The sequence below is a fragment of the Anomalospiza imberbis genome, chromosome 1, assembly GCF_031753505.1.
Source record: "Anomalospiza imberbis isolate Cuckoo-Finch-1a 21T00152 chromosome 1, ASM3175350v1, whole genome shotgun sequence".
Taxonomy (NCBI): domain Eukaryota; kingdom Metazoa; phylum Chordata; class Aves; order Passeriformes; family Viduidae; genus Anomalospiza; species Anomalospiza imberbis.
The window spans coordinates 103,250,113-103,394,291 of NC_089681.1; the positions used below are offsets into that span (position 1 = coordinate 103,250,113).

Here is a 144,179-nt window from a genome sequence, read left to right on the forward strand (position 1 = left end):
CACTAACATTTCTTTAAAAACTTAAAGTACTTTTGATGGTCTCCATTTAATTAGGAAAATCTTTGCTATGTTTGTCTTGTTTTATGAGCTTTCCTGGGGCATCCAGAGTCCTCTGTGGATTAGGAGGATGCTCTGTCATTGCCAAGGCTGTTCAGGTCTTACTGCTCTGAACCGAGCTGTGCGTGCACAGTCCAGGGTTCAGGGGTTTGGGTGAGAACAGCTGAGGAAAGGGGCCAGTTGGCAGGGTTTTTGTTAAAAAATTATGAGGTTTGGCATGATAAAATGGCTACAGGCTTCACAAGTAATAGGAATTTCATTCTTGTCTATGATTATAAATGGCTGGGAGTCAAGATGGGTCCATTTATTTCCATGCTTCCACGTAGGAAGTGCCTGGTTCATGCTTTGATTAACTTGTGTTTTCTCACATAAGTGTTTTCTGATGGTCTTTTGCAAATGTGCCTACACTTAACATCACATTTCCATCAGCTGTGTTCCTTTAGCCCAGGTGGAACCACTAATTTGATTTCTTCACCTTCACTGGCAGATTTCTTGTCTGCTGGCTCAGTCATATTAAAAAAAAAAAAAGCAGAAAAGCTGCTGGCTTGAAGGTGGGGTAGGTGAGTAGTCCCTGGTTTGTAGCCAATCAAACCTCTAACTCTGAGCCTCCAGCTGGGGAAAATGTGAGGAAGGAACATGAGAAGGTAAGCCAAACCAGTTTTTCTCTTATTTCACTTGGTCACTTTCCCTCATTCCCCTATATCTTGCTAGCAAAGGCACCTGCTGCTTGTCTGACAGCTGGCTAAGGCTCAAGCTTGAAAAGAGCTCATGAGATATTCAAAATTTTTGCAATTTGAGCTCCCATGTACCTTCCCTACTTACCACAGGGGAGACAAATCCTCTTACCAAGTTGTCAAATAAGCCCAGCAGCAAAGCTGGAAATGAGGAAATGAGTTCGGTGTGACTGCCTGGTCACCATGGGAGCTCTGGGGAGTGTGCTTGGCCCTCTGCTTTAGAGGTGTTTTCTGGAATTTTATGGGGACCTGCAGGGTCATCCTGAGTACCCTGGCACTGAAATGATCCACCCTGCTTAGCAGGCTCATACAAAGTGACAAAATCAACTTGAGCAACTGATACAGTTTGAAGTTATGGATGAAAAGGGGAACTTTTCATCAAATAATTAATTTTTTTTCCATCATGCTGCTGCCCCCTGGCTTGCACTCCAAACAATCCTCTGGTGGTCTGTGTTCACAGGGGTCATAGGAAAGCTTCTCTTTCAATTGAGGAGGGGGTGGAGGAGGAGAAAAGTCTAAAAAGAATCTGGTCTTTTTTTTTTTCCCATGAAATTTAAAGAAAAAGTTTTTTTGAATATTGTGTCAATTTGGTCTTGCTGTGGAATAAGACCAGTGCTACACACAAATGAGGATATTTGGGTACAAAATGATTGCAAACCGTTATCTTATTCCAGTGCAAGCTGGAATGGCTGCACAAGAAAAACAAAGAATCCGGTCTGTGTTCAACAGAAGCTACAATAAGCCATAAAAAATAAGACTTCATTGCTATTTTTCTGAAGTTATTCAGAAAGCTACAAAATTAAAAAGAACAGATGATTCTTATGAATTTTCCTTCCTGGGAGTTTATAAATGCCTGAGGTATTTTTGTTTTGGATTGTGTTTGACATTCACACAACCCTGTGCAGAAGGTATGTGTATATACAAGATAAGTAGCTCTAAAATGCCTCTCTGAAAAAATTTGTAGGCTTCTGAGCAGGCTCTGCAGCATAATTGACATTATGGCTTCTATCCCTTTCTTAAAATTTAAAAGTGAAACATAAGAAACTGATTTCCCCAATGTACTTCCCCAGGTCACAGTCTGAATACAGCTGTTTGTTAGCAGTGTGGGCTTTTAAAAAAGGTACCTTCTCAGGAGGTGAGAAAAGGTGCTCCATGAACTTTGCAGCCCCTCTGGTGAGGCTGCACTTGAGCCAGCTGTTACCCAGGTCGTGCCAAGGCAGATACAGGGATGATTCATAAAGTTTGTCTCCAGGAAAAAGCAGATTTCTTGAACAAGAAGGGTATCATTGAGACCTTTGAAAGGTCTGGGTTGCTCACCTTGAATGAGGTAACTGTCTGCAGAGTAACCATGCACCTGGAAGGAAAACTCACTCAGGCAGTTTTTCAGATTTTGCTAAGATTGGGCATTTATCTGCTATTTAGTTGGCACCCACCAGGATAACAACTAATTGAAGCCAAAGGGACCAATCATGGGGTAAGATACTGGGCAATGTGAGTAATGATAATATTATTTGGCCTTTAATTAGTCATTTAGAGTTTATTTCAGAACTGGAGAGCTTAGGCTGGATTCATTGCTCCTGCACATGGGTTCCTTGTGGATTAATTTGTGGCTCCCACAGAAGGGGGCTGGTGACTGCAGGACTGCTGATATCTGCAGGTGTTTGCACCACTTGCCTACCCCTGCCATTCATCACTTGAGAAATTGGGATTTTTCTCCTCTTTTGTCACAAAATATCTGTGGTCTCTCAGGTGTCTCAAATCTTGCATATTTCTCTAGGTGCCAGTTAAATTACAGCAGTTTTGCTGCAGGATAACAAGCCTGGCTACCTTCCAGCCGGTTTCTTTGCTGGTTGTCCGGCTGTTAACCTGGCTAGGAAAGTGCTATGGATGGATGTCTGTCACAACATAGTGTTTGTTGTTCCTTACCTTGCTGTAAGTATATTTGATTAGGGTTGAACAGCTGAAATCTGTGAGAATTAAATTACTTGATTGCTGTCCATTAACATCTGTGCAGGGAAACGGATTTTAATAAGGATTGCAGAATATTCTAAGTTGGAAGCAATCCACAAGGATCATCAAGTCTAGCTCTGTGAAAAGGGAGGGATGGAATATTTTTTTCCCTCTTCACTGTTGGATTTCTTTTAGGAACATGTTTTCCTGGAAACTTTTTTTTTGTTTTACTTCTCCTGTCATTTCCTATATACTTTAACAGGAAGAATGACTACTGTGGTGGTTGCTGCTGAAAAAATTTTGGATGGGCTGATTGGATAAGTGATAAATTTTGGTGCACCCTTAGCATGTGTCCTTTGAGGTCTGATTTTTTCCTGTGTTCTGGCTACTGTAATTTGATGTGGATTGATGCTATGGCGTTGCCTCTGATCATTAGACTTGACACTGCTGTAAATTTAAAGAGGTGATTTTGTGTTAATCAGTATCTCTGTTTCTTTATTAAGGTCATATGTGCCCCCCTGCTGCCTAAAAGCTCCCTGTGAACTTATATTAGGATCTTTTCTTGGCTTTGTCTCCTTGTTTCTGTTTGTGCTTGGCTTGAGCAATTATATGTATTACAATGAGTAACATATCATTTGTGAATCCTGCCAGGAAAAAACAGTCTCCTATTGTTCATAGTGGCTTTTTTTTTTTTTTTTTTAATAAGCTGGATTATGTAGTATCTGCCTTTGTCTGTTTGGTGAAATGAATTCTTCACTGATAAATGGTTTTCACCAATACATCTACCTATACCAGTACTGAAAGACAATCTCATAATGACAAGGGTACACATGTTTTAGCAGTGGTCCCTTTAGAAAGTGTGACCAGGTCTGAGGAATTAATTTTGGTACATTTTGGTACCTGATTGCTACCAGTGAATCATCAATGGGCTGAGGTCTTGACTGAGTTTTAAGTGGAAACAGCTTCAAAGGAGAACTGCTGTTACACCTACAGTGAAATCTAGAGCTCAGTGTCCTGCAAAAGGCAGTGAACTCCTTTTGGGTGGGGGAGTGGCAGCTTGGGTCAATGCTGAGCTGAAGCACAACAGCAGCAATCAACTTGAATATGATTGCTGCAAGATCTACTTGTTTCCACCAAAGATGATTTCTAACAGAGCCTCCATTATGGACTACCAGGCCTAAGGCTGGTGGGGAAGTTGCTGAGGGGAGATGGGCAAAGGAAAAGGCATTTTTGTCATATCTGGAACAGAAACACTAGAGATTTAGATGCTGTCTAGAGCCTTACCCTCCTTACCCTGTAAAAATAAGTCACAGCAGCACAGGAGTAGATCCTCACCCAGCTCCAATTTATGAAACTTGAAGCTGGCTTCTCTCAGTCAGTCCCCAACTCCTGCAGTCTAAACCTGCTGAAGAGTTTCATACGATTGTCTAGCTATGGTTCTCACTATTAAAATGGCCAGGAAAATGAACCACAAACAGTCATACACTTTATCAGTTGGCAGATTAAGGCTGTAAAAAGAATTATGGCTACCTGTCCTCAGCAGTTTTGTGGTTCCTGTATTTATTGAGCCTATTTCTCTTTGCTGAAACATAGATCTGAGTATACAACTTCTCATGCTGCTGATTAACATGGGCAAAGCAGAGATTTTAAAAATCACCTTTTTGTGGAGTGAATATTTTCAGCCCTCCATTCTTTCACTTTTCTGCTTTTTTACACCATTCTCTGAGCTGTGAAAGCTTTTAATTTCTCTGTGTTTGGCTGTCACCCCTGAGGATGTGACTCGTCAGTGGAGGGATGGACACCAGATTTGTGTTCTGCAGTTTCTTTGTAGGGACACATCTGTCCTGAGGCAGTTCTGCTTTTTAAGTAGCAGGGGATTTTAGTGAGTTGAAGAAAGGTGTTTTTGACTAGGAATGATAAAGGTTATCTAGTCAAGGCTTCTAAGAAAAATGCTCCCCTAAATTCCTTCCATTGTATGTTAATAGGGTTTTGTGTCAGAGTGTGGTCTGTGGAGGCTGCACAAAAAGATGAGGACATCCTAGAGGGCCTTTTTCCCTAAATAGTTCTGAGCTTGGAAGGGCTACTTCTCTGCTTTTGAGCACAATTCCAGAAAGATTGTGATAATCTTATTGATAGTACAGACAAAATCAGTGGGGGGTACCTGGGGTCTGGCACAGAGTGCCACAGAGAGCTCCCCACAGCATTTTTCCCTGTGCAGCCATTTATTCTTTCCTTTGTCCTTTAGGTTGTTCCCACTGTCATGGTATTGGGATGCTCCAGGGAATTTTGCAACTTTGGTAGCTTGTGCTGTCTAAATTAACAGCTAGCTCACCTGAGGCACAGGTAGTAGTGATTTACTGGACACCATTTGGAATCAAGTCACAAAATTTTGCTCCTGGACAGATCCAAATCCCTTCAGAGTGCTTGGTTCTACCTGTAAAAAGGCCATAGTTGTGTTGAGCTAGCTGGAAATACTGATGTATTTACTTAAAAAAATATATTTTTGACTTTATAATGTCAGTTCAACCCCAAGGAAAAGCACAAAGACCTTTTCCAAGTCCTACTAATTGGCAAGGAGGACTCTCGCATGAGAAATAGTTCTGGTCCCAGGGGATTTGCAGCAGGCCTGATGGGTGCAGTTTGAAGTGAATGAAAGCAGGAGTGTTAGACTGGAGAGCAATCATGAGATGGCTGCACGATGCAGTGGCTTTTTCAGGTTTTCAGATCTAGGAAGGAGCTTACCAGCAATGAGCCTAGAAGCACCTTGCTCATGTAAATTTGAGATCAGTATGACTGAACATGTGTAATTGATATAGTAAAGCTGTAGTATTGAGTCTTAGTCTTAATGGCTTTTTTGAGTGATGGCGTGTGGAGCAGTGAAGCACTTTGAAATATCCCTCACCCTCAGACCATTTTGCTGACTGGCATGTGTGGGAGGTGATGGGTAAGGGTCCTCTGGAAGGAAAAGCTGCTCAAAACTTCTTCTGGGAAGACATTTTATGTTACGAGTTCTTTCAACAAACAGTACAGTCGTTATCTAGTAAAGATAACAACAGGTGTATAGGAATCTAACTTTGTAAACCCATGAATTTGAAGCCAATGAATGTGGTTAATCCAGTTTCTTATGGCTTTAATCTCAATAGCTTTGATAATATAAAGACAGGGAAAGGACAGGTTGTTGCGATGGACAGTTTAATCTTTCCTCTGATCTAGAGAAATGAGAAGCATAAATTGCCTTTGTAATACTGATAAACAGTAACAGTGAGGGAGGGGAATTTAAGAAAATGTTACATCTTAATTGATATTACATCTTAATAGCAGTTCTCTCCTGAGTTCCACAAATCTGTTTAATCCTTGAAGTTTGCTGTTTACTAAGTCTCTTCATCCCACAATAACTGTTTCCTTAACCCTTAGTAGATTGGTGACATCTTCTGTGGTGCAGCAGTGATTGTACAACAGCTTCATGATGGGACTTTTTTGTCCATGCTTATTATATGACCAAAGCAACCAGCAGGCGAAGTATCTGTCTGCCCCTTCTGTGACTTTAGGCAAAATCATAATGTAAATGATGTCTTAATACAAAGAGAGGGAAGTTAGATAATCACCCTAGTCCTTTATAGGGGAGGTTTCTTCTTGATTCAGCCTCTTTGACTGAATAGAAAAGGAATAACTGGGGAACAGATTGAAAATATGCAACTTGACTTAATCACAAAAGTGTAGTACAGGCAGTGATATTTGAAGTGTTTGTTACACCCAGCCCTTCATTCTGCCTTGGGAAGAGATAGGTCCTTGTCAAGAACTTCTTACTGCATCTTACTTCTCTAGGATACAGGGCACGCTTCTATCAGATTTTCAAGCTGATCTGACATAAGAGAAATTAAAAATCCTACAACCAGCCACTTGATGACAGAACAGCCAGCCTACATATGCACAGCTTGGGAGTACAAGGATGGATATTATCTGAGAAGATCTAACATGGGAACAGAGAATGAAATTGAGTCTAGACTGGACATCAGGTCAATATTTCCCAGCAGTGAGGTCTAACAGATTGCAGAATACCTCTGGGTGAACAGTACCAGAATGCTGATATATATGGTCTCTGTGTGAGTGTTCAAAACCAAAACCCAGCATACGGCCCTATAAAGGGCAGTGCTGTGCCATCAGGGCTATAGAGCGGAGGGAAAATTATCCCAGTCAGAGGCAAGAGGCTGCTAACACTGCAGTGTTGCATGGAAAGGGTAGTGATGACATCTGAACTGCTTTCTGTAATGCCTGCCTGGGTCACTGGTGGCTCCCCAATTAACTTGCTGCTGTGACATGGGAAAGGATGACTGGAGTCTGGATTTTAAGAGCAGCATGTATATGCCTTCTTCAATTGTTTTGTATGAGTCTGCAAGGGCAGGCATGGAGGAATTCCTTTCAAAGGGCAAAACGGGGGTCGTTTGACATTTCTCAGTAAGCTTGATAGGTGGAATAAACTTAAATATCCCCTTCAATTTTGTTAGGAGAAATTCCATTTGCATGTTACACCATTATTAGCAGAGACAATGGGACAAACATTGTTATCCTGTTAATTATAGGCATGTTAATGATATATATTTCTGCAGTCAAATAGCATTGCAAGTTTGTTTCCTGTCTTAATTTTGTGCTGTGCTGTTTGAAATGTTAATGAAGCCAGAATTCACAAAGGTCATCCTCTGAAAGCATTTTAATTTTTTCCTGTTTTGTTTCAGAACAATTTAAATGAGGTTTTGTACCTAATGTTGCTAACAATGTTAACTTTCCTGTTTAATTAATGAAAGTGTGGGAACATCTCTGCCCTGGTCAGTGAGTTAAATGAGAAAAGCTCTGTATTCCTCTTTAAACCATCCCTTGACATTTTCCTTCCATGACATGTATCCTGTCCCTCCACTTTCCCCCAGGAGCCCCTACTACTTTCTTTTCATAAGCTGTGTGAAAGAATGGTTAAAAACCAAAAAACCTTCACAACCCAAAAACCAAAAGAAAAGCACAAATTTAGCAGAACTGGGTATTGTGTTTCCCAAGGAGCCATTAATCATCCTTGGAAAGTTTTGGTTCTTCACAAATAATAAAGGAGAGGACTGGTAATTGCTGTTTTCAGCTAATTGACAGAATTGTGTCATGAAAGAAGGAGAAATTCTGAATTACCTTTGCTGATGACACTTGAAGGTTGTTTTAAACTTTCAATTGCTACCACATTGAGAGACTGTCCCTTATCTGTGTTCATCATTAATCCAGTAGGTGAGTTTCATTTGTTTTTAATACTATTAAATGACAGGCAAATGGTAAGTGTAAAGGATGTTTCTATCAACTCAGTTTAATATTGTGAAGTAGATCCTGATTCAGCTTCTTCAGTCTTTCTGTGGCTTTCACTGAAAAGTAGATGGAGGCTCTTCAGCCTACTCTGACCTCTTGGAAACAAAAATATTGATATAGGTAAAACATTGATATGGCAAAAGGGATCCTACACCTTCTCCCCACCAGGCAGAAGGTGGGACACAAGTGACTGGATATGAGTCTCTGCTTGGGGTGTGGGAGAAGTTCCTCTTTGACTACCTTGCCTGCCTGAGTGCCCTTATACAAAAGATAAACTCTGGAATCAGAAGGACAGGGACACAAAGAGGTAGATGATGCTGGTGAAGGGTCTAGAGCACAAGTCTGCTGAAGAGTGGCTGAGGGAGCTGGGGGTGCTTTGTCTGGAGGAAAGGAGGCTCAGGGGAGACCACATTGCTATCTACAGCTGCCTGGGGGGAGGTTGTAGCAAGGTTGGGATTGGCCTCTTCTCACAAGTTACAGCAATAGGACAAGGGGGAATGGCCTCAAGCTGTACCTCAGAAGTGATTTAGATTACACATTAGGAAATTTTTTTCACAGGAAGGATTATCAAACATTGGAACAGGCTGCCCAGGGAAGTGGTTGAATCACCATCCCTGGAGTTATTTAAAAGATGTGTAGATGTGGTGCTTAAGGACATGGTTAGTGGAGTACTTGGCAGTACTGGGTTAACAGTTGGACTTTGATCTTAAATGTCCTTTCCAACCTACTCAATTCTGGGATTCTATGCTAGAGGAGTTGGTGAGATCAGGTCAGCCTAACTCCCACTTCATGACCATGTCCTAAAGAAAAAATGTTGTCATAGGTGCATCCTTTCTGAAGGGAAGACAAGATCCAGTCTGCCAACCAGACTTACCTTTCAGGGAAGCATTCTTCAGGATTCTAGTTAAAGACATTGCCAGGAAACTTCCTAGTCTGGTATGTTCCTCAGATTATTATCTGTTACTGCTTTTACAGGTATGTACCAATGAAGTTACACTGAGAAGTCCAAGAGAGATCAAAAGAGATTTCAGGGTCGTGGGGAGATTGGTAAAGTGATCAGAAGCACAGCTGGTATTTTCCTTTATCCCTCCATCTTGTAGGGAATGACATCAGGTAGATCCAGCTTACTCATACCTGCCTTTGAAGCTGGTGTTGCTGACAGAATTTTAAGGCTTTCCATCATGGGAAACATCAGACTTGGATAGTGTAGTGGGAGTCTATAGGTTACTCAGCCAGGATGATTACTGCTGCACCAATATTGTTCTATAAGGAATTAAAGGATATCTGTAGATCAGGTACCCTTATCCTTATGGGAGACTTCAGTTTCTCAGATTTTAACTGGGACTGTGATAAAACAAATGTGGACAAGTCCAGGAAACTCCCAAAGCATGTTGAGGATAAGTTTTGGATATGAGTTCTAAGGCAGCTGACTAGAAAAGGTAGCCTCCTAAACCTGTCATTTGTCAATGGAGATGGTCTCATGGGTGAAGTGATAATTGGTGGCTGTCTTGACCACAGTCATCATGAAATGCTTGGTTGTAAAACTTTTGACATGAGAAAAACTCTCATCAGAGTTGCCACCATGGGTTTTGGAAGGGCAGACTTGCAAAGGCTGCTCAGGCTGCTTGAAAAACTAGTTAGTAAAGTCCCTTAAGAACCTGCTGTCAAGGGTAGTGGGGTGCTGGTCACGTGTTAAGAACCATCTTTAAGAGTGCAGGAGCAGGGAATTCCAATGTGTCATATGTCAAGGAAGCAGGGCAGAAACCTGGCTTGGCTGAACAGGGATCTCGTGGATCTTTGGCAGAAAATGAAAGTGTATGTGTTTTGGAAGCGAGCTCAGACTACATGGGAGGACTACAGAGAGGGTGTTCACTAGTGCAGGCAGAAAATTTGTATATCCAAAGCTCAACTAGAGTTGAAGCTTGCCAGTAGTGTGGTGGATAATAAGAAACTTTGTAAAGTATGCTAACAATAAAAGGACCCCTAAAGTAAGCCTTGACCTGTTACTTGATGGTCACCTCACAAATATGGATGTAGATAAAGCAAGGGATGTTTAATGCCTTCTTTGCCTTGATCCTTAACACCAGTGATGGGCCCTGGTACACCGAGAGGCCTGGGTAAGAGGATTCCAGCTGGGGAAATGATAAGTTCCCAACTGACTTTAAACTGGTATAGGATTTGCTGCTGTAACTGAATGCCCATAAATCTATGGAACCCTACGGGATTCATCCCAGATTATTGGAAGTGTTGGTCAATGCTACCGTGAGACCTCTCTGATATTTGGCAACAATCTAAGCAATCTGGAGATGTCCTAGTTGACTGCAAACCAGAAAATGTTGTTCCAATTTTCAAGAAGGGTGAGAAAAACAACCCTGACAATTACAGGCCTGTCAACCTCCCTTTGGTGCCTGAGAAAATGATGGAGAAGTTTATTCTGGGAGTTACTGAAAACACCACTTGAAAGACAATGCTGTCGTTGGTCAAACCCAACATATTCACATGGGGAAAGTCATGCCTTGCTAACTTAATATCCTTTTTTATGTCTAGATTATCCTTCTAGTGGACAAAAAGAAGGAAGTGGATGTGGTGGTTTTTTTTTTTTTTCATTTTCTATTTTTAGTAGGGCTTTGATTATATCTCTCACAATATCTTGCTGGACAAAATGCTCAGCATACAACCAGATACATGTGCAATATGCTGGGTGAACAACTGGCTGAATAGTTGGGCTCAAGGAATTTAGCAAATTGGATGGGATCTGGCTGGCAGCCAGTCACTAATGGTGTTCCTCAGGGCTTCATTTTAGGACCATTTTTCTCATGCTTCAGTGCACTGTAAGTATGCTGATAATATTAAATTAGGAGAAGCTGTTGATTCCCTTGAGGGTAGAGATTCCTTACAGAGAGATCTTGATAGATTGGAGAGCTGGGCAATCACCAAGTATATTAAATGTAACAAGAACAAATGGCCATTTCTGCACCTGGGAGAGAGAAATCCTAGATGTGCCTAGAGATGGGGTAAGAAGAGGCTAGAATTAAGCCCTTCAGACAGGGATCTTGGGGATTTGGTTGATAACAAGCTCCATATAAGTCAATAATGTGTCTTGGTGGCCCAAAAGACTACTTGAACCCTATCCTGGCATACACTAAGCACAATTTATCTAACAGATGAAAATAAGTGATGTATCTCAATGTTGGTGCAGCCTCACCTTGAAGTACTATGTGCAGCTTTAGGCTTCATAGTATAAGAAGAAATATAAAATATCAGAATATGTCCAAAGATGGGCAACAAAGATGGGAAAAGGACTAGAGGGCATGACTTAGGTTATGGGGTTACTAAATTTGTTCAGCTTAGAAAAGAGAAGGCTGAGGGGTGACCCCATTGCTGTTCAGAATTTACTCATGATGGGGAGCAGAGAGTGAGGCAGGTGCTGATCTCTTCTTTCTGGTGTCCAGTAATAGCAAAATGGCTTAAAGCTGTGTCAGGGGAAGTTCAGGTTGGCCATTAGGATAAAGTTCTTCACAGATAGGGTGGTCAAGTACTGGAACAGGCTCCTTATGGAAGTGATCATGGCTCTAAGCCTGCTGCTGTTCAAGAAGCATTAAGAGAATGCTCTTGGATTTAGAGCTTAACTTGTATGTTGCCCTGCATGGAATTGAACTCAATGATGCCCATAGGTTCTTTCTGTCATTCTGAACTGTAGCCTGACTCCAAGTTCTTAAGTCTCTGATATGGTGGGGTGAAGAAGAAAATGGCTTAAATGGTAACATGCAGATCTTGATCTTTACTGGGTTAATCAAAACTGGAGTGAAGGGAAAGAGCTCAGGGTTTTAATGAGGTATTTCTTTTGTTATGCCTGAGTGTACCCACAAATATATGCAGGTGAGGTAAGCCTGAGACCTTTTGAAGTAAGCTTGTTATTTTTCTTGTAATTTAGATATCATGATCAAACTGCATGTAGGGAGCCAGCATGCAGGTGGAATTTTATCTGCTTCTAATATGAACAATCCAGACTTTACTTCTTGTTTCTTCCGTGAAGGTGACTTTGGTCCACTTCTTACATTTCTCATTTCACTACTGAGATTGTCAATGTTTTTTACCGTCACTGCTTAGAGCTGGAGAGTTCCTCTAATATTATTTTTATCACATGTGTTTCCACCCACATCTCTGAATTTGCAGGTTAGAGCACTTCAAGGGCAGCTTTCCAGGCTGGAGACTCAGCTGTCATTCAGGTGCAGGGGACACTTAATCAAGCTTCTGAGTGGGGTTCAGCATGTGCCCAATATGCAACCATTGCACAGGAACTGCTGCTTTGTCTGTGTGTGGAAGATGGGGAAATATTTATCCTGTGGGCAAGAGCTCTGGATACAGAGAGGAGATCTTTGTGGGAAGAAGTCTGTATTATTTGTAGCTCAAGAACATGCACTAGCTTAAAACCAGGGTTGTCACCATGCAACCCTCTAATTTAATGTAATTGCAGGGGTTGGGGACCTCTTAAAATAATAGTGCAAACAAAAGCTGGGTTTTGCTAATGCCAGCTACAGGCAAGGTCATTTTCTGAGGATGGCATTTCTGGGAAAATTAAGCAAGAGTGCCGTTGGACTTGGCAAAGCTCAAGGGACAGGTTTGTGGGAATACTTGCCCACTGAGTGCAACAGTAGAGCTGCCCTAGATCCATTTCCTGATGCTGCAGGGGAGAAAGGCTCTTGTTCTCCCTTCTTCTTGCTGAGGTTTTCAGGCAGCGATTGATGCAAAGGCTGATCTCAGCTTAATTTGCAACAGAAAACAGACCAAAAAACCTACAGGCAGAGATTGTCCTCTACTAAATGTTAAATGAAAATGAGGGTTTGGAAGAACATGTACTAGTGTATGTCTTAGACAAAAGTTTCTTATGGTTTTGCTCACAAAGTATAGAGCAGTATTCTCCCTGCCCCTCCCCTACCCCCCCCCCCCCAAAAAAAAAAAAAAGGAAAAAGAAAGGCAACTGCCCCCGTCCCCCAAATTGTGAAGAAAAGGACACACCGAAGTGGGGTTGTGTTGAGGGGAGAGTCCCTAACCCAAACTACTGGGCAATGCCATCTCCTACACCCCTGTTTTGGGACATCAAGCAGTTTAATGATGTGTGTGCTAGCCACACTGTGTTATTATCCAGCTGGGAATTCTTTTATCATTATAGAATTTAATCACAAAGTCTGGCCTTGTACCCAAAGCACTAGCACATCCATCAAGATGGATTTTGCTCTCTATGGCTTTTTATTTTATTTTCTTGAAATAAAGACTGTATATTTGGTTTCATATTAGAAATCGGCTTTGAGAGAAGATGGATGTTTTTAGCAGATCTTGGTATTTTATGATAATTACAAGGTGCAGAAAAAAAAAGTGACAATATTTTTTCCCAAATAGCCCAAATAGTTAAACGGGAGTTCTTTGGAGTTCCCTTGCAAAAAAATGTCTTTTTTGTGAGGTAATTATGGATATTCATGAGCACTCCTTGCTAATCAGGTTTAATGACACTAAACCCAAATCATAGTTATTTTCCAAGACTGTGTTGGAGACATGCTGCCTTAACCCAAAAGAAAAACACATAGAGATGACAACAAGAATAATAAGAGTAAAAAGAAAAAAGGAAACAGTAGAGAAGCAGAATCACTTGTGGCTCGACATCCTGGACAGTGAGAGTAGCACAGCACTAGAGGAACAGCAGTGGTAAAATTAGTGATAGGTAACATTGTCCTTGAATCTTCTGGGAATCTAAGGCACCCTGGAAAAAGATTTGCTCTTAATTTTATCATCTTTATTGAAAAGTCTAGCTGATTTAGCTAACAGAAAACCTGTGTAGTGTTGGGTTGCATTGTTTTAGTATAATGTGTTACTGCTTTTTTCTTGATAAGCTTAACCTTCAATTATAAATCAGTAATAATGGAGTCAACTTCAAAAGAAAGGGTTGTTCTGACCTCCCAAATAAGCCTCCAAACCCTGGAGGTAATAACATTTGCATATTTTTCTCCTGGCTGGATAATAATTTTTCAAAGCCTGTCCATATAGGCTGTGCTTTAGAGAGTTGGTAGGAATTTCACTGAGCTGAGGAAGGGGTATGATCATGTTGGAAGTATCTTAACATTCATACATGGATCAGACTTTTACATACACAAATCTTCTTAGTCCTGGGAAGAAAACAAGACAACACACTGACACATTTATATCAATTTTGCTATTTTGTTGTGTGCACTTATTACTTAAAAACCCTTCTTGTCATTCCTAATATGTATTGTGGGGGATAACATAAATTACCTTGTGAATTTCCCTCTGCTATAATTTTGCTTCCTAAGCTCCATAAAACACCCCAAGCACTTTGCCTGTAATTAGTATGTGAGTTATTTGTGGTATTGTAAAGCATTAACTGACTTGTAACTGTTGTCTCTTGGCACTATGCATCTCTCACAAATGGGGTTGTGGTCTAGGATATCATCAATCTTTTCTTTGTGGTTCAGAAAAGGAATCCATTTTCTTTGATAAAAGACCCATTGGTCTTTGTGATCTATAAATCATTCTTTTCAAAAAACCCCTTTGAAATACCAATTCAAGGTAGTCTCACAGAATATCACTTATAGATTTTTCTTAGGATGGAAGATAATCCTTGTGCCTATCAAAAAGGAAGATCTGTACTATTTTTCACTGAATTTTGCAACTTTAGAAGAAGCTCTCTAAAGGCCTAATATTGCCATCTCTAATCTTGTGTCCTGCATGAAGTCAGAGCATTTTTTGTCAAAACAGCATTTCTGTAATATCCAAGTATGAGATGACCGAATTATAACCAGGATCATATAAAACAGCATTCTTTACAGCATTGAAAATCCTTAGCCCTGTTAATGAGAAACACTGAGTCTTGCATGTGTGCTTTTTTTTGTATGAGGGTGTGTGTGTGTAGGTTTGTTTGTTTTATTTTCCATCCCTATAAAACTCCTTTAGAGATCGTTCTCAATTAGCCCTTTTATCAGAGGCTTCCCATGCAACTAATTTTGAACATATCTTACATTCTGTGAGAAAATACTTGATATTTTCTGAAACTGTTCTGGTTGTACCTGCCCGACTAAAGACTATAAGCCAGTTCTTGATAACTGCATGGTCCTTGGTAAAACAGCTGAAGAAGAAGTAGCCAGATGTCATTGTCATTATGCCACCACACTCCTGCAGATGGAGATTGTGGTGTGCTGGGTCGCCTGGCTTTGTTCTTTGTTTTAATTCTAAAAGCATTCATGTTTTCAAGAGTTTTATTACTCTGTGAAGAACAGGAACTTTTCTTCAGCTAATTTTAAAATTTTATCCATAACTTTAAGGAAAATGCCACAGTGCAAAAATAACTGGAAAAATCACCAGGGGAGACGGCAAAGCAGTTATAGGGTGGCTGCCTTTCTGTGGTATAAGAAATGAGCAACACTTAAATGTGCAGAGTTTATAATTTCTTGGAGGCCTTCAAGAACCTGCTGTACAAACTAAATAATAATAAACAATGTAGCTCTTTTACATAAATAATCCTTTCTGTTTCTAATCTACTGGTTTAATCCCTGCAGTGGCATACGTTTGCAGTATTTATTTCAAGGTACTGTTATTGAGCTCTACTGTGCAAAATAAATTAATTTATCTGCATGAAACTACAATGTTGGAGAGGCATTATGCGGCTGTATTTACAGTTTTCTTCTGTTTAGTGATTATACTGTATCTTTATTTTTCCCCCCTCCCTCAATTTATCTTTTGGCTGGCTCAGAGCAGCAGGATATTTAGTGTGGGCTGTGAAACAGATTTAAGAAGTCAGAGGTACTTTTAATCCATTCCTAACTTCTTCAGTACATAATCTGCCTGTGAAAATAATATTATATTTCTTTCTCTCTTTTGTTTTTTTTTTTTAATAGCTTTCTTCAGGGGTATCGTCAATCTGTACTTTAAACATTTCCAAAGAAATGAGGACAGTCATTAGAAGAATGGAGAAGGCTGGTACAAACCTACTGAAATTGCATCCTTAGTGAAGCTGAACACCATAGTCCTAAAGGGTGAGAAAGGAACCAAGATTTGAATCTAGCTGGAGGCAACCCAGGAGGGGTGGGGTGTTACGGCAAACATTTTCCTCAGCCTATATTTCCTGCTGCGAGGAAAATGTGACTATTGAAGGCTTTTTTGAAGAGCAGGGCCTTTACCACACAGTTGTCTCATCTAAAACTGTGTAACAAACAGCAAGAAACCCCTTAGATCTGGCTCTAGGATGAGAGAATAAAAAGAAAAATCACAGTTCTATTTCTGTTCACTTGTCCTTCACGACATTAGAAACGGGGCGGCTGTTTCTTAGATTTCAGTAAGTCAATTATTTCTTTGCTTTTTACTTGGCTTGTATTATGGGTGGTGTCAAGGTAACCGACAACTACCAAAGCTTGGTGCTGTTCCCATCAGTTTTCTCATCCTTAAAAAGGGGAACTGAACTGCTGTTGTGAGACCCAGCATCCTGAACTGATCCTCCAGAAGATCCAGAGCAACCATCTGCATGGGCTGGCTCAGCAGCTGGTTCCTGGGGCCTGAGAGGAAGATGAGTTTTCTGGTGCTTGGCAAAGAAAAAAAGAAAAATCTCCTTGGCCTGCAGCCGGATGCTGGGGAAGGGGTTTGATCTCAAGAGAGTTCTTAAAATTTACCTTTAAAGCACGCCTTTGCTTTTTCTTATGGAGCTAAGATGCCAGTTCATGTCTTTCCTCCAGTTAAGTCTGGTCTGCAGAATTGCTGTGGAAATCTACTGGTTTCAGCTTCCTGTTTGACTGCCATAAACAAGGAAATCCATATCCTCCTTGCCAGTTTTTCAGCAGAACCAACCTGCTTGTTCCTGGGTAGCTGGGTGAATTGGATTTTGGAAGGATGCTTTGTGTCTTTGAAGTCTTTTCTGGCTAAATACCATTAATCTTCAGAGTGATTCAGTTCTTAAGGTAATTTGTGGCTTTCTTCTTTTCTTTAAATCCTTTAAAGGCATGATATGGAAAAACTTCTTTGCTCCAAGATAATCCAGTATAATTAGAACAGTGTCACTCAACTTAGCGAAGTCCTTTATGCATGTTTTTTTTCTGTCTTGTTAAAATTTAAATCCATGGTAGATAGGAAAAGGTGTGATTTATTGTTCATTTATTCTCTCTTTCCCTGTACACTGTATTCCTAAAACTATTTAGTCCTTTTTTTGATTTTCTGACTGTGATATTGACCACAGTTGCTTGTATGATGGGGTATTACTAATGTCTACTGTTGGTGTTTCCCCATTCCTACAGTGAAGGAGACAGACTGGAGTGAGGGATATTAATATGGTGAGGTGATGGACCCTGAGACATACTGGGGAGACTGAAGGACATGGGTTGGTTTAGCCATGAGGTGGCCAAAGTGGGGAACCAGGGATCTATTTGCAGCCTTTCCATTTCCTAATGGGGGCTGTGGGGAAAACAGGGTTTTCTCAGTTGCACAGTTAAAAAATAAGAGGCATTGGCAGAAATAACTGCATTGGTAATTCTTATGGGATTAAGATCAAATTCTTCACAAAAAAGGATGCCCAAGCACAGGGACCAGGGCCAGGGCAGCTGTGGACTCTTTAACCTCCAAGACTTTCAAGTCTTAATGGGTGGAGTCTCTGAGAAACCTGGTCTAATTTTGAGCAGGGGATGGGCCTAGATGATCTGCAGATGTCTCTTCCAACATGTGTTTTTCTATGATTAACAAAACAATGACTTTTTTTTTTTTCTTTTAAAAAGGCTAGCTGCACGTTATTTTCTGGTAATATGTTGTCTTTGCTGTTATACCTGCTGGGAATTCTGCTCCTCCAACAGGAGTTGAATGTCGCTTTTTGATCTCTGAACTTCAACTTGAGCTGTGTCTTTCCAGGCTCTGTGAAATAGGTTCCTCTCATTTCCAGTGCCTGGGATGATAAACTGGCTTTTCTGTGCTTCAGTGCTTCATCTTGTTGCAGACAGTTATATTCAGGAAGCCCAGATACAGCTTCCTGTCTTCCTTCTGCAAATACCTTAGTTTGGTGGAAAGTTGACTGACATGTCATGGGGTACTGTCCCCTTTTGCTTTCTGATCACCTCACATTTTATTAATTTGAGTAAATACAGTTTAAAAGGCTATTATTGAATTAGAATTTGCGTTACTAAATGTGACATTCTCTCATGCCTTGTGTAACCATGCTGTTTAGTAGATTTTAATTGCTCTTTTGCCATTTTTCTCTATAAAAGGTATAAAAGTATTTAAGATGGCTCTGAGTTAGCAGCATATCTATTTTCCAAGTATTTGATGTGGTTTGGTTTCCTTATTCTTTGGACTTGTCTGTTAATGCTGAATGACTTCTTTAAGTATCAGACTTTATTCTTCTATGCATGTGATGATAAAATCATCTTCTAGCTTCTTTCAAGGACTTGACTAACTCTTTCGCCACTTGATTCTTGGCTAGTTTTGTTTGTAGCCTGCCAGATCCATAATAATTCCTTGTTCGTGCAGCTCGCATTCTTTGTCAGAAGTTGTAATTTCTTACAAATTGCTGAATAACTGCACAGTGTTTTGCTCACTTTCTATTGGTGCTGATTTCCTAAAAACTTCCACCATTCCCCATTTGCCACCACTGTAGTCTGCTCTCTGTTCAAAGTTCAATTCTCTTACTTCTACAAGCCTTTGGTATTCCAATTATCCCATGTGAAGTCTCCCACAAGCCTGATCTTGCCTAGAGAATATGTTTCCAGGATTTCATGAGTTATCTTTCACCTCACAGCCTCCTAGGAGGGACTTTCCCTCAACCTTCATGACAGGGGGTGGTGGGGCAGAGCACCTGCCTAGATTGCTCACTTGCCAAAAGAATTTAATAGAAAGCTGTTATTTGCAGACATTTCTCCTGGTGTGTTTGAAGGACAGAGGATGAAAATTGAGCTTTCTCGGGAGCCTGTGAGGGCAGTTTAACAGTGGGTAGTCACACAAAAGCCTCTCTCTGGGGACAGGAGATGGGAGGTCTATAGAAATATGACTTCATGGTCCAGTCTAATTCTCATTCTTAGTGGAATAAAAGTGTCAGACTTCATGTCCTGAAAACTCTAATTTTGGTTTTATGAAATATTGGGAAGTGTTTAATAATCATGCTAAATGCCAAGCTAAATGTTCTTCCTAAGTGCTAAGAGCTTAGAAATATTTTTGTCATTTTGATTGTCCTAACTCAAAATCCATTTGAATGCTCCTGGGAGTTCAGGAATGGCTGTAAAATTTGAGATGCATGGTTCATCTTGCAATCTCTCCAGAAGTTCAGGAAAGAATACAAAGTTACCTGTAAGCCAGTTTTGAAGTGCTGCTGGTTCAATTCACATGATAGATGGGATTACATCCTTAACACTTTTAAATGGTTACCATGTGTGCTTACATCATCCTTTCTGATAATCTTGACCTAAACCCTCCATGGTAAGGCTTTTCACAGCTCACCCATGAACTCATTAAGGCTTTATTTGTAGATTATAATTGAAGTTTTCAAAAATATGAAATCTAATTGCTACACTTGTGCAACTGAGGTGATGGAGATCTTCAGAGAGGACCTGTTAGTGGAACAGAGGGTTAAGGAGTGGGACATCAGTAATCCATCAAAGGACTAAGCATAGACTGCGGAAGACTTGTACAGCTCCGGACAAGGAGAACAAGTGGCTGGGAAAATTCAGTGGAATGTCTGTAGGTAACAGCTCATAATGTGAGCTGTGTCTGTGATACTGCTAATCACTGGAGTTTGTGAGCATGTTTTTGCTGTGGAGAAAATAATTAGCCAAGTACACCATGTATTGTAGATGACAATCAATAAAACCGTGTGCAGTACATCACACTGATAACATACGTCAGATGTAGCCCAGTTTGGGATCTTTGGATTCAAAGAGTTGGAGTGCTCTCAGTACCATTTCTAATTGTTTTATTACCAATGATGTGATGTGTTTACTATTTGCCAAATATAACAATATAAGCTCAATATTAAAACATAATAAGTTAAGGTTGACAGAATCAGATTCTTTGAAAGAGATGGGATAAGAAATGTCTTTAAAAGCGGTGACAAAATCAATGGGTGATCAGTTGTATTCTGCTAACAGATTTTTTTTTAATTTAAAACTTATTGCTATCTAATCTTTTTACAGCAACATTTTCTTAAGGGAAAATTATTTAAGTACCAGGTCTATTTACTCATTGTGTTTGTTGTGTGTATATTCCTTTCCCCTCTTAATTTTTTTGGTAGAGGCAAACATCTTTCAGCTGACAAGGAACTTTTCGAATATGTCATTTTACAGGAAAGAAGCTTAAATTTTTTTCTCGTATGTAGGGTGGGAAGTGCTGATATTTAAGCCAGTAGAACTGCTCTGATGCAAAAATCCTTTATATATATTAGGAAGCTAGTTAAAGGAAATTTTTTCAGTTGCTTGGACCAAATGGATTCCCTGGTTTTGGATCCATTTGCTACTTTGCTTTATGTATCATAAAAGTCCTGCAATCTGGCTTTGGCATCTGAGAAATTTCTGGAGCTCTTGCAGATTTTGCTTCAAGAAACTTTTCCCCAGTCTGAGTGGGTGTTTCTTATAGACTTCCAATTATATTCACAAATAACTTGTCTGCATATATATGCCCCCACTGGCTCTGTGCCTCAGCATACACCATAGTATTACAGATGAATTCATTAAAATGCTTAGGCATTCATTGCTGACATTTGTTCTGTTTAATTGAAATAATTTCTTCACCTTTTAAAGTTAGTTTTTATGACACATTTAAACTTTGGAACATTCTCTTCTAAATAATTTATAAAGCTTACAAGTTATTTCTTAATTTCTTGTTTAGTTGTCCCAGATTGTGTTTTTATGTGAGTATGTAGCTGTATAAGAGCATGCCCTTAATCTTAAAAGTGCTGCCTAATGTCTAGATTCCTAGGAAGTGCATCTTCTATGGGCTCTAGGATGAATGACAAAACAGCTCTATTAAAAGGCATAATGATGTTATGCTTTAGAAGCAGAGGTAATTTTAATCAGTTTGTGTTTCTTTGTGGAGTAACCTGTCCACTGCTGCAAGTAGCCTGGCATCTGGAGCTGCCTAAATGAGGATTTCTTTGTAATTCAGCTACATTGCAATGACAGAAAATACAGGACACCTTCTGTCTTCACTTCAGCTTGTTCCAATTTACTGAAAACATGGAGGTTTTCGTGGCTGAACCTAAGCCTGGCTGCTTGAACTTACTGATATATAGGCCTGCTCTACCTTGAAACATCTGTTCTGCCAGTCTGTAATTGAGCTAGAACAGGGAAGGGAAGGAGGGTAAGGGTTTATTGACAGAACAGCATGTACTGTGTTCACAGGCTTCAGCTCAGGCTTGTATTATCAACTGAAACATTGCTTCTCCAGCATATATCTGCTCTCTGGCTGTCTTAATCATTTTGCATTTTAACCTCTAACAGTGTCTTTAGTGTGTTAGCACCAGCAGGGTCACCCTGTAAATGAGTCTGAAGAAACATATCTTTTCTTGTTGTGTTTGAAGGGGAAGCATAAAAGACACTACTGCAGCATGAAGAGGTTTTGCCTAAGTGCAAAAAAGCCCAGAGTGTTGTGTTTTAACATATGTGAGTCTTTTCCTAGATTGTAAAGATATCTGTAAAGATACTGAGGAGGAACAACCTGGTTAAGATCATCTCCCTGTGGGAGTTTTCTGTTTCTGAGATAACCTGGTCTCAGGAACAAGGCTTGGTTTTCTCACATGGAGAGAATTTTTTTTCCTCCCTGACTTTTAAAATTTTATTTGTACATCCAGCCACTTGAGAGGGCAGAGATAGCATTGATGTGATCTGCAAGGCTCAGTCCTCAGATCTCCAGACCACTCTTTTTGCTCACATTGAGGTGTGCACCTCTCTGGACCCTTAGTTTGAGGCTTGTGTTTTCATTTGCAGTGCAGAAGTTCTCTCAGTTTTTGGAACTATGCCCTTTCTAAACAGGAGGAGTAATTTTTATTGGTAGTGTTATAATTGATGATCAGTGTTGGCCCTAATACCTTTGCTGTGGGATGCACAGGGAGCTTCAGCAATACCACAGGGTTGTTGTTAAGTGCAATGAAAAGTAGCAGTGTCTTCTAAAAAAAAAAGTAACTTGCAGGGGTTCCTGTGGAGATGTCTGCTTTCCTGTAAGTGCTGAGAATTAGTGTTCATAAAAAGATCTTAGTACTAATCGTCCTGTAAGTTCTTTTGAAATATAATGTTTAATTTTTTCCTGTATTCCCTGAAAAGTTTTTAATGTTGCCTCCTACACTTCTTTCAATGAACAGAGTCTCAGATATATTAATGCATAATGTGCCCCAGAAATCAGTTTAACTGATTCTCATCCATCAGTCATCATTACTTTTTTTCTATTATTTGGCAGAACAGATTTGTTTGAAGCTGCTTTTTGCAGACTCTGGATGATATCTTTGCCTAACTTTTCTGAAGAAGAGAGAGAGCCTATCAGCTTAATTTTCTAAGGCCAAACAGTGCAATAGTAAGAGACAGAAAACTACTTTTCATATGAATACTGAGTTCTGTTCTTCAGAAGTGGCCTTTCACTCACACCTTTTAAATCTTAATCGTGAATTTAAGATCAAAAAAGGACTACCAACGCTAGTTAAAGCAATATTTAAGACCAGGCTTATGTAGAAATGTGAGAAATCTGTAACCATAGAGTATGATTTCCAAATAAATCTCAACTGGAACTGTTATGCCTCAGAGGCACACAGCACACAAGCTTGGTGTAAAGACTAGCTTTATCTTGATGCATTGTCAGGGAATTGTCTTCTGTCCTGCCATTTCATGTCTGCCCTTCCCCTAACAGTACTCCTAGTGCCTATCCTGAGGCACTGATCTCTGATGAATACAGAATAAATTCATTTGCATTTATGCTTTGTGACATTATTGAAGCCTGTGTAAGGGGAAGCAAAGCTAGTATTATGCCACTCCAGCGATAAAATACGTATGGTACTAAAGCAATCTGGTGGTATCTGGCCAGAAAACAATAAACTATGCAGACATAAAGACAAACCTTTGTTTTGAGGACCTATTATCTTAGCTGGCATCTGGGAATGATTTAGAGCCTCCCCCAGCTCTAAACATATCCAAGCCTATATCTGGAGCTGGGGGAGCTCATCTGCCGTGTGAAAGATTTGTATCTCCTATGGAGCAGATCAGGAGATGAACACTGAAAAAAGTCGATCAGCAGTGGCTTATACCCAATCTAGAAATACTTAAAGCAGAAGCCTGGAATCTGCATTCAAGTAAATGTGCAATTTCATGTGCTTGGCTGTATGCTGTGGGCATGAAGAGTCCTAGGAGTAGTTCCCCTAAATTGACTCCATTTACGTTTGCTGATAGAACAGTTGTATTACCAGACCTTCCTCTCTATTCACAGGGACAATTGAGGTTGTCCATGTTTTGAACCAAGCAGCTTCCTGCCTTTCAGCAAGCAAAGCCTTAGATTAGTTACATCCTTGTTTCTCCTGGGGGTGAAAATTCTGTGCAAGCCCACAAGCAAGGCTCTATTTTCCTGTTTCACAGTAAGATGGTGCCTACGTCTTTATGCCTTTTCCCAGAGCATGTGGGGTAGGTGTAGAACCTGTTATGAACACCAGCACTTAGAGTTAGCTAAGAAGCAGATTGTGTGTTGAGAAGCAGCTCATGGCCACACCGCACAACTGAGTGCTGGAGTGCTACCTGCAGAGTACAGAGTTAAACAGGAGAGCTGGGGTTGCTGGTGACTGTAGGCAATTTAGGAGCACAAAAGCATGTGCATCAGCACATCTTAAATAGGAAAAGAAGTAGAAGCCTTGAGTCTGAAAATGTTTTATAGGCAGGCAGCACCCAGTTGCTTTAATCAAGGCTAGAGAAGAAGCGCTAAAGGTGACCTGTAAGGGTCTGCTGCTCTACCAGGTGTAAAAAGAGGCTTCAAGCTGGTGTGAGTAATAGCATAATAGTGACTTACAGACCTGAGAGAAAAGAGCTCACTGATACTTGCTAGTCAGGAAGAGGAAGGCACAGCTTTTGGATGAGCGGAGACCTCCTGACTCCCTGAGGGCAGGTCTTAGTTCATTTAACTATTCAGTAGGAATTCATATTAATTGAATGTAGCCCTTTTCTTCCCATGAAACAGAAGCTGACAGAATATTACAACATGTTTCAGCCATTTCCTGTTTCATGTTTTTAACAAGATTGTGACTTAGAGGGAGCAGGTAAGCTTTTGACCATTTTCAGAGGATGCAGTTCAGGCATGGCATGTGCAAAGAATAACCTCTCCCTTTTTGTAGGATGTATAGCTTCTGTTCAGAGGTGGATTCTGGCCTTTGTGAGGCCCTGAGGAAGATCTGTTGAAAACTCTGGTGCAACAGGTAGATAAAGAGTAGACAATTTAATTAATATTTGACATCAAGAAGCCTTGGTCAACTAATGAAATGAAATGAAATTCGTGTTGAAGAACAAACAGAAATGGAGATTTGATTAGTTCAGGTTTTCCTCTGAAAAAGAGAACTATGACATTTGAAAGTCATGTAATGCAGTCTTTATATAGAAAGGCATTTCTGGCTGCTGTTCTGAACACAGATGTAAATACTTGGTTTGTTTTCCAGGCTATGCCTACGCTGGATAATTTCATTTTGATAGGACTCCAGTGGTTGCTAGCACTGAGTTTTCTGGGTCCTTTATGCCTGAGGAAGAGTGCCAGTCTTGGCTATGTGCTTTCCATGCTGTGTGGCTGTCAGCATTTGGGCCTGTGACCTTCATCTGACTGATGCAGCCTGTGCTCTGAAAACACACACAAGCACTCCCACCACTGCATGGAGTTCATAGAGAGGACACATAAAATCACATAAACTTTGTTATTGAAATCTGTGGTCTTTGGCCTTTGCTTATTTGTTTGCTTTTGTACAAGAGTGTTCTCTGTGCATCTTTTTCTAGTTTACAATTGACAAAATCTGATCTCCCTTGGTGCTTGCACTTGTTTGCTTCCAGAAGGTGATGAGATACAGGTTCTGAGAGAGGTAAAAACCAAATTTAACTGGCCCAGATGTGCTTGTATACTTTCTTTTCGTGATTAAAGCTTTTCCTTCTGCATTATCTTTGAATCAACCTTGCTGTCAGGTAGTAGAGCAATATTTGTCCTAAGCAAAGCCCACTTATTAGGTAATCTCTTCACAGTCATAGCTCTGCATAGTACCTTTCATGACACTTGTTTTAGATGACCAGTTAGTAAAGGACAGGCAGTTGCTGTAAATAAAACACAAACCCCAAATGGCCTTTAAATCCCAAGTTATTAGAAAGATGAGTCCTTAACTTCCACATAATCACTAGCACAGGGGCAAAGTAGATGAAGTGCACTGTGGCTGACTCAACAGCTAGTAAGCAGCAAAGGATCATGCAACAGGCAGTACAGGAGAATTGCATGTAGATGTTTGTTTAGTGCTTCAGGTTGCTATAAAACCTTGAGGACAAGGATGATGGAGAAGAATTAGGACAATTTTTACTTGATAACTTAAATTCTAAGTGACTTCATTTGTATCCCCCTTTTAAGAGTGTGCTGTTGACTGATGGTAAATATCCCACCTGCCCTTGGAGTGCTTCCCTCAGGGAAGCTGTTTGCACTGAACAGGAAATTTCAGTGCTGGACTCTGACTGCGAGTTGCAAATTTAGTGGCCAAATTCTTGAAACTTTCTGCCTGGATCAGGACTGCCTTTCTTCTCTTTGTGTGTGTGTAGGTGTTTGCTCAGCTGGTAAAATGAATTTATTTGTGTAGCCCTGGTGCAGGATAAAGGCCATCACAAAGCAAAGTTGCATCAAAGCAAAAGTTTGTTAGGCTGTACAATGTCCACAGCAGGTCTGCCTGTCTGAAAGTATCACATGGTTAGGTAACATGAAATTTGAGTTTCCATGTTCTGTGCTGGATTATTTGCTATAGTAACTTCTGCAGCTATATTGCAAAAGAGTGATGGGTTCTTTCTCCTAATGCCATTTTCTTTTATCCTCTGTTTACCAAATATTTATGACTGTAGAATGCAGTGTATTATTCCTCTGAACTATCCAAAGAGATTCAGCCTTCACAGCCAGAAAAATACAGTTCTTTAAATACAACCAATGCAGGGAAACTGCTCTTTGTGCTTTACATCTTATTATTGTTGAACAAATTAATATTGTTGACTGTGGAATAGCCCTGATTAGTGTTAGTGTAGTGCATATAGATTCTTCATGGAAGAGGAAATTCATGTGGAGTCAGGATAAATATTTTTAATATGTTCTATTATTTGATCAAACAGTAGTAATAATTTGTAATTGTTGTATATATATTTCCAGGCAAGTCAATAATTTGTTTCCAAAACCACTTGTAATTGTATGTCGTCACTCATAATGAAAAGGTTTGTTCTGATTAATTTTCAGCACATATCTTTTGATCTCCTGTTGAGGATTGAACTATGAGCCTAGTGTGGTCCTTGAAAGGGACACCCTTGTTATGCTTTACAACAGAGAGATTTGTTCCTATAGTTTTAAAGTGGATTAAATTAAGCTTGACAATGTTGCAATGAACAGAGAGAGTGGGGAGAGACAAGGATCCCTGAAGTCATAATTCAAAAGCAGCATGGCTTTTTATCAGTGCCCTGCTCATTTCTCTATAATGAGGTATGGGCAGAATCAAAAGGAAAATTGCGTAAACTCCTACTTAGCCTCAGGGTCCTCTCAGGTAAAAAACGTTTATGTATCTGCATAGATTTAACAGGACAAAATATGTCCTCCTAAGTGCCTTTTCATGGCCTAATTTAACTAACTTCAGCAACATGCCCTGTCATCTGAGAGGGATGCTGTAGGTACCAGTAATGCCGTAAGTCTCTTATCTCATTTTGTTGATGACAGTTCAAAGTGTGCTAGTAAACGTACAAGATAAGAAAGCCACAAGTAAATGAAAAATAGAAGTCCTTAATGCTTAGGACATGCAAAACTATTCTGAGTGGTTGGGAAATTGGAAGGGCTTGAAGATTTGAAATTTGAATTTTGTCACTTGTGAGCAGACTTTGAATGTTTCACTGAAGTCTGTGCATTCTGGCAAGTGCCACAGAGCACCTGGCTGTTGGAAAGACAACAGACTTGGGGTGTCTAGGTGATGGGCAACTAAGAAGGAGTCTGCTCTGTACTAGTGCTGTGGCCTTTTGCTTGCACCAGCCTGTTGTTTCTGAATAGGGAGAAGAAAGATGCTTTTGAGTTGGAGATGGGAGCTGCAGAAACTTTGCCTGGAAGTGCCAACATTTGATTAAGAGGAGTCCATTTGGGAATGAAAGAGTGAAATGTTTGTAAGGATCCTTGCAGGAAAGATACCCATACTTGAGACCTGACCTAAACATGTCTGTGTGGGAAAGTAACCTGAGGCTGGTGCCTTCTCAGTACATCAACTGCAGTCATGTGTGGTTATTAGCTACAGTTACAGATAAAGGTAACCCGTTTTTTTTTATTAAAAACATCACAAATGTTGAGAAAATTAATAAAGGAAGTATTGTATGCTTGCATGTGACACTAAAATAGAATACTTATAGTCTCTATTGTTAATGTTGTATTAAGAATACCCACAACAAGATTGTAAGAGAGTTTATCTTAACAGGAGCAAGGTGAACAACTGATATCAAAGATCATAATTTCAGAACAGTAATTATTTTTAATGAAAACTTTGATTTTACTTGGTAATTTTAAAAACAGATTAAGTTGCCTAGTTTAACTTTTGCTCCTCTCTCCAGAAATGCAGCATGGTTAAACATAAAGTGCCTTCAGAAAAGAAAACTTTACTGAAGTCTTATATGGGCGCTTGATGTTGAAACAGCTTTATTACCAGTTTAATGTCATTGTTCTATAAGGTTAATTGCTCTTACAACTTCAAGAATGACAACTACCCGATCTGCTTTGTGTTGAATTAAGCCATTGTATACTTCTGTCTAGAGTCATATGCTTCTTGCATTTTAAATACTCTTATGTAGGCTATATAAATTAACAAGACTTTTTTAAACAGACTTTCCAGAGGCTAATGAAACTTTTAAATTGTATTTGGCTGCTGTTTGTTTACTCACAGAGCCATTAAAGAGAGAGGCCTAAATGTAAATTATGTTGTAACGTGCTTGATGCCTAAGAAAAAGATGTGTCTTGTCGTCCTCAAAAATTATCCCTGCTCTCATTCTTGTACCATTCTATTCTTTTATGGAGGTTCAAGAGGGTATTTGCTGCTCCTAAGGGCTCAGGTACAAAAAGAGAACCTGTAGGGAATCCCAAATTGATTCATTTATTATCTACTTTAAAGCAATAATGTAAGGACTATTATGCCCTCAGTATGGGTAAAGAGGAGAAGAAAAGAGATCAGGATGGAAAACTGGGAGGTGTAATAGGTTTTCATACTGGCATATAAACATCAAGATGTTGTAGGGACATTTGCCTGTGTTCAGTGCTCCTAAGCATGGTAGAGATGGTTTTTGTGATTTCCCACAAGGGCATGGGCACATAGCCACCCTCTATATACACACAACAGCTTAGCACAGAGCACAAAATGCAATTTGTGGGTACATTAAAAAGTATGTACTGAGAATGTAATTCCTCGGGAGCAAGTGTATTGATTGATTGACTTAAATAGTTTCTTAATTGAAGCGCAAAGCAGCTCCTCTTTAAAATTTAGACTTCTTGAAATCAGATCTGGTAGGGAATATATAAACTGCATCTTTTAGGGATGGCGTGACCACTATTTTTCCCCCACTAGCAGATGCTGTATAGATTAATGTGTAAGGATTGTTGTCACAGCAGCAAGATCTGGTGAAGTTATCAGATTCTCCTGAATTAAAGAGAACTTGGCAACAATATAAATCAGATGTTATTGCTGCAGGTATAAATTTGTTAGCCCAAGTGGTAGTTCATTTTTGCAAAGCTGAGGAATTCCTTTTTTTTTTTTTTTTTTTAACAAGATACAGTTATAATTCAGCACTCTATTTGACCAGGTTTATATACATAAATTACTCCAGTAGCACCCAAGAAACATTTGTTTTTTATCTGGGCCTTTCCATTACCAGAGGTTTGTCTTTTTTGGCTTATGACATAGGACAGAGTAATTTCAAGTAGTAACTTTGGCTAGATTCACAGATATGTATGTTTTACCACTGATTTTGTTAAATTAAGCATATGTCTGAGATGTTAAATTCCAGTCTTCATTAAACCTATATCAGATCTGAGCTATCTGGACCTGGAGATTTTCCACATTCGTTTTATTAGAGTAAGGAATGAGTCTTCAAATCTCAGTTTTTAGCCTGAAAGTTTGAGGGCTGTTCACCTCTAGGCTTTTTTGTTAACCTTGCCTTTGTGGTCCAAAACAGAGCTGCGTTATGTAGTTAGGTATGAGCATTCTGTATGTTGGTAATACCGGGGATTAGCAATTTCCTTTGTTCACAGCCTGACCAGGCATAACAACAGCTCCTGCAAGACAGAAGCTTTTGCTTAGGGAATACCCTTTGTGCTGTTCTGAGTCAAGCTTCTCTTACCATTGAGATTTCCAACAAGAAAAAAATATTTTGCATGCTTTTCTGATTTCCCAGTGGAGAAGTTGGTCAATTCTAATGTTTTTTCAGGGCTTGAACTTTGAGAAGGTCCTTTTCCTTATGGTTATTTTTACAGGTACACTTAAAAAGATCAGGGGAAAAAACACTGTCACTTGACAATGACTGTATGTTAACACTCAATTCATTAACTTCTGGGTTATTTTACGAATTTAGCACTGGTTTTCAGGGTTTTGTAGGTGGGAATCAAAAGAATTGTGATCTTTTTGTTTCAAACAGTTTGTGATTTAGTACAGTTTAGAAATTTTATCAGGATTCTTCCATAGTGGTACACCAAGGCAGCTACACTTCTGGGTAAGCGTGGCCACACTGGGACTTAGAGCCCTGTGCTGAGTGATATTAATGACTGGAGAAGAGGCCCTCTTAGCCACACTATTTCTGGCCCATAAGAATTAACTTTACTTTTAACATGTTATGGAAAAACAATTAAGGAGCACATGTTGCTGCATTTTTCCTGAAAGTATTGAGTAGGGCAAAAGCAGAGGGAGCTTGGTTAATTCCCATGAGTGGCAGAGCTAGTGGAATTCCAATCTGTATTTGTGCTTGTTGCTGAAGGGGGCAGATGCTTGATGGTGCAGAAATTGCACTTGGAAGAATCTCTGAGAAATATTTGCTTCTTTAGATAGTCTTTTGGACAGGGATATATATATATTTTTTTTTTCTTTTTAAATTTTTTTCTCTGTAGAATAATGCTTTAGCGATTCCCATCCCTTTCCAGCCTCCCTTTGGTAGTACTTGCTTTGAAATGTACAATCTGGCCTTGCTTTGTTCACATATGCACATTATTTCTAGCTCAAAAAGTCTGCAGTGAGTAAAAGCAGTTACAGGCTAGGATTCATCTGCCTACAACTGAGTTTCCCTTACAGTTAGTGGAGATCAAATCAGGACAGTCAACAGATCCTGGAGTGTAATTCCTGCTTTCCTAAAGCAGCACCAAAATAGGTCAGATAAACCATGCCTGAGAGGCTTATTTCTTTCCACTGATTTTAGAGGGATAATAGGTGGCTGTTACAGTCATCAGACACTGAAGTTTGGTGGTGTGCATCCCACCTGTTGTGTCAGTGCAGAGCGGTTCCTACAGCAGGGTGTCTTCTCTTACGAGGCTCAAGCTCTGCCCTTCTAAGGGCTGGGCTCTTCTGCAAGCCCAGACATCACAGTTCATTGTTTTGAGTGTCAAGTCCTCATCTGTTTTAAAATGCTGTACTTGTACTAAAAGTGACATGTGAAAATTAAAACTTCAGAGTTTACATAACCTGTAGGAAGGGGGTGGCTGTCCTAGTTTTTGGTCAAATGGGCCTTTTGCTGTAAACTTAGAGCAGATTAGTGCTGCTTGGAGCAGGGGTCAGGTTATGTGATCTCTGAAGGCCTTTTCTACTCTGAAGGCTCTTTCTACTGCCTGGTTATTTAGTGTCAGATTTGGAAGTGGTCTCTATTTAGATTGCTATTCATATCACAAAACAACCCAGTCTCAGGTGTCGGCTCCATCACATTTTCTGACCTATTCCTGTGTCCAGATGAGGAGTTCCGATTAGTTTTTCTTCCAGAGATAAGGCAGAATTTTTATAGATACCCAGAGTATTGCTTTGTAGTATTACATTAATTCTTCCTCCTCCTCTACTAGATATATACATTTGAGTGGAAGATGATATTTTTCCTGTTCTGCTAGGAACATATTACAAGACTTGGCAGGAGTATCCTGGGAGCCCGAGCTAAAGATGGTGAACATATGGGAAAACCCAAGAGGAAGCATACACTTTTAGGTTCTTAAACCTAGCTCTTGGTTTGTCACACTAATGTAATGAGAGGACATGAAATGAGCTGAGGTTATTAAACCTTATAGGTTACTGAGTCCAATTTGGGATCACATTAAGATGTAATTAAACCAAATCCAGATATTTAATTTCTATCTGGAGATTTATGCAACATAAACTGAATCTTTTTTCCAGTTCTGAACTTTATGGAAAATGGGCTTGTTAATGTGTTTATTTCTTTTTAATATTAACTGAATAGGCATTTTTAGGCCCACTTGACTCTAGTGAAACACTAAGTAGCAATTTCAAAGTCATAGTTCAAATCAAGTATCTGCAAACATAGAGGCTTGCTCACTTTTACTAAAACCTCAGTCCCCCAAAATTATGCAAAGTCTGCGAACAGATGTCCTCTGAGGCTCTAGCTGTGTATTGTTCCTGACAGTCCACCACTGCTGCAAAGCTCTCCACTATACTGTGAGAGGTAGCAATTGCCTAAAATGTTAATTTCCCTTATTAGAAATATGAGATTATGCTAATTAACATGGATTGTTTCCATCTAAAATGTTCCATTTACATCATAACATGAAAATAATTTTAAAATAATTTAAAATAATTTTAACTCCTTAATTTTAAGACCACTCAATATCCTGTAAAAAAGGAGAAGAACCCAAACTTGTTTGACATCGTTGTACCAAACAAAAGAGCACATTTCTGTGTGAAACACGATTTGAGTGGGCAAGGGATTTTTCCTCCTGGTGATACCATCACTATTCAGGCAGAATATCAGGAGATAGCTGCCTGGAGGGTGACTGGTGCACACACTCACTGGGCTTGACTGGTCAAGGATGATCAGGCAATGTGGCAGGGTAGGGCTGGGGACAGAGACAGACATGGATTAAACCTATAAGGTCAGGACAGAGACTCCAACCTGACTCCCTCACCTCTAAGTGTTTTCCCTGACTATTAGAGAAAATGGAATAGTTCTACAAAAAATGTCCAAGTTTTGAATTTAGAAACAATTATGAGATAACCAAAGCTGCCGTATTAGGAAAACTTATTACCAACTCTAAGATTTTGTCTGCTGCACCTCTGAGAACATGAAAAGTAGGAAACACAGGACAAAGAAGAGAATGAGGAATGTTTTGGAGGAAAAAATATACTATTTCTCAAGTATCCAACTGCTAGATAAACAAGGTACCTGAGACAAGTGGGGTAGAGGAAAACTTTTAAGAAATCTGCTTTCCTCCAGAAAGTATACCTGTTTGAGGGTACTAGAAATGCTTTAAGATTGTAGATAGGTTGTAAAAAAAGTTGATTCAAATTCTCAATTCTTGAATACTTTGAATGCAGAGGAATGAGGATGTGAACTTTTGTTTTTACTGCTCTTTGTAAAAAGTCTTCTTGGCCTATGTAGGGGTTGGCCACTGAAGTGAACGACTCTCAAATTAGGGAAAAGGTCAATTTAGGATACACTTCTCTCTCTGTCAGTGATTAGAAAAAAATCTAGACAAGTGGAAAGCATTTAGTAATGTGTGGCAGTAGCCTCGATATGCAGAACAGCCTGGAGAAACTGGCTCAGCAGCAGATCTGTATGTGGGAATCAGCCAATAGTCCCACATTAATTAATGAGGTGAGGAAGGAAATGGAAATGCTTGTTCTTCAAGTTCATTCTCTGTGGAAGATTTATCTGGAAAAGCTTCTAAGTAGATTTAGTGGAAATTTACACACTTCTGAAAAGATCTAGTACGTACATTTCTGTGCTATTCAAACAGAGGTCCCAAAAATAGAGTAGGGCAAGTAAGAACAGGTTTCCTCCTGTTGGTTATTTCAGGTTTTATTTATTTCTCAACAAGCAAAATTCCAAGGAATTGAAGGCATTATTTGAGCCAGTTATTCTCCTGTCCTCGCTTGGAGCTGCTCCCTGCAGGAGTGTATACTGAGGAAAATTATGAAAGAATGGGGATTAAGGAACCAAATTTATCCCCAGAAGAGCAGTTCTGGTAGTTTTATCTTGCCAAGGTACATGTCAGCACAGGCCAGTGCATGAATTTATTCCATATGCAAAATATTTCCTTAATGCTGGTAACATGACAATGACCTAAAAAAAAATATATAGGGAGGGGGAGATGAGTGGTGACAGAAGATGAGACTAAGCAGCAGTAACAGCAAGTAAAATATATCCAACTGAACAGAATAAAGTGAGAAATGAATAACCTGTGGCTAAGGGGAGTTATTTTGGATGAGGTCAAAACTGAGGGTCATGAATGCAAGCTGGAGAAGTTTGGGTGTGAAAGGCACTTGGGTGATTTTCTCTGCGCTGAAGTGAGGCAGCAGCTAGTCATGACTGCTGTTAAGGCTGAGTTTTGAACTAGTGCTTGTTGCATATGAAAGATGCAAGAGATGCTCCCCAAAATGCTGGCTGAGTATGGAACTGGGTTTCCATGGAGTGCAGGAATAAATCAAGTGGCTCATGAGCTACAATGAGTAAAAAATGGGTCACTATGGATAGTCAATGTCCCATGGCAGCCAATGGCTTTACCTCAAGTGATCCCAGCAATGCTGTGCACTCTCTGCAGGCTCTCATCTGCGTGGCTGGGTGATGCTGGCAAAACAGATGTAATGCACAAGCAAGGGATCCACACTCTCCTGTATATTAATGAGAGCTTGATGTTGTGGTTTGCTCCTATTGCCTTTCAACGCAGAATTCACAAGTCATTGCTGTGGCAGGGAGAGGAGGTGCCCCACTTCTGCATCTGCTGGGCTTGACTGGGTCGGTTTGGGTGCTGCTGGGGCTGCTGCTCTCTGTTCCCTGTGTGGTTGTGGCCGGAATTTGGCTAACTTTAGGCTGCTGCCCTGGGCTGTGGGGAGCACATGGAAAGGTGTCATCTTGTGCTCTTCTGGTGAGGGAAGGAAAATATGTACAAAAAAGATTTATTTTATAAAAGCAATAAATTAGCAGTTAATGTTGGTCCTGAATGCCAACAGATGCCTTTAGGAGACTGTAACATCCAGAACAAAGCACTCAAAATGCAGAAAATCCAGATGTAGTCAAATGTGAAGCAGACTTAAATAGTCAAAAATCCCAGAAATATCTGAAGCTTTAGTTTTGACTAGTTGCATGAGGAATTAAAAAAAAAGGCAGCATTTCTCATCTCACATAAAGTTCTCCAAAACAAACAACCCCTTCAGGTGTCAGGTGTTTTGAAAATTAGTGGGACTTTAATTATACAGCACTCTGAATGGTATCATTACACCTTTCAAAGAGGAAGAAATTGTATTGTGTGACTTCATAAAAAATTTCCATGCATCATATTTTGCTTGAATTTCTTTTCAATTTAAACTTTAATTGGAATTTCCTTAGCCTGACGATTCTTGTTTGAGAGATTATTATAATATTGCTATAGTGTTTTTGCCTTCCCTATACTGCTGTAATTCTATATTAATAGAGTTTTTCTCTAAAACACAGAATAAAAGAGAGCTAGTGCTGGAGTTTGAATGCACTTGTAATTATGTGCATATTTAAGGAAGTGTCCTCCTTGATAAATTTGTTTGAATAATGGAGAGAAGGTAGCCCTGTATTTTCTGGAAATTGATACAGAAAGTGCTCAAAAAACTGAAAATATTATTTGATTGGAGGTTATTGCCTCTTCCTCTCACACACAGTGCTGAGCTCAAGTGGGAGCTCTGGGACTGGAGCTGATTTTATGGAGTAAACAGGTTCCCCTTTATTAGAACTTGTTTTCTCAGCTTTGCAGAGCTATGCTTAGTGCCCTGCTGTTGATATCTTTTCAAAACCTATCAGTTAGGCATTTTTAAATCTTTGACAGACCAATTATAATTAACATGATGGGCCTAAATCACACAAGAATTCTCAGCTCTTCTCTTGAAGTATATGGTGTGTCAACATAAAAAAAAAGGTAAATACAGTCTCTCACTTCATAAATTTTCAGGATATTTAATCTTTCACCTTTTGATAATTATAGCTCCTGAGATATTTTTGCATTTACTTTTTCTGTTAGTTATTTCTTTTAGGGCCAGCAGGCTTTCGTGGTTGCAAACACTGCATTGATATTTGAATAAGTCATCTTTTCTCTCCTCTTTGTCTGAGCTAGCATAGCTTAGGTTGTTCAGAGCGCATGGCACATAATTACTATTTGGGTAAGAATTTCCAAGTGGGGCAAAGATCGTCCTGAGAAGCACCTATCCTTTTCAACAAGAGCTGCCTGCAGACCCCAGGAATGCTGGAACTACAGCTGGCTATGCTTTGCAGTGATCTAGAAGGCAGGTGGAGGATGAGGCGTACCAAAAAATAAGCCTGTGAAGCATTTTAGATATGCAACTTTCCTGCTCTCTCTGCATATATTCAGAGGTTATGTTTGACAATACTTCTGTCCTCCTCGCCAAAGGTTTTGCTGTTTTGCTGTTTGCTTTGAAGCTCTAGAAGAGCACTGCTGTGGTACCAGATCTCACCTGGGGGTCAACAGTGTCATTTGGGGGTGTCAGTGTCAACAGGGGGTCATCTGATGTCATTTGGCAACAAACTCCACGGTCACATAGGTGTCACTAATGCCTGGCCCCAGATAAATCCTGGTATGCTTTTTCCCAGATAAAAAGATGACATTTTTGACAAAGGCCATGAAGTTGGAATTACCAAATCAAAATGTGTGTTCTCTGAATAAAGGAGAAGTTTCCTTCTGAGATTGGGGGATGGACAGAAATAAAATGAATCTTTCTTCAAAATGTACTGGGGGAGGTGGAGATAAACTCTTTGCAGGCTTGGCTAAATGATGAAGTTAGCATGAAAGAAGCTAGAGAATTAATTGTATAGATAATCACACTGGTAGACTCTGAATATTTTCATAAACACTGTTTCTTGTATTACGTTAATGCCATTGACAAGACTCCTACTTCCTCCTTACTTCTCTGGAGGTTTGCTGGATGGTTATAACAAATTTATCAGACACTGGGAGATCTAAGTGTTTAGTTTGAACTCTATTCTAGCTCATTTTACAGCCATACACTGGCACCTTGATGGAGGACTATTGAAGTGCTTCAGTTTTTTATTTACTAACTATTTTTCTGTCACTATGTCAATCAGTCTGTGACAATTTTTGATCCAGAATTATATGTGTGAGTGCTTCTATGAGCACTCAGACCTTTTAAATGAGCATAAGTGGAAAAGAGTGTATTCCTGTTGTCCTCTGAATACAATAACATGACAGGACCTGTAAAAAGGCAACATATAAATCATGAGCAGAATGTGATTTTGCTGTAAGGGGTCATTAGAGTCTCCTTAGGTTAGAATAATTTGTTGTTTTCTTAGAGTGGAGACCTTGTAAAAGCATTCAAAATGGACAATTTCGTTTGCTTTATGTGAAAATAATATGACTTAGCAGAAGCCATGAATGGCTTTTTCATATTTCCAGCTTTGCCAGGAGAGGAAAAAAATCTAGTCTCTATTTCTAAATGATTTCTATGACCCATGCAGTCCACACTCCTTTAAAGACACAAGGGATCTCTCATAGTAAAGAGTGCTAAGTTTGCATGCTTTAATTTAAAATCCTGCTCAAATAGAGTTTAACTGAGACCTTAACTCTCTTGACATTTGACACAATTATTAGGCAAAGCAAGTACAATCTTTTATTAAACAAACTAGTAGGATGGGATGGAGAAAGTAGGCAAGCTCCTGGGCATACAAGGAGCAGTCTGCATTTTTCATTTCTCTTAGTCTCTCAGTTTTAAGAAAAAAAAAAAAAAAGAACAACAGAAAAAAGCATTTCCTCTTTCCATTGAAATTTTGTACTTTATGTCATTAGTTCACTATAACTCCATCAGGGCTGAAGTATCCATTATTATTAACCATAACTTGTACTGAGGTTGATCTGTGCAAACAGACTGTAAGAGAGATGGGTCCTGCTGGGAGAGGCTGCAGCCTCACTGCAAACCAGACTACATCATGAAGTCTAATAGGCATAAGATTAGGGAGCATCTGGAAAGATTATCAAAGAGTGTTTTTTAGCTCAGATCTCCATTCAGCTTGTTTCAAGGTGCAAGCATATGCTGGAGCACTCTTTGGAAGCTGCCAGTAGCCTCTTTTCATCCTTGCTGGAAGCTATTGATGGGCTTGACGGTACAAGAGGCAGTTTTGAAGGATGAGTCAAGAAATATGGCTGGAACTGATGAAACTTAAGATGTTACATGTTAACATGCAGTAGGTGTGGGCTTTCAATGCTAAGCTAGCCTCCATGTTCTGCCACAGACTCGTGGAAAGTAAAAGGTTTGTGAAAGCAGGGAGAGTTCAGACCTAGGACCTTGGTTAGGCTTTTGAGGCAGGGAACACCAAAAAAATTGGCCTGAGTTGAGCCTTTCAACAACCAGAAGATCTGAGAGGCTGGTGAGATGCTCAAACTTCTCTCTCCTGCTCACACAGTAAAATAGAGCTGAAGTCTGCTTGGAGTTTCCAGCTGCAATTTTCCACTTTAGCAGAAATTTAACTGGTGCAAGTCATGTATGAAAGGTATCTGCAGCCTGCTCTGAGTCCCTGATGCACCTTGGGTGTAAACAGCAGCTGTGGCTGCTGTGTCTTATTCTCCAGCTGTCCCTGGGCTTGTGGTGCTATATCTGTTAGAGAATGATGCAGAGATCCCTGAGCAGCTGGAAAGCCATAACAAGCCGACCTTGCTGCAAAAATTACTCTGGTTTGCAAGAATAATTAATTCGCCTGTGTTGTTCTGAGTTCATGTTTTTTAGGTTAAAATGGATACATAGCTAATGAATTTCAATAAATATAAACATCAAATCTGATAGAATGGTGGTCCAATATGTAGGAATTAGCACAAGAGTCAGGAAAAGGCAATTAAGTCTCTCAAAGGCCAAATTTATACCCTCTCTACTGCCCCATATTTGTCAACATCACCACCTCATGAAGCCTTGTAGGGCCTTCTCCAAGGGTGCAGCATGTAGTGCTCGTCCCCCAAGCTAGGCCTGAATCAGAGCATACTGATTTATATCATGTTTCAAAACATGTGTAACCCATTTCTGTGAAATATTTATATTCCTGAGAAGAATTTTATCATGGGAGGATTTCCCAGCAGGTTATGTGCATACCTATGCAGCTTTCATTTTTCATGTTCTGATGTAACTGGGTCTGCTCAGAAAATGAATAATTGCTACCCCTTCATGATTTTTGCTTTCTCTTAGAATTACAAGTGTAGCTGCTGGCTGTGACACACTAACCTGAATCTGATAAAGCAAGAACAAAGTGCTGCCTTGGACTATAGGTCACATCAAATCTTGACTTAGGTCACTTTGCATGATTCCAGAGCTGCTTAACTTCAAAAGATAGTAGGCAGTGACTCCATCAAAATCAGGAAGAAGTCTTCTAAACTGTGCCAAATTCAGACCCCATGGCCCCAGTACTGCTGTGCTGCTGTGGCAAACCATCCTTAGCACTGGCAAGTTTTGCTGCAAGGAATGTTCAGTCATTGCCCCTGGGCTATTGGCTTTCTGGAGCTTGTATTTATAAGGGGAACACTCAGCAGGTCCAGAGCTTTCCAGGCTGCTGTATTCCAAGTTGTCACTTAGGACTGGAAGGCTGAGGAAAGCATTCTCAGTGCCTTCCACCTGCTAATTGTTGTCATTTGTAGTCCTGTAATTCTGATGGTTCGAGAATGCCCTAAGACTTGAGGAGTAACTCAGCTGTACTGTCTGTGAATGATCTGACTCATATCTGCTGGTCATTTAACTTTCCCAGTTGCTTTTTTTTTTTTTCTTAGGGAAACCCCCCCCCCCCAAAAAAAACCAGATCAGTGGAAAAAATATGTCGGTTTTGCAGTAATAATGGCTGAAAGATTTTTCTATAAAAATATTCCTAGTAGTGTCCATAACAGCAACTGGGGATCTTTTCTCCACCTTCTCAACCCTGAACTCCAAGACATATGCTTTCATCTAAGACATGTATTGATTTTTTGGGAAGGCTATTTTGATGATCAAGCGTTCATTTTCTATCACTGTCTTTTTTAAAAATCTGGAATGTTGTCTGCCAACCATGATCATTGACACAGGCATGAAAAAGAAAAATACGGAGTAAGAATTGAGACATAGCCAAGATCCAAGAAATCCATCAAGTACTAATGTTGCACTGCAGTGTGAATCACAATTCTGACCAGTTTAGTTTTGCTTACCTATGTTACTCAAGGAGCTCTGAAACACAAGGCTGAACCAGACACAGATGAAACTACTACGTGCAGTTGTTTTTTTTTTAATGGAAAGCCTATCATACTTTGCAGCATAATATCAGTTTTTTCACCTTTGAAGTGTTTTTAGGCCATTTGCTTTTAGTCCCAAAAAGACAGTCACTCAGGGAGTCAGAGTAGAAAAGGGAGAGGTTGAGAGACTTGCTTCAGGCCCCAGAGAGAGCCAGTATCAGAGCTAAAACCTGCTTGGTCATTCCTGGCAAAGGGTTTGAAGGCTTTTACCATACATTTGATTCCCAGTTACCTCAGTGTTATGGCCTCCCAAGAAAAGTCAACATCTCCCTTTTTTTAATCAGAGCAATGTCTATATTTTGTTGCTCCAGCTCTACTGTGCCAACAGTAATGCAAGTTCCAGCTCTGCCAGGGGAGAATGAGAAGGTGTTTGCCAGGCGACGGCATAGCGTTTCTAATATTGACGTCTCCACACAAATGATAATTCAACAAGTCCATGCTTGCGTTATCTGATGGCAACAAAACTTTCAGAATCCATGGTATGAGGATAATTAGGATTCTTGCTAATAATTCTGTGCACTTTTCATTTTTTTCCTTCTCAATGAAATGAGATTCACATGGATTAATTACTACCTGCTATAAATAAACCCTGCGAATGGCAATCTTCATCGCAGAGGCAGAGGGTAGCTGTCTTTTAATATATCACAGCTTTCCATGCACCTGTTTGCCCGATGCTGTTGCCATGGGAACTGCACTTTATAAGAGAAGCTCTGCATAATTAGCATGGATTGAGGTCTATATCAATCAGAATAATTTGGAGGAGTAAGAAGAGCCCGAAGGAGAAGGCAAAGCTACTTGTCTCTGTGGGGAAGGTATCAGACCTCCGCTGTGTGGTAAATAGTGAGGCAGTAACTGGAAGAATTCAGCAGAATTAGCAAATTTAAGGGAACTAAATTATACAAAAGACAGCAAACTTAGTCCCCTTGGTTTTCATTATGAAACACTATTAGGATAGGTTTTGAAAAATTAAGAAAGACAAAAAAAAAAAGATGTTTGTGTAATTAACTTGAAGGTTTTCTCACAAACTAAGAAGTTTCATAGGCTGCACTAATGCCATCAGTCCGGGAGTCTAGTAATGATGCACAATGCTGGCAATACACAGCTTTACCTTTTGCACCTCCTTCCAACTGTATAAATAACAGAAATGAATTCTATGAAATAGATGACAGACGGATAATAACTTATACATTCCCACACATTGGTTTCATAATAAGCCCTTGCACCTAGGGTTCACTGCTTTCTGCCTAAAGCTGCAAGACACATGGCAAATCTGCAGATGCAGTTTTCCAGTCACTGCCTCATCCTAACCACAATACATCAGACTAAGGATAGAACAGCAGCTTTAACTTGTTCTTCTGACTTGTCAGCTGGTGTCAGAAATATCACTTTAAAGAAAAAGGCTTAATGGTTTTGCAAAATGCCTGAAATAGAAAAGTTTTTATTAAAAAAAAAAGTTGGAAGAACTTTGTGCGTGTGTGTGTCTATGCACAAGTAAGTGACTGAGTAAATCTTCTGCTAATATTGGCTTGGCTGTGAATCTCAGCTGGATGTAATACACTGTTACTGGAGTAACTGCAGTGTGGGAGCTGTCCTAGACTGTAGTTGTATGTGAAGTAATAAGTTTGTATTCTTTAGGGGTCCACTTTGAATGTGGGTGTCAGCATAACATTTCTGTGTTGGTAATCAACGTTGGTAGTATGAGCCATAAAACAGCTCAGAAGGAAAAGATAAGGAAAACCGGAAAGTCTCTTCTCTTTGGCTCTAATAATGTCAAGGAACAGTTTCTAACACAATTGATAGTAGAGGTTATCTTACCACAGGACTTCTGGCAAAACAGTAATGTGATGGGGTGTAGTATGTATCTTGTATTTGCTTGAAGGTGCAGTTACTGAAATAATCTACATCTGAAGAATTTGTAGACAATAGCCAAGTTATAGGTCTTGGAGAGTACTGCAGTGGCCTATGCTGCTTTGTTTAGCTTATGTAAGAAGATCATGATAATCTTCTGTAGGGGGCAGATTGTGAGATGGAAAAAAAAAGGAATTAAAATCACAAATTGCTTTAGTTCATTTCCATGGTATTTTAGTCTGTTTTCTGGAATCCTCCCTTATCCCTGGGGTTTTATTGATTTAAAAGCTTCTTTTAACATGGAGGGCTTCACAAGAGTGTGAACTGGAAAAAGCTCCTTTGCTGCATGTAAACAGCAAATCTGGATGAGAAGGTGAGGTGGTCCTTTACCTCTGCTCACCCTTGGTACTGGATGGAGAGTCTTCCACTTGTGCTATAACTATTATCAGGTGGAGGGACATTTTGTGAGCACAAGCACAGATTTGGATGCAACTACCACAGCATGTTGAAAAAATGTATCTCATAGCTGCTTCTGTGGAAGGACAGGGCAGAGACTTGAATCCTGGCCCTCTGGAATGAGGGACCTCTCCAGTTTCAGAGCTGTGCTGCACTTGCCACTCTTCTTCCTACTGCTCAAATCCCTTCCTGCATGGCATTGAAGCTCTGAGAGTCAAACCAGTGCATGCCTTCCCTCAAAAAGGGTGGCTGGAGTGCTCCTTTTGGAAAAAAAGGTTTGAATGCCTTTTCCCTAAAGAGGGACCCAGGAAAGATGAGCCATGGATGAAGACTCTTGTAGCTCTCTTGCTCCAGTCTGGGTTTCCATCAGGCCAGAACTGAGTGCCACTGGTGTCCTGGGCAGGCTTGGAAAAACACATTAAGGCACGTGACAGCTTTAACTTAAAAAAGGAAATGCTAAAGGTGTTTAACTGCTTCCAGAGAAAGGTTGCAATTGAGTGAAATCTCTTGGGTTATAACTTTGAAAGAAGGCACCTACATTCAGGAGAAAAATCCTGCTTTCTAGGAGCAAAACTAGCTTTAAATCACTATTTCAAGTTAAGCATTATAGCTCTGAGAGTAATGATCCAACCTAAGTGCTTCCATAAATTCAATTCATTAAAATAATATTTCCTCTGGCCCCCAAAGTGCCAGATCTCATAAACTACCCATTTGAAATTGTTAGATAAGTTTGGGGGGTTTATTGTTTTTCAAGAGAAAAATGTTGCCTTGAGAATAGGAATGCGTTTGGTACAATCTAGTCAATTTTAGAGGTGTTCTCATTGGAATTATTCCTCATTTTACTTGGTATAAAGGAGAGAACTGGCTCCTTAGCTCTTGTGCTGCAAATCCATTTATATCTGTACAGTAATAATTTAGAGAGAAAGACAAAAACTTAGCAATGCTTAAATAATGGGGGAACAAGTTTGGAAGGTTATCTTTGTACCTCATTAAGATTGAAGAATGGCACAGATGAGCAGTTATAAAAAATTCTTAGCCTGTGTCAAATTATTCTGTGATCTAGTAAAATAGTAAGTTAGATTTTTCTGTATGTCTGCTTCCATCTTTTTCTATTTCTTTTTAAATGAAAAGCTCTAAGTTTTGTCCTCTCTATTAAAAATATATTATCATTTATTTACATATGCACCATATACACATCTGAGAGAAGAAAATGAATAAAAAAATCTCCTGATATAAAGTCTTGAACAACTGGATGGAAACATTTTTAAATAGATGGTTTTAGTGTATAGTATTTATATGTTAACTCTTAAATATGTTAGATATGTTTAATGCTTATAAAAGGAGCTTGATTATGAAAGCAGGGGGAAAAAGTCTTCTGTAGGTTTGAATTGTTTAATAAGGAAAAAACCCATAGATTCCCTGGCTGCAGCAATATTGCTGGCAATTTAAAGATAATTGTTGAGGTATAGTTTGCCTTGGAGATGAAATAAGAGTTTGGTCCCCAACCCCCATCTTGCACCCATATCTCAGTTTGGTGTTATTGGAAAGGGACTGCCATTATACAAAAAAATAGAGTGAAAGCACTGATTAATTTCCTGTGTGCCTTCAAAAGCCTCATTCAGTAAGATAGACTTCTATCTCTGTCAATACCTGTCCTTTTGAGGTGAAATGAAAGCCTTGTATGTGCATTTTCCCTTTGCCAGCCAATATGTTTGCCATAACAATATGATAATACTCTAGATTTAATTTCAATGTGTCTTGCTGAAAATAAAGAGACTGTAAGAAAATTGTTCTACTTGGGAAGTTAAAACTCATCGTTGAAAGGCGCTAGAGCCTTCCAAGGTAGGAAAATGGAACCAAAGATATCCTGAGATATCTTCTAGTCTGTGATAAGAGCAGCAATATGTTGGTGCTTTTTGTAATTTAGAAAACTTCAGGAAATTCAAAAAGCATTGTTCTCTCACACTGAACAATGCTTAATGAACATCCAGTGAGGAGGTAGGCACAATTACAGGAAAGATTTTTAGTGGACTGAGATTAACATAATGCATTTGGAGTTCTGATTTTGCTCAGAGACTGCATGGTCCCGTTGGATCTAAGAGAATAAGTTTATTTTTGAAGTATAGTTTATTTCATTGTCACTGTTGATTTTTATTTGCATTTCCATACTTGAGACCTGCTTAAATCTGAGGAGAACACTGAAGAAAAGTTGTTGTCAATGTGCTTTTGTTCCACTTGCCCCCCCTTCCTTTACTTGCCTAACTTGTCTTCAGTTTTATTGTTCTTGTGAGTTGTTTTAAGTCCTCATTCAGGGCTGGAGAGCTGGAACAGGAATGGAAAAGCTGTGAGACAGAATCAGGTCTGTAACCTTCATCTCTCTGGCATAGCTTGTGGCATTAGCTCTAGGTGCTTCGTTGCCTTTATTTTAGTAGTATGCTGGGTTGCTACACTGACTTTTCAGTGTAAACCTGGCACAATAGGCTTTTAGGAAGCAATGTGTAACTCAGATATATCTTATATAGCCACACAAGGCACATTGTGGAGTTTCATATTGTGGTGGAGGAGGTGGTAGAGAAAACAGAAATACTGCTAACCTCACTCAGTGGGTACATTTGCTTCCACTGGCATATGGGGTTTGGAGGTGCTTTGGAGAGCAAAGGGATACAAAATTTTCCTGCGTGAGACTGGTATTGGAATGTCACATATCCTTACAAGGCTTCATCGAGCCATTTAGAGATGTTTGTGTTGGGCTTGCCTCTTAGCACACTACTTGATGGACAGCAACGCAGTAAAAGGAAAAGATATAACTAATGGTGGTGCAAGAAAAACCCATCATCCTATACTTTCCCTTTGAAACTCAGGGAGTCTTTAGAGGTCTGTAGGCAGCAGGGGCTGCTTATCTTGCTTAACTATGTCTGCTGCCACTGACACAGCAGCACCTTGTTTTTATAGCTACTGCAGCAGATTCTCCATTTTTATCCCCATTTGGCTACCCATGGAAGTTATTTACAACCTCAGCAGAAAGATCAAACAACACTGTGATAACTGGCCCCTATCGACACTGTCAGGTTTCTAGGTCTGTAAGACAAATGTTGCTTCTGGCTCGCAGCACCCTGTGTGCTGTGCATTTTGATGCAGATTTTTATTACCTGGCAGGTGGCTTGGGAGTCATGGATGGAAAAAAGAGCTGAGATCAATAACAGAGAATGATCAAGTCATGTCAGAGAGGGGTCAGCAGGCAGCAGTTGTGGAAGTTGCCCCTTGACATGGCTCTCAGGGGGGTGGGGGAGTGTGGGGGAGTGCCTTGATTTCTGAAAGGTAACATGCTGTGTTAAGAGTGCCTAATTATAGCTGTCACCATGGCCAGCTAAAATAATGAAGAGCTCTGAACAGGGATGGTGAATAACTGCATTTTGTTCTGGTTGCTGCTGTTGCTGCCATCTCTCTGCCTTGCACTGGGCAATGTTGGCATAGGTGCCCTAAAGAACAGGCTTTATGAATGCCATAGGGTCAGGAGAAGCCCTGAGAGACTCTTTAGTCCCATGTAACCATTTTATTCCTGAGATGGTCTCATCCTCCCTTCTCTTAAAAACCTCCACTGTCAATTTCCTTTAATGCAGCAACTTCTGTCTATCAACTGATGCTGCCTCTGTTTTATCTGTAGACATTTCAACATAGGATTAACTTTCCCAGCTCGAAAAGGCAAATGACTAAGACTTCTGGCAAACAATACAGGCTGTTATTGTGACTTAATCCTGCTTTGCTTACTCCAGGATCAGAGAAGTCCTGCTTTCTGGAGTCAGAGCTGCAGTATTGTTGTTAATTTCAATAATTTGCTAAAACCCTCACAATTTTTGCTCTGGTTGCACTAGCAGGGCTATGAGAGGGAAAGGTCAAGCCAAAGTTTCAGGCCGAACAGAGTAGTAGATGTAGCTGCCTCTTTATTTTATCTTAGTTTGAGTCTCCTTGGAATTAGATGAGCAGCAGATTCTGCAGTTTTCTTCCAGCACAATCCAGGAAGATGCCTGTATGCAATTTCTGTATTATAGTTCCTATTTATATCTGTAATTAAAGAAATAAGTATCATAGTTATATTTCCAATTTCATAATTGCCTCTTTGAAATAATAGTCCTGCTCCAGGTGTTTTCTAAAATAAAACAGCTAGGGAGATTAATTTCAATTAGAAAGGAAAAAAATATAAACTGAAATAGAGTTTTGTTTTTTTAAAAAATCATCTTAAAAATGCAATTGCAAAAAAACTCCTAACCAAAAGAAATGTGCTTTTTTTGGAGGGTACTTCATTTAGGTAATTAAATCTGTGCAGTGTGAATGAACCATTGGCAGCAGTGCCCTTTATCAAATGACATTTGGAGCACATTAATCTGCTGAATTCTGAGGCTTCACAGCAGCTTAAAACACATCTGGAGGCAAAAAACCAGTGAATTCTTAATAGTCTTTTGGTATGAATAGAAGACTGAACAGTCTTTTGGTATGTAGAACAGATGCTCTAGGCTTTCTCACTGGGAAGATTTAGTAATGTTGAGAAACCTAAGTTGTATACATGTAAATTCATAAGCAATCACAAGTTTATGGTGTGTGCATGTTGGTGTTCAGAAGAAAGATAAGTATTTCATCCAACAAAAAATGAGAGAACCCATGAAGGGAACAGTCTTATCTCAAACACTGCTTTCTTTTCTCTCTCTCTAATATTTCTTCCAGCACCTTTTGTGCTGTCTGTGACTATTGCAAATCCTATTTTCTTCCTGAGACAGAGTTGCAGGGAGAAACTGTTTGATGTTGTTTTGTGGAAAGGAGCTCTCAGAGAGCTGCCAAGCCTGGCAGGTTTTGGGAGAAGGTCATGCTCGTTAAAGCTCAAAGTCTGAAGTTGAATTCTGTAGCAGAGCCAGTTCTCTTCTTCAGCTTTAGGCAACCTCCTAAAATGATCTCTGGAACAGAGCTCATGAAAACAAATATGTCCTGAAAGGAAATTATTAAGGCCACAACTGTCTCCTGGAGTTTCTTAAAGTGTGTCTGTTGCTATAATTCTTGTAAGGTTGCTGCTGCTGTCGTAAATTACATCAACAGGATGTGGTAGCACTCACCATCATGCAGAATCCATTGATCTATTTAAGTTTTTGAAGTATTAATGGTGTTTCTTTTCCTCCAAGTTTTAATTCATTCACACAGCCTTACTGGGATATGGAGAGTCCTGGATGAACCTTTAGGTTTAACTGTTTTGTAATAGGTGAAAGGCTCAAAATTTGCACCTTTGAAGTTTTGTGTAACTGTTGAAACTGGCCTGGGCAGCTCTTAAGAAAGCCTTCTATTGCTGGATCATTAAAGCCTGTCCTGTTCTTAACCAGTGCTATAGCAGAGGTTGAAAATGAATAGGAGAGTTCACTTTACCTCTTCAGACGCAAAATGCAGTCTTGGGGATACTGAGTGTCTGAAAGTATGTACTTATAGGCTCGGAGAGAGCTTACCAGGTCTGCATGCTATGCTAGCCACCTGTAAATTCAATTTTGGGGTTGGATTTGGCACATTGTCACCTCATGCCACCACCCAAACAACCTGAACTAAATGACTGTGTTCAATTGAAAAAGTTCATTTGAATTGAGTATCAGCCCTTTCACTACTGAAATGGGACTGCAAACTCGGCAAGGGGGTCCTGAGTGAGCACTGGGAAGGGATGGAATGAAAACTGACCAGAATTTATTCCTAGAAAGGGCATGTTTCAAACGGTGAGTGGGATTACAGATTGGAAGGACAGAAACTAGGCACTTATGATCTCTTTGAAATTACTGCTTCAAATGGCATTTGACTTCTAGGGAAAATATTCTTTGAACTTTGAAAACATATGTGAATTTGCCTCTGATGTATTTTTAAAAATTGTTCTCTTTCTTTGTGTTAATAACTAAGGCTATTGCTGCTTAAGGACTTGATCCCATACAGCCTGTCTTTTTCTCTGTCCTTGATCCTGCAGTGAAGTCATAATACTGCATTTTTGGTGATATTATGATGATTTCCATGGCAACAGACTAATGTCCAAAGTATGGGATCATGACTTTAGTGTGAGATGAAGAAAGAGGATATAAATCCTTGTTAAAATACACTATGTCAATAAGAGGAAAAGGAGCTAATAAAAAAATCCATTATTTTTATTGCATGTTTCCTTTTCTAACTGAACATAAGTGCAAATGAAAGTACTTTTTTTAAGGATCTGTTTGGTTTTTACTCGTTTCTGTTTATCGATATGTTAGCTTGGAAGGAAACATGAACTAAGGAACTGCTGCAGCTATATATAAAAGAACTTACCTAAAATACTGCTGGCAATTTTTTTTTCTTGAAATAGGGGAGAGCTTCCTAATCCCAACAGCAATGGCCATTAGAAGCTGCTTGGCAGACTCACCCTCAGTCATGCAGTGAGTGGTTCACACGGGGCGATTGTCACCCCTGTCAACTTCCTCCAACATCACACGGGGCGATTGTCACCCCTGTCAACTTCCTCCAACATCTTTTTCTAAACGGTTGTCACCTCTGCAAGGAAATACTGGGTTATCTGTACTTCTGTAAAGTACATGTGGAAGGGCCAGCAGGTGGTGGTAAGGGAAGGATGGCTGAATTTGGAACATGAGTGCTAATCTATCCCATGCCTTTGGTTTCTGTGGAGCCATTATGACTCAACCTGTATTACTCTGAACATTCCTTCTGACCTTTGCCAGCAGGCAAAGATGCCAAATTCTCTATTGTCATCCCAGGGGCCTGGTTTTCCTCTGGCTTACACTGAGACATGTCAGAAGAGTTCCCCCTGAGGCCAATATGTGAGTGTAAATGAGAAGAGAATCAAGCAGTGGGTGAAGATAGTCGTGGGCTTCAAGATCTGTTCTCCCTTTGGTGCATGCTGTGATTTATGCACAGAACTCCTATTAGCAACAGTGAGAAGAGAGATACTTACATTGCTAAACAGGATTTTTATTTTCTCAGCTGCCTGAAGCTACTCAGTATAAGGCTGTTGTGAAAGTGATTGGAGATTTAGGGGAAGGAATGTCAAAGAGAAATAACAAAAACAAAACTTATCCTGAACTAAGCAACTGTAATAATTGTTCTTAACAGTCCTGATTTTTTTTTTTTTTGAGTGACTCTGTGGGTGGAGATTTGTGCAGTCACTGGTGAGTATGGAAGTAAAAGGACAAGAAAAGTTGAAAGTTCAGAAGCTGGGCTTGCTTTTCTACTCGTTTCCTTCATTGCAATTTGCCTTATAGCAGCAGACCTCTATAGAAATACAGCTGTTGCTTTTGGTGTTTGCAAACCAGATTTTGCTTTTCCCCCCCCTTTTAATAGAAATCTGATTGCCAGCTTCAGAACTGTTGCAATTAAGGGAGGTTTTTCCTCTCTTCTGCCTTCTCTGCAACATTTTCTGATTTTCTAGCCTCATTAACAAAGGACTTATTCTCTTGCATTGAGGTGTATGCATAAGGGCAAGCTACTCCTATTATAAGGGTAGAATCCACCAGTTCTGCTATTATCAGGGTCTGGGTATTGTAGCAACTGGCAAGAGTTAATCTTTATTAAGCAAAAGCATACAGGACCCACAGAGGCTCTGTAGTTGGACTGTATTCTCATGCTTACCATTTGCTTTATTGATTTGCCTGTCTAAATGAGTACTTCTAAACTCTGTGGGTGTTTTCCAATTAGATAAAAGGCAATTCATGTCACCCTGCTGCAGCTCTAACAGCCATAACCGAGAGTGTGCACAGAGGACTTGTGGGCAGAACAGCCTGGTTTAATCAAGGCGGCCCCCTTCAGCGCTGCCTCGTCTGCAGGACATGGCTCTGTGCACGCAGCGCTTCCCTTGTTGGAGCTTTGGGGAACGGGCCACAGCCACGCTCACTGCCGAGGCTGCGCTTTGTGAGACAGGTCTATGGTTGGTGGAGAAGATGCATGGCTTCCCTCTCTCAGGTGGCTTTGGGACAGCGCTCAGGACATCGCCCATTCCAAATGTGAGGAAAAACAGCTCAGAGGATTGTGACTGCTGCTCATGCAGTCACATATGGTGCTGTTCCTATGAGAAGTGAATCTGATAAACCTCCTAATAGTCAGAACCGAGAAGATGTTTGTTGGAGAATCACAGGCTCTGTCTTTTGTGGGATAATCATATTTTATTGCACGTCCAGAGAGGTCTCGCTTTCCCCTTCTGAGATGATGCGTAGCTGATGGACAATTTCTGAGCATGGCTGAGGAACGCACAAAGGGAAGTGAGGGTTTCACACTGAAATGCTGTTCAGCTTAACACTCTGCTTCCTATCCTGGTTTTGACTATTTGCATTTCTCCTTGCTGCTTCCCTTCACACTCTGCCTTACACTCTCTCAGCAAACCACCCAGCTGAAAGAATTTGGGCAGATGCTTCCCTTCACACATTGAACAGGGTTCCTGTGCTTCTTGCTTTGCTATCCAGTACCATGTCCCCAAACAATCTGGTTTCTTTAGTGACACATCCCATGGGACCTCCATGGAAGCCTTACAGCTCTGAGCCTGTTTGTCACCTTTATGTAGAACCACTGGAGACAATCTCTAATGCTTGAAGTGAGCAAACAGCATCAGCTAGAGCTTTGTGAGAGATGGGGAAGGCATTCCTGGCCTCATGTAGTTGTTAGCAAGAGAGAGAAAGAAATGTGGCTGAGTACACAGAATTTACTTTGTAATACTTTCTACTGGTAGATCTCTTAGAAGATACCATGGCTACATACAAGCTCAAAATCACTTAATGGCTCTGAGGTAAGGGGAATGGGTTTCTGTTTGTGTACTTAGTCACTGTCTCATATGTAAGGTTTATTCATAGTGTTCTGGAGCACCAGCAGAACTTTCAGCTTAAGCTGTAGAGTGCAGAAGGGACAAAACATAAACTTGGGTGAAATCTGTCTATACACTGTGAGGAACTGAAATTTCTTTACTTGCATAAGATCTCATCCAGAAACATATCAGTATCAGATGTTTTTGTCTGAAGGAAACAGTCCATCTAAGTGCTCCTTGAGCAGCAATGCTGCTATAGACCCCAAATTGGGATTGAGTTTTGTGGAGCATCAAGGAATCCTATTCAGTTGCAATTCCTGGATTGTAGCCAAAGTTGTGATGAGTAGTATTTTATTTACCATTAGTATATTTTACTGTTACCAGAGTTAATGATGTATTATTTTATTTTTCAGTAAGAGGAGAGAAAGGAGCATCCTGTTAAATTCCAATATAAAGGATAAGGTAGTGCTCTTTGTTACTGTTTTTTGTGGAGGTTTGTTTGCTTTTGAGAAAGGGCAAGAGAATGAATGGCATTTGGTTATGGTTCTCCATGACTTTAGGTAAGGATCTCATATTAATGCTTGTGTGTTGCCTGTACAGAGCAGCCAGAGGAAGTGTGCTGTTATTCTAGAAATTCTGGGGATGATTTTGAGCAGGGTCTTCTAATTTTTTTTTTCCTGTGGGCTTGAAGCAAAATAGATCGTTCTTTTTGATTCAGAAACTACTAGATTTTTTTGCTGTGACAGCATCAAGTGTCAAGGGATGATCTGAAGGGTGCTGGAAGTAGGCTGCCTTCAAGAGATGACTGGGACTCTCTGAGGTTTGGAGCTCTGATACCTTCTGGCTTGGGGCAATGTACACCGAGCCAAGAGACTTGCCAGTGTGCTATATAGCTCACCAAAACTCATTGCTGGACTCCACTGTATTCATGAGAGGCAGCTTCATCACCTTCACCGTGTAAAGAAATGAGTATCTGCTAAAGATAATACATTTTGTTCACTGTGTGCAGAAAGTGGTCTCAGCAGTCGTTCTCCTCCCACTGACACCAGTGTCAGCCAGGCTGAACGCTGCATCAGCTCCTCAACCTGGCCCCCTGCAGCCCCTTTTCAAAGTTCATTAACTGGCTACTTTAAAAAGTCGAATTACTTCTGCCCTTAATTGCAAGACTACTTGAATCCTTCCAACCTGTACAACACCCTTTAGGTGGGAAGTTTGCAGGCCATAGCATTCATTTCTCAGAAGCAGTGCATTTTTTGGAGAGAATGATGTTGAGATCTGGATGGTAAACCTTGTCAGGAGCATAAAAGTACAATCCCATTGAGCAAATAGACAATGATTTGTAATTCCTTTCCCCACTGCTGTATCAGCCCCTGGCTAATCTGCACTTTGCATATCCAGCGTGCTAATGCCACCTGGTTGCTGTGACAGAATGGGAGATGGCTCAGCTCCACTTGCCCCCCTTCTGGGATGTCACTGGCCACATTAATTCATGTCTGTCTTCTTCCAGCCTGCTCATTTTTCCATTAAACTTGTAGGAACTAAATTATATTGGAGGCTTATGTACTTGTCTTTTAAATTTGGATGAAATTAGACATTGAGCTCTGAAGATGAGGGAGAACCTGCTAATTTACACATTTACTGGACAGACTGCATGAGTCTGTAAGCATCCTCTTATTAGAGTGTTATGCTAAAAACGCATGCTAAACTGCCTGGAAATTTTACAGGATGACTCTACTTACCTTAAACATCATCATACAAAATTACATTTGTCTATAAAAATAATTATAAAAAAAATTCCAGTGAGGAAAGATAAAGAAAGCCCCCCCCAAACAATTATGGTAAATGTAATTTTTCATCTCTCATTGGACCATAAGCAAAGAAGCAGAGGCTAAACACTAAAAGGTAAAATGAGTAACATGTTATTTATTTCTCATACTGAGAGACTGAGAAAAATGTGAAAAAGGATATACTAAGAGTATAAGCATAAGAGATGAGTTGGAAATACTTTGATAGCAGTTTGCATTTATTTCCTTTCAAAAATTAATGCAGTTAATTCTTTTTTCTTCCAAATGTGCATTTGAATGCCTCCAGCACACTTACAAGTATGCTGAAGGACTTTACTAATTTTTAGAATTCTTTAACCTTGCTTTATATCATCTGAGAGATGTAGGTTTACTCAGAAATGTGAAATCACTGAACAAGAGCTGCATCGCAGGGCAAGATGAATAAAATTAAGGTTGCCATGGGTACTTAGCTTTTTAATTTTTTTCACTTTAAAGTCTAAACATAAAAATCCCAGTAATTTTTGGCTTTTGTAGTTTAGCACTGAATAGACACATAAATTAACAATTTACTCATGGCTGCAAGTGGAGCTATTACTGCCTAATGTATAATTCCCTGTACGCTGACAAGCTTTGTTTTTCCCTGGTTCTGTAAGTTTTTAATTGCCTAGTGTTTTGCAGTATGACATAAAGAGCAGGTGTTCAGAAATCATGAGAAATTTAAAAAAAAAAGCAAGAAACAGGTTATTTTTTTGACTAAGAAATTTCCTCTCGCATTTGGAAGAATGGAAGAAAGATAAATGAAGGCCAGGGTTTTTATTGATATTAGTACAGGCCATAAAAAAATAAAATGAGGAGAAGAAGTAGACTGTTAATAAAGACATGTAAATGACATGGATTTAGGGAATATCAAATTGCAGAGCATTTCCTCTCCTTTATGCAAACTCATGAATACAATCTGTTGCTATGAGGTGAAGCGATTCTACACTGAAAGTTTCATAAAGTTTTTTGATGTTCCCACAGCACCTGTAGAGGTGTGCAGATAATGTGGTGGTTGCTGCACTGAAGTACAGAAAGCTGAGATCATCCCAAGAGGCCTGAACTGGCCTCCTGTATTGCTTGCTGCAGGGATGACATGCTTGAAGGCTGGAGCTTTGAAGTCTGCTTTTTTATATCCCTTCAAGCTTATAATATTGGGGTGATGGTCTCATCTCCTGTTGGATAGGCATGAGGGGAGACCCAGCACATGCTGATCCTCTGGCTGCAAAGTTCTTTACTGAATAGTTCCTCTACAGCCTCTATAGACAGAGCCAGGCAATTACTGAAGCAGCTGCTTTGGTCCTTAGGAGCAGCAGAGTTGTTGGAGGAGTCTTTCCCAGTTTTGGGGAGAGTTTTGCAGCCTGGTTTGGGTTATGCCTTGCCAGACTTTGTTAGCCAGTCCCAAGGAAGCAAGATGGTTCAGAAGCACCCTGGACATCTGCAGGAGCCCCAGTCACTGCTGCACAGGCACAGTCCCGGTCCTGCTCAAGATTCCTCTTGATTAGGTTAATGGGAGTTCTGGAAGGCAGGGTATGCCCGTTAGCATCCCTGCTCCCCATGGCAGTGCTGGTTTGTTCCCTAGATTTTGGAGATTTAAAGAACCTAAAAGATCATCTTGTCCATCTGCTTGGCTGGCAGGGGATTGTTCCCCACAGTGTATTTTCAAGTTTTGAAATATTTGAAGTATTTTGTCTCACTTAATTGATCCAAGTGGTGGGGCTTTTGTTACTCATCTTGGGAGACATGTTTCAAAATATAATAGACTTGCTTGTTGGAAAATATTTCCTGATATGCAGTCTACTCTTTTGCTGGTTTAATTACTACTGCCACTTTGCAATTACCAGTGCTAATTACTGTTGCCATGTTAATTTTTAAAACAATGCAGTGAGTTCTGTGGTAAGCTGGCATTTTAGGATTCTGACAAATTTAACTGGAAGAATACTCATCCAGTGGGAAGTTCTCCAGTAAAATGTAGCATTCCATTATAAATCAAAGTAAACCATTGAGATGTAAAAATTTCATCCAAAATGAGATGTTCTGGGAAAAAAAAAAAAAACAAACCCCAAGCACTTCAAAATGAAATGTTTAAAGTTTGACATTATTTTAAAAAATTGAATCTAACTTTGAAAAACATTTTGCATCTTAGTTACCTATCTTTCCATGCTAACCGTTTTTCTTTTTCCCAATGACTGATATTTTGGAGTAACGGAAAAATCTTTCCTGGCTGACATGTCCCTCGATTCAGATGTGTGATGACATTTTATCCTTTGGAACACAGTTGTTTTCTCGCTATCTCTGGGGCACCTGGGGAACTAGAATCCCAGGACTCCCTCTGAGACAGTCCCTTGACAGAATATGTTTTCATACAAGCCTACACATCTGACTCTGACTTTAGAGCAGCCCCTCTGCTGTTCAGCCAAAAAATCCAGGGAACCTAAGTAATCCTCACTGCTGTTGTGCTGGAAGTCAAGAAGAAATTTGCCCGGAATTATCTGCAAGTGCCACAGTTCCATGAACAGCTCACTTTTTTTTAGCCAGTAACTTCCCATGGAAAACTATTTTGTTGGAAAAAAATTCTGAGCAGATGTTGTGAGAGTTTCTGTGCAAGTGAGCAGAGAAATGATGGTTATGTTGGAGCACTGCTGGCAGGACTAAATAGCTTCTGGTTACTGGAGATACATTGATATGCTATTCTGCCTCCTCTCATCTTGCGAGATTTTCTGGGGGATATCTTTTTAATGGTAATGGCCACACGTTATAAGTTGTGCCTTGAAATGAAATGGATTTTATAAACTCTTTACCTGCATTATAAATGCAGCACTTATGATATGAGTTGATGAGAATTATTCTTGATAGAGTTTAGCTGTTATTTCAGCTTCAGTGCATTTTAATCATGCTTCCTCTGTCAAACAGCAAATATTTCCATTCTTCACTCAGGTAGCATTTTCTTTTTCTCGGTGGCTCTGGGAAACAAAACAGAGGAATAGAATTATTTCCATTTGTCAGTATGCTTTTGTGTTTCTGCTCCTCACCAAAAGCACGACATTTAAAAATCCACGTTGTTTCGGGGAAATACTACTCTTACCCCAGCTGGCTGATATCCTGCAATGCCTACAAAACTCAAGTCCACAGGAGTGTTTAAGGCTGGAAGAACATGTAATAATGGGAAGAGAATCTGATTGTATAGGATTGTAGATTTTAAGTCCAGTTGCAGAAATGGTTTACAGTTTATAGCCAAATGAAAATTATAGTGGGTAATTTTAAGCAGAGGAGCCAGAAATCTCAGTAGAATCAGCAATGCTCAGGTTGGGGCTGCACACAGTAACTACATTTCTCTTCCTGATTATCTCCCTGATGTATGTTTTAGTCTGAGGCAAATTTTCACTGTCTCCATCTTTTTTCTCTCTTCTTTCTCTCTCGTTTTTCCTACTATATACTGTTACATAATTTGGTTTTCAGAAAACACGCAATGAGATAAACCTGCTTTATGTTAATTTTAAATCTGGGAGAAACAAAAAACCAAACCTATCTTCCCCACAAAACCAACCAACCAACCAACCAAAACAAAAAAAAAAAACTCTACCAAAACAACCCCTTGAACAACTCCCACCAATTTGCATTACCATAATCATCCTCTTAGTCTTTCAAAACATTCTCACTCTCAGGAAAAAAAAAAAGAGAAAAAAGAGAAATAAAGCAGGTTGAGTGTTCGTGGGTAAGAATCAGGGGGAAGGGTGTAGGATATCCTTGGTTAGGGTTAGGTAACAGTGAGAGGCTGTTGCAGACAGCCCACCCAGGATGAAGAGGCAGAGGAAATATTCTATAGGCAGCTGGGAGAAATCTCACAATCATTGGTCCTTGTTCCAAGTGTCTGCTGGAAATATAACACAACAGAGAGTAAACAGTCTAGGCAGTTCCTGGCGCAGGTGGTGAGGGAGGAACTAGGGAAGGTGCCTCACTGGACCTGTGTGTGAGCAGAGAAGGACTTGTGGGGGATGTGATGATAGTAGAAGGCCATATTGGGCACAGTGCTCATGAAATGACAGAATTTTTAATTCTTGGAGAAGTAAGGAGGGGGATAAGCAGAACTGCAACCTTTGACTTCCAGAGGGCAGACTTTGGCCTTAGAAAACTGGTTGACAAAGTCCCTTGGGACTGAAGGGAAAAGGAGTCCAGGTAGGAAATTTTAAAGTGGCAGGAGCTGGGAACCCCTATGTGCCAAAAGACAAGCCAGTGGGGAACAAGACCATTCTGGTTGAACAGAGAGCTTTGTCTGGATCTTGGGGAAAAAAAATAGAAGAGAGTTTTTGACCTCTGGAAGAAGGGGCAGGAGAACTATGAGGATATTGTGAAATTATACAGGGAGAAAATCAGAGGGACCAAAGCCAAATTAGAACTTAATCCGGCTGCTGATGTAGAAAACAATAAGAAATGTTTCTATAATTAGATTAGCAACAAAAGAAGGGCTAGGGAGGATCATCATTCTTTATTGGATATAAGGGACACATTGTGGCAAAGGCTTAGGAAAAGGCTGAGATACTTAATGCCTTCTTTGCCACAGTCTTTAATATCCAGACCAATTGTTTTCTGGACATCCAGTCCCCAGAGTTAGCAGACAGGGACAGGGAAGTCCCCATCATCCAAAGGGAAATGGTCAGTAACCTGCTACAGGCCCTAGGCACACACAAGTCTGTGGGGCAGGATGGGATCCAATGACAGGTACTGAGGGAATTGTCAGAAGTGCTTACTAAGACACTTTCCTGTATTTATCAGCAGTCCTGGATAACCAGGGAGGTCACAATTGAATGGAAGTTACCAGATGTGATGCCTACCTACAAGAAGGGCTGGAAGGAAAACTCTGGGATCTACAGACTTGTCAGCCCAATCTCAGTTCTGGGGAAGATTATGGAGTAGATCATCTTGAGTGGCCACACAAGGTATGTGCTGCAACACCAGAGGCTCAGGACCAGACAGAAAATGGGCTTATAAAAGCTAAGTCCTCACTGACCAAAAAATCTAGCGGATAACCTGTCACAAGTGATGTTTACTAGTGCTCAGTTTTGGGGCCAGTTCCGTTTACTATCCTTATCCATGATCTGGACAAGGGGATCAGCTGTACCCTCAGCGAGTTCACAGGCAAGATGAAGTGGGGCAGGAGTGCTGATGTGCTGGAGGGCAGGAAGGCTCTATGGAGGAATCTGGACAGGCTGGATCAACAGGACAAGGCCCATTGTATGAGGATCAGCATGGCCAAGTGCCAGGTTCTGCACAGGGGTCACAACAATCCAGTGCAGTGCTACAGGCTAGGGGCAAGAGTGGCTGGAAAGCTGCCATGTGGAAAATAACCTGATGTTGCTGGTTGACAGCTGTCTGAACATGAGCCAGCATATGACCAAATGGCCAAAAACGCCAGTGGCATCCTGACCTGTGTCAGCAGCAGTGTGGCCAGCAGGACCAGGGCAGTGATTGTCTCCCTGTACTCAGCACTGGTGAGGCCACACCTCAAATCAAGTGCTCAGTTTTGGACCCCTCTCTACAAGAGAGACATTGAGGTGCTGGAGCATGTCCAGAGAAGGTCAGTGGAGCTGGTGAAGGGTCTGGAGCACAAGGCTGATGACGAGGTGCTGGGTCTCCCCCTGGAGAAAAGGGGGATCAGGGGAGATCTCATTGCTCTGTACAACTCCCTGAAAGGAGACTGTTGCTTGGTGGGGGTTGATCCGTCTTCCCATGTAACAAGCAGCAGGACAAGAGGAAATGGCCTCATGTTGCAGCAGGGGAAGTTTAGATTGGATATGAGGAAAAATGTCTTCATGGAAAGGGTTCCCAAGTATTGGAACAGGTTGCCCAGGGAAGTGGTTGAGTCATGATCCCTGGAGGTATTTAAAAGACAGGTAGATGTTGCACTGTGGGACATGGTTCAGTGGCAGCCTTGGTAATGTGTGATTTATAGTTTGACTTGATGATCTAAAATGTCTTCTCCAACCTAAATTATTCCATCATCTTACTGTAATTATACTGTTTCCTTTGGGTGTCTCTTGTCTTCTATGAATAACTAACCATGGACTATCTTGAACTCTTCTGAATTTTAGGCAAAGTTATATTATTTTTGATACCAAATGGAAATTGTTTCCATTGAAGAGACTTTGTATTTGTTGGCATATGTACACTAAACAAACAACTAAATCAAAATAGGCCTTGCTATGTAAAAATTCTTTAGAGGATTATTCCATAGAGTTGAAATTTATGAATTCCTAATAATGACAGGCTTGAAACATCAATTTGAAGAAATTTCTTCATGCAGTTTACTATTAGTCTGGAAGATACGTTATGTATATATTCTTTGGTGCATGGGCTCCCTCTGGAGCTTTATCTTATTTAAAAAATCCCAAACCTTAAAGCACTTTTAAAGGTTTTAATCAAAACCATCAAGCAAAAAAAAAGCATAAAGGCGATTTTTCTGTTGCTGCAGCATTCAGTATGAATCTTTTTTTCATGTATGTTTGATATGCCTGGAGTTTCACCATATTATGCCAGCTTGGGAAAGCAGCCATTTGAATGAATGTCTGGTTGGACATTAAAAGAGCCTTGTATGAAAACTGTGCCACACAGTGCACAAATAATTAATTACAGTGTTCTGAAGATGCAAAGTGCCTTATAAATCCCAGGCATTCATCACACCATTGAGAGTCTGATGGCTAATAACGGATTTGATTTTGCTTGCAATGATTCATCAACAAAGGAAATTTTGTTACTCTGAGTATTTTCACTGTTTTCCATATGTGTTTTAATAAAATGTGAGCACACACAGAGGGGAAACAATTTATTAAAATCTGACACTGAAAGTATTGGTGCAGATACTTTCTATGTTTTTCTCTGAGAAATTTAAAGTAAACTTGGACAGAATTGCATGTCTCGAATGTATTTAATGATTCTGATATGTTTACTAGCTTTTCTTTATTAAGAACAAAGTAAGCAATAAGATCTGTATTGGTTTTATGAGAGGGGAAGGCAGTAAAAGTCGTATTTCCTTGAAATGTGTTATTACTATTTGAAGAGCTTACAAATAATGCTATTCTACAGTGTTATAGAAAGAGTTTTAGTTCTCTTTATTTTCATAAAATGGGAAGTTACATTTCAAGTATATTTCCTTTTTGGGATTCCGGTTGATATCAGTAGTCAAATGTAGATTATGTACTTGAATTTTTACCTCTGTTCTGTACAGTGTGCTGTCTTGATATGAGCCAAACTGTTGTTTTGTCCATCTCTCAATGCACTCTATGGGCAAGGCAATTCAGAGATTTTGTCACACTTCTGACCACAACTGTTCTCATTAAAGAGACTTTTAATGTCTTATTGGACCTGGAGGGATTTATATTTCAAGGAGGCCTGACTGGACTTTTCCTTTTTTTTTTTTTTTCAGTGTTTTCTTGATTTTACTTTATTTTTTTTATCTCCCCATAACATGAGTAGCACCTTGTACCATTAGTTTACAGACAGTGATGTGATGGAGGTATTTCTTTGTGTAATGAGTTTGTGACTCTCCTAGTAAGGACATTCTGTAATGAATGATTCTTTTCCTGTGGAGCTCAGGGAAGTCAAGATGTTCAGCTCTGAAAACAAAGACTACCCAGTCCTTTTTCCTGAAGAAAACCCAAGAAAACCCTAAACCAGACAAAATTCTTTTTCAGAAGATCTTTTGTCCTCTGTGAGTGAACCACAGAGTCACCTCTGTTCTGTCCATGAGGTATGCTGTTCAGGTCCCCTTCACATCTTTTTAATTTTTCTCTCGAAGCCTGTCTGACTTTTCTGAGGCTAGAATGTCATCGATGCTCACACAGATCAGTTTCTTTGTAGCAGTAGCTGCCTGCTCCAAGTGTGTACTCCGTCACACTAATATTCATCTTCCTTGTTTGTGCATTTTATTTTTGCAGATACTCTTTCCATGTTAGAAAAAGCTAATAATGGTTATGATAATGTTGCTGTTTATTTTAATTTATTAGCTGATGCAAAGCTAACAACATACGGGTTTAAAAAAATAATAGAACCATTATTCTTGAGACTATTATAGGGTGCATGACTTCTTCAGTTAATAACTCACATTTTTAAAATTCAATTTGCCAGTTAAACATACCATTTTAATTTTTAAGATATAGTGCTTTTTTGAAAATTTTAATTTCTTGGCACTGCCTCATAATTAAGCTCATTGTGCACACTGTGTTGCTTAAAGAGCGCTAATGAGCAGGACACCACACAAATTGTTTCAAATCACTGCCCTTTAAAGGAGACATATTGAACTTCTTGTGGTTAAAAAATACCAAACCAGAACAACAAGTCAGGGAAGAAGCAAGGCCCAATGAGGAAAATTGCCATGCTGATTGTTGTGACCATGGTCCTACCTCATGAACTAAGTTTGTTGAGACTCATGAAAAGTGACTTTTTTATCAGGCTGAAACTCACTTACAGTCACCTTTGGGGCATGGTGCACACAGAAATTTCTGTATCAGTTTTCCTTTCCTAGGTGGTGTCACTTTTCTCACTTGTTGGCAAATGGTGAAAGGAGCTTCAGCCTGGCAGTTGTCACGTGGCCAAGGTCCCACAAGGCTGAGGCTTTGGATGTAAGAGCAAGGCCTTTCCCAGGCAAACAGAGAGGTACAGGAGAAGTTGGATTGGAGTAGAGGTGCAAGGGAAAAAGGAGCAGGTACAAGATCAGCAATATTGGTAAATGAAACTCGTGGACCTCTAGACAGTTTCCATAAATTGGAAAAGGTCTCATTTTACCTTGATGATAGACCCAATATTTTGCTGCTGCACATCCTGAGTTTTTGCCATCTTTGCTTTGCAGAGTGAATCTCGGGTATGTTTTGACCAGGTTCATAAGGCTCACTGTGGTGCTGCTCTGCTAACGGGGGCACCTTTCCTTCGTCTGCTGGAACTGCGGCTGATGCTGTTCAACGCTGGCAGCAGAGCTCTGTCGCTTGTGCGGGAATGGGAAATAATGTTCTGTGATTGATCTGAAAGGCAAGGGACAAGTAAATGTAATTGTGTGGGCTCAGCTGTTTACTATTTGCAGTGTGAGACTGCAATCAGGAGATTTTTTTGAAACACAGGCTTCTTTAGCAAACCTGGTGAATTGAGTGTATGATATCAGCTCAGGCTGTAATCCCTCTTTTTTTGTGTATGCGTTTTGGTTAAATAAAGATAGTGCTTTCATTTGATTCCCTAAATCCCCCCTAAAAACTAACTGAAAGTTGTTCAATCATGCTGCAGCTGCTACTATGCCTTTTTCTCTCTCTCACAATTAACTTGTGACTTGATTGATTTTAAGATTATTTGATGAAGAGGTCAAAGTTTCAAAAATAATGAATTCCCATTAGTTTCATGAGACTAGGTGACTGGTTGGAGTAGATGAGGGCCCCTTGCATGCCCCATGATGGGAAAAGTTTTGTAAAATCTATAGAGAGTACAGAAATGTGGAAAGCACTGGGTCAAAATTTCTGTGAAACAAGGCTTCCTAGATTTGCCTGCCAATGGCAATGTTTGCTTTTCATTTTAAATGCACCAAGTTTGTGATGGCAGAATGGGGGTTATTCTGATCACTTGTTTTATGTGAGGAAATTTTCCATACAAATGATGCATGAACAGATTTATAGTCCCATTTGAGGTAAGTCTGAGGCTCTTGAAAGCTCTTTTCAGCCAGAAAGCTTGGTGATTCATAGTAGTTTGACAGCACACCAAACTTTCTGATTTATGAGAACATAAAATGTTAAAACATTCCTGTTCTTGTTATAATTGGCCAGCCTGGGTCTGCTGTGAGGAAGGTCTACTGCACATTGCAATAAAATAAAATAAAATTTCAAAGTTATTTGAGGATGGAGAAGATTTTTTTTCTTTTTAATTAACCATAACATTGTTTTTACACTTAAAGATTACTCATTTCCTTTTTTTTGCCTTCTACAGTTAATGTTCAGAGGAGGTCTTAGGAATCTGCAGTTTTTATTCCTTAGTTTATATTCCAGAGAGATGCACCTCACCAAAACTTTCTAAGAAAACACCAGAGAAATCAGACTTTTTGAAGGTCTTATAGTCACTTCACTGAAGTATGTTTAATCTCTTCATTGCTGCGTGGATGCAAGCCTGCAAAAATTCCCACTGGCCCAAGTTTGTTCTGGGTAATATAAATGGCTGCTTTTGATAGATGGGACCTGTCTTTGCAGAGACCAAGAGGCCAAGTATTTTAGATCTCAGTGTGATTATGGTTTTGTCTTTTATTCCTATGTATATAAGTCTAGTCCAAAGTCCGGTGAATGAGATAAATCTTGCTTCATGCAGCACTGGAGGGAACATATAGCTAGAACTACCTGAAAGATTTTGGTACTTTGTTTTTGTCAAAACTGAAACAGCTTTGTGGTTTCTTTGAGGAGCAGGGAGAGGCTCTGTTCCCTCTGGCTGTGATGAATAAGCCTAGAGAGAGGGTGAGAAACCAGCCCCAGCTACTGACCATGCAGAACAGCCCTGAATCTCTTGCCACAAGTGACAAAAGTACACAGGATCCCTCCTGTATTCTTTTTTTTTTTTTTTTTTAATGTCAATGAGTACTTGGAGGATTGCTTTCTTTATTAATATACAAAAAAGATATTAAATTAAGCCACTGTTTTCCAAACAGTCCTAGTGATGTATGTGGGGTGCCTAGTCTGGCCGTTCTCCTTTGGGCTTCTCCTACAGCATTGTGTGACTCTGTGATGTATGATGGTCATCCTGAGTGGTGAAATTGCCCCCTGTGCAGGGGGTCAGGTCCAAGCCCAGAGGAAAAAAGTTTTTGCAGAAATTCTGGCCTAAAAGTGAACAAGGAACTTAATTGGCAATTAGGAGTGAATGTAAGTGGTGGTTTGTATCACAAATAAGTCTTTGTACTTTTTCCTTTTCTGGTGTTATGCATATCTTCTTTGCTTTGGTAAAGAAATCCCCACTCGATTATTTTCAGGGCTGCATACCTTGGATTGTTTTCTTGTGTGGTTTTGAACCTACTTCTTTCCTCCTTCTACACTCCAAATAATAATTTCTTGACTAATTTTCTTGTTAGTTAATATGCAGAAAAGATTCTGTTTAAGCTGTTAGGTACCCATACAGAATTTGTATTATGAACAAACACCTAGTTTTGTAGGTAAAATAAGGAGCAGGTATGCAGGTGCAATGTGTAAATATGTGTGTCTGTGTACATGTACATAAGTTGTATGTAAACAAATTCATATATGAAAATGTGTAAGTATGTGTGCATGTGCACGCATAAATATGTGTGTATGGATGAGTAGGGAGGGTTTTCTGCTGCAAGTGTGATATGTCTGCTGCAATCTGTGTATCAATCTGAAATGATCCACTTATTGTGTGTTGAAAACAGAAGAGTTGTGAAACAGTGAATGTGCATAAAGAGAATACAACAGAATGACTTGAAAGATCAGGTAGTTTTAGAGTCAACTGTCTTGAAGTTTTAAGAGAATATAGGAAAAAACCTCTTTACAGCTGCCTACTTTTGCAGTTGCTGTCCTGTGCAAACAGACTGCAGAGCATTTTAGAAAAGAGGCATCAGTAGCAATGGCATGTTTTCAAGAAACTGCTTGGAAGCTAAAATGCATTAAAATGTAATACCATGCATTGAAATGTAGCATAATGCTGTTCTAACTGCATTAAAAAAGGCACACTTCCGTTAGGCTCACACTGAACCAAACACTGTCTCTGTTTGCCAAGGCACAGAAACAGCAACATAAACCAGCAACGGGATGGCTAAGGTAAGAGTTGGTCATCTGTTCCCGGGAACAGGGCATCTGAGAAATTATTACTATTCCACCAGCCTTCAGTGAATCTGTTAGACACAGCATATGGGACACAGGGTAAGATCTCTGCCTTTAACAGGGAAGAACTAAATGGAGATTTCTTGACTAATCTGATATTTTTAAAATCAAGTATTCTTGAGAAACATCATCCAAGGCTAAAGCACTGCTGAAAGGTCACAGCAAGTTACCCATAGTCAAAATACTGAGGCTGTCTCAGACCCAGTATTACTGAACATTTTCATCAGTCACCAAGAAGACAGGGTAGAGAGCATACTTGTTAAATACACAGATGACAGTAATCCACAAGGGACCTCCTGAGTATTTTAAGGGAAGATGTGAATTCTGAGTGACAGATTGAAGCTGCTGTCTGAAAAAAAGGAGGCTATGCAATAGCAATGAGGGAAGATACCACAGGTAGATAGAAGAAATCAATCTTGCAAATCCAGAATGGTGAAGTTCTGTGGAAAATAGGTGAAATGGAACATGATATAAGCACAAAAATAAAAGAAAAAGAAAAGATCATTCTGGGATGCATAAACATGAAACAATTTGTTGCTCAGATAATGCTAAACCACTTTCCTAGAGTGTTTTGCCCAGTTTGGGTGCCACAGTTCAGGGAAGATTTGAACAAACTGTAGGGAGTTCATGGAAGAGCAAACAGATCAAATTTTCAGAGATATAAATGTACGGACAGGCAGCTTCTTAGCCTAGAGAAAAGGTGACAGGATCTGTTAACAGTTTTCAAATATTCAACATAATACATAGAATGTTGTGCAAAAGGTTCAGAAAAAGAGTAGGAAGGAACCTGTCAAGTAATCAGGGACTCGTCAAGTAATCATGCAATACATTTTTGTAGCCAGTATGTGAGCAGTTGAAGCATGTACATTTAAAGTCACAAGTGTGAATGGAGAGCAGTTAGTTTCAGGCTTTAAAATTATTTCTTTAAATTTGGCTCACTTAAAGCCAGGAAATTGACTTGGCTTCCTGGGTATACTTCAGTCATCCTGATGAACATATGCAATGATGTTTGGATAACAAAAGAGAGAGCATTAACACAGTGATGCTTAATTGAGCTAAATCCACCTATAATCATTCCTATTTTAGTGAAGTACTGTAGCAATTAGATGAAGTAAACCTCTAACAAGATCCTGCAAATGTTTCATTGTGTGGCGTTTCTTCCCTAGCTTGCACTGATGGGGATGAGGAAATGCTCTATTGAAATCCATGGTGCTAGGCAACTGTTAAACAGATTTTGGCATACCAATATTAAGGCAGAATAATGTCTTATTTGCTTTTTAGCAAACTGTTCATTACTATTATAAGTGAATAGGCAGAACTCAAAGAAACCCGTCCCAAAACAGCTAAGAAGAACACATGGACCTAATGTCAAACTGCTGATGATAACAGGGCAGAACTTTCTTACACACATCAGGAAAAGACATATACGTGTAGCCTTTATCTTCAATCATCTTTTGCTACTCAAGTTTCTTATCAAAGGAGTCTAACACAGATTCTGGCTACATTTAATATGACTTTTATACAGCCTAATTTGTCTGTATCTTTAGGAAAAGCTGTTGCCACTCATGTGCCAATCTGCCTAATCCAGGTAAGCTTATGGCAATATCCTACACTGGTAGCAGTCAATTTATCTGGGAAGAGAAGGCCTGCTCATCCATTCTAGCCTCTTTTTCTTTTTTTTTCTTTTTTTTTTCTTTTTTAATAGGAATTTGGTAAACATTTAAAAGGAGGGGAACAAACAATAAAGTCTATGGTTATTTCACATTTGTAGTTAGAATTCTTTTCTGGGCATGACCTGAATTCCTTGGTCTCGTCTAACCCCATCTGTGGTGGATGGAGTTGGAGGGCATAACCCTAATTTAAAACTACTATCTATCATTTAATTTTATTTCTATTATTTTATTCTTTGTGGACTTCTTAGCTGAAGTTAAATGCTCTGGAATTTACTTGAATAGTTCATGATTTTTTCCACAGGAGAAAGTGAAATATTCCTTATCTTCCTGAGCAATAGTTTTCTTAAAACCTTTTCTGTATGCTTTCTGTGCACTTGCGTTAAACTTTCCTTCTATCCTTTAAAAAAATTTGCAATCTCATCCAAGTGTGAATACAGAAAAGCAGAGAACCATGTTTGGCTCTATTCCTGAAAAGGGCAGATGGGGTTCTTGGCATCAGTTCATTCTTTATTTCTGAGTATTGGGTTGGGCACATTTTTAAACAGTCTTTGCCTGTGGTTTTTTTGGTTTTTTTTTTTTTTTTTGGTTTTTTTTTTTTGGTTTTTTTTCACCAAGATTTGGTCAGCCTGAATTCTAGAGCTGCTGGATCTTTTAGTGAAAAATAAATGTCAAGAAATCCTAGATCAGCAACTTCTTTCTTCCAGTCTTTCATGTTGCAGAGTGACTGATTGTGCCTGACAGTGCTGTGCTTCATAAGCCTTTCTTTCCAGTTGTTTCTGACAAATGTAGGGAAATATCTCCAGATATTGCTTTAGACTAACAACCTGTCCTTGCTTTTCTTGCTGAAAGCCCACTAAGATCTTATTATTCAGAACTCAGAAATTCCTGAGAGGAATAACTTCTTTAATCTAGACTGGAAATTTAGATAATATAGCAATATTTTCTTTAACCCACTATTTACAGTGGAAAAGAAGAGGAAAAATGTGGATAAAACAATGAAAATTATGTCAGGTATTAGTTAATGAGAATGAAGCATTCTGTAAGTTTGTACATATTTTCTATTAAAACAGAACAGCAGACCTGATTAGAATTTAGTCCATTATAGTAGTGCTAAGAGTTACCTTAGATAGATCCCACTTTGTACTTGGAGAACCAGAAGAAATGACTTTTCAAAATAAGAAATAATATTGGGGTTTATTTTTTGGGATATGAATACCTTCAGCTTTCCAAAGGACTTTGTGCATCACCTGTAGATGTTAAAGATAGAAAAGACTTATTTAATCGTGAACAAAGCTGTTCCAGGTTTTTATTCTCTGAAGTAGAGTTTCTAGCATTGTGCTCTCCTAGTTTTGTATTCTCTCAACAATAAGGCTACCTTATCTTTTTCTCAGGAGGCTACTCCATGGCCTGATAGGGATCACTGTCAGGAAGGATGTATGTGTATCAGCAGGTAATGCAGCAGCTAAGAACTATAAGCCTAAAAGAAGGCTTTGACCACAAAAGTGAATAAGACTTTATCCTCATCTCAGTGGTGGTGAGAAATTGGAACAGAGTTTGTTGACCAGAGAACCTGTGGATGTCCTATCCCTGGCATTGCTCAAGGCTGGGTTGGACAGGGCTTTGCTGGTCTAGTGGAAGATGTCCCCACCCCATGTCAGGGAGGTTGGAAGTGGTTGATCTTTAAAGATTCCTCACAAACCAAATCATTCAATGAGTCTATGAAATACGTCAGATATTAAGTGTACTGATTCCAAGAGCTCTGGTGTAGCAGTGTAAGGACAGGCACTCTGTAGTGAGCTGGTGCTGACCCTTTAACACAGAGAAACTCGGTCTGGGCTTTGGGCTGCTTGAGTTCACAGCAAGGTTCTTGTCAGAGGATAAAACTTTACGACATCACTGCTGGATTTATGTCACCTAAAATTAATTCTGCACAACACTTCTGAAAATTCATCATTACTTGTGAAATATTCTAATTAACCAGGGGACAGTGACTGATAGCTAATCAATGCTGGTGAAACTGGGCTTCTAAAACTTGTCACAGAAGTTACAGTTTCATACTGTGCATTCCAGTAATTCCCCTGGAGAACATTAAATATATCCTCTCTGTGTTTGTTATTGCCATATTTTGGGCATTTCCAGGCAATCGATATCTGACTTTTCGCATGGCTTGAATACGTCGTGGACACTTGGCTCCTTTAATTCTTCTTTATAGCTGAGTCCCTTCATCCAATTTGTTTTGCTTGCTTTTGTACTCTGACTGTTTTACTGACAAACTGCAAATGGTGCCATCTACTAGCCAGGACTGAAGACAGCTCAGCATATGGAGTCACTCTGGAGCTGCAGAAGCAGGGATTTTTACCTTCCCAATTCCTAAGCAGCAGCCGTAATAAGGCTGAAATGTGTGTATTAATTTTTCTGTAAGAGTGTTCAGTGATGTGAATCTTTCAGCTCATCAATAAAGTCAGTGCAGTGCTTGCAAAATACCAAGGAAGCAGGTTATGTTGTTAGGGATGTTTTAATACTTCTTCAACCCAATCACTAAACTAGTAATGAAGTTTCTTCTCTGTAGTACCTTCCCAGTATATTTTTGATATGCTTGTAATTTTTGTAGATGTCTGCAGAATTCTTAAAATCTCTGGTGACTGAGCAGTTGCCGAGCTGACCCATTACTGACTTAATGAGGAAAGCAGCCAAGAGAAGGAACTTTCTGATAGGCAAAACTAATCAACCAATAAAGCCTGTTTAGAAATCTCCTGCAGCATTTCTTGGCCTAAGGTGCCCTAGTTCTGGGAAGAAACACTGGAAATAATTCTGTCTGCCTGCTGGATATATGGATGTGTTGAGTCTTATCTTTGCAGCCAAGCCCAGAATCAAGGCAATACCAGTATCCAGTTGCTGCCACATCAACTCCTTAAGAGTATGCAAAGTATGACAGGGAAAGCAGGGGGACATGTTGTGTGCATATGTGTGTTAGTGTGAGGGGAATAGTAACTGAAGGAATCTCTATTTTGCTTTGGTGGGAAGTTGACAATGTTATCTTTTGACCTGAGAACCAGATAAATAACTGGACCACGTTTTTTCCAGTTTTCCACCACATGAACCTGAATTCAGGACACTGAATCCAACAGAGGCTCTGTGAATTTATAGTGGTAAACTTCTGCCTGCACCATCTTTCCCATGGTACTGACTTGAATTTTTTCTTTGTTCCAAACTCTTTCTTAGCCCATATTGCCATAGCCATTGAGTCTTTTGGGGGTGTGTTTGATAGAGGAGATCCCTGGTGAGGAGATGAATCAATGAGTGTGGTAATGTGTCAGATGTACATTGACATCTACTAACCAAAATGAATGTGTTAAACTAATAGGTAGCTCTGATCACAGTGTCTGGTTAGCCTTTGAGTTTCTATGACCTCCTCTACCAACAGCATTTTGTTGGTAAGGAAACAAGAAACCCTTCTGTTGTCCATGTGCCTCATTCACAGTCTTAGCCTGCTCCAGTTGTGTTATCTCACTTTCTTTCAAGCAAGAGGACAGATCCATGCCCTGTTTTTCCTCTTCTTGTGTGTTTTTGTGAATCTGTATCCTGTTCCTTCATAAAATACATCTATCTGCAATTGCAGTATCATAGAATTGAGGGCAACCTCTTGGGACAGTGTTGCTGTGCACAAGCCGCCTCTCTTCATCAAGGTGCACAATGCTATTTTCAGGAGGTAGGGCAATTCTCAGGGCTTTGAATTGTGTTGTTTTATTTTTGTTTTTCTTTATTGGTTGCTTTATGCATATGAAAATATGTAATGTGTTTGATATCAGGTTTTAACAGTGCAAGTAAGTATTTTGGATTTCATCCCCTATTAAACAGAAAACTGTGTTGGTCAGAGAATGAAACTTCATATATCAACTGTATTGTTCCTTAATTAAATAGTGCTAAATACAGGTAGGAATCTGATTCCAGAGTCTTTCAGAAAAGCAATTTATCAATACATTATTTTTCAATATCTCTTTTAATTAAGGATAATTGAGATTATGGTCTGCTTCTCACCAGGCAGTCTTTAAATTCATGTCCATTAAATTCTAGACCATGTCAAACTCTGGCTAGTTAAAATACACAAGAAAATGGTTTTGATAAAAACAATTGCTAATTTGGTTGCACTTTGTGCTAGGGGGACTATGTCATGAAGTGCAAGTAGCAGTCTAAGGGAAATTTATTTTTCTATGTGGGATGAACAAGGGTTGAAAATGTGCTTTTCTAGCCATGTTCTACTTTGTACATTACTTTCTGTGTAATGAAAAAGCTAAGCTTTTCCAATGGTTATGAAAATAGACATCCTTGTGTCATCAGAGACACTTTTTGTACATGCAGACTGATGCACATGAAATCCAAGTTCTCTCACTGCAGGCAAAGGCTGTTGAATATACATTTGCAGTTGCTAGCACTCTTTACTCCTTTGGTTACTTATGTGTATTTTCACCATTGCATAATTTTTTCGGGTCATTTGGATACCTGGTTTGGGCACAAGACATCCCCCTGCTTTATATCCTCGAGGAATGTCCATATCCTGCCTTCTGCTGTGTTGTATGTAATGGTGATTACTGTGGCAGTGCTGTGACTCCCAGCACCAGGGAACATCTCAGGCATCCCATGGCACTTTTCTTTGCCTCTAAAGGGAGACAACTAGACAGCCCCCAAAAGAAAGTAATATGATCAACTCGGTGCTATCTTGACACCTTTTTTGGTGTCTGTCAGAAAGAATATGACTCAAAGGGTCCACCAAGGTGTGTGGGATCAAGAGGTCAATCACACTGTCCAAATTACATGCTCTGCATGGCGTCAGATCTCTCTGGTAATTAATCTTTAGATTAAAGCATCTGTCCTGGATTTTAACCTTTTCTGCCTATCTAAGGGGAAAAGTGCTAATGCTCTAAACTAGCTGATACAGTGAAGCACTGACATGTTTTGGTAGCTTAAAGAAGTGCCAAGGTTTATTGTAGTGAAACAGAGGTTGTATTTGCATTAGATTCTGCAAATCTAATCTCATCAAAGTTAAGACAGCCAAGATAAACCTCAGGCAATTCCATATATAACATAAATTCTTTATGTAGTCATACTTAGCAGAGCAGCTCTATATTCCCAGGACAACGATGGCCTGTTTTTTAATGTGTATTGGAGTGTTTCTGTTTTTAATATACAGGTCTGACTTTGAGGAGGAGAAAAACATGCCCTTTGTAAGTTTTTCATGCTGAGAAACACAATTAAAAGTAATTGCTTCTGTTTTCAAAGTAAAACATGCCTTTTAAAAAGTATAAAATTCACCAGCACCCAGGGAGCACTTCTACCATGTAGAGACAGTTTCCATATTTCACTTCTTAGGTGCTCCCATCTGCCCCTCTTAAAGCAGTTCTTCCTGAGAAATGAATGAAGCAGTTTCCTGAAACAAAGTCAGAAGTAAAAAAGGAAACTCAACACACTAGAAGTAGAAAAGTGAAATAAAAGTGATCATTGCATCAGTTTAAAGGCATTTGTGCAAATTGCCTTATAAACAGTGTAGACTGCTGTGATAAGCAGAGACATTTTAAGGTTGAGATATTTCATATGCATACATTCATATACAACTCCAATGCTAATTGTATATGAAAAAGATTATATTGATAAACTAATTTTGTCTTGCTTCTTTTGTTTATAAGTTGTTTTACCTATAAATCAATACAAATAGAGGAAAAGAAAGTTGTTACTTGAACCTTGAGATGAGACAAAGCAATGTCTGGGTGGAATCAGAAATGAATCCTGACCTAATGACTAATTTTTATGAAACAGTCTAAGACAGAGTCCCAGAAGAGAATATTCTGCATTTGGGATTTACAATTTTATGCCCAGAAATAAAGACAGGTATAACACACACAAAATCACAGGTGTGGGGCACACTTTTGCTCTTTCCAGGTTATGGACTTTATTTTTTTATGTAACTATTTCACAGGGAAGAACAACTGGACAGGTAATAGTTTTGCCAACTACCTAATGCTTATATTCCCTAGAGTACAGGGTAGAAGTTGAATTCTTGCCAAATACTATAGGGAAAAACCACAGAACTGGTTCCCATTGCAGCCTTTCAAATATTTGCAAACTCACAAGATTCACACAGTGTCCTCAGTGTTTTCTGACTTACTAAATTGGCCAAATCAACTTTTTTTTCCAATTCCCTTTGGACTTCCTCTGTAGTTCAACTTCTTGGGCAGAAAATTGTCCAATAAATAAATAAATCAAAACCATCTTGCTCTATGAAGTGATAGTAGACTTAATGGAGGCCTGAGCCCCTCTGTGAAAAAGCTTGGTTTTTAGAGTCTCTCTTGATGTAGCCATAGGCATAGAAAGTACTTTTAGAGGGAAGGTTGGAGTAGGAGATTAGGGCACTGGTAGGATGCTTGGGAGACCTGGTGCCCTGACATCTTGCACTCCATAGATTTCTTGCAGGATTTGAGGCCAATCACTTTGCCTCTCTGCATCACAGTTACTCAGTTGTAAAATGGGGACAGCTGTCCTCCTCTATTTCTCTGAGGACTTGTGAAAATAAAGGCATTAAAGATTGTGTAGCCATCTGTTGCTATGGTGATGAGGCTTATATAGGCACTGAAGAACCAAGATTAGAAACTAATATGTCTCCTTGTACAACTTATTTAGAATATGGATGGGCGGTGCTGACGTAGAAGGTCTGGTTCTGCCTCCAGTAATGTCGTTACTGATTCTCTGTGGGGACAGGAGCAGTCCTCAGTAGATTACAACAGACACGTTTTGTTAAACTCTATTATTTTAAATGCCTTAAATTAGGTCAGTTGCATAATGTCTTGTGGTGGCCTGTAGTACCCGATGAAAATGATGTGCAGGATTTTAACACCTGCTGTAATTGCTAGATGCGTCTACATTTTTTTTGTCAGGTGTTTGCAGCTAATGTGAATGCAGCAAAAATATGGAAATTCAGCACCAGAGAAGATTTGTAAAATTTCTGTAGGTATTGTGGGATAGAGTGGGGAAACTTTAAAGGATAAGGGACTTCTGTGTTTCAGATATGTGGGAGTGCTGTGACAGGGAGCAAGCTACGGATGAGTCAGAGGACATGGAGCAAAGGGCTCAGGGAAAATGGGGTCAGTGGGATACCTGTGATACTGCCATTGCTGGGAAGCAAGAAACTGCTTCTGTGAAGTGGTTTGGCCTGCAGAAATAAATTTGATATCCAGAGACAGATTTTGCAAATCCCATTTTTAACCCTATATTCTGCCAATACTGTGATAATACCATCAGTACACCAATACCATTTAATATTGTTGAAAAATTTAGGTTGGAAGGTGCCTCTAGGTTCTCTGCTCAAACACCTCCCCCTCCTGTCTGGACTAATGCATAAGCCTTGCTGCTGGCTGGATCCAAGCTACAGCTCTGGGACTGCTCTGTACCCCTGCCCACTGCCTCTCAGCCTTGGTCTGCCTGGGTATCTCTTGCAGTGCACTGCTTTCCACCATCTCTGTTTCCACAAGAACATATTTAGAACAGGGAACTTTAATAACCACTTGGTTCTAATAGAGGAAACCTTTTGGGTCAGCTATAAGATGTTTGTTTTTAAACAGCCTATCAATATATGAAATACATCCTCTAAATCTGATATTCAGACAAGTTCCAGAGATCTGTGTCTCATTTCCAGATGGAAGATGGACTAGCTTTTAATGGATTTGTGAATTATTTCGAACATTTTAAATTTATTCCTCTCTCCCCTGCACCTGAGAGGTAAATATCATAATACTGTGTCAGGATAGTGAATTGTTCTCATTCTTATACTAGGGAAGCAGCTATTCCTTTCCAGGCTTTTTTTGGCCCATCTTAATATTCTGTTTATTTTTAAACTTTACATGACTTTTTTTTCCTGTGTATTTGTGTCTCTGAGTTATTCTAACATCCAGTTCTCATCCAGCTGCTTTTGGCCAGTTTTGCTCCTTTTTCATCTGATGTGTCCAGTGCAGCAGGAACATAGGAGCTGGTAAAAAAACAGAGCAGCTAAAAAATTTCATGCTCCTGCTTGACCACCATGAGTTTTTTCTGGTATTTATTTGTATCCCAAAGGAAAAATGACCACTAAATGCAAAATTCTCTCAAGAAAAAGAAACATAAGAAGCCTTCCTTTTTTTTTTTTTTTTTTTTTTTTTTTTTTGTATTTTGCCAAGCCATTTTAGTTAGAAGCAATAGGAAAACACATTATTTTTGCACATATGGGAGAGACACTGATTTTAATGCTAAGAACAATTTATTTTGGTAATTATCTGTACATCACAGGTAATTTTGTGAGCAATTTTCTTTAAAAGTAATAAAACTGTGTAAAGTGCCCAAGTAAATATTCTTCTTTACTGTTGTCTAGTGTTTAGTAAATTGTTTTGGGAGGAAAGGTTCTTGTTTCTTGAGTTTATAATTAGTTTGTTTAGTCATTCTTTGCTCTTTCAGTTGATTAAGCTAAGGCTCAAATTTTGCTTCCTGATGCCTTTGAATCATTGCACCTTCATTTCCTTCTCTTGCCTGAAGTAAAAGCCAATAATCCTGTGTGAATGTACCTCAGAAATTCCACAGGTGCTACACAGAAAACCAACTTATAAATTCAATTAGGACAGAGTTGGATGCTGCTGAAACATAAAAGTAAAGTCTACGTAACTGTGCTGCTGCTATTGGGACAATGACTTGGGAGGCATTTACCTATTCAGATGACCTGAGTGGGGCATGAAAACCCATGTGCATTGCTGGCAGGGTTCAGGCTGATCTTGTACTGGCTGCAATACCTCCACAAGCTCCACTGCCTGGGCTGCAGCAGGGAAGGAGAAGCAGGGAAGGCTGGAGCTGTTTCCTAGGGAAACAGGAGTGACTGCTCTCATGGCAAGTGGCTGGCATACAAATGTCAACTTCTTCTTTCTTGCCAGTGCCTCTGTGTTGTTCCTGGCAGAGCTCCTGGCTTTCTCCTAGCAGTCTGTTGGCCTGAGACTTTGGTTGACCAGGGATATTTTCACAGAGGGATTGCAAAGCTCTCTTCAGCCTGTTTGTAATTAGCAGGCTGTGACATAGGGCTGCTGAGACATGGCATGTGGCCTTGCAAAAGCAGTTTCTTTGTCACACTCTCTCTTGTAGGATGATTGAGTTCTCTGTTATCATCTGAGGCAGGGAGGGGATGAGCAGATGGAGTGCTGCCACCAAATGGGAGCAGTGCATCATTCTGGGGAGCCCTGTTTGCTCCAAGCACCTGGGTGAACCCATAGGGAGCAAAGCATGCATGTAAATGGCCCAGACTATCTTTTAAATTGTCCTGGCAAAAAATATTGTTTCAGTATTCTCCAAGCAGCTTGCAGCTTGTTGAAGGGTAAGTGTTACGTCCACAAAGCGTGTTTCCATTGCTGGACCCAATATTTAGTGAAAGTACTTCCATGTCAGAAGCCTTTGGGCCTTCACTGATTTCCACACTGGAAATCAATTTAAACACTGCTTCTCTGCTGTCAACTTATGCTCTACTTTAGATACTGGACCAGTGTGGTTCCAAGGCCAGTGGACTACACCTGAAAGAATGAAGAATTCCTCCCGTGAGGAATGACCACTTCCAAGTGAACTTTGTAGCTGTTATAGCTGTATCCCTGGCTGTAGCAGTGTCATCCCATTTCATCCCTCAATAACTTAGTGGGTCTGATTATAGTCTCAGTCAGATATGCTTATGGTAGAAGGCTTCTATGAGGGTGTTATTGTTTGTTTTTAACTGTGTCAGAACAAGAACAGAACTTTTAGGTGAAAATCTAGATATCTAGAATCTTTCTGTGGAATTCAGCTCATTCTCTGCTCTCCCTTATCCTGACTTTTAGGTTATTCCTTTATGTACCATTAGAGAGGCCTGTCACTAGAAGTGGGGTCTCTAAAAATGAACAAAACAAATTGCCAGCTGCAGTTCTGTGTTTGGTGTCATCTTCTTTGCCCAAGGAGGGAAATTATTTAAATTGTATTTATGTTTTCTCTAATAGCTGAGATTTTCTTACTTAAGAACATTTGCTTTGGTAAAATAAGTAAAAAAAAAAAAAAAGAAAAAGATGTTTTGTCCCTCAGTGTATATTCAAGAAAATTTTAAGGATGTGGTGATGTCAGAAATCAATGAAAACTAGATGAGATTTAAATATTAAGAGGCAGGAATTTTCCTTCAGGTGAAGGATTACATTTGCATAGAAACAAGAATGACTCATATTTGTTAGGTGAATGTCTAACTAGAATCTAAAATTCCTGTGCATCAGTCACCTTTTACCTTAGATGGCAATAGGAAATAAGCTAAGCAGGGTACCCAATTTTTCATAATGTCTCAACACAGGAACTGACTGGAGAGAATTCATAAATAAATTGTAGCAAAATGAGATGCTGAACCAAATTTTATCACTGCACAGGCAAAACTTGCATTGCTTTTAATAGACTGAACTTTTCTTTCCTTCTCTTTTTACCATGAAAACATTGCAAGAAGAGGGGACCCCTTCTTGTAGCAAGTACTATGGAAGCTATTAACTTCACTGCAGTTTCACTTTTGTAGTTTAAATTGTATGAAAAAAAGGTACTGATTTATTTTCTTAACCACATCTCTTCTATTCTATAACTAGAATTATAGTTTTTCAAAACAGAATAGCTGAAGGTAGAAAGACTGTGAAATGCCTCTACTAAGTTCTGTTGATCTGTGGTACCAAAATGGAAGTGATTATTTTGGATATAGTGTTCTTTCTGTAAAGTTTTGAACCAGCTTTCCTGCAGAGAATTTGTTTCAAATTCAGTTCCTCATCTCAACTTTTTTATTATGAGTTAACAGTTCAGACAGGTTAACATCAACCGATTTTACTAATTGTTTTCCATTCAGAGGGCAACTCAGCCAGAATAGGAATCTGATCCTCTCAGCCACTAATCCTGTTGCTACAACCACCAGGTAAGATCATCTTTTCTGTAACTTACACTTCTTCTGAACTCTTGTATTTCTAGCACTTGTGAAAATACGTCTCTAAGGCCAACTCAGTTCTTTAATACATCCCCCTATTTTTTATTTTCCATTTTTACCTTATGTCTATGAATTACTTGCTTATTGGACTTTGAAAATACTCCATACAACTACTGAACCTACACTGAAAATAAAAATATTTATTTCATAATGAATGCAAGGTAAAATAGATGAAAGCTTTAACTTGTATTTGCTTCTTCATGTAAAACATCCAAGTGATTGTAGCACCTATGCCACAAAGACTCAGGAATTATGGTGTCTGCTGGAGTCACACAGAGAAAAAATATGTGACACAGAAACTTCCCCAGTTTGTATTGACAGATCCCAGCACTGCTCATCTGCAGTAATTCTTATTAGTTCTCAGTGAATTCAAAGAAGTACTTGTATAAGTCCACAAACACGCTTTAAATTTATTTAAAGATTTAAATGTATAGTCGCATAATGAGTAGACTTTAGGAAACCTCTGCAACAGCAAAATCACCCACTGGTGAGCAGGGATGACGAACTTTTGGTAGCTCCCTGAAGGGCAGCACTCTGCAGTTTCTGATCATGCAGTTTCCCACTGTGACTGGGGATCCTGGATTTTTGATTTTTAATTTAAAAATGGAGTATTTTCCCTTCATTTCTATCAGAGTGAATAATAAATGGCTCCACATCTTACTGGAAAGCAACAGAGTGGAAAAAGTGTCTTTATCATTTTCCATGGGGAAATCTTTAGGACCCAGTTGCTGAGCTGGTACAGCAATACTTTTCTGTATGTCTTTTCATGTGCCATGGGATTATTTCTGTATAAGAAAATGTTGTGTGATTGAAAAGTGCAATTGTTTGCTACTTGAAGTCTTTTTTGCCTCATATTATAGTAGTTTTCTCAGAAATGTACTGACTTACATGTATATCTGCAAGTTTTATTCCTGCATAGAAACTTGCAATAATTCTTTTTTCTCCCAATAAGCTAAAGCAAACTTACCTTGTCTCTGTGACTCATAAAGGAGTATGATTGTCTGTAGATGTCTTAAATCATGTTTTCAAAAGTGGTAGAATACATCAAAACCCTGACCATCTTACAGAAGAGCATTAAGTGCTGATACTGTCCTAACCCTGTAGCTCAACAGACAGGAGTTACAGAATGTTCGTAGTTGGAAGGTACCCACAAGGTTCATCAAGATCAACTCTCCAATATATGGCCCGTACAGGGATCAAACCCACAACCCTGGTGTTATTAGTACCGTGCTCTAACCAACTGAGATAATCACAGGGACAGATTTTCCGTATTTCATGCTTGTCGTAGTGTTCAATGAAGGTTTCTGCCTACATTATTTAAGTTAAATTCAGTATAACCTTCTCCACTGCTGTAAATTAGGTTTGAAAATATCTTTGTGTTATTCCTTCCTCCCACGGGGAAATTTAGCTCCCCCCCCCCCCCCCCCCAAAAAAAAAAAAAAAAGAACTTCTACCTCATTTTTTGGCATACCTAAATCTTTTCATAATCAGCATTTAATTCGGGTTTAATCTAGACTCATTTCTTCTGCTGTAATATCATAGACAAGGTCCTTAACCTGTGCCTGCCTTCTGTTATCCACTTTAAAATGTTTGTCTAAATAGCAGTGTACTTATATTGTTAAGGATCAATTAATTTATTAACTAATTAACTTAAAGTTGTCTAAAAATATAATGTGCTACAGGTGTAATTTTAGTCATTAACAATGCTTCAACACTGCTAATGTTAAAACATTCATTGACAATGTCTAGTGGGTACTGAAAGGATTTTACATCAATTAAAAATTGGAAAGTGTGTTATCTGGATACATGTCAAGGCCATTACAATATTGAGAGTGGTAATGTCCTGATTCTGGGCTTCTCACATGCCAGCTCCAGCAAAGGAAAATATCTTCTCTTAATAGTGTTGTTAACTGATGTACTCTATTATAACTCTGATGAGAAGTATATTAACAGCTGGGGCTGATTTTCAGCAGATACTATACATCTATATTATGTAAAAATATTACCACTTATTCCTACCTTATGGTCTCTTTGTAATCCTTCCCTGTGACCTTTTAGAGTATTTTCCCCCCAGTCCTATTTTGGGCTGCCTATTTGACAACATGAAGGGATTAGCAGGAAATAGAATTCCTTTCTCAGTATTAATTGCTCCAATACATGGTGCTTCTTTGCATGTCTGCCTTCTTCAAAGTTTGCTCCTGCTCAAAGTGCGTGCTTCATGCTATGCTGCGTTAAAGGGCTTTTAGCAAAGGAGCGGCGTGCTTGGTGATGGGGAGGATGTCACTCTTTGATCAGCAGCTTCTGTGCCTACTGAACACCCTTGCTCTGATCTGAGTGCTGTCTGCAACCCTCTGGATTTTTGATCTCTGTGGTTTGTTTGCTGTAGTTCTTGTCACAGAATTATGCAAAGCCTGTTAAAATGCTGACGCTTCCCTCCACCCCCGTATTATTTTTCCTGTGTTATTTTTGTGACCTCTGGCTGAGGCATAGCCTCTGTATACCTCATCTACTAATTTGCTGCTGTTTATATCAGAAATAGGATGCTCTAACTTGTTAACTACAGCTATCTAGGTTATGAAAATATATATTCAGCAAATACATCCTCTTAGTTTTGTTACTTTTTCTGCCTTCTCTTCAGTGCCTAATTACAACTCAGACTGACCAAATCTAGCAATAACTGCCTACTCCTGGCATATTTTTTTAACCCTTGCAACAAAACATCAATCTTGATGTCTCTGCAGCCTGTAACACTCACTACAAAACACAACTTCATTGCATTCCATCAAAACCAGGTGATGATGCTGAGATAGCCAAGGTGTGTCACTGGGCAAGTGGGAAAAAGTGGCATTTTTTTCTTATCCCATTGGAGGGGATTCTGCAGGACAGAAGTGCTTGCCATGTGAGTAATTTTATGCTGTTGTATGCCTCAGATGTCTTTTCCAAGGTGCAGAATATTGCTAGCATTAATTTTTTTAACCCCACAGTATATGTCACACTTTGATGATCATGAGGAAAACAGAAGATCCCTTAGTTTTACCCTAAGATAAATTTAATGAGATAAGGGACAGCATGAACCTCATGTAATTTATCTGCAATAAAATGTAAGTGGGAATCACCTTGAGATCTAGGCCATAGGAAAGCAGGTGTTTATTACCTTTGATATGTATTTGTAACAAAAGATCCATTTGCATATAAAATATATTGCACAGACTGATCAAAATACAGTATTGGCAGCAGTGATAAGGCACTTGATCATGTGGTGTGGTTTGCCAGTCAAAGAGAAATTGCTGCTCTATTCTTAACCTCTATCCTCTTAACCTTTGCAGACACAAGATCAAGGTAGTGAATGACACAACAGTAGATTTGACTCTTTTGCAGCATCACAAACTCCATCTTTGCTCTTATTTGCCAAATACACAAGAAGCAAATTTAAAATTTTCTGAGCATCTCAGTTGAAGAATAAAATGGGAACTTTTATCTACCCTTTATATGCCATGTACTGCATTTATTGTCCTTTGCTCCTGCTGAGCCACCCTTTGTTACAAAGAATAGATGTTCTGCTTTTACCCTTAAATCCCCTTGGTAGAAATAGTGACCCTGATTCTACTCTCATACCAGCCTCATTCTGAGTGCAGGCCATGGGAAAAACACTTTCTTTAGAAAGTCTTATCTACTTTATTAATCTTAAACTTACTTTTATGTATTGTGTCACTAAAAATCCCTCTTTCTGTGAGTTGAAATAAACCCTAACAGTGTATGAGCATAAACAGCTAGCAAACAGTAGGAACAGTTTTACCTTTGCACTATAAACACTACCCATTTCTTTAAGTTATGCAAACAGTTTGGGGTGAAATAACATGGATTAAAGTGATTTCAGAAAGGAAAATTCATTGCTCTTAGGGAAAGCTGCCCTAATCACTTCATCCTTACATACAGTACTTGGACTTGGCTGTGGAAATACTGCAAAGTGCTCATTCCTGTGGTCTAAATCAGGAGTGTGGTAGCTGGCTGCACTGCAACAGCAGCTGAAGAGCCAATGTTTGCTTTTACAGCACTGCAGCTATGTAGAGAGGGACTCCAGAACTGTAAAATCACATCTCACATAGCAAACAAAATAAAAAAAACCACCAACCACCAGCATAAATGACTTTTTTTTTTTTTTTTTTTTTTTTTTTTTATGGAAGCAAGAGAACATAGGTAACCCTCTTCTGCCTGGTTCTGTTAGTGTTGTAGGACTCTGGTATTAGTTTCATAAGGCTGTTCAGACATATAAACACTCTTTCCTTTGCAACCTCTCAAATTATTCCACACTTTCACTGGAAGAGATTTCTTGTGCAAAGAGATATTCCCAAATCCCCTAGTCAAGGAGCCAGGTGGATTAAAAAAAATGAATAGAGATAACCCCTCTGCCTTAAGGCAGCTGGATATTTAGCCTATTATGTCCTTTTTTTTTTTTTAAGGCTTATCTTCTCCAAACTCTCCTTTCCCCCTCCCTTTCCTTCCTTTTGCCATTTTAAAAGCTCAGTAAGACTTAGGCAGCTGGCAACCTGCAGGTCACTTGGATGCCACAGCTGTCTCAAAATTATCTCATTGATCTGAGCAAGATTATTTTTTTATCCCTTGGAACAGAATCTGGTTCTTTTCAATTTCATCTGTTAATGCAGACACTTCCTTCTATCTTGGAGTCTGTAATAAAATTAATTGGGGCCAAGCACATGCAGCTAGGTTGGGTACAGCATAGGTGACACTGTGGGTGCAGAGAGATGTGGCAGACTGGTAGAGATGTAATGTGCTTGTTATTTAAGGCTCACTAATAATCACAGTAGTTATGTCTTGGTTGCCAGTTTTTAGATTTGTGTGTTGAAACATCTTGAACAAAATGTTAGTGAGAGCAATTCTGCAGCATCCTGCTGACTTGAATTCAAGGTGCTGCCTCGTTTGCCATCTGCCTGTAAGCTCACAGTAGTAATTATAGTGTGTCTCACAAGTGCCGGAACAAGAGTTATGTCAAATGCATTTTCCTTCCATTTGAAGGTAATTTTCATTTTCTCAACTAATTTGGAACTACATACAATTATTAGCTGCAGGTGTGAGAGCCACACAGAAGTAGACAGACATGTGTACACACCCGTGAATCCTAGAGTGTCCAGAAGAGTTTATGTCCTTATCTCGGCACTTTTAAATTAAATGCAGTGCTGGAGAATTTTCCCTTCTTATTACTACTCCTATCCTTGTGCATAGAATCTTAACATCTCTTAGTGTGACAATATAAAAACCAAAAAAGCATGCTAGATTTTACTGAGCATTGCTGAAATAACATGCACTGGAATAACAGCACACAAAAAACCTGCTGAAAGTGAAAGTTACTTGCAGTTTGTGGAAACTTCCATGGGTAGCGGCTAATGGACACAGCCATAGTGAGGATAAGCAGGGTGAAAATGTAAAATTGGCACTATGTGCCAAATTCATTTGGTGCTTGAATTCTGCTGAGAGCTGGGGTCCTGGAACTGACTTTTGTTTGGAAAGTGATTAAAGACCCAGTGCATTTGAGCATTGGTCACATGGGAGGAGGAGGAGGAGGAGGTTTGATTCTGGTATGGCTCATGGGAGCGAGGTGGAACCAGGGATCTGGTCCAGTTCTTCAGGAATCTGCATCTTCATGTCAGGGTATACAGGGAACCATCTTTCTGAGCTGTGCCTGGAATTCACTTTGAAGCAGTGGAAGAGTAAGCAGGCAGAAGGATCACTTGTCATTACATACCTTCTATACTGATCCACCAAGAAAACTGGAGTAGGAGAGAAGAATGAGTAGAAATTTGCTTTTCCTGGATTTTCTTCCAGGACCTGCTTGATGTCACCCACTGAAGGAAACAGCATTCATAATCCAAATGCACATTCTCCTAAAGGTGGCTGTTGTGACTGTTTGAAATGTTTCCCACTCTGCTTATCCTCATGAGATTGGAAAGATAATGTCTGTGTAGGGAAAGAGCAACTGAAGCTGATGGGCTCAGTGAGGAAGACTTACACAACATCCAGGGCATGAAGAGATTTTAAGGAATATAAAGAAGGGTTCTTTAGGAGATTATAAGCACCAGGTCTCTCTCAACCTACTTAAACAGGACATTCATGCATGTCTTGAAGTAATGCCTCTACGTTTGTACTTGCAGGTTCAAGAGTCAGGCATTCTCAACACTTTTGTGTCTGGGTTTATATTTTTAGAATCACAGAAAGACCTTATTTTTATGTCAAAGGCAAGAGCAGATTTAAGCTTTCCTCATTATATGCTTTAACTGAAAGCACCATTTTATAGTCATCTTTCTTGTCCAAGATTTAAACTAATTCTGGGCCAGTGGAATATCCTGCACTTTTCTGACAAGAATTTCTATAAGCATCTGGTCCAATGTTTCCTATGATTTTGTGTTTCATTGTAACTCCTGAGCTCTGAATAGCAACATCTCTGTGACTAGGGTATGTACCCTCTTCTTTTCTCACCTTATTCTGTAGCCTCAGTCAGTAGGCTCTCAGGTGGCTAATGCAGTCTGAGCTGATTCAGTTCCCCAAACTGAAGGAGTCCATCATTCTATCAGAGGTAGCTGAAATTATCTGATAGGGTCAAAAGTTATTGAGAAACATATATAAAATGTGATCACATAAGTCACGTTTCCATAGGAACCAGCTAAAAATACATCTGTATGAACACTCAACGTCTATCATGATGAACTATTATGTAAGTAGGATTTTTCCTCAGGAAGAACATTGCAGATGCTTGTTAATAATTTGTGGTAGAATTTACAGACAAGTTTACAAGTCTTCATGTGTGCAATCGACTGTGTGCTTATTACATTGTCTGCCTTCACTCCTGCTGACTAAAACGGGAAATTTACAGAGCATCCTTTCTCAAGGCTTAAAAACATCCAGAAGATTAAAAATAGCCTGAGGCTTAAAAACTTCCTCACCTGGTAAGGCAAACAGAGTTTTGTACTAACAGTTTTCTGAATGTGAGTGTGGTAACTATAAGTGCTGTATGTGAAAGGTGGAGAGGAAGGCTTGGAAGCCTGTACCTCATGGAAAGTGTGCCATATTCCACCATGGCAATGTGTGAATATTTGCTATTTCCAAGTAATGAATCTCTGCAGAACAGGAAATTGTCACCGAATAAATCATTCACATTATAAATACATTTGTACCTTGTGATAAATGTTAGGATCCAGATTTTTGTGATGTGGTGATTTTGGTTGGATGAGATGAGACAGAGGAGGTATTTTTACCATGCGGTGATGTATGTTGTAACATCATGCATTCTCCATGACCAAGTTGAATTTCTGGGTTTGTAACTGCTTTTGTCTTTGTTTTCAGAAGCCACTTGGAAATTTCCTATTGTGCCAACTAAAAGATGGGACTAGATGATGGTTAGGAAAAAAAACACCGAAAATATCTGGCTTGAAGAATTGCATAGAAGTGTCCACCACTGGACTTCTCAAAATCATTCTGTAGCCTGTTATAATAATTTTTCTCAAGTTCCAGAATTTATTTTCTAAATCTCTGGAAGCAATTTTCATCCTGTTCTGATTTTCTATTTCATTTTCCTTCAAAATCACATTAGGGTTAAAAAATAAAGCTTAGCATCAGAAGTTTTTTTTTTTTTTTTTTGATTAAATTTTTAACAATAAGAAAAGCTAAGACTGTATATGTAATAATAAAATTTAAGAAATGTGCATAATGTTGTACCATGCATATTGCTCCAAAAAGGGAGAAGGAAAGAGTCCATATGTCCTCTGAGCCTCAGAAAATAGCGTGCCACTGGACAAATTCTTAATTTTGATTATTAGCAAATGATGAATAACTTACAGACCTGGAGTTAATCATCAAATATATTATTTAAACTAAAAATGAATTGAAGAATTCAACATTCTGTCTGTGGACAATTAATTGATAGTAAAGAAAAAAGGATGAAATTAATCAAATAAATAATTCATTGTAAATCATTTGGTTCTAATTATAACAAGATGCTAAACAATAGATCAGCTTCTCAAAGCATGGCAGAATTCTGCTATGCATACATATCACCACAAATGCAGCTGTCAAAGTATAATCCCTGTTTTAATTGCTTTTGGTTCAGGACAATAGTCAGGTACAGGAGTGGTAACTAAAGTGTTGACCTACCCCATTTATTAAAAGCTATTTTGTTTGCTTGCTTGCCTAACAGAGCATCCTGAGCTAGTGATTCTGTAACGTGAGACGGACTGGCCTGGCCTTCCCAAATCCTCAAAGTCCGCATATAAAATTGAGGTTTTATGACCTTCTCTCTAACTGACTGCCAGCTCAGAGGTCTGTACCTCTCTTTTCTGAGGGGCTAGTTAATAAAACAGTGAAGAGCAGGCTTTTCCTGGCTCCCTTTTTGTCCCTCATGAAGAAGCCCTTGTTGATGCTCCTGCAGGTTCTGGGTGTAGCAGCCTGCAGAGAGGATCCCTTCTCTGGCTGATGCAGGAATCTTGCCAGAAACCATGCTCGGGAACCCAAGTGCTGCTGAATTTTAGATGGAAGATGAGGGAGAGGCAGCACAGAAACAAATGAGACCTATATGAACATGTTTGTTCTGAGGCCTCCAGAACAGTCTATCACCAGGCACTTCAGCTTCCTGAAGTCTTTGATAGCTGAGAGCTGGGTTTAGCAGGCCATACTAGTTCCACTGTGCTTCTGCCAGTGGGCTGGATCAGATGATCCTTGAGGTTCTTTCCAACATGGCATTCCATTCTGTGATTCACTCCCCCATCCGACTGAATGACCAGCAGCATTAAAAAGACTGTACCAATGAATAGGCAGTATCCAGCACTTATACTCTTTTTTTTTTTTTTTTTAAGCTTTCACTTATCTTCTTCCCTATCAGTAGAATGACGAAGACTTCTTCCTTGAGGTTTTTGTTGTGTTTTCAAAGCAAGTCATGGTTGGCTGGGTTCATTTGCAAGAACTGTGTTACCCAACCAAGGACAAATCCAGCGCTATGCCCTGCTCTCACAGAGGTCCTTGTTCAGTTGCCATCAAAAGAAGGTCAAGCAGTTGCGGTGAGAAGGTGAGAGCATTTTTTCATGAGATATCTGTATAGATTTTGAACAAAACAGCTTTTATTGCTGTAACAACTTTTAGGGTAGCCCTAGAACAAAGGCAGGAAAGAAATCCTGTGTGACAATAGCTGATATGAACTGGAGCATTCACTTAACTACAAATTTCTTTTTCTAGAAAGCCAAAATGTCCCTATCCTGTCAAAATTGGAGCAATGGTTGGAAATCCGACATGCTTCATGGTTCAGTGGGTTCAGCATTTTTGAATATTTGTACAGCCTCTTGGATTTGTTGCGTCAGAAGTTCAGGCAACAGCTGGATGTCTGACCTTGTGGCCATGCTGTAAAAGTGTCCAGTCCTTTAGCCATGAGAAATTGCTGAAGATGCTTGTATTCTCTGCAGCCAAATAATAAAGCAGAATGCACCTTGTGTACAGTACCTGTAAGATTATTGAAAAGTAAGGTTGAAGAGCAAGATGAACATAGAGAGGGTTAAAGTTGCTGTTATGTCACTCATGCCATATCATATTAGTAAAAACTAAAATCGTTAGAATAATACAATCTCCCAAATGTTTTTGCATCAGCATTTTGTCCTCTGAAAGTATATTAGAAGCAGCTTTTGCACTGTCCTCGTAAAATTTGCAGTGGCAGAAAATTGCTTACCATTAATATACAATAATTCTTTTTTTCTCCTTCAATTTCAGACCCCTAAATACTACTCAATAACCCCCAATATGCTGGTGATGCTGGGATTTTTCTAATGTTAGCAATTTTGAATGTACTCACAATGTTTTTGCCTTAGTGGTATGAAAGCAATCAGCACTGCAGAACAGGAAAAAAAAGAGACCAATGCCATGTATTAGTCAGACTCAAAAACATGACGAAATTCAGATTACCCCATGCTGAATACAAATGTGGTAGAAATGTTCAGAAACTGCAATCAAATAGCTTTGAATGTCAAACGAAATTACTTTGGGAGTCTTCTAAGCCCTCTTCTTACACCACACTGGAACATAAATCCCCTACTTTCATTTGATTAGTCCAAAAGGCTATAGGATGTGTTATTAAATGTAGAAAACATGACCAGAGTCTTAGTCATTAGCACCACTGAACACACAAATTCCTTTAGGTCTTTATTTTTTCTCACTCTATATCTTTTGAATGGAGCATATTCAGTGAACTTTTAAAATTAAAGTATACCTGAAACTCACTGACAGTTATAAATAATTTATTTTTTAAAGAAAATGTTTTGGGAGGTTTTTTTATCTGCTCAATTTGAGTGTCAGAGCAAAATAAATACATATTGCATTATTAGTGCATATTAGAAACTGTGGATAAAGCTATTTTGTTCCTTGTAGATGATAAGAATCCTTGGTTGACAAACTTCCCTGCAGTACAGAGGAGCTATAATCAGCTTTGGCAACAAAGCTTTGAAGTAATTAAGTCACGGAAGTCTGCACTTAATGAATGTGCAACACTGTGCACATTTTGCTTTTTTTAAACCTGGGAAAATGATAACAGAGAGTGAAGACAACTGTGCAAAAACATTGATATAAACAGTAATAACAAGACCTCCAATCCCAGAAACCACCCCAGTTTAAGAAAGGATTTATGCTTGGGCCTTAGTCGTTCTAAATTTAAGAATGAGTTTAGAACTAGGCAGGTAGTTAAATGCTCTCCTTGCAGACCCTTGAATCTGCAAGAAATCTCTGCTTTCCTCTCATGGCTTCTTTTTGAAAGAGGTTTAACTGATCATTATCATGACTGATTGGACCATGTGGCACAGTATCTTGCGCTGGGCAGACATACAGGATAGGCCAACCATGGAAGTACACAGCAAGTACTTAGTCCTCCTTGCTGGTAAACTCTTCCAGCCTCTAGTGGTTTGAGGTCTTCAGCTTGTCTTGATGTTTAAGAGCCTTTGATGGATTTATTTAATAATTTATTTATCCCTCCACTAATTTTTTGCTGAGCAGTTTTTTACAGATGTGCATTTTTTAGCATTCCACACGTTAAGAGATTCTACAGCTGAAATATGCATTCTTTGTATTGAAGGTAAATTCTGAAAACTTTGATACCTACTAGTTCTTGTACTGGGGGAAAAAAAAGAGTAATTTTTTTCCTGTTGTATTTATGCCTTTTGCAATTTTTCCAATGCCTCTTAATCTCTATCTTCATGATCTCTGTTTTTTCAAATTGAGGAATTGCAATGTGTTAGTAGTTCCTTGTTTGGAAGCTGCGCCAAAAGTCACACCTTTATTATGTTTCTTTGTGTTTCTTCTAGTTCAACTGATGTTTTTTCCGAGACGAGTGGCTCTTAAATGAACACAAGAAATAAGATGTGGGCATGATGGTCTACTGCTTGGAGTCCCTTTAACTTCTTGGCTAAACCAATAGTTTGAATGACGTATGGCATGACAGATAATTGATTACAAAATGGAAAAACTGGTCTGTGTGATGGAAAAAAGGGGAAGATATCCTGTTAGATCACATATTGCCTCATGATTCTCACCAGGGAAGATGTGATGCCCCTTTTGGTTGCAAAGTCCATGGTGCATTGTCACTGGCTGCTAATTTTGCACATGTATGTGGTGCAGGTTTATATCAGCTGATGTGGTGGAAGCAAGTGGCTTGAACATTAGCTTCAGGGTCAAACTCTGCAGTTGTTGGTCATACAAACATAAAGGAATGCATCTTCTTGAACAAGTCTTCAGGGCATGTGTTTTCTTGACATGCATTAATAAAGGTCCCTCTTAACAATCTACCTCTGAAAGATCTGTGTGGATGTCTTTCAGAAGTCTGATGTTGTTATAGTAAAGGTGTAATTTCTGTACTGTTTTGCGCATGGATTCTTTATTGAGGAAGCTTATTTTTGGTTTAACATACTCCATTTACATCTGCATCTTTGTTGAGGCTGTGACTATAACAACAATAATAAGTCATTGATTCTATGGAGTGGTTAAATAAATGTCAGTGGTGGGCTCTTTCGACAAATACTTTTTTTTTTTGTGGAAAAATAGTTAATATTTCCAGAAGTGAGAAATTATCTAGTCTCAGAAAAGGATACTATTACTATTCCTAGCTGCAATACAAACACAATATTTTATTCAACACTCTTTTTATGTTTGCAAATAAGTATTAGGACAAAAAGGACAAATAATAGCACCCAGACATGGGCCTAGTTCTGTCTAAAGATGCTACTGATTCTTTTATTTCAGTTTATTTGTACTCAGAAAACAGGTTCTGTTTGTGGGAAAAAAAAAGATTAAATCAGCACTTTTCCCTCTAACCAAGATTTATGTGTATGTAGCAATTTGGGCAACAGATTGTCTCCAATTTTAGCAATTTTTTTTTGTTTAAAGTTGCAAGTGTGTGTGTACACCTCTACAATACCTGACATCTGCTTGATATACAGATACAGATATTTGTTTCGATACTGACAGTAGCTCAATTATTTTTATAAACATGTCAGTGCAATAAGATGATCTTAATTCTGATTTGTCAGTTACAGAGATTTTGAAATCAAGGATTTTCTGATTTATTTGCAGGCCATTTTCTCTAGTCCATGCCAGTCGCTTTTGAAACTGCTGGTATTTCTGTAAGGCGAAAATTTTATTCTAACCTGCTCGGTCCCTTTTCCCTTACTCTCCCCACTTCAGGCCTTTCAAAGTTAGGACTTCATTGTTCCCTGCTATTTATTTACTGATTAGTGAAGGATATTTGGTCTCAAGAAGTTGTACACTCCTAAATACAAGATGACCTTTGTCTTAGTGTCTGAGCCTGTATAAACATGCTATAAAGCCCTCAAGTGTCTACTCCTTTCCAAGCATGCTAAATGTGCTTCCATGTGATACAACTTAGATCCCATTAAGTCCATCCATGGGCCAAATGATTTTCCAGTCCTTACATCAATTTTTGCCCTGAAGGGCATACACAATGCCATGCAAAGCCACAAAATAGAAGTGGATTTTTCACAGCTAACCCAACTATGTTATGACCACAAGATGCAGCCTTTCCTATATGTTTTCTATGTAAACTTGTCTGTTTTATGTCATGCTTTGCTTCCTGTGGTTTTAGTGAGTTGTAACCTGGTGGTGTTCTCTATAAATTACTATGAATAATTTCAATTTTTTACCTTGTCTCCAAGTTCCTGGCATTGTTTATTTGTCCTGATTTTGCTTGGTGATTTCAGGAATTCCATCCAAAATGGAATCCTGGTTCCTCATAGTTGTGATGAAAAGATGATTTTTTGCTCTTTGTAACCTATAGTGTTTTGCACTGCTCCTGTAGTCATGAACACCTAATGCATAGTTCCCTCTGCTTAAAGATTGTTTTTTTTATTTTTCAAAAAATATTATCTCTCTTACTAGAATCTGTTTTAAACATCAAGGAAGACCTGAATAACATCATGGCAAAAGACAAAGGCAAGCAGGGGAATGACAGAGATAAGTACAGTTCTGGAAAAATTCTAGAAGCAAAGTTAGGTGTCAAGGTAATTTGTGATGTCAGGGGGAAAATATATTTTTTTACACTTGAGTTTGGCATTATATGATAATTAGAGGATAATTCTGCTCAGGATTGAGTCTTGGATACTTTTTTATTTGTCTTGTAGTATTCTGCAGCATCTTGGTGCTCCAGAGCTCTGGCCAAGTCTTGAAGAGAGTTTCACGAGGTATAGATTTTTTTGGGTCTGGATGCAGAGATAGTTCAGGCACTCTGGAAAGTTCGAGTCTTTGTTGAACTGTTTGGATGGAAACAGTTAATCTTTCCAAACTGTGTAATACACTTTCCCTTTGCTTTGTTTAATTTGCAAGTTCTTTGAGGCCAGTCTATATGTGTTTGTGTAGCAAGTGGTACAGAGGGCTGTAGTGTCAGTTGAGTTCCTACTTCAGCAATTCATGATTAATCTCACTATATCTTCACAACAATGATTAAAATGCACTATCAAGCTGGTGCCCTATAACAGACATATGAATCTCTTTACTAAATTCTTCCAGCTGTGTATTGTGGTTATAAGAAAAATACGGCTTCTAGTTTACATTATTTTGTGATAGATCTGAGACAAAATTGCCCACTTCTGGGGATTTTTCCAAACCACTGTGTTTGCTGACTCCTGAAAATGAAAGCAAGAGAGGAGTGTTTAAGAAACTATTTTACATGTGGCTGCAGTTTGCTGCCTCTGTTCTTCCTCCTTTTGCAGCCTCCACTCCTGCTGGGCTGTTCCTTCCAATGCTCTGATGGTGCAGCGTTTTCATGGGACTTGTGTGGATGTAGCAACGAAGGTGTGTGGTCATGGCAGTTCTGTGCGCCCAGGTGCCATCAGGTCATGGTGCAGAGAATATGGAAAGATGATGTGCTTGCTTAAATATACTTAGTGAGGATTTGATTAATGTAAACTTTTCTTTCTCTGTTCAGCACTGGTGAGCCCACACCTGGAGAAGGATCCACTCCTGGGCTCGCTGGTGCAAGAGAGACATGGTCAGAATAAGGTCAGTGAAAGACCATAGAGATGATTAAGGAGTTGGGGCATCCTTTATACATGAAGAAACTGGGAGAGTTGGGGTTGTTCAGTCTTGGAAGACAAGATTTAGTGGGATCTCTTTAGTGTGTGTATTAATACCTGAGGGGGTAATAAAGGAGAGCCAGACTATCTCAATAGTACCTTATGACAGGACAAGAGATAATGGGAACAGGTTGAGTTACAAGAGATTTCATCTATGCATAACTTTTTCTCTGTGACCACTGGCACAGGTTGCTCAGAGAGGTTGTGGAGTCTCCATCCCTAGAAGTATTCAAAACCAGACTAGACATGGTCCTGGGCATCCTGCTGTAGCTCATCTTGATTGAAAAGGAGGATTGGACTAGATGATCTTCAGAGGTTCCTTCACTCCTCAACCATTATGAGATTCTGTTCTTCATATTGACTTTATCATACAATCAGAGCATATTGGAAGGGACCCTCAAGGATCATCGAGTATAACTCCTGGTCCTGCCCACGAGTGACACCATGTGCCTGAGAGCATTGTCCAAATGCTTCTTGAACTCTGTCAGGCTGGTGCTGCGACCACTTTCCTGGGGAAGCCTGTTCCAGTGCCCAACCGCTCTCCAGGGGAAGAACCTTTTCCTGATGTACAACCTAAATCTCCCTTGACTCAGCTTCATCCCATTCCCTCAGGTCCTGTCACTGGTGATGAGAATGAGGAGATTGGTACCCGCACCTTCACTTCCCCTCACAAGGCAATTGTAGTCTGCTACAAGATCTCCCCTCAGTCTCCTCTTCTCCAGGCTGAACAGACCAAGTGACCTCAGCTGGTCCTCATATGACTTCCCCTCAAGGCCCTTCTCCATCATCATGGCCCTTCTCTGGGTGCCCTCTAATAGCTTAGTGTCTATTTTTATAACGTGGTGCCCAAAACTGCACACAGTTTTCCTTAAATGACTCATTAAATGAAACTTGGCTTTTACAAAGGAGAATAGAAGTATGTGTTGCTTCCAATGGTTATAATGTGTTACCAAGTGAAAGACTTAGTTCTAGTGAATGTGTTTTTTTTTTTTTGCTGCTGTAACTTTCATCCTTTTTCTGAGGACTTTTTTTTCCCTCCTTTAATTCTTTTGACAAATTAGGGAAGGTTTTCAGTAGAAGATGAAAATTCTTTTCTCTGCTATAGGGAAAGAATCCTGGGCCCAAGTGCTCATAAATTTTGTCTTGTGATATGCAGATATATGTTAAAGGCTATTAAAAAGAATAATTCAAATAACAGAATTGTTTGGAAACAGAGTAACAGAGTGCACTTTACTCTTGTGCTCCAAGTAAACTTCTCACAACTATGGAGAGACGAAAGTGTTAAAGTCCCACCACAGGTTCATTTTATTCTTTTAGCTCAAAATTTACCAGTCCTATTTCAGTTACATCAGTATTTACTAAAATGGTCACCTCCATAAAGCCAAGTATTCAGCTTTTCAACATTTTATAGTGTTTCAGGTATATTCACTGATTAAACCTCTCAACATCCCTATTATGGCAATGAGCTGGTATATATTGCAAATTAATAGCTAAGGAAGTTAATAACTCAGTCACACAGCTTTTTTATTTAAGCTATAGTACTTTGACTTCTAATTACATGCTGTAGCAACCATACTATGCTCCCCTGTTAAGGAAAGCTTTTTAATGAAGAGCTTTATTCCAGGAAATATCTTGTTCCCCTCCTGCTGATCACGAGAGCTCTGCTGGATGGATTTTTGTATCTGTGTGGTAAAAATAATGAATTTTACTCTGAGACAAACTTTGGAAGGCACACTTGAAGTCTGATTGGCAGAAGTAGAGGATTTGGGTACCTGTGGCATTAAATAAGGGCAGGAATTGGTTAAATTGCATGAAGTACTGTCAGTCATTTACTAAAGACCTACCGTGAAACAAGAAAATATGCTGGTAGCAGCACCTGGATAATCTTTCCTCTTGCTCCCCCTCAAATCCAGGATTGGACATATTCAGCAGCCTTTTAGCTTTGTCTTCTGGAGAAGATAATCTGTACCCACAGCTTTCTTTCTATGTGAGAAAGGATTCAGTTGTGGAAAAGGAAATCCTGGCAGTAGGTCCGAGAGGGGCAAGTGTGCAGTATAAAGCAGCTGGTTTAGCTCTTGGAATGATTCAAAGGAGCCTTAAGATTATTCTAATATTTTCCAGGTCAACACTGGCTCCAAGCAGCTGCTCCAGCAGCTGGTGATCTGTGGTTGTGGGCTGCTGCTGACATTTGCCTATATGACTTCCACAGGGAGGGAGAACAATACGGAGTTGGTGTTTCTGACTTTGCAGTGCACGAATTCCCTACGCAAGGAGAATCTCCAGCTTGCCAGCCTATGTGGCTTTATGTCTCCTTTGGGCTGCTGCAGAGGGGTACATTAGAGCCAAGATCTGTGCTGAAATAAAACAGGAGATGGCTGCTACTACTTGTAAGGACCCAGCTAATTCTTTTTGCCCATTTCCATCCTTGCTTGAACTCAAAGAGTTTACCAAGTCAGTTCCACATTTTGCACCCTCTATAAAGATACATGGCTGAGAAATGTTTCCAAGTTTTCTTCCAAGAAGCTTGCAGCATCTGTGAAATTGTGTATGACTGCTTAGCTATGATTTTCATCACAGCTCCTTGTAAAAGGTGGTCAGATGTGAGACCTGTGTTGATACAGATGTTTTTACTGAGTAGTGATGGTGGGGCAAAACCTGGGTCAGAAAGGCAAAATACAGTTTCCTTGATGCTCAGACCCAAACTTTTTCTCCAGGGCCAGATGCATTAGACACTAAATTGAAATTTGAATACTTCGGTGCCTGCTTTTCTTTCAGAATGCCGACAGGACACTTTCTGATCTCAGTGTCATTGCAGCTTATGTGACGTAAATTCTCACTCTCTGCTACCAGGCAATGTCTCTCAGGGGACCCATTTAATATTAAAAGATTGGCCTCTGCTCTCAGTAACCTCGGTATAAATCTAGAATAAATTTTATATTGTCAGCAACAATTATACGTGTCATTCAGGGCACAAGTTATGGATACAGGACCTGCCTGAAAGCTGATTTAAAGCTGTGATGATCAGAATGCTTCTCTCACTGCCTGGTACAGGTATTTACCATCTGCTTAATTTTTTCGCATGGGCTCATTCTTTCCTTTGGATCTTTTCATTCTGTGGTGCAAAACCAAACCTGAGTGCAAGCGCTGAGTATGACCTGGCCATGCTCATTTCCATCCATTGTCTTGTATTTCAGCAGACTGTCCATCAATAACTGTGACCTTCAGCAATTTATTTCTTCACCTGACTACATTCACATGGATGCCATATGTTGAGCACATGGATACTACTTTGGATTACTCTTATTTTACCCATAGATCAGGAATAAAATTGTCTAGCCTCTCTTTCAAACTCTACTTTTTGACCAATTAATTTGAAAATGAACAGTCTTAAATGAAGAATTACCACTAAAAAGGAACAACATAAAAACTTAAACAAGACTACAAAAAAAAGTTCATGAAAAATGTAACAAGTAAAAACTAATCTGAAACTCTGTTTCAGATTTGCAGATTCTGTGATAACCCTCCTGGTTTTTATGTCAGCCAAGATTACTACCAAGCTGTAGGAGCTCACTGAACAAACCACTGAACACTGTGAATTCTCCCAGTATATCACAATTACAGAAGCAGAGGCACTAGGTAAGTTTATGCCAGTCCTCTGGGAACATTTAAAAAAAGCTTTATAGCCTTTAAAATGTCTAATTTCTAACCTGTCATACGTTTACCTCATGACTGCTCATTTTGCTGTGTTATAAAGGCAGATAGAAAATTAGATTTCTGGCTCAAGATCCCACTAAAACCACCATTCCTGTTTAAGTCAGCAATAGCCACATAACATTTAAGCCTGGATAGTAATTTCTACATCTACTCCAGCAACAGAGCAACACATTGCATGGCTTGAAATCCTTCAGGTCCAATTAGAAGAGCTTACAAAATTCTGTGTAAAGATTATCTGAAAAGATCACTGGAAATAAGAAATAAGAGGAGTCCAATTTCCCATTCTGGGTATCTCAGAAATGAGAAAAGAATACTTAAAATATGGATTCTTTTGATAAGATCATTAAATAGCTGCAATGGTTATACAGGCTTTGAACCCCAATGAGGAATTTCTGCTATGATTCACACGAAACTGAGGTTTTTAACTGTCTGATACACTTCCAGTCTAGTAGCTCCAAGTATCTGGATCCTGTCCAAATGCACCTGAGCACAGCACCTGTTGTGGGAAAGAGCTTAACAATATACATAACTTTAAGTACATTAATTACCCCCCCTTTCTAGAGAGCATTACTAAATTGAGCGATGTCTCCTTGAAATGAAGGACATTCATCTAAGCTTTGCTGGATCAGAACAAAAGTACCCAATATATTATGGGATTGCATTTGTGAAATAAGGACTCATTTATAGTTTCTTTGCATACATGACTGAAATCACAAACTCTTATTAGTTGATTCAGTAGTCAGTGGAGAAATTTGGAAGCTAGCCTATGAAATCACTCCTGTTGGGATGTTAAGCAGCTATTAAAAATTGAATTAATTAAGGGTTCAGTATAGTTCCAGAGAAAGGTGGTTAATGATTTTAATATCTGCCTTCTCAATAGGTTGGCAAATCAAAAGAAAGGCCAGCTGCTGGGAAGCTGCATTAGAGAGTGCATTTTAAAAAATTGAATGCATTGTCAAATATATCAGCAAAATATTAAGCTGACAAGTGGGGTTTATTTCTCTGTGATTCCCTGCTTTGTTCTGTACCTCTTGGGTGGCTCCTGTCCAACTGAAGCAAAATGTAGGAGCAGAAGAACAGGGAGGCTGGGAAAAGGCAGAGATCATTTTAGGATGAACAGAGTACCACTCCATATGAGCCCCAGTTTGGGGCATAAACTGAATGTACTGTAATGGAAGGGTTGGTTTTGGTTTCATATTTTTGGTGGGGTAGAAGAAGAGTTTCAGGTCAATTGTCTCTCAGCAAAGCCACTATTACTACTCCAGGAATCCAGTAGTAGATGGCCTTTATTCTTTATCAAAAGAATAAGCCAGTGGGGCTTTCCACTGTTTCTTCTAGAGTGGACAAGCCACCCTTGAAACCATGTCAGAAGCTGAGTCCCCATGACTGTAGCTGTGGTTGATGGCATGGTCGTCTGATCAGCAGGTCTAGGTTTAAAAACAGGTGATTAAGTGTTACTTCTACAAGGAGACATGGTCTAGTACAAATCTCTGCTTACCTGGGATGCTAGGGCCTACCTGAAGTTCAGGAATCTGCCCTTCTGCATTTAAGTGGGAGATTCAATCTGATGAAAACAAAAAGGTAACACACAGTTTGCATTGTTGGTTGAGTACACCTGCAGAGGATAAAAACTGAAGGAAAAATTTCATGAGGTCCCTTAAATACCATCCTCTCACATAATTTCATAAATTCTTACTACATTTTGCTGAGACTGTAAGTTAGACATATCTTTGGCCTTATATCCTGTTCCTGATGATGTTCTGGTTGACTGGGTTACCTATAAAAGTGCTTCCAATCAAAACTATTCTATGATGTTCTGGAGTGACTTCTGCATAAAAAATAACCTTTAACCTTAATTGAACAGAATCATCATTAACCAAGGGTTAAGATTCAGCCACATTTAGACCAAAGAGGAATCAAAACTGGACAAGATGGAGGAAGTAGTTCTGAAGAGACATTAGAGTTCTTTGAATATGCTTCTTGGCTATTTTAAGTCCTCACTTTTCCAGGATAGGGTCTAGGGAGCCTGTAGTGATCTTGTTGATTTTTCAAATCAACAAGATTTCCCATCCAAAACTGCCCCTTCCCGCAAACTGGTTGCACGCTGTTTGTGGGAAGGAACAGTTTTGGATGGGAAGCCCCTCCCACTCAAATTCCATGATGGTGTGTCTCTGCCAGATTTAGCATGGTTTCTTCTGGTGAAAAATCTCTGCCTTGTCTCACATTTTCTCTTCCTCTGCTGTCTTTTGAAATCTGAGCTCTGTGTGGTTTAAGATTTTGCTTAATGTGTGTTTTTTTCTATTGTGTTAGTTATTGCACTCAAAACACAGCCAGCAAAGGGGAATTACTTGTTTGAGAATGAATGGGCTTATGGCCAATGCAAGTATCCTTCTTGAGAAAAAAGGTCTAAGTTTTGTTCAGTCCTGATGTTAATAGTATCCATCCAGGGTATAACCAGCTCTCACTGCCACTCCTATAAGTAAGAGTATTCTTGGTGCCAAAAAATTGAGAAATTATTTCTTGCTTCTGATATGTAAAAGAAAATGAAAGCAATTTACTCCCAGGGTGATCCATAATACCAAAGGCTTTTCTGGCTGTTAGACTGAAAAAAGTGGTGGTATTGTTGGGTAAAGAATGCTACAGGATCATAGCAAGCAATAATAATATAAGACTGAACCCCCCTTCATTTAGAGGTTTTAAAAATGTCAAACTCTTCTCACAACATCTTCCCAGCTACTCATAAACAGTTTCTCAGCCATTATCTGCTTAAATTAATACTCATACATTAGAAGATTTAGTACATGTGATATCACAGAAGATTATGTAAGATAAATCTTTGTAGAATTGCTATAATCAGATGATATATTGACTATCTCAAATTGAATAATTTGTATCAATCTTTTTTTGTCTGTTTGTTTATGTCTTTATTTTTTAGAGCCAAAGTACATCCATTCATGCTATGGTGTTTTATTTTCTGGTAACAAGCATATTTTTTTAGCAGGATTAAAGTCTCAATCTCACCTGTTTAATTTATACCAAGACTTTATTAGATTACTTCGGGTATTCATAGCAGTATTGATAATTCAGCTAGTTCAGAAAGAAGGGCTGAAAAAGGTGCATACGAAGGAAAAGAATATCCTTTTTGTACTCTTAAACATCCACAGATTTCCAATTGAGTCCAACTACTGATAATTGCACTGGAAATGCAAAAGGGGGAATGGGAGGGAAATATTATATTTTTAAGAGCAATGCATATGCATAGAGGTATGGAACTGGAAGAGTACACCTGGGCTGAGGCAAATCTGTTTTGCAAGTGCTCAGGTCATATAACCATGCCAGGAAGAGCATGCACATTGCACCCTAAAACTAGGAGGTTTTGTTCCTTTTTGAATTTGTTTTACTACTTATCTTCTCTTCTGACCTCTGTCTTAAGCTGTGATCATGACAAATTAATGATTTTCAGTGCATGTATTGTCCTTTAGAGCTTTACCTTTCCTAGAAGGTGTTCTCTGTTATGCTTGTGGACAGCATTCATAGCTCCTGAAATCTTTGTTTTACTTCTGTTCGCATCCTTTTGGAAGATAAAGCTTTTAATTTCCTTAATTATCCTGATTATCTGCTTGTGATTCAATTTTTTTTTTCTGTTTAAATAAGACTGCCTGGAAGTGTACTCCAGTTGGTACCTCTGTGACACCTATGAGCTCTATAATGGCACTAATACTTCCCTGTTTGTACCAGAAACATATTTTACCTGATAACAACAAGGGGTGTATTTACACTGTCCATCATGGCCCAGTCATCCTGTCTTCCATGAATAACCCTCAGGCCTTTTTCCCTGTCTGTCATCACTGACTAATGAGTTCTCAGCTCAGAGAAAAGCTTCTTGTTTCTAGTCTGTAAGTGCAAGCTGATGCCACTTTTGTACTAGGCAATTTGATGCCATTTCCACTACTCCTGTTCTTGAATGTCTCAGGTACTTCCCACACAATATGCTAATGCTCATCTTTACCAATGACATCCCTGAGCAAATGTTGTAGCTCAGTCCTGTTTTTAACTGAAGTTGTTATATGAAGATATGAGATGTGAATGGTTTGCACTGATTTTTCAGCTACAGCCGTGGTCAACTTCATTTTGCTCAAGAACTTCCATTTAAAGTGTGTATCACTATATTTCTTCCACTAATCTCTGCCTTTTCCTGTTTAATAAATATTTTCCCACATGACATTTCATCAAATGCTTTTGTCATGTCAAGTTTGATGAAGGCCCTGGATTTATTTCACTTGTAAAGTCACCTATAAAAGAAAACTGGTAATTTTATTTTGTGTTGTCATCCAAGCCATGCCCCCTATCATTAACTCTTCTATGGGCTCTTTTTCCTTTGTCTGCTCCTTCTACTGGCCATATAGATAAACTTAAATAACTCCTGGCAATACTCATCCACTCATTCAAAAAATCCCTTGCTAATTTTTAAAACACAGTGACGTCTTTTTATCCCTTTAAAAACCTGTTTTCTTTCTTTTTATAATCTGATGAAGGTTTGCCATCAAATTCAGGTTGCAGGAAGGCTAGAAGTCACGATCATTTACAACAGAAATATGCTAGGAAATAAAAGTCAAGTTCTCTCATTTTTCAAAGTTTAAGGCTTATTTAGGCTGCCACATGAAGTATTTATTGTTTTCTACCATTGCCACATGGATATTTTTCTGCATCAGTGCCTCAGACAGCTAGAAGGACATTAGCTAATTATCTAGCTAAAAGACAGCTGGTTGAAAAATAGATTTTTTTTTTCTTTGTTTTGGTTTTGTCTTCTGATAAGTTTTAAAATGGAACATGGAGGCAGAAGAGTAAGTTTGAAATAGCTTCTGCCCAGGCTGTGCTTGGTTTTGTCTAGGACTCTACACACCAGCCCTCCTGAGCTCCTAAATTCATTCTTTATTGCAAAAGAATGAATGTTAACACTACCTTTCATTTCAGTCTTGACATTTCAGCAAATTTACCTCTCTGAATCACTAACTGAACTCAACAAAAGGTTTTTATCTGCTGATAACTTTCCATCTGAGAGATTTAAAGTTCCAGATGACATTAGCTCTAGCTCAATGATGTTATTAAATTCTCACCTTAAATCTCGCATACAGAAAGCTCTTGTCAGGTCACATGAATGAGATGATTGCATTAGTCATACTACGAGAGCGATACTCATTCCACTAAGTTCTCTGTATTCAGTCTGAAGTTTGATCTATGAGAGGACACTTCATATCTAACATGATGTGGTTTCTTTACATTGTGGTGTTTTTACTAGTTATACACTTGTCAAGGCAATTTATACACTCTTTGCTCTATGGTATGCAATCCTCAGTATACTTGCTGCTTTTGTTAAGATGTGATCTCCTACAGTAAAAAGAAAGACCCCATGATTAGTTTATTCAAGATATTTCTTCTGTTCATAGTTCAGCTTGAAACTAACTCTAGACTTTTGAAGTACCGTGTCCCTGAACTGGCCTCTGAATTGCAAAAACTAAATTAGCATGAATGACATTTTGCATGTGGGAATTTATGCAAGGATCTACTTGTGAAAAGTTTAAACACACCAGCTGAAACATTGATGAATTATGAATGATTATAATTAAATGGTTTTATTTCTCCATTGTTTTTATTTCTTTTCTTATTTTTTTCTGGCTACTCTTAACCCAGTAATATCCAGATGGTTTGGGATAGCAAGATTTCTGTGTGTGTACATTGTTCTTGAAGCAAACCAGTGCCATTGATTAGATTTGGGGATTAAAATGAATTTATCTATGGATTAAGAACTCCATATGCCAGTTTTAGTGGGTGTTATGAAATAGGAATCAGCCAGCTACAGAATTCCTAATATACTTATGTGCTTTTATAGCCTAAATCATCTTAGTATCAGAGCTCTTCAGCATCTTGAATGCTCCTACAGCCCCCATGTGAGTTAAAAGGGTTATCTCCTGATTCTCCTAACGGGATAACTGAAAGTGCAGGAAGATTAAACAGCTAAGTCAAAGCCAGTAAGAAATCTGCAGCAGTCTTAAAGCTAAAAGACAGTTCTCTGGGTTCCAGGTAATTTCTTTGAACAGAAAGTTTTTTCTCCCTCCTTGCCTAACAACCTTACTGAAAGCAGCAATGCACTTCCACAAGTGTTCTGTGCAGGAGAGCTCCTTAGGCAGGGCAGAGCAGGGAGGCAGATCCCTTTTCAGACCTGTATATCTACTGATAACTTCCTCTGTGGAAAATCACAAGATGCTTTGCAGACTTGGACTGTGCCTTCCAGCCCTTCTGGTAATTACAGGAGGTTTGTAACTACCAATGTTTTATAGCTGGTGAAAAGGGAAGATGTTGTGCTTGGTTATTTTATCACCATAAATGAAGTGGCATATGAGCCAGGCATAGACTTTTGCCTTCCATGAGATTGTCCTATGTCTCATCTGTCAGACCCAGCATCAACTCTGGAGGAGACCCCACCTCACTGGCCATGTCAAGGAAACAGCAGCAAGGCTGAGCAGTGCAGCAGGAATCATGAAGTTAATTAAGATTTGCAGATGGTTGCAGAGTAGTTTCTTAAGTAACATTGGGGTATTTGTGTTGCATATAAGTCTCATAAAATAGTGATTGCATTGCTTTCTCTATGTTCCTAAACTCAGCTGCCCCAGCCTCCTGTTAGCATGTGGGCCACACTGGCTTGTAATACAACCTTTTTTCCATTACTCAGAAGCATGAAAACTGTATACCTACATATACCTGGTGTCACATTTGTGAAGTGAAAATATAGTTGGAATTCTGTGCTGAACAAAAGCAGATATGTTTATTTTGGTGTCTTTTTTTATGTTACAAGTTCCAAAAAAACCCACAAGGAAATTTCTGGGAGTCCTAGGCAACCACCAGATGTGCCTTTCTGGTGCTGGGACTAAATGCCTGCTTCAGCAAGGAGTATTTTGTATTCAGCCTTTCTTATCATCCTACCTTTCCTCTTGCTGTTTAAATATTTTTCCCTTGCTCTTCCAGATTCCCATTTTTTTCCGGGATGTTATAATAATAATAACAATAATATAAAATAATTTTGATGCACACTACTGGTTTATTCAGTATATTTCCCATCAGCCCTGAGACTGTTTTTCCTGAGTTTCAATCCTCAGCTGGGGAATACTTCTCCATGTCCCACAAGTCTGGGTTTCACTCTCTCCTCACAGCCCAAGCTCTTTTTTCTGCTTTAATCTACTGCAGGACAGAGCAGTGAAAGACATAAATTTTGGTACAATTTTCCATCAGTGTTACCATAAAAAATGGGAATTAGCCTGTCTTTTCTCTGTTTCTTGCCAGTTGTGGCTGAAAGGGGCTGTCCCAGTCTTTTCTGTGGACCCACATTGCTGATAAGGAGCTTCCCTTTCTTGTAGTGCAGTGCTGAGATCAAAGGGTGATTGGGATCATACTATGGGCTGGTTCCTGCAACACCCTCCACATTCCATGACCCCAGGACAATGCCTTTGCACTGTGCTCCAACAAGAGCAGCCAAGCTGAGTGCTCCAGAATACCCTGTGCAAGCAGGGTTACATGGCGGCTGCTGCCTTCAGAGTAGTAGTGCAATGGTGCTTGGCCCCACAGAATGCCACTTCTCCTTCAGCCTAGTTTGGCTATGTGGACTGTGAGCCAAATGGATGAGGTTTAACCTTTGTAGATGAGCAACCTTATCCTTGGGCTAGACCCAAACCTCTGTCCTGTGGTGGTGTATGAAGTGACATAGGCAATGGCGTGATGTGTCACCAGTCTCCTGTGTGTAAACTTTGTGCTCTCGGGCTTTTTGGCCTTCCTGGTTGCTGACAGGAACGCTCTCTAAAGCTTTTTCAGCTGAATGTACTGGTATTTATTTACAGCTCTGCCTTGACCGAGTTTTATATTGTTCTTTCACGGGAAAACACATTGTTCACAAAAGCAAGGGACTAATAGCAGACTGGAGCTAAACCTGGTAAAAGCAGGTGTTATGCAATTTGTCACCACATGACTCTGCTAATGCATCTTTAGTCCAGGACTGCAGTACCCCTGCCATGTTTTAAAGTGCAGAAAGATAAGCGTACGCCGTACCCTGGAGTGCCTTAGTCTATAAATGTAATTCAGAAATATGAGAAACAGTGCTCTGAATCTGATGGCCTTTTTCAACACAATTACAGGAGCAGCATGAGGTGTTGAACATTTGCAGCAAGGGTGCACACAGCAAACGGGAAGTTGGATGTGCAGGCTGTTAATTCAAGCCTAGATAAGCTTCTGACTAAGAGGGTTTTAATTTGTTTTCTACCTTAATATGATGCTTGTATGGTAGCAGTTTTACTGAAAAGAACCTATTACAACCTATGCTCATCTGTAGAGCCACATTTAATGAGGAGGATACCTCACAGCTTTTAATGGGGCTCTACAGACTTCAAGGATATGAATCTAAAAAAGCCTTGAATATCAAAATGTTTTTATTTGGCTGCAGATGAAGACACTTTAATGTGGAAAAAATGTGTGCTCTTTGAAATGAAATGAAAAAGGCAACAGATGAAAAAGAGTATTTTCTCTCAAAATAGAGAAAGACAGAGACAGACAAGGCATTTGATCCCTTAGTGCCTCATTTGTGTCCGTCTTTGTGCTTTCAGGATCACTTTCACGGAATGCACCAGGAATATCACTCCAATGCTCAGCGTTCTCAAACTCCTGCTGAATGAATGGGGATGGAAGACCTTCAGTACTATAGAAGAATAGTTTTAATTCCAGGGGTCAGGTAGGAAATCATATGCCTAGGCTGCAACCTACAGAGGCACACCCTCAGTCTTAAATCACATTGGCAAAACAAACCAGGCAAGGTTGTGCTGGCCACTAACAATTTTTCAAATGGCTGAACGGCGACAAATCATTCCTCTAGTTATCCACTAAGACCTCAATGAATAATCATAGCCTGCATTAAAGCCTGGAAATCAATAATCCCTGGCTCATGAATAGTTAAGGACTAGACAGAGGATGCTCAAAGCAAGCATCAGCAGATGCACCCTTACTGGGAAGGCAGTCTCCACCATTTCATGTGTACAGAATCAGAGGAAGATTTTTTCTGATTTCACCCAGCAACAGGTGGTTAGCTGGTGCATGTGACAAGTCGAGCTTACTGGTGTATTGGGCTTTCTGTTTCTTAAAGGTATAGAGGCAGATTGTGTGAACAGATAGATGGAGAAATCTGTTTTTCATACATGGTTCCCTTTGATCTTACCTGTTGGAAGTATAAGATGTCTAAGCAATTTTCCTGGCAATGAGTTATGACACCATCTTAGGAGAAGGTTTTGGGGTAGGCTAGAGTCCTTTGATCTATGTATGTGTGCAAATGAGTGTTCATACAGTTGGATGACAACTTTTTAAAGTAGTATCATCAGAGAAACACAGTGATCTTGCTCATTGTTTAAATATGAACGATTATCTTAGTATTAATATTTTGAGAATTTTTTGCTTCCCTCCCATTTTGTATTCAGCAGGGAGTATGAGAAATAAGATGTTTTCTTTGCATTCTGATTGGGAAAAATTCTTGGGACTGGTTACCTTTCAAGTGATTATCAGTAGCAGATGCTAGCCCAGATGTTTTTTGGCTTTGCTGCTTTTTTTCCAATTGTACAGGTTGCGTACCTCCCAGCACTGTGTATGCTTGACTGTTGTAGTGCGCTGTATTGTGCTGGGCAGCGACAGCAGGGGCGCGACCTTCCCCTCGTGAGCTCTGCTATTCCCAGTTATCGCTTGGTCCAACGCAGGAACAGATAATGACGACACGGGACTTGGGGTAAAACTGGATGGGTTTATTAGGTCCACGACCTGGGACCCCAAGACAAGGCCCAGGGGGTCTGCAGAGGTTTTTATAGGGGGAGTGGTATAGGGCAACCAACCAATGAGGGCATGGCAGGGGAGGAATCTAGGGCAGGACTAACATTCTATAAACCTATCAGGGAGAGCAGGGGAGGGGGATAATACAAAGAAACAAATAGGGTATCGAATACTACATGATAGTCAAGGAAGACTCTGGAAAAAGGGGTAGGGATAGGGAGGATTGACAACTTGGGAGGGAAGAAGTTAGGGAAGAGAATAATGGGCAAACAGAAACTTAAAGCAAAAACCACACCACAGCAGCTCCTCCTTTTCTTTTAAAATAAAGAGAGGGGAGAGCCCTGGTGTTTAAACAAATTGATGAAGGGTATGGGTGTATGGAAATACCACATTCATATATCAGATACAGCAAATTTCACATAACGAATACTACACTTCTGCAACATGTAAAAATTTACTAAAACAACAGAAAATATTCAGAAACTGTCAGGAAAAGGATAAACTCATCATTGCTATAACGTATACAATAAAAATCTTCTTCACAAAATATAAAATCCACAAAGTCCTCATGAAGTGCAGGTGGATCTGAGGTATGAAGCACAGTGGAATTTGGGGTATTGGGATTTCTGGGGCCTGACGAGTGACTGAAGAGAACACAAAGTACTTCAGGGGGCAAATCATCTTGCAAGACAGGTCACTGAAGGGTGATATAATTTTACTAATTTTATTTTTCACCTGACGGCTGCATGGAAATAGTGGGCATTAACTTGATTGGGTGGCTCTTCATTCTATAATAGGTAACTCAAGAAATAAATTATTTCAAGATTGTCTAGAACATAAAGGACAATTGCATAATACAGAAAACCTGTTTTGAGATGTGGGAAGTTGATTAATAAATCAATATTTAATTTCTACTTATAATACTAAATGGTAGTAAAATAGAAATCAAAAGGAATAACAGGTACGGTATACTTAGGGAAATGGATAGGGAACTTGAGCAGTCACCTTTGCAATTTCAAGAAGTAATTTTATTTTGACTGTTTCTTTTTATTTTCATTTTGGGTTTTTTTACTTGATTATTTACTGCAACTGCTGCAGCTTGCAAGTCTATGATCCAGAAGGGTTTTTGGAGAGGACTCGAAGGATCAAAGCCTTTCGGAAGAACCTTCCAAAAACTGTATGCCAATTGAATCTGAATTTTATTTTATTCACAGGAAAAACCATGATTGCATTGGTGACTGCTGCAAGTAGTATGGGGTATCGGTGAAGTGACTGACCTGGGCGCCGCCATCCTGGGGGGGAACAAAACGGCAACTTCCCGGTCTGGATTTCTGGCTCCACCTTCCTCCATAGGAGTCCCCCCAGACTGGGGAATGATCTCCCAAAAAGGGAGGTCCTCTGACAGGAGATCCCATAGGTGATCCTCCCCCCAGAGGAAGAGTCAGAAGAAGGAGTAGGGGGTGGTCAAGCTCCGTCTTCCGACAAAGGGGACTGGCCTCCTACACGCAATTCGAGTAGTGGCCTCTGTGGAAGTGGTGGGGCTGGCAGTAAGTTTGGGGCTGGAAAAGAAGGGCTATGGCAGGAAAGTGGGCTCCAAGCGGTGTGGCCATCACCATCTTGGAAAGGGGGGGGCCAGGTATACTGCAGTTCCCTCATACGGCCTGAACAGCGTCTGGCAGGGCACTTGGGATGGCGCGGCCAACGGCATCTCCAGGGGAGGATAGGGAAGGGTTTTGGGAAGTCTGAGGGACAGAGGGTACGGGGGGCTTCGCAGAAACCACAGGGGAATTTACAAGGGAGGGGCCCGCCGCAGCAAGATCTCGACGGTGTGTGTGTGGATGTCAGGGGCCTCTTTAATATTAAATTCTCCCCTATAGTTATGAACGTGCCGTCGTTTGGTGGAAAATTTCTGTTCCATTCTTGTTTTTTCTACTCTCTCAGCCCTCATGGGATGCCCCAGAATTTTGGGGGAGAGCCAACTTTGGGTAAGAGAGAATAGAACAAGCACTCTCCTGATAAGTGGAGGATACCCTCAGAGAATGTTCCAACCTTTTGGGAAAGAGCCCTGATGTTGGAGAAAGCGGAGGGTACCTGTGATCTCTGCAAGCTTGGCCACCAGCTCTTGGAGACTAAACCTACCCACCGGGGATATGCCCTGCTTTGGCTCACTTACACTTGGAGCGCGGATGGAGGTGTGTTTCTGGCCACTCGCCTTGCCAATCCAAGGGAGTGACGGTGGAAATCCCCTCAGATCAGCTTCTTATCAGGCAGCACCGGCCCGGAGTCGTCCTCCTTAGCCAGTTCGGGAGCCGGCTTCCGTGGTAGGATTGCAATTAGCTGGGGACGTTTTCTTTCTTAGCTTGTCACCTCCAGGGACCTGGGTGTTCCGGGTGCTTCAAGGCCCGTCCCCAGGGCCTTGGGCGCGGCCACTGTCAGTCACTGGTGTGCTCGTCCCAGTGCGAACACCTTGCCCCGCAGAGATTCTGGGATCTCCCCTCACTACTCAGGGGCCTGGCTCAACCTAGTGTGAGCCGTCCGACAAGCCTTCTCTCTCTGTCCTTTGGGTAAGTCCGCCCCCTCAAGGTGCCCGATGGCAAGAATAAAGTCAGGGGTGGAGAGCACATTGGCAAGGACGAGAGAGTCCTGAAGCCTCAAATTTGCCGCTCAGCTCCTCTTAGAGTCCAAGGCAGAGCTCGCTGATCTTTGTCCTTGGTGTTCCTTTCCCTTCTTCTTCTTCAGTGAGGTGGGCGCCCCCACAGATTTGCCTGTTTGTTTTAAAAGACGAAGGAGGGAACCATCCTCTGCTACCATCTGTCGCAGTGCGCTGTCATATCGTGCTGGGCAGCAACAGCAGGGGCGCGACCTTCCCCTCGTGAGCTCTGCTATTCCCAGTTATCGCTTGGTCCAACGCAGGAACAGATAATGACGACACGGGACTTGGGGTAAAACTGGATGGGTTTATTAGGTCCACGACCTGGGACCCCAAGACAAGGCCCAGGGGGTCTGCAGAGGTTTTTATAGGGGGAGTGGTATAGGGCAACCAACCAATGAGGGCATGGCAGGGGAGGAATCTAGGGCAGGACTAACATTCTATAAACCTATCAGGGAGAGCAGGGGAGGGGGATAATACAAAGAAACAAATGGGGTATCGAATACTACATGATAGTCAAGGAACACTCTGGAAAAAGGGGTAGGGATAGGGAGGACTGACAACTTGGGAGGGAAGAAGTTAGGGAAGAGAATAATGGGCAAACAGAAACTTAAAGCAAAAACCACACCACAGCGCTTGACCAGGCACTTTTTAAAACAAAGAGCAGAGATTGTGGACCCTGGGGGAAATCTCATTATCGGCCCCAAGGACTGCAGTTTTCTCATCTGTAAGGAATGTGGTCCATCCAGGCATTGCTACCAAGCATGGCAGGCTGTCTCCCTTTTCCTCGCATGCACTTGTGTTGCTAAGCCTCCCCCAGGAACACTTATTCCTGCAGTCTCTTGCACAAAGTGGTAGCAGCACTAAGGCAAGCAGAAACACCGTGTAGTCCTCAGCATGACCAAGCCCAAGGTCTAGCTCCTCTTCAGAAACACTGAGCTCAAATGGACTGTGTCTGTCTGGAATTTTGTTAATATTTTGGCCCAGGTTTGGATGGTGCTTTAAAGGTATTTCTGCAAGAGAAGCTGAACCTGCCAACTTTGGCCCTTCCTCAGTCTTGTGGGCCATTCTTCAGGGCCATGCAGACATAGGGGTTCACGCAGTTATTTTTCCTGGCTGTGGATCCTTCTACACAGCATAAGGCTTGAGCCTGTGCTAGTGATACAGATGCAAAGGAGAAAGGACATGCCTGTTGCTGGAAAAGGGAGCTCCTGCCTCTGAGGATATCCTCTGTACATTTCTGCTTCAATCAATCCTTCAGATATTGCCCTGAAGATTATTTGCCTTCTTTTGCTATGCCAGGTAATCCCAGTGTTTAACAATGAAGGATGCTGTTCCTGGCTATTACTAATTAATATATTTTAACCTGTCAATAATTAATGTGGAAATTGGGAAGAATAATGCCATGGAGGCTCCAGCCTGAGATCTGCTGCCTGGCAACTGTGGATGTGCCTATCCGTTATATCAGGAAATTAGAAACTGGAGCAAAAACTGATCTGTCTGACATTTTGTAAGATGATATAAATGGGCCTACTCAACAAACACTAGATTTATGTGAAGGTATGAGTGATATGTGTCTGGGGAAAAGATATTATCTCTCTTATGAAGGTGCAGTTAATACCAGGCATCAATTAAATATAGTTCATTAAAGCCTCTGGGTAATCTTATTTTTGGATGAGATCAGAGGAGCAACTTACAAGGACTACCAGAGGGGTTATTTTGGTAATAATCTTCACTTTTGCATCTAGCATCTCTCATAGGATGAGCTAAGTGAAGTAGCATCTAGACTGTAACAACAATAACCTTTTCAGATGGAGAGTGTGCAGTGAAATGTAATGGTGGCTTACAGTGTTTGATATAGTTGCATTAGATAGGTTTATTGAGATATGCCAGTAGTGCTGATATGAAAATGGTTGGTTTATGCACTCACTCCTTGTCCTCAGAGGGAAGATTTGCATCTGCCATGTTCATGGGATGTGGCTTTGTCTAAAACATTTCATTTGTACAGATGGAGTGAGTGGAGGTAGGCAAAATTATGGTACTGTTAAGCAGGTGATGTTTTATTGCTTCTTGCTATTCTGGTTAAAATATTCCTTTATATATTGAGTATTTTAATGGAATCAGTTTGAGTGTTGTTTTCTTCAACTGGACCTGTTGTCTCCACATTTTGGATCCCACGTGTAATGCACTGGTTGCAGGAAATGAAGTAAGTGTTCAATAAGTGAGGTGCCAATGGCAATTGAGATCCCATATCTTATTTCCAGTTATGATGCAGCTGTCAGGCAAAGAGACAGAAGAAACAAATTTCTTCAACACACCTGAAAGAAACAGGGTAAAGCTTGGCATAGAGCCTAAATTTGCAGGGTAACTTCTGAGAATGTCTCCCTTTCCTAGGTTCTGTTGCTAAAACAGGCTCCACACTTCATTTTGACATTAAAATTAACCACTTCTGGAAATGATTCCTCTTTTCTGTTTTTTGGTCCTGCTTGTGAGACTTTCTGCGGCTCCTTTTTTAACTTGTGTCACAGCTGCTCCTGTGGAATGAAGCATGCAGGCTGGCTGCAGCACAGGCTTGGGGCTGCAGGAGGCAGGGAGGAGACTGAGCACTACCGGAGGCACAGGGGAAAAAAAGCCCTCAGGGTCTGCTGGAGAGTGTCAGGAGGGAGAGAGAAATGAAGATGGGCTGTATGCCCGTGGCAGAGCTGGGCTCTCTGGGATCATCCGTTCACCAGGGAGAGACAGCTAAAAAGGAGAGAATAGAGAAACACTGCTCAGGAGATTGTTCTGATTTTAAGTCTCTAGATGGTAAGACAAACAGTGTGCTGCCTTTTAGAAAGTAGCTTGCTGAAACTGCAGCTCTTTAAGTAGAATGATTTTTCAATGCCACTTTTTACATCTTTGTTTGATACAAAAGCTTCACCAGCACTTAGCATTACCGGCGCTGGCACTTGCAGATCCTATTTGCAGGGGAGAAAAACCATCTTCATGCTCCTCAGGTCCCCCACCCCCTCGAAGTGAGAGGTCATTGGAGGGATTCATACCAAAAGCTGCCATCCACGAAGCCCACAGGCTCCTGCAGAAGTACCAGTGTTGCCAGGCACTTCTCGCTAAATGCTGTGGCACTGCCATCCACCTCTCCCGACTCACCACCTCCTTCCTTTTCCCTTCTTCCTGCAGCATGGAGCTTCAGCCTTGCTTTCTCTGGGTATAAGACATCTATAGCTTTCCAGAGCTCGACCTAAAGTAGGCTAGGTTTATGGCAGTGTATTTCAGCTAATCCTTGTTCATATCTGGGGTTTTCTGTTTCAGAGACAAGTCATGTCAAATACCATATAATGAGAGAAAACTGGAAATGCTGACTTACTGGAAGGATTATTTGCCATGGGCTGTTCATACCATCATGCATAGTTTTGGAGTTTTCTGCTTCCCACAACTCTCCCCAGAGCTTTTGGGATCCTCAGAAATCTTTTTCTAGTTATTATTCTGCTTTGTGGATTTGGGTCTTTTCTACTACGTGCATTAATTGGACAATCATACACCAGACCCAGAGTGAAGAGATAATCCGTGGAATTTCTTAAACTTGAGTAGGATATTCAGAATAGCATAAAAGCAAACCTGACGATACAACATGTGGCAAAGCAGAGTCCTTTTCCAAAAAACCCAGCTTGAAACATCCCTATTAACAAAGTTTCTACACTCTACTTAAAATGCTGGCAGTAATATAGCTTGCTTCAAAAGCACTCAATTTTACTGTATTACCTGCCTTGCTGCACTACAACCAGCACAGTTCTTTATTGGGCCATGCTGTGCTTCAGTCCATAGCACCTGGGATCTCCTATGGAAGAGAAGATAAGAGAGAAACATATTTCATGGTGCCAGACTCTGGCCTATGCCCAGTTTGCCCTCATTTTCAGGGCAGCTCTTATGCAAATTTCTGCTGTGGGGTTTGAAGCAGCAGTGCTGGAAAAAAAAGTGTCTGTGGGACTGCTCCACCTTTCAGAGCACAAGGATATGTGCTCAGCTTCCTGATATGGAAGGATTTTAATTAATTAATCTTTCCCCCCTAACTCAACACTCCCCCTCCCTGCTTCCCACCTGGCAGCTTTTCTGCTGTGCTCCTACCCGATGTTGTTTTTCAGGTTTATTTGCTCCTGTCTACATATGAGAACCTGATGTTTTCCTTGCCAAAGTGCTGTCCCTCACAGTAGAGCAGACTAAGCAGCTTTGCTGAGCCGGGTGAGGCAGAAGGACTCTGTATCTCTTCCTGACACCTCTACTTTAAGCTTAGCCTTGGCTGCTGCTGCTACTTGGCACCACCTGAGGTCCCACTGAAACCTGAGTTCTTCTTCCCTGCAATGTACAATTAAATAAAGGCAGCGTTATTGCCCCAGAGCATGTATGGTGCAGAAGGAGGAAAGATAGGAGGTGCAGAAGAGAGGAAAAGGGTAGATGGTGAACTAGATATCCTTTCTATTTATGCTCTTAATGAGATGAATTAAGAAAGGCACATTTAATAGCAAATCTCACTACAGCTTTCTGAAACATCTTTGCTGTGAGAGACTTCTAAGGTTGATGTTCTCATTAGACAGTGTGCTAGTGAAGGGTAGCTAATTAGCAAAGCCACAGTATTATGGCTGTTATGGTAGGTTCAATCACGTATTGCAAAAATATGGGACATATGAGCATCTCCCAGTCTGTTTTCAAAATGCTTCCTTTTCTTCAGGCTGGCTAAATACATAATTTCAGGGTTTATTCCAGTTCACATCAATATCTCGAATTCTCACAAAATATATATGTAATAATTCCAGCACAATTTCTGTAATCATTTAATCTCCCATGGTTTTTGTGAATATGTGTTGCCTTTTTCCCCACTGCTTGCATTCACTGGACATCTCTTAATGCTCTGTAACCAAAGGAAAAAAATAATAGTTTGAAGTCTTGGCTCTGGAGGCAAAAGCTTAGAATGATGTAAAATTATCTTGGTGATTTGTTTAAATGATTAAATTTTTTCCAGATTAGTTTTTCAGTTTATGTGTTTGAACCAATTATAAAAACCAAACAACAACAACAAATGAACCAAACAAACACACCAAATAAACAACCACCCTTGGGCCCCCTGCATCTGAACTCCCATAAAATAAATGAGTATGAAATTATGATACATTCATTAGAAGACCCACAGACCTTTATATCTCCATCAAAACTTTGTGTTATGTTGAGCAGGGTGAGTTCATCTCCTTACACTTCCTTTTCAGATTTCTTCTTAATATATAATTTTTTTTTCAACCACAGTTCACCAAGATTGTCTCCTCTGTAATGTCAGAATCCACATGATGACTTCCAGCACATGGTCTGTAAAACTCTTTACAGTTTTCTTATATTTTTCATCTAGTCTCATTGCATATCTTAGGGGTCTCAACAAGCCTTGGAATAAAAAGTGGGAGCATATGACAGCAAAAACCATTGCTATGGAAGGCATAAATTAGAAAAGACTTCACAAGAAATATCTGTATCCTTTTTACAGAGTGGGTCATTGAGACAGCAAAATGCTTCAACCTTGGTCACTCAGAAGGCAAATAGTAGAGCCAGGATGAAGACCCATATATTCTGAGCTCTAATTTAACCTACATCCCACTGTACAACTCTGTCTTTGAGGTCCTGTCATCTGGACAGTGTTGGTTTTTCTCTTAGTAAGCAGCAGACCCCCACAGAGATCTGGGAGAACAATCCTACTGAAGGCAGTGAGGATGACTTAGGTCTTATTTTCTTCCCCCAGTGGTAAAGACAGAAAAGAACATGAATTCTCCCTTTCAAAATAGAGTTAATAGGTGGAAGTGTAAAAAGATCCTATCTTATGCAAAGAGTAAAAGACACATGGGGCTGAGAAGGGACAAAGAATTACGTGTTGGTGTAAAGTATCTTGCTTGAATTACATGTTGGTGTTAAGTATCCTGCTTGTAGTAGTATAATTTTGAGGACCAAGAAATTCCTGTCCTGGATATGTATGCTGATTCACTGAGAAAATGTGCAGTGTTAAATCACTGTGTCATACTTACCCACGCTGGGGTTAGACCAGAGGTTACAAACTGGGTTGTCAAAACAGCACACGTGGGATTTCACCACTGTGAAATCTAGCTTTTTTAAACACCCATTCAAAATCTATCTTCACTTATAGAAGCTAGAAGGTGGGAAGGTGTGCCAGGGGAAGAATCAGCCTGCTGCATGTGTGTTTTACAGCTCTATTTCACCCATCATCTTCTTCTGGCAGCCATCTGAAAGTGGGCTACAGATGAGGTGAATCTCTGGAGTGAACCTAAGGAGCCATTCATATATTTTCATGCAATATTTCAAGAACCCAAAGAAATAAGCAGTGAACATCCACAGCACTAAAGCTTGTAAAAGTGTAAAAGTGTTGTGTTTAACTTATCTTCTGCAGAATCCTTCAGCATTACTGTAAAAGTAATAGTGGATTATGCCCACAATGTGCAGTAGACAATTTCCTTTGATGCCTTTTGGTATAGAGTGAAGGAGAGGGATTTTCACTATATCATAACCCACACAGCTCTCGTGATTCTCAGTGTCATTTTGTTCTCAAGGAGAAATAGTATGATTGAAGAAAATGACACTGTTGTGATGTCTTCAACTTTTTTCCATTTTTTTTGAGACTGCTTGGTATCAAAATGCAAATGACAACTATTAGCAGAACATAGAGTTAGGAATTTGCCTGATGATTTGTTGAACTTGGACCTCAGATTTCAGTAGCTTTTTTAGTTTTTGATTTTTTTTTCCCCCCAGAAACATTACTGTGAATTAGGTCACTCATACACATTATGTATTTAGATGCAATTTTTCTTGAGGGCTAACCTATATATAGTGAGAAATGACTGAAGGCTACTTACTTATTTTGGAAGAACTGGGTTAAGTACAACTGATCTGATACAAAGCATTTGCCCTCCAACATATTAACTAGAATATTGACAACCTGAGCAGAAATAGCTGTTTAAAAAACACGGAAGGATTTATCAATAATCTCACTGAATTTCTAAAATCTTAATTTTCCCAAAGTCAACAGTGAGAAAGATACCTCCATTCTTCTGTCTACTGTTAATGTGAGCAAAATTTTGAGGAATTGATAAGCACCAAGATTGTCCTCTTTCAAGTCAAGACTGGTGCGTATTACTGAAATGATGTAATATGGTTTGCAATATCCTCTCTGCTTAGGATTAGTTTGGCAACTTGCAGTGGTGCTGGGTGGCTGCAGCATATCATGTAAAAGGTGCTGCATTTGACATTTCTGTGACCTCTTATTATCTCTTTTGTAAGTACTTCATGGAATTTTGTTGCTAGTCTTGCAGACTCAAGTAGTAGTTGTTTAGGTATTTAAAAAAAAACTATATTCCAATTTATACTTCGGGTCTTGTTCCTCATTGCAGGCAAATGCATATTAATAGCAGGAATATTATATGTTTGGCAAATTATATCACAGATGAAATCTTCACACACAGTACAAAGCAACTATTTGTGCTGAGATGGATGGATGATTATTACCTCTTTGTTTTCTTTTTCATTATCCTTTTGAATTAAAATCTCCTTGTAAAGCCATTATCCTTGCTTTAACAGCTCTCTATATTGAATATGCCTCTGCCTCTTCTACTCTTTTTTTTCTGTGCTTAGATTGAGCTTTAATTTTCTGTGATTTCTGAGCTCTAATTTCCTTATTGTTTCATATTTTTACAACGTCCTGTTCAAAAATTCAGTATGCCCATACTCAATTTTGTTTCTCAAATGCATGTAGGCCAAAAAGTAGCAGGAACCTTCTCTAAAAATTATATTTACAGCTCTAGTGGCAAGCACTCTCCTCCTACACTGGAAAGCTGTGAAAAACTGTCAAGATGTGAATGTGCATTACAATGCTCCTGATGACTGGAGCTGGTTTATTTTTTTAACCATGGCTTCATTTTGTCAGTTACACTAAATAGAACAGGAAAGAAGCTCTTACAATAAAACCCAGCAAAACAGACTACACAACTACTTAGAATTACAGCATCTCAAACTACTCCACCCTCTTCTGTAGTGCTGCATAGACTGAGCACAGGCATAAACACACCTAGAAAGACCAGTTATGACTAGGTTGAATTCCCTTTTCCAGTTCCAAAGTAATCAGAATGTCTCCCTGAGTATGACAGTACTTGGTGACTTCCAGAATTTTTCCTACTACCCACAAGACTCACTTGAGGACAAGAGTAGAAGAGGATCTCAAAATTGCCACCTGGCAGAGGAAGGAAAGAAGAATGACTGTGGTTGTCTTTGGTGTCATAGCTCCCTGCAATGACATTAGGTGCACTCCTTAAAAGAGGACAGTGTCTCATAATACAGAGGAAAGCAAATATCTTCTCTACCCCCAGTTGGTCTCTTTCCAGTGCAAACAGGAAAGGAATATCCCTTCCTGTCCTTACTTTAATGGTTGATTTCACTCTAATCATCTGATGCATAGGTTTCATCCTGTACATCAGCCAGGCACCTTTCACAATGTGAGGATTGAAATGGGGCTAATTTCCCATAACTCCCTCATTATGAGCTGAATTCTGGCTCTCCTCATGCTGGACACTGGTTTACCAAGGGCTGATTTGAAATGTGAAGTAAATGCAACCCTTGGCTGCAATACAGCATATTTGAAGTCAGCTCTAATTGAATAGCCCAGTTAGAGTCAATGGGAGTTCTTGTGAAATGGTGTCATTAATTGGAGTAAAAATATTGCAATGTGGCTTTGTGTCATCTGGATGAATAACAAAATTATTTAAATTCTGTATATGTAACATTTAGCTGCAATGTAGCTTTTTCTTTTTCTGCGATATTTTCTATACTCAGGGTACATAAAACTGTGTCCATGTTCTAAAGGGAAATACCAAGATACAAGAAATGACTGTATTTTTCCTTAGTTTGTGTAAGAACTTTAACTGACTATCCAATGTAAATTAAAAAAAATATAATATTAGAGAGAAAAAAACATAAAGCCTTTGGCTACAGCCTGGTTCGCTTTCTCCATTTCATGGTCTTAAACTACTGGTGGTATTAAGTCTGAATCCTCTAAAAACCCATCTGATCTCAAAAGTAGCTAGTATGAAATGGAGATAGGAGTAGTCAGTCTAATGCTGAGCTTCTGTCAAAAAGATGCAGGTGTGATGTCTGTTTCCTGCAGATTTCTGTGACAACTATTTCTCCCCTGTGACACGTTTTCTCCTAGCCAGCTTTCAGGTGGATTATTATTTTTTTTTTAAATCAATGAGACTTAAGGTTTTTGGAGGTTTGGGGGTGTTTTAATGGCTGATTTGATTTTGCAAAGGTGTCCCTGTCTAAACCAAAGCTTCTTGCACTTATTAGATGAGACACCTTACCATGGCTAAATGAGCTGCCAGGCTGGTTACCTGCTTGGTACTATTGGGAAGAAAACCTGCCTGACTTTTCAGCTGAGGTTTAAGCACTCTGAAGCCTTTTGTCTGGTTTGTGAAATATCTCCATCATTGGTCTTGCAGTGACTGATTTTTCAGGTGCTTTGTGTGTACATTGAAGACAGGCCTGCACTCAGCCTCTTCTCATGGGATGTTATCCACCATTCTTCTTGGGTTTCTCCAACTCCATAACGGACAACAAAGTAGGTGTGCAGCATAGGATCTGGGAAAAAGGAAAAAATGTGAAAAATCTCCAACAAGGAAACACAGCATCAAGAAGAGGTAGCTACTACCTCTTTTGCTAAACAGATGATGGGTGGGAAAGAAGGCTTATGGATGGGTGAAGAAGTGTTAGATTCAGCTGTTTGGAAATTTGGGGAAGGAAAATAATGTCTGAGCAGTTGGCTGGGCAACAATCAGAGGTAGGGTAAGAAAGAGCAAGACCAGTAAGGGCTGAAAGAGATGAAGGGACATTGAGGGGAAAGGGACAGAAATTTAAAGTGAAGAACAGACATAAGCAAAAGAGATAGAGATTATTCAGAGGCATATTTTCACTTTTTCTTATGCAGTGTGAGAGAGTACTGGCTCTGAGGAAGCTCCTGCTGGAGAAAGGATAAGGAAAGGGAATGGAAGTAGGAGGAGGGAACAGGTTTTCTACTGTCAGCTTCTGTAGGCCTGACAAATAAAACACCTTTTGCTTTTATCTGAAGAGCACATACAATTTGTATAGACAAGTGGCATTGTTTATTTTCAGCGGATAAATAAGTTGCTATGGAAGGTGGGCATAGCTGCTTGAAAGTCTGTTATGGGGACATTACTCAACACCGCTTATCACCCCTGTCCTTCATGTTGTGAGTGGGTTACGTCTTCAGCAAGGGCATCTTCTTTTTCCAGACCTTAATTGAAAAACTTAGCAGAGCGTTTTAGAACTGACTTAGGAACTACAAATGAATGTCACACCAGACTGGTGTTTTTGTGTGTCGGCACGGCTCTCCAAGCACTTCTGCGTGGTCTGTTGTAGGATTTGTTGTTATGAGAAAAGATTCAGCTGCCAGAAAAGAAAGCAGGGCACAGACAGTTGTGTACTGACCCATCAGATCCATGGTTTGGCAAGAAAGCACACAAAGATGCTTCTGAAATTTTCAGGCTATGATCTCGCTGAATCACTCAGAAAGAGGAAAATAATTTATGAGTAGCTTACATTTGCTGTAGTTAGACTATAGTGTCCTCTCAGGGTGTACAGAGACAGATACCTATGTGAAAGGTGCAAGAAATATTTTCACAGTCAATTAAGGATGAGATTCTCAGTAGAACTTTTTTTCTAAATTTCAGCAGCAGCTAGTTCATATCCTGGGGCATGATCTCTTTGTGTAAACATTGCTTCGCTTACATAGTGTAATAAGAGATTAATATCTTGGTGTCCCTTTAACTTGAAAAAGTCTGGATAAAGTTGCTTATTTCCTCTTATTTCTGGTCATTACTCTTTTATAAGTGTGACAGCCAGTCTTGCTTTGTACACAGCAGTCAGTAGTGTGTGGCCCTGTTATTCATGTTCTGCTAGTCCACTAGTCCATTAATGGAAAACAGCACTGAACGTGGGATGCCTGTGTGCTCAACAAATTGCTCTGGCTAACCCTCTGTGCACTACTTTTTAACAACAAATATCAGTCAGTCAAGAAATGAGCAAGACAACCACAGGAATTCTCTTTTTTCCCTCATTTTACAGATTTTAGGAAGTGGGTGGGTTTTTTTGTTCTTTATGCATACAAACTTCATTTTGCTGCCCAGCTTGAAATTCTGATGTTTCAATATGGGTAATACTGACTCTTAAGCCAAATACTGAATTTTCTGAAACTTGTTTTGGGGCATGGACATCACATTATCCATCAGGGAAATCAAGCTTAACTCAGTCCTCAAATCTGTCTTAGCTCAAAAATGAGAAAGATCAGTGGACCTAAGCAGACATTTATTTGGCTTATTGAATGGCTGAGCAGTTGATAGACCTGAGAAATTGGTATGCCACAGGGAGGAAAGGACCAATACAATTTCTGGTAGGAAGTTTTGTTGTAAGTATGGGCAAGTTTTATAAAATCTCATGCTTTTTGGGGTAATACACACCCCTTACAGCAGTGATTTTATGAATGAAGGATAACGATAATAATTCTAAAGCCTTTCTATCTTGTTAGCAGAAATCAGCAGAATCTGGAGACTGAAATGACTTACTGGAGGGTCCTGTCTCCTTTATTTCTCAACATCTACAATTACTGTAACTTCAGTGTTATTTTCCAAAGTATTAGCTAAGTGCCCTAGCTTCAACATGGAAAGTTTATGTTATTTGTGTCTGAAACTCATCTTACATAACAACTGTGTCACAACATTGATACATATTGAATTGACATGATATTCATTGATTTTTCAGCTCATTGCCCCTTGGTTATTAGCAGAAAGAGAGAATTATAAAGTAGCTATGCTAAACATTTGAGCCTCCACTGTTTGATACTAGATACACTGGCTTAATGCTTGCTGATTTTTTGTGTGAAAATAAAAATATTTGGTGATGTCCAGCTAGGTAGAAGGCATCTTTTCCTGTTGGACAATGACCTAATCACTCCTGCTTCTAACTTCCAGGTCTGACTGATTATTTTCTTCAGTGCTGAAAGGAACATTTCCCAAATTTGCCAGTGAGACTCTATGACTGTCCCTTTGTGTTTTCCAATTTACTTAAAAAAAAAAAAAACAAAAAACCAAGTAGAAACCAACTGGGAATTTGGTTTTAATGGAAGGGAGGTGCTCAAGCAGAGCTGCACAGTGCTGATGTAATAATAAAGGAAGAGGTATCCAAACCAGCCTTTAAGAATAGTTTTGAAAAATCCTTTTAGGAAATATATTCTCTAGAAGAGCTGTGTTCCTGTCCCCTGACTTCCATAAATATAAGACCACCAGGAGCTGTATTTTCCCAGACCATGCAATTCAAGATCATAGAGACCCCACTTTGTAAAGTCTCTCTTTGCCAGTCATTGCTGTGCAGCGTACAGCTACATAAACACATTTGTTTGCTATCCTCACCGCTTCACACTTGCTTGTTTAGTTTCTGATGGATTGGTAGCAGAACACTACATATCTGGGAAGTCATACTCAGTCACAAGAGAGTTGTGGTCTCTGCAGTACTTCTCAAAAAAACTTTGGAATGTGTTTCTCACATGAAGATCATGGATGGGTTTCGCTTCTGAGATGGCAATAATAATTCCCTATTTGGTCTGTTTTCAGGACATATCATGCAGTAAAGAGCTGAGCTAATGTTCTCCCCCCCTCAACTCCCTTTCTGAGTGCTTTACTCTCTACTGGTGTTTCTACTGTTTTTCAGTTCCTAATGTGCCAAAGAGAACAGCTCGCTTTTGACAGTGAAATCACATTTGCAGGAATTGACAAAAGAAAACATTTGTCCTTATCTTGTTCCTGAAGACACCAACTGCCCCAAAATATGCCATCCTCTGTATTAGTTTTCTCAGTTGTCCTGTCTCATGTTGTGGATGGATTCTCTCTATACCCTCACACCCCTTTCCTCCTGTCCCTGGCATGGGACAGGGAGGAACAGTTCAGAAAGATATACCATTTGCACTGTTTATTTATAGCTGAGAGGAAAGCAAATGGAGAATTAAGCAAATCATGAAAGCAGATTTTCTGCCACACAAATCAGACTGGAACTGTAACACAGCCAACATGCTTAAATCCAAAAGACATAGCATTTCTGTGGAGTGGGATCAGATTAGGGAAGAAAAACATTCAAGTCTAAAGCTTAGCTATAATGTCTGGTAGAAATGGGAGCAGACAAGGGTTCCTCCTCTGCAGAGAGCTACACCAGAAAAGAGAAAGCAGAGTGTGGTGCGAACAAGTGATTCAGGTGTCAGAGAGGCCACTGCTTCTTCTCCTGCACACAACTAAACCAGCACTACTGCTGCCTCGGTGGGACAGACACCATGAGGGGATATTTAGACCTGGAAGTGAAGCATAATCTCTACTTAGAGATGGAGATATTTATGCAGACTGGTCAAAACAGTGTTGAGATGAACTGAAGCTAAGTTATTTTCTGAAATACTGCCTTCAGCTGTCTCAAAAATCTCAAGGCAGTGATAGAGATGAGCAAATTATTTTGCCCTCTTTCAAATAAAATCTTGCATTGCATTTTGGAAACCATATGGGAAAAGGAGCATAGGTGCAGGATGACAAAAAAAAAAAAATGCAAGAAAAACAACTGTGTAAAGCTGGAGCAGATACTGGAGAGCACAAATGACAGGTTAACAGCCTAGAAAGACAGTGAAGCACAAAGGAGATGCCAAAGACAGATACATGCTATATATAAAAAGTCAAAGCAGATTAGAACATACATTTTAAAACCAAACAGAAACAATTGGCATTGCCTAAGTTCTTATCTCCACACTCTGTTTGGCTTGTGATTGTAATTTAAGTAACAAATTTGTATGTTGGTCAGGTAGCTACACACAAAATATTTTTGTGACATGTGATGATTAGTGTTGTTTCCTTTAGGGTACATAGTCTTTCTTTTGTTCCCTCCTCCAAGTTCCTTCTTTCCTTTCTTGCTTGAAAGAACCTTTCTGCATTATCTACTTTCTGAGCAGTGTCAGTGAGAGAAACATAGTTTATTTATAATGAGGAATTAGCAGAACAGCCAAGTACTGTTACAAGATCCCATGACTTAACACACGGTTGCACCTATGTGCAGATTCCCAGCGCCTGGAGAAGGAATGTATGATCCATTGGTCCACACTGCTCCTAGAATTGTCACTGAAATGAACTCCGTCTTGTAAAAGTTTATTATGTTTAAAGTAGAAATAGAGAGAAATTTCACCCAGTTCTCCTGAAAATAAATTCTCCTAGCAAAATGAGAGGTATTTAAATGTGGATTTCTCTTAAGCAAACAAACTTACTGCTGGATTTTTCATAGGGGAATAGTCCAGCATTTAGTCCCCCTGGGCAGCTAATCCTCACCCTCTGAAACAGATGAATAAATCAATATCATTTCACAATCTTAGAGGTGACTAAGCTGAAGCACAGCCTTCACTCGTTGGACAGCATAGATGTAGTCAGTGCTGTAGATATGCAGTCTTTGATCATGATAAAACACCTGTTTCAATCCTGAGGAAGCTCCACAAATCCGGAACATTTGTGGTGTAAATGCAGAAAAGCAATGCAAGAAAGCATGTACAGGGTGGTTCATCTTTCTTAGAGCTGATTAAAAATTAGACAAAGAATTTACTTTTTGGACCATGTTTTGATTAAACATTAAACTGTAAAATCAATCTTCTGATTGTTTAGTCATTATTCCAGAGGAATGGAGATTTATTTACAGTCTCTTTCATTAAGTGCTTTTACTGCCCCTTCCACAAGTTACATTTTTCAGGTGGTTACAATAACTTTATGCATGAAACAATATTTCTTCCCAGACACATTTAAAATATATTTACTTACATTATCTATGAACTGGACCATGAGACTGTGAATCAGGAGGTCCCATTTCTTATTCCTGATGTTGTCTTAGGCTATAGAGTCTTGTGCAAATCATGTCAAAGATTGTTGTATATCTCTGGTTTTTGTGAGAAGGTAGATCTGTGGAAGGGGCAGGCTTTTGTTAGAGAAGGGTTGAAAAAATAAATTGGGTTGAAAAAATAAATTGGGCTTTTATTTACATAAGTGCTCATTATACTGCTGAAGGGCTTGTTGTTTGATCCTAATAGCATGAACTTCAGGATTGTTGTGGAGATTCCTTAATCATTATGTGGCTACAATAATTGTGATACCCATGACATTTTCTTTTTCTGAAAGGTTTAAAGGAAGTCATGTTTCAGGAAGGATTGTTCCTAAGCTGTGAAAAAGAGGACTGTAGTCCCTACTCATAATAAGGCTGTAGAAAACATGTTGCTAGTGTCCAGAATAGTCTGTCAGGGTTTTTATCTCAGGTTCAACATACAGTGAAAATCTAGACCGGGCTACGTGCATCATGTTTACTGAGCAGATCAAAATGGAATTCTTTCTTCTGCCAAACTGCAGATCTTTGCTTCTGCAGCTTTCTTGATAGAAATATGCATTAGCCTCTACAGGCACATTCATTGTCTGTTGGTTCGTACATGTGCAACTGATGGCAAAATGGAGACATTAGTCCCAGAAACAGAACACGTTTTTATGGATAAAGTGGGAGACTGAGTGTTGACTGCCCACTCTGTCAATTGTACATATGCAAATCTGAGTTGGAGAATAATGTTTGGTCTGGGGAATTTTGCTTGAATTTAACACCCAAATATGGCATCAGGGAAGCATACTGAGAGGAAATTTTTTATTAGACATATGTTGTGTGTGTGTTTGTGCATATGAATTCTATGGTGGTGTTATATATACATTTTATATATTAGCTAGATGTGGATGAAAAGAATGCTTTTTAAAAGGTTTAATTTCTGGGGTGTTGAGAGAGAAAGAATGGATCAATTTATAAAAAGAACATACAGTAACAGCAAATCAAACTGACAGTTAAAAACCCTATAAAATTTCTAGTACATTAGGAAAGCATTATGTATCTCATTACATTCAGGCTATAGGAACAGAGCAAAGAAAAGATGGCTAATTACACATGCTCAAACACAGCACTTTGTGCAGATTGGATAGGATCATGAAATTAATCAAGTATACATGTTGAATTAGCCTTCAAAGGTCAGAGAAAAATAAGCAGGACATGTGTGAAACGGATCTTCCCCCAAAAGCAAGTACACTGTACAAATTAATGTCTGCATCAAGACACTTTGTCAGCAGTTGACAAGATTTTCACACATGCTCCTGTCTCCCTAGGTGTATTAAATCTCCCTTTTTCTGAAAGAACTTATGAAGTAGGGAAAGAAGCATGTGATCCCTTACAAAGGACATTTGGAAGTCAACCAAAGAGACCTTGTTATGAGTATTTTTTGATAGAATGTTCAAACCTCTTCCCCCATGCCCTGCCTATTAAGAAAATGACATGATAGAGAACTTGGCAGAATATTGAATCTGAATGTGTGTGAGACTTCAACACCCCCAACGGCTAAACTAGCTGTGCTGCTGAGAAGCCAGAAAAAGTCTCTCCTCCATTTGTATCTATGGGGAGCTTAAAAAAGTTTTTGGATTTATGTGCTTTATTGCTTTTGTCACTGACTCGGAAAGTATTTGCTGCTTTAATTTGATTACAAAGACAAAGGGAAGATTTTTTTAACTTCTCAAATTCTATATCTTGCACATATAATTTTACATCTTTTCTCAAAAGATCCTCTGCTAATGCAAAAGACCTCTATTTTGTCACAAAGTGAGCTTTGCAAAAGTCAAGTTACTATAACAACCAAGTACACCTTTTCAATCAGAAACCATGCTCCTATGCTGGTGCTCCTCTTTCTTTTAGAATCATAGAATCATTTAGGTTGGAAAGGACTTTTAAGACCATTGAGTCAAATCATTATCCTAACATTGCAAAGTCCACTGTGTTTGTATAAATGCTGCATCTACATGTCATTGAAATACTTCCACTCCACCATTTCCCTGGGCAGCCTGTTCCAAAAGGCTGGATAACATAGACAGATACCCTCACAGATGAACACCAGGTTTACATAGACTTAAAAAGTTTCACAGTTTGTATATGTATTTGAGAGACATGCAACATTATGCAGACATATTCCTTTCCTCATCTCTATAACTAATCTAGAAATGAAAGCAAGAATAGAAGAAGAAATTTGCTTTAATTTTTTCTGTACCAAAATGCCTATATTCTATTTAATACGAACCCTCTGAAAAGCCAGTGGAGAATATTAAGTAGGATCATCATTGGATAAACTGTATTATTTACCTTTGTGGCTGGGATCCCACTGTACCTCTCCTTTCCCTTTCTGTGCTGTGGCTTCTCGAAGCTGCTGGCAGCTGAGGGAAGAAGAGCAATCTTCAGACAACTTTGTACATACAAATGAAAACAATTTTCAAAACAGAGGCATGGGCAAAATTGTGTAAATTATCTTCTCCCCACTTTCCTCACAAATTGCTCTCTAAAGTCCTTAAAAGTACTAAGAATTGGACCCTCTAACTGAAATAAGAAAACACAGTGTAGTACAATTTAGTTTATGACCTATCTGTTTGCTAAGCACAGTTACCTTTTTAACTTTATAATTTGCTGTCTGAAAAAATACCAGTAGTCTTAGAATTACATTGTCAAAAATGGAAAAGTAGCACAGACGAATGCACACAAAAAGCCACAGCAGGCAACTCAGCCTTGACCCTCTCCAATTCCATCTGTTCTCCCCAAGTAAATTATTACAGTGTGGGCTCTCTACTTAAAGTGCTGCTGCTTGTGAAAGAAAACAAGCTGGGGTAAGCTATTAAGAAAATAGCGCTATTTTGGCTTTAAGGATTAAGCAGGGAAAAAATGACTCATTTAAGCTACTCAGAGATTTTTAAACCTGGAATTGGTCTTCCCTGGTGTCTATTAAATGAATAACCCCCCCAACCTTTCTCCAGAAATCTGTCAGAACTTTGGACAAAAAAGGTTTTGATGTATGCCATAACGGTTGGTTTGGAAGTGGTTGAAGGCAGCAGGAGTGAAAATACTGGGGGAAAAGTCTGTCGTCCAGGGCTGGAGTGTGCTGGACAGAATCTGTTGCAAATAACCATTGTGGTACAGGAACTTTTCCATGTCTACTAAAGTGCAGATTGAGACCTGAAAAGCATAAGTGCCTTTATATGTGCATCACAACATTTTGCATGAGTTGTTCCATGTTGCTGTGTGTACCTTTGTCAAGCTGGACTGTGACCTTCCTTTCTAGATGTGAGCAAGGGATTTGGAGGATGAGATGAGAGGTGAAAGAATGAAGAGTTGGAAAAGGCTAGCTAAGATGTGATCTTTTTGCTCTGGGGCACTGCTAGAGGTCTGAAAGAGAAGCCTACTGCCAGTGGTTGGTCAAGTGAGAGCACACTTTCAAGTGTGCTCTGCAAAATCGAAACAGAACATCTGGCAGCATTTAAGATTTTAGGTCTGTGAAGACATTGCATTTTGTGACTACTGCACAGAAGAGAAAGAAGGACAAGTCCTCATATTGAGTTGACAAAGGAGGTGGGATTAAAAAAGAGGGAATCAGTAGTACTTTTTCATGTTTACTGAAGGTAAAAAATGAAAACCCAGTTGAGATTCTTGACTGTAAGAATGCAGAAAAGGAGAAAGAGAAGAGCTGATGGAATACGCATTCAACATTACTGATCCCAACAAGACTGTAATAAGCTTCATAATGGAAACTAAGAAGTTGTAGAAGTCCTTGATAAGACGGAGGATCCACATATGATGCTCCCTACAGAATGGCAGTCAGACACCAAGGGTGCTAGTTTGAGAAAGGCATTGTGATTCTTCTTTTGTTGGGAGATACAGAAGGGAAAGTGCTTGCTTCTGTGCAATGGATGTGGAAGTCTGTGCTCTTCAGATCACCCCTACTCCAGAAAGATAATTCAAATTGGAAAAGATAGGAAGGAAGGTTACTAGAGTAACTAAGAAAATTGAGATCCTTATCTTATTAACAGAGATTAATGGGATATGCTTTCTTTAGATTAGCAGTATTAAGGATAAGCAGGGATGGGTGCCATCCACACACACATATCAAGAGAGTAAACACTACAGAGGGGTAAAAAACACATTAAGACAAAGAATGATGATGACAAATGAGCAAAAGATCTATGCTATCTGTTAATGAGAAAAAATTCAAAATTAGAATAAAGTTTTCAACTGTCAGGGCAATGCAGAAAACTGCTTCTTGAAGGTTTTAAAAAAGGAATTTGATAGGTTTATGAAACAAATTATTTGACACCTTGTTAATGATTTAGAGTGCTGTCCATGGTAGACCAGACTTGCCTGCCTAATGGCACGTTCCTGGAGTGAATAGATGTGTATGTTATCAAGCTAAGATCTCTGCCCTCCTTACATTACTTTGGAAGCATAATTGACTGACTAATTAGAGCCAAGAAAAGTCATTTGTATGACCACTGACATCCGTTTACAGGTGAGATTCCATAAAATCTTGTTTAGCCTTAGAGTAAAGCAGGAAAATAACAAGAGAACAACTGAACAGAAAAAAAATTTAAAAGGATCAAATGAGACAAGCAAGTAGTGGAAAACGAGTAAAAGGTCTTAAAATAGAAATGTAATGGTAGGAGACAGAGAATCTGAGAATTCAGAAGTCTTACTCTTGAGCATGAGTGCTGGGGAAAGTGATGGAGTGAGTAAGGCCACTCCCTAAGAGTCCATACAATGAGAAATAGGAAAACTTTATGAGCTGAGGCTACTACTACTCCAGGAAGAAAGTAGCAGGAGAGCATAGAAAGGATTGATGATGATGAGTGTGGGCCTGAAGCTGTGCTCAAGCTGAAACTTCCCATGTACAAGAGCTCGTAGATGACAATTTGTGCTCAGGTGAAAACTGAGTGAGTTTTATAGTGTAGCTGGAGAGGAAGCTCAAGACTGGGCTATTTTCTTCATATGGGCTAAGCTGTTGCATGGAGTTTTCTTGACTATAGTTGACTTCGGAATCTGCCTTTGCAGTGACTAATGTTGAGTAAGTATGCTGGTCACAGAAGTCCCCCTAGAAGGTACTATGTTGTATTTGGCACAAGAAGGCTGTGCGGGTGAGTAGTCAGGGAATAACACTAACATTCCTTCTGAGCTACAGGTGTGTCCTGTCCTCACTCTCTGGCCTGTACTCCTTAGATATCACAGAGACATCTATGCAAGATGTCTTCAAGGTGTTTAGAGAACTTGCATCTCTAGCAGGCCCAAAGGGTCATAGTGGAGCTGCTGCATGAAGGAGGAGCCAACAGAAACTACAGAGAGCATTATTATGTCAGCGACCAGATGGACTTCTTCTTCCCTGTGGCCCAGCCTCAGTATAATCCTGGCAGTGCTGACAAGCAGCAGGCCTAGGTCAGAGAAAGGTGAATAGATCCCACTGCTGTGGAAGGAAACCATTTAGAGGCTAGTAGCATATGCAAGATGCTGGCAAGAAAAGCAGCAGATTATCTTGCCAAGATAAGCCACTACATTAAAAGATCCTCATCTGAATGTGATCATCTATTGTGTGTGTTGCAAGACCCCAGTATGTTGAAATGAAGATAAAATGTTTCCAGGAAAAGACATTACTAATGGACAGTACCAGCAGCTGGAAATAACTATCTGAGTACTAGAGGTAGCCATGTGGAGAAAGAAAGACAGCTCACTGGTATTAGCTTCTTGCATTTTTGTCAGGAATATGCCAGTGTTCCACAAAAGTACTGAACAGGGTGTGTTACAACAGGCAGTTGAAAGATTCATCTTGCAATCATGAATAGACCTCAAAAAGTAAGCAGCAGAAGAGATTGTATTGTAGAATTAGCTGTAGGTGCAGAGTGAGATTTATTTTAAAGGGGTGAATGTGAATTTCAGTGGGGTTAAGAGTTATGTTCATTAGGTGTATTAGGTTTAGGATGCTACAAACTCCTAAAAATTTGGTGTGACTCAAACTATTAATTTCTTTCTCTCTTTCCACAGGAGTTTGGTTTGATGGCTGCATTGAAAAAAAAAATCCACTTCATGCCCAAATTTGAGCTTGGAGAATACTTTGGTAGGGACTGAGATCAGGCAGCTGAAAAAGTTAGATGCAGCAGAAGTGAGATAAGCTTGAGAAACTTTATCTGGGACATTTCTGAACTCTCGTATTGAACAGTGTGTGATAGGGTTTAAATAACTCAGATGAAACTTGGTTAGATACTGTATACATTACAGCTAGTCTCAGATGAATTCTTTATACTGGAGCATCAGATTTGTAAAAAATTCTTTCCTACTTATAGGAATGAAATGGAAAATACAGGGATTTTTAGAATTGATTGACATCTTCATGGTACAATTCTGTAAATCTGGCTGAATATTTTGGTCTTTATATGACAGTAGATCTCTTCTGAATATATGTCTTTAAATATGTGTTTCAAAGATACAGAGGCTACAGCTTTTGTAAACAAACTTATCCAGTGCCTAATCTCTTGCTATGGAAGCCTTACAGACTCAGGAGTTTGTAAACTCTAGAGTCCCACAGACTCCAGAATAAGGTAGCAGTATGCAACCTTCCTGGAGAGTATGACATGTGTCCCAAAGTGGGCTTGGGGACCCTTGGAGAGCTTCTGCGTGGGAAAAGGGCAATTACTGCCCAATGCCCGCGAACCTTCACAGACTCTCCTTAATGCAATCGCAGGGATGTAGCCCCAGAGGCTAAACTTGGAGTTGCTGATGTAGTTTTGGTTCAGTTCTTGTACTTTAAAACTCAAAATTATGGTCTAACCCAAAACAAAATAAAAAATTTGGGATTACAGCCCTATATACAGCTGTGGGAGAAGAAAACCCAGAAAGCTTTGATAAATATATTAGATGCTTAATTGTTCAATTTAGTGCTTGGTTGGTAACAAAATCAGACACATATGGTAATAAGGCTGTTTTTTTACTATTGTAAGACACTTTGGGACATTTTGAATATGCAGTGTGCAATGGTATATTAAACCAAATTGTAGTTCTGTATTTGACAATTTGGCTTTGTTGGCATAATACAATTTGTTTTTATTGTAGCAGTAAAGGAGGAAGCATGTTGATAATAATTTGCTTTCATTATCCATTTATATTGCTTCTTCCTACTCAATATTTTATTTTTTAAGCAAAACAGAGAAATTTTGCAACCAAAGGAGCTGACTGAAGGGAAAAAAAAAAGAAGAAATCCCAGTCTGATTAGTTCCGTTTTCAATAATATTTAGTAAGAAGATTGCTGCAATGAAAACACAACTATAATATCCATCAACTCTTCACATATTCCAAATATGTTTACAGGAAAGACTAAATATTATATTTTAAAATCAGCATGATAGTAAAAAGTTATTGCACTTGTGATTCGCTCAGGATGTAAGAGGGAGATGGTTTAGAAGATATTGTATCTTTTATTAGGTCAACTGGTATAACTGAAAAAAGAGGAGCATATGAAATCTGCTTGTTTTTTTCCTACCTGTATCAGTCTTGTCTGATAAAAGGTATTGTTTCATTCTTCAAATATTGCCTCTTTTAGATATCTCCATGAAAAATCTTGCTAAAATACCATTTGCATCTTGCTAAGGTATTTGCCTCTCATGTCCCTTAGTGTTTTCCATTACATTCAGCTAACCCTAGATCTGTTAATTTTCTTTCAGAGCCCAGTCCTTCCTTATGCACCTGGATTTTTGCCATCTGCACGGGTGGCCATGGACTGCTCTGCCACTCCCTTTCTGCTGCTGATGTCTAGTCTTGCTTTTCTCACAATCAGCTTTATCTTAATTTTCCCCAGTGTCAGGCTCAGCAAAAAAAAATCCCATTTCTGTTAGTGGTCTGCCGACTTTCTCTGTGTTTTGGCTGTAATCTGAAGGTGGAAGACACACCAGGAGCAGGGTGAAATGTCCTTTTGGTTATCTATACTTGCCCCCCAAATGCACATTGCACTCCTACTGTGGGCTCGCTGTCCCCCATAGGGGCACTTGTAAGGGCACTGGCTGCTGCCGAATCTGTGTCTGGGAGATGCCTGAGTAGTGGTGTGACCCATACTTAACGTGTCTGATGGTGGGTCCTACCTGCCCGCAAGGAAGGAGTAATTGCAAGTGTGATTTAAAATATGTGGCTGTGCATCCTCTGCATCCTTCAAAAGGAGACAATATCTGCATTTTGGTATGCTACATTAACCAGCCTTTTGAAATCCCATCTTATGGCTTTGAGTTGCTCTTTTTGCAATGTAGGCATAGTCTGTTCCAGCTCTTAGCTGTGGTCAGTCATTAAATAAGACAGAGTTATTCAGCTAATTAAAAAAAAGTCTAGTAGGAGAATGGAGTGTAGATTTCTGCCGGATGTACAATTAACCTTAAGTGAGTGAGGAAGGGAAACATCAAATTAACAAACCAGCTGCCATTATTCTGTTACCATGCTTGGCTTTCCTCTCCATGTTAATCGGACAGATTGTTACCTGATATGAGAAGTTTAGCTGAGTTGCTGTATCAGCACAAAGCAGAATCCCACCGAGGAGATCACATAGTGTTTCAAAAGCATCTGAAGGAATTTATAGCTTGTGAATTACAAAAGCAGCCCTAATTAGTCCCGAGAGGCAGTTGCATGAGAAAAAATGAAAAGACTGCCTCTTCTTCATATTTGCTGCCTTCTTGTGATTTTCATTGAAGATTCTGATAATGAATGTTTACTAACAACTGGGGCTCAGAGACTCCATGGCTAATAACAGTTCTGAGTAAACAGAATTCTGTATTTGCAGTCCCACAAAGACAGGTCGGATACCGGTGTTTTTGCCATGTGTCAATATTGCCACAGGAGCACAGAGGTTTCAGCTGGAAGATTCTGTGGCCACCTGGGAAATGCCTGAAGGAAAATAAATGTCCTAATAGTCTAGCAGTAGCCAAACCACATGACAATGTGTAATTCTTCAGTATGTTTTTCTTTGTTTTTTTTTTTTTTTTTGAGGTGTAGGTTTTGTTCTGAGCTCTGGAGGCATGAATTCTTGGTGCTTTTCTAATGGGGTATGTTCCTACATTACGGTAATCAAAGAAGTTTTGCTATGGTAGCAGTGATTGCATGGGGTGTGGAGCAGGGATATGGGTGAGGGCAAACCATCACTCTTGAATACTTTTTAGGTCTTACCATTCCTTACCATTCCCTGTCCCATTCTCAGATTATGAAATGATGCAAACTAGCCGCATACAAAAATCTAAGGAGCCTGAATTTAGAAATTCCCTAGTGTGGGATCAGTTGTATAGTGATTATAGGGTGAGGCCCATTGAGAAATGGCAGTCTGAGAATTCCCTAATTTGTGACAAAGTTATGAGTTTCAGTCTAGTAACAATTTTCTTGCTATTTGCTTTGAAAGCAAATGTGAACTCATGCAGTGGCTACCTTAGGCTTTGCAGACCTGAATGCCTTGATTTACCAGTCATTAGGAACACTTTTATTTGCTGTTTACCTACAATCCCTCAGGTCAATATGCATAACTCAGTGGCACCATAAATCAATAGGTTTGACATTATATGAGATATAAGAAGTTATCTTCTTAATCCCATAATTTACAGTTCTCAACAAAATATTGATATTTTTAATTTCTTATATTGGGGGCAGAAGTTTTTTGAGAATAGTTTCTCTGAAGTAAATATTTTCTAATGTGAAAACCCACAGTTAGGCATTGTGTATAAGTACTCAATTTTTCACTAGCAATGAAGAAAACAAAGTGACTACGGAAATCAATGGGGATTGCTGGAAGTTCTGTATTTTTTTTTTAATTGGGTTGTTTATTTGGTTACTTTTATATGGATTTATGTGCTTGTCATTAAGCTCCCAAGTACAAAACTCTTGGCCTCGGGTAGTTTGTGATTTCTCTTCTATTTATCTTGATAAGTGGAAGATTGCAAATCCCTTACAGGAAAGTGAAGAAAATGTTAATTCTCTTCACTAGTGAAAAAGAAATATTTGAATTAACACCTGATGATTAAAGAGTTTTATTAGTTTTAAAGGTGAAACAGTACCTCAGAAGTTCAGGGGAGAAAAGTATAGAAAGAAAAAGAAAAGATATGCATGGTAGGAAGAGAAATCTGAAAACTGTAAAATGAGATTAACAAGATTATTTCTCATTTAAGGTTTGTGTTTTATCATGAATTAAAGGCTTTGGAACCAAAATAATCTGCCTTTTTCTGATTTTTAGTTAGTTTTATTTTTAATAGTAAATTCAATGGCAGGATTCCTGATCAGCATTCGGGTGTAGAATTTAACAAGACGAATCAGGTTTTCTGAAAAGATGAGTGCAGAACTATAATACTTCCTGTTTCTCAGTCATGGTCTTTCTTATGTATAAAGTGGTCTCTGATTGACTGAAACACAGAACACCTGAGATCACATTCCTGAGGTGTGCTGAATGCTGTTGAAGCTCATTGACTCCTTGAATCAGCACCTCATGCAAACACACTTCAAAAGATCAAAAAGCTGCAGGTGAGTAACAATTAATTGAAAATCTTGTGCTGTGCTGCACCAATAGATTTGTTTGATAGGATGATTGTCTATGCTATACATTTCTTTAATGTATAGCATTATGTATATGATGTAAAGAAATTTACATTTCTTAAAATTTCTTAAAAAATGTATAGCATATGTCTATGCTATACATTTCTTTAAATACAAATAACAGAGTATTAGCACAGTATCTTTGCTCTTACTCTAATAGAGAATAAGTGGTGCTTTTGCAATGGTATTTGTTCATTAAATACTCAGGAAAGATTATCCATTTTGCTACTGCATGATGTTCTAACAATAATGTAGTCCTCGGGCATTAATTCTGCAGTCTTATGTGCTAAAAAGCATATTTTCTAGGCCATTAAATAAAATATGTAAAACGTTGAATGGCTTTGAATATCTGATTAAAAGCCATTCAGCCCCATATTCCACTGACAGTGAAATGCCTAACATCCCTCTATCAGATTAAAACACAACTACTCAGAGTCTGCACCTGCTGTGCTGAGAGAATTGCAGCAGGCCTGTTTGATCACTGAAGCAAGAGAGAAAGGACCATGATAAAATATTGATCTATGTCTGATCCCTGAAACCATATTGGCTAATTGACGAGGTTAGCAGTATGTACAGGTCCTAGTAAGAGAGAATTATATCAGGAGTTACAGAATGACCCTTCAGATAGATCCTGTGATTTTGGTGTACTTGCTCCTACCAACAAGCTGCCCAACTGGCACTTGTCAGGTGATGACCTTGCAGAAGATGAAACAAAAAAGCAATGCTGGTAGGAAAAGAAAAAAAAATTGTTAAGAAAGATTGGTAGAACCCTAGATGTTAAGAATTTTAGACTTTCTGAGTTAAAAGGCACAGACCCTCAAGAAAACACTACATTTGACCTGAAGTTGTAGAGTTGTTGATTGATAGTACTAGGATTATAGGTATGTAGTTTGAAAAGAATGTGTAATATCCCGTGGTAGAAAACTTAGAGTTTAGTGTTTTAAAATATAGTAACATATATAAAACAAGATAAAAATTTTAGAGCAGTAGCTAGTCCTTCTTCTTCACCTTCTTCTTCAGAGGTTTAGGTGGTATTGTGTAATTAGACAGAAAAGTCCACGTTGTGGGACACAGGTGATTAGTTACAAAGTTAAAAGTAAAAATAATTTAAGTGTCATTTCTTAATTAGATAGTTTTTCCTTAAAAGACTTTATAGATATAGATATGGAGCCATTTTGTAGCTTGTTAGTGAAATACTGTAGAACTCTTGACTTGTAAGACTGTAATATAAATAAGAATTAATAAACATCTGAGTCCAAATACAAAATAACACCTCTGTACATTTAATCCCGATCCTGACCAAAGCAAAAAAAGAAGATAAAAATCGACAAGAGATGATACTTTGAAGTGCCTTGAGTGCTCCACAGTAGGACTTAAAGGACTCTCTGGTCTTTCCAGCCTGTTAGCAAATAAGTAATTGCTGAGAGTCAGTCGAATGATGAATTGAGACAATGGCTATCTACAAAAGGCTTATTTACTGTATCTTTTATCTTTGAGGCTGTGATCTTTCTGAGAGGATCTGCAGATGGCTGCCATTTACCTGGACAGATGAACTCATTTACAGGAAAAGGAGAGGCAGAGACACACAGACTGACATTTCTACTGTGTGGTTTGAAGCTACAGTGTAAAGCCCAGGGTCTCTACTGTCCTTGGAATTCTCATCTGCAAAGGTGAGTAAAACACTAAATGAATCTAGAGGAAAAACAACTGCAAAGGACAGATAAGGACTATGTTCCATTTCTATGCAGAGATGAAAAGAGGATGAAGTCCAGAGGACTGCTGACATGCCATGTCATGACAGTCACTTTTGAAGGTGAGATTAATTGGCAGCAGACCAACTTTGAAGGGATCTTGATGGCTGGCTATGAATCAGGAGCCTGTGGGTGGCAGCCTGTGGGTGTCTGTTGGCTGCTGTTGGCTGCATGCGGATTCTGTGGAGCACAGCTGACTGCAAAACAGGCCTTTCTCAGGTAAAGATGGAGAAAGAGCATTCTGAGAGAACAATGAGGGGAGGTGGGGAACCTAAGGAAAGGGTAGAAAAAAGATGGAGGGGCAGGTGCTGAAGAAGGGTTGAGAAGGGAGGTAGGAGCAGTGCTAACTTAATATGCAGGCAGTCTATAGCCTTGAAAATGAGAGCTAGGCAAGAGATTTATAATAATTTAATTGAGGGAATGACAGTGATCATCCAAGAGACCTGGCAGGTACCAATCAGATTGAACAGAGAGGGAGGGGATGTTTATGATGAAGAACAGCACCCAAATGCTTCCTAAATTTGAGGGAGATGCACAAGAACAAAAATGTTTGCAATGACTTATCTGAATCATTAGCAATGTTCTGCCAGGTCATTTCTGCACTGTCCAGAACTCTTGCGTCCTTTACTTGTTTCTCCATTCAGTCTTTTTCTTTTCATTTATTAGCAGTTTTTGGCCTGATCGTGCAGTTTTTATTCAAGTAGATTTTCCTTTCAGTCTCAAATTAGTGAGATTTTTGCCTAAGTAATGGCTGAAGTATTTGGTTCTTCAAGTTATTATTTCAATATTGTAAAGCCATTATTCATCAGTAGTAAATTTGTATGTGTACCTGATGTGCTCTACCTGAATTAAAAAAAGAACACTGCTAGAAACTGTAAGACAAAGCTTGGAGCACTGTCCATGAGCAGTTCTAAGAATAATTTTTCCTGATGAACAAGGTATAATTAATTTTAAATTAATTTCTAATGTTTATAAAAATTGTAATGTCAGTCAAGGGAGTTGTGCTTAATTGAGCACAAATGGGTTTGTTTAGGTTTTTTAAAGTAGTTTCACAGTGATAGAAAATTCAAAAATAAGTACTTCAAATTCTGAACAGGTATATTCAAACTTTTTCTATGATAAAAGGTATAAATGCTGAAGACATCTGAAGTGACTTTTGGTGGGTTTCTACAAAAATATGAACATTTTTGAACTCGTTATCATTATGATGCGAAGGAAGTTTTCCTTTGCTTTGCTCTGCTCTTGGATGTCTACATTTCTGCTGCCCTTAGCATGTGAAGTTCTCCTCATGACTGTGTCCTTTGCTGAACTTTTCAACTGTGCCACTGGCATCAAAATACATTTTACATTTTCCTCTGACTCTCTGCCAGCAAATATCCTTCTATGCTCCCCTGATATCAAGGAGATGAATATCTCTCCATGGGTTGTACAGTTCATTGCAGAGTCTCTCTAATTTAGAATGCATTTTTACTTTTAACTTCTTTATTTTATGATGACTGGCTTTTTTTTTTTTTCGCATTTCCCCAACTTTTTTTTGCAGCTGTGTTTGTTTACCTTAAACCTGCATTAACTTTCCTCTACTTTATCTGTACTTGTTTTAGAAATTAAAAAAAGCCCAGTGATGTCACCTGTGCTGTGTGATTGGCAAGTACATTCTTTTGAAAAACAACTGAAGACTATTTTTTACTTTAGATTCATGTTCTTCAAGAGAAGTGAATCTGCATTCTGGCTCAGAAGCTCATTTCTAGGAGCAGAGACTTTATGTTTACTCATTTATTTTCATTGTTTGGTACCATCTGGAGATGACTTATTTTGTGGGAAAAGAAAAATGAATCAAACTTTGCAATGACAGAGGACCCCAGGAACTTCGATTACTATCCAAAATATTTTGAGAGCTAATAAAAGCAGACAACATGCCATTTCTTGATGATCTCTCTCCTCTTCACACATTCTTTCAGAGCTAATCCAGTGCTCCGAGAAAGGGTTCTTGTATTTGATGAAAGGAGTCCTTCATTGTCACAAGCCTTAGCATACTGCTCTGGTACACGTGCCCCTGAAACACATTTCATGCCTCATCTGTTACCTAAATGAGATGTGAAAGCATTTCACACCTCGTTTACATTTGCGCAGTTTTACGGAACAGCATCGATGCAGTTGCACTGAAAGTAACGAAATGAGGTCACCAACCCCCTTCTCTCTCCTTGTATTGCATCCACACGGCCTGATCCTTTCAGTTCACTAAACTGGAAATGAATCTATTTTTCTGAAGAAAGTTACTGCAGAAAGCCAGCATCCTCCAGCGTGTGGCAGTCATTGGCATTTTACAGAGATGTAAGCTGTCCACGCCGAAAATAAAAATGTAAGCTATGCATTTACATGAGATATCTGAACCCACAGTGATTTCTCCTGCACTGAGCAGAATATAATCAAGGTGAATAAACAGGAAAATTGACTAAACTGATATGGGAATAACACCACAAAAAAGGCAGTAAGAAATCCGTGCACCTCCGCTATCCCCTCCTTGGCTGAGTTTGCAGCAGAAAACTGCAAGGAGTGTGTCCAAGGTGTTGAGGCCAGCTGAAAGTCAGGGCAGATCCATGGCTCTGGAAATCCTAGGTACTACTCCAGTTCTGGAGAACTGCAGGGATTTTAACTCCAATGCCTGGGTCCTTGCTGCCTTATATTTTGCATCAGCAGAGACAAGTACAAATTTCTTCCCTTTTAAAAAGAAATTGTTATTTTTGAATCTTTTAGTAAACAACTGTGTAACAGAGGACAGTGAAGGTCCAAGAATGTAGTGACACAAATTCAGCGACTTCTGTTCTTTCATCAGCTGAGCTCCCAGTGTTGAAAATAGTGAAAATAGAAAGCTTACAAGGTGTCATTTCTGTTTGTCACCTTGCCGTTTCAGAAGACACAAACTGAAAATACTAACTTTCTTTGCCAGGGAGCCCTTGTTTTTCTTCTAGTGCTCTATGTTTTTTATGTGATCAGGATGCTTTGGCTGGACTTCACCTTATGTAACTCTAAGAGTATGAAATAACCATTTAGATCTGAGCAGTCAGACTTCACTGCTGCTGTGAATGGAAAGAGACCACATTTCAATATCATGGCTATCCTCATAGGAGAAGATGGAGCATGGTATAAAGCATGATAAGAGGTGAGAGCCTTTTACTTTCTGTGTCTACTAAGGAATTCTAAGTTGCATGTGTGTGTACTCATGTTAGGTGAGATGAATTCCTCTCCTTTACCTTCTAATGTAAGGAAGATATTAGGATAAAGAAGAAAATTCTCATATTTTCCTGAGATGAGGCCATACACACATTTTCAGTGTCCTGCACCAGAGATGCTAATGGTTCTCATTTAATTTGATATCTACAGGAAAAGCAGATCAGGGATGCCAGTGCATAAACAAAGAAGCAAACAAACCAAAGCTGTCTTGGCTCCTACCTTGTGACAGCAGAAATATTATTGGCCAAGTGGAAAAAGTCAAAACCTTTTGAGAAAGAAGTGCTGTTTCCAAGCTTTATAAGAGGAATCACAAACATTAAGAATGAATGAACTGGAGAATACAAAATACTGGTTGTGTTTGCAAAAATAATGAGAGGGAATATAGTGGGCATGATGGAGATATGTGAAAATAATGTGCTGAAGTGCTTGTCTTACAAGGCTCTGGGGTTAAATCACCACATGAGCATGAAGATTTAATGATTTAGGTATCTTTTAATGGCTGTCTCTTTGGCTCAGTTCTGTCTGGTGCTGTGGCCCCTCAGGCACCACTGGAGGAGGTGCCTGTAGTGATTCACAGGATCCCTCTTTGTGTTCAGGTGTAATGAAACAGGGAAATTAGGTTTGCCCCATTGTTCAAGCATGTACCTAGAAATCGTGTTAATGTTTTTCTCTCTCTCTGCTCAACCCTTTATGTTTTTCTGTTATTATGTGCCCGTTTTTTCTGCAGCTTTCAGGCGGGGCCAGTTTGTGAGGTGTCTGTCCTATGCCACAAGGCACTTGTGTACATGGATTAACACAGCTCAAAGCAGATTTGAAGTACCTTTCTCTTGTGTGGGCAAGTGTTTTGGCTGCTTCACTGGGGAGCAGTGCCATGCTGACTACATTCCTGATAAAATACCCTCCCCTTATTTTGCAGCTTGCCTCACCATTCAGAAAAATCCCAGCCCAGTGCTTTTTCTGGCCCTTGTAATGCTAAAAGTGTCAGGTGTATATTTTGTTTCCCATTTTTGTTGTATTTTGCTTTGCTTTCACTTTGTTCTGGCTGCAACATGTTGGAGGATTTAAGCCATGATTCCACCCTCGCTTTTGCTCTGCAAGGAAACCTTCCTGAGAAATAGCCTGGGAACATGATGCTCCTTCAATTCATATCTGGAAACACTGAAAAGAAGCAGTATACTAATTGATGAAGAAAAATATCTCCTAGGCTAAATTACTGTGTGTGGATGGACTGGAAATATTTACAGTGAACCCTGCCAGATCTGAGGAATTAGGTGCAGTGCCTACTTTTACAGTGAGAAATTAGACCAACTTTAAAAGTACTAAGGAGATTTATTCACAAACTCCTGGAAATCCTGTATTTGAAGTTGTTTCAGGTCAACGTAAATGGGGCAAGCACTAAAATGGGGAAAGTGACATTTTCCCTGGCTTGGCACCAAAGTCCTACTAGTGATCTAAATTGTAAAGCTCAATGTTATGAAAGAACTTCACTGAGCATATTCTTCAGGTTAGTGTAAAGGTCAGAAGTAAGCATCCTTGAAGGGTTCGTGTTCATCTGTGGTAAAAAGTTTCTTGGCTTTAGCTCTGCAGTTTCCACTGCTAATCTCAAATCTGCCAGACCTCTGTACCAATTGCTTGCAAGTGAAGGAGAGTTTGCACAGGAACTCTCCAGACTCTAAGCTTCTGAGCAATAAAAATAATCAGACTTGAGATCTGGTCATATCTGCTGAAAAAACCTACATGAAATCCTCTTGGAGCAGTCTTGGACCATCACAGCTCTATCACAGGCTAGGTTGATGCCACCACAGATGCTAAACTAGTAGCTTCTGTAGAGCAGAAGAGACGGGAAAAAAGAATATTAAGGGGAAAATATGGAAGAGGATTTCTCCTAAGTGGATAACAGGATAAATGAAGAAGTGGAGATGTAAAAAAGTTTGAAAAAGATAAGGGGAAGCCCTGTTGTTAACTAAGGCCAAATAATTCTGATTTTGCCTAGCAAAGCACCACTTCTCTGTAATGATGAATTTTTTTGTGCAAACTTCAGCATTGGAAAGATGTGTTGTTTCTCAAATGGCTAAAACTGCAGCAAGACCCTTATGTGACATACAGACTTTCATGAAGAATGCTTACATCTGATGTGAAACAGAGGACTTCTGACCTCTGACTCACCTGGCTAGTATTCTGTTTCTCCTGCTTAGATGAGCCTTTTCAAAGAAACTGTTGGCTAGTTGATTTGGGAAGGGTTTCCTGTTCTACAAAATGTTAAAGGCATATGGTAGTGCTGCTAGAAAATGCCACTTAGATTCAATTTATATTCTACCCTAACACAGGGCCAGAAGTTGTGCTACCTAGGAGGGACAGGGGAGAAGAGAGAAAACTTGTACATACATGGATATTTACAAAATTTGCATTCTTTTTCAACCTATTTGGAACTTCGTGATTTCACTCTAAGGGTTATGGAGTGAAAAGCTAATGAAAGTCAGGGGCCTGAAGAAATATTTTGTTTTTTTCCATCTGTCCATTTCTCAGCAACTGTGTCTCGTGTAGGCAGATCCCCAACTAAATTGTGAAATGTTGCATCCATTATCGCGGCATTTACTGTTTAGATGAACATCTTAAGCTGCCAGAATATTCAACAGTGGAGCCCTTAGTGAAAATATAGTGTGCTCCATCAAGAACTTGGCTGTTCTTACATGTCAAGTGTTTTTCAGAAAGACAGTGCTTTATTTTTGGCTTTATTTAGAAGAGCATGGATGTGTCAACAATTTATTCACGGTGTGAGACAAACAGATATTAATAGAATTTTAATGAAGGCCTTTCAACAGGATTTGAAGGTTTTTTTTTACTGAGTATTTTGTGTGTTCCTGTTAATACTGGGAGAGTGAAAAATGCAAGCGTCATAGGACAAGTATGGAAACAACTTGCCAAAGACAGCAAGGAAGAAGTAAGGAGACAGTTCAGCTGGACAGTACCAGAGGCTCTGTCATCACCAAAGCCAAGACAATTATGCACAGATTTCCTTACAAATTATCATGTAATGGAGTGAACAGACTTGGGGACACTTGAAATGCATCTTCACAAACTACTCCAAGGCGGGAAGGGGTTTCTTGTTTTGGATTCATCTTATGTCTCTCTTTAAAAAGATACTTCTCAGTTCTGCCTTTTTATATCTCTACTTCAAAACAGCTGCTACCTGCTAGTACTCCCTTAAATACTATGTTCTTAAATACTCAGAGGCACAGTTTCAGGCCTCTGGCTTGCCACCCTTACACTTTAGTGACCTTAATAATGCCTCTGCCTCCTGTGATAAAGAGGGGGTGTATTTCTGTTGAGCCCTGCTGTCTGAAGTGAAATATTGAAGCTTTCCTTTTGTTAGTTAGAAAATCCTTGCTATGAACTCTCTCATCTGTGACCCTCTATTTTGTTACTGTACTGTAATCTTTTTGCACTAATTCTAGTGCTAATGCCAACTTTTTGTGGGGAGGGCATGACGTATCTATGGAAGGCAGCTTCCCAAAGACTCAGTGTCCTTCTCTGACAAAAGAGAATGTAACAAGGGTGCTTGTGGCTTCTACTGCATTAGTCCATAGATAAACTTTATAATTATCAATTTTAATTTCAACACAGCACATTGCTGAAGGGCACAGCTTCAGATGCAATTCATTCCCCAATGAACACTGATAAGTCCATCCCTTCCAAATCTTTCTGCCTTTATATTGTCAAAAACATTACTTGCTCTTAATGTAGAGCATGGCTCAGTCACATTTCCTTGGCTCTCTGCAGTTAATTTAGATAGTTTGGTGGCTCTCATCCAGTCCTTTGCTTGAGGGGTGAGCACTTGAAAAGGTGTAAGATGCTGGGGGTGATGTGGGTGGGTGCTTATTCAGGGTCCCAGAAAAAGAAACCAGATTGGCAGTAGTGATTTGGTGGGGTGTCTAGGTACAGGACTAATTAACTTAAATCTTAGTATGTATCAAAACAAAGACCTGTAACTGTAGAAAATTTTTTCCTCAGTCCCAGGACAGATTTCTTACACGTGGCACCGCCACCTACACTTGCCCTGTTAGACTTCAGCTTTCAGTATGGAGGCTACAGGGAATCAAAGCCTAAAAACTTTTCTCTTATATAAGAGTTTATATATTATAAACTTTATATTATAAACCTTTCTTTTATATAAGCTCCTTTTAAAGGAGCTTAGTTACAGCTGAATAGTAATTATACTGAAAATAGTTTACTAACCTCTTCAGGAAGCCAACTAAAGTCCTAGGTTTATTCAGAGAAGGGTTTTACTGAAGTCAGTAGAAAAAAAAAAATAGGATCTCTCCCTCCAGCATCCAAGGGCCTCAGGGTATGAAGCAGTTGCTGCAAAACACCAAGGTGATGTCCTAAAGGGAAAAACCAACACAGCAGCTACAGTTGGGTTTGCTCTAACAGCTTTTGCTCTTAGGAGCAGCTTCCATTTCAGGTTTTTAAACTTTTATCTTGGAGGGCAGGGCAAGTTCACTGCTTGCATCTAGCAGGAGCTGATGCCAAAAGTACAGTTCAGTTTGATTCCTTACACTGCACACAAGCAAAAGAAAAGAGGAAAAAAGTATTCACTGGTTATGAGGGAGCCTGTGTTTGTAGAAACCCTTCTTCCCTCTCCTATTTTTATTACTTTCACTCTATACAATGGCAGCTTGTTTTGTCAAGATTTCAGTCTGTGAAATAGCTGACTAGTTTTACAGACCTTTATGCATGTTCACCTGCACCAGGACAACAGAAGCAAAAATATATTTCAGCTGCATCTTGGGGGAAATGCATTGCAATCACAAGAGACACTACTAGACAGATCCCTTTCCCATTAGACTCTAAGAAGCACTCCTGCACCTGCTCCTGCTATCAAACACCCGTGGTCCCCCTGGCAGTATGTGAGATGCAGCTTCTTTCCCCCAGTCTTCAGTGCCCCATCTCCTACCTGCTAGTTCCATTTATTATGCAAGCTTCACGGGTAATTGCCCAGCCTCCTGTATGCATGACCTTGCCCTTAAGATTTTATTCTGAAGGCTCTTAAAAAAATAATCTATTTTCTCCTCCTGCTTTCCTCCCTTTTATTTATTTTTCTATGCATGTGTCTCATGTGCTGAATATTAAGCAGGAAAACAAAGATGTATATCATCTGGAGCACAGGTGCACCTACCAGGCAGAGAGGGAAAACAAAACAATTCATTTAAAGGGTTTTGATTCACTATTGTCCGCTCATACTTTATTTGACAGCCTGATATGACACCTTGAGTCCGCCCACGCCTGCATGCAGCTTAGAATGGAGATGTTTTCTTGGCTCTTCCATGTTGTAAATTTTTTGCCGTGGCTCCACTTGAAGTTGCTTGGCACAGGCGCTTTGCTAAGTATACTAAAGTGGGGGAGGATAGGGAGGGGATGAGAGAAGAGTGAGGAGTGAAAAATGAAAAAAAAAAAAAAAAAAAAAAAGAAAAACCATGAAATAAAAATATCTCAAGTATTTATAAGTTTATTTCTTTTCCAAATTTTCTAGTCTCACTCCTATTGCCTATAGGCAAAGTTTCTAT

The 144,179-nt window shown here is 39.6% G+C and overlaps 1 long non-coding RNA gene across 3 annotated transcripts; it reads left to right on the top strand.

Annotated features, from left to right (window-relative positions):
• Positions 1-623: 623 nt before the first annotated feature.
• Positions 624-104,279, top strand: LOC137481480 (uncharacterized). Of its 3 annotated transcripts, none has more exons than XR_011003508.1 (4): positions 624-701; positions 4,987-5,038; positions 16,817-17,038; positions 104,184-104,279. It is a non-coding gene; the product is annotated as an uncharacterized lncRNA (long non-coding RNA). The 3 variants fall into 3 exon arrangements; XR_011003509.1 differs by lacking the exon at positions 104,184-104,279 and adding an exon at positions 41,376-41,396; XR_011003506.1 differs by lacking the exon at positions 104,184-104,279 and adding an exon at positions 17,372-17,483.
• Positions 104,280-144,179: the final 39,900 nt, after the last annotated feature.